A 124,659-nucleotide genomic window follows, 5' to 3' on the forward strand; every position below is an offset into this window, starting at 1 on the left:
CGCTCATCTGACTTCAGACTAGCAGCTGTTGGTTGTGTCTTAGCCGGGCCTTCGTAAAGTCAACAGAGAATTCAATAACCGAGGCTTAGAGCGGCGAGGTCTAGGCCCTCGGAGACAGCAGACAGGCTCTCTAATGGTTGGAGAGGGTGAGAGCAGCTTCAGATCGTCCATGCTGGAACATGCTGGGAAGTGGAAAAAGTTACAGAGAAAGGCAGCTTACAATCGTTATAGTTTTTCTTTAGGGGGTGATATGAAGATAAAATAATTGGAAAACCAAATTGTTTCCATTTAAATTAAGGATTAGGACGGTTTGACACATGACTGTTTCTGTAGCTGTTCCTGCTCCCATACAAGAGGTGTGACCAAGTCACTGCTTTGCAAGTCACAAGTCTTTCCAGTCAAGTCTTGAGTCAAGTCAAAGACAATCAAGTTCAAGTTGAGTCCATGTCAAGTCCAAGTCCTTAACTTTGAATGTTCAAGTCATAATCAAGCCATCTGTCCAAATTCAATTTAATGACAATGATAATAAATAAATTCCAGAAATAAAACTTCTCAAAGCTTCATTTATTTACTCAAACAAGCAGGAAATGCAGCTGAAACTGATCATAAACAAAGAGCTGCTGCATTTAGCCGCACAACAAACCCAGGACAAAGAATGATTTCTGATTTTTGTCCATGTCGTGCCACTTTTGTGCTAAAATATCAAATATGCTCAAGTCATCATTAAGTCAACAGATGCAAGTCGATTCAAGTTGAAAGTCATTGGCGTTCAAGTCCGAGTCAAGTTGTAAGTCTTTATAGGTTTTATCAAGTCAGAAGTCATTAAAACAATGACTTGAGTCCAAGTCATGAGACTCGAGTTCACACCTCTGTTAAATACATCCTAATTTGTCGATTCTGAACTGGTTTTATTTTAGACTAGTGTCCCCTCAGCTGTCCATGAGTGAAACCAGAGGGGAAGTGGATCCCAGTGTCAGGCCGGCACGCTGAAGCTAGAGGAAAGTTGTCTGATTGGGATTTTGACAACGTGAGTCACCACAGTGATCCTCCCCTTCATTAGAGCAAATCCTTGGCACAAAGACCAATGAAGAGGAGATTAACTCTTGTCTGGGAGGTCTCCCTGGAAAAAGGCTAAAGTGTGCATGCATGTTTGTGTACTCTGTGATGTAACTTAAAATCTGTCTAAGCTTTTCTTTTTTCCAAGTTTCTGTATCGTCTCCTCTCGCTGTCACTCACATTCCACACGAGTCCGCCTGGCTTATAATTAACTACAGTTGTTAATGGGCTCAAGAGGAATTGAGTTTGTAAGCTGATCCTACAATTAGAGCTTGTTGACTCTGCATAAATGTTGGAGGCGATTCTCCCCAGAGGAGCGGGGCAGAAGAAGGGCGTCTTTGAGGGGCTGCCAGCCCTGACCGGACCTCCTGAGAAGTTGGAGGGGGATGTGGGGTCCAAAAGCACACACAGTGGAGCTCCTTCCGAACGTCTCCTCCTGAACCCTTCAGGCCGCTTGGGACATCGGGTCAACTTCAGGAAACAGATGAGGCCTCGCTGACCAGTGGCTCTCACATAAAGATCCTCAGGAGGCAAACCGCTCAGGCGTGTTTAGGGAGCGCGTGTTGGGAACAACGGGTTTTTATATCCAGTTTCTTCTCATTTAACGTTAGTCTGAACCTGTTTTACTGTTTATTCCATAAAGTTGCTTTGTTCCAGATGTAGGAACACAACAGTTACGAGTTTGCTTCATCATCAAAAGATTTCTAATTTACAGCCGTCATGGTGGAACATCGTGTCTGCCTGTGTGGTGGATTGGAGGAACCTCATTAAATGTTTGTGGGTTTTCTTCATAAAACAAACTGTAATTTTCTCTGTTTTTCTACAAGTTATAACAAGTGACAAAAATTGTCCTTTTATTCTCCTTTTTTCACTTAGAATTAACCAGTTCAGCAACACAAAGATACTCTTGTCTTGTTGGTAATTATTCAAACTTTAAACTTTGTTTTTTACAAATTCATAGAAATGAAAAAAAGAGTATTTCCCTTGCAAAGATAACAATATGAAAATATTTACAAAATACTACCATATCCCTGCTCATCTAACTTTAGTAGCAAGTTCTGAAATAAAATGATGATTAGCTTTATGGTCTGTAGTGGGTATCAGCATTGATGTTGCTACATCTGACGACTGCAGTGACACATGACCTTTGTGTCACAGCAACAGGGACGTTGGCTGGGATCCGCTTATGCAGTTGATGAGAGAGATGTGCTGTCAGCCACCAACACCAGAGTAGAGTTCAACTCAGCAGCTTCCATCTGACAGAGAAGGTGTGTTTATGGTTTAGCCAACCTTCTGGATGTGAGTCTCAGACACAAGCTGAGGATTACTTCTGACACTAGACAACAACTGTTGAAGCACATTTGACTAACTGGATTTGATTTTGCTAAGTGATGACATAACTTGAGTATTTTTAAGGTTTATTTAGAGTTATGAATCCATCCATGTATGCAGGAGGGAAACTCAGGCATGCCAATCCTTAGTGACACTCCATAGCCCCTCCAGGGGAATACTAAGGTCATTTCAGGCTATATCCATCCAGTTCTGGATGTGCCCAGTGGTCCCCTGCCTGGAAATCTTTTGTAGGAAGGTGGACGGGAGGCTGAGGCAGTCCCAAAACCACCTCAACCTTTTTAAATGGAGAAGCAGCGATTCTACATTAAGCTCGAGTCGTGTGGCAGAGTCGTGTTGCTGTTATCTACCGGAATAGCAATGAAACTGCTCATGTACGTGTGTTTAATTACGTCTTTTTAGATTGGGATTCAGGGTTCCATGTGGTTCTGGTACTTTTTGATCTATCAGCAGCCTTTGATACAATCGATCATAACATCCTGATCTCTAGACTACACACATGAGCTGGCACCACAGCCCATGGTTTTGGTCTTACTTGTCTAACAGGACCTTCAGGGTAATGCTGGACGACTGAGCATCCAGTCGGTCTCTATTCCCTGGGGAGTCCCTCAAGGTTCCATCCTCGGCCCGTTACTGTTCTCGCTCTATATTCTCTGTTAGGATCCATTCTCAGACAGCATGCAGTTTCATACCATTTATATGCAGATGAGTGTCAAATCTATTTTTTGGTTAAGCCCACCATCTCCACTAAATCTCTGTTTGATTTTATTCATGATGTCAAGGAATGGCTGGCTGAAAACTTCCTCCATCTGAATGACTCTAAAATAAAGGTGTCGTTTTAGTCCTGAGAATGTTAGAGCGACCCAGCTACCTGACCTCCACTCTTTTTCTCCTAATGAAACATCTACTGTTTCCTACCTTGGAGTAAAAATGGACCTGGTTCTAAAGATGGACGCTCAGGTAAATAGCACAGTGAAGTCCTGCTTCTACCACCTTAGGCAAATTTCTAATTTTAAGCCCATCCTGAGTTTCAAGTCTTCTAGAATCAGTGATTCACACCTTCATTACATCCTGGCTAGAGTAATCCAACTCCTGCTTGCACGGCATCAATAAAGCTGCTCTGTCCAGACTTCAGCAGAAATGTTCCTGACACAAGACAGCACATTACACCCATTCTAAAATCACTTCACTGGTTGCCTGTTCAGTTCAGAATCAATTTAAATTTCCTGCTTTTTTATTCAAATCACTAAACACTTGGGCCCCTCCCTATCTATGCAAACTCCTCCATTTGTACCACCCTCCTTGGGCTCTTAGGTCTGCAGATCAGCTCCTCCTCGCCATCCCTAAGTCACCTTTGAAGTCCTGCGGGTTAAGGGATTTTTCTGTCTGTGCCCCAAAACTCTGGAACTCACTGCCTCTCTGGGTCAGGCAAGCACCCTCTATTGCCATTTTTAAATCACATCTGAAAACACACTACTTCTACTTGGCCTTCAACTCCTAAACCATAAAGCATTCATTCATACTTTTTCATCCTCCTTTCCACTTTGGACATTCAATTTTAAATCTGTGGATTAGTGTATTGTGGTTCCACCTTGTTTCTTTGACTTTACTTTCTTGTTCTTTTTAATATTTTTATTGAACTATCTGACTTGTCTGCCTCTGTTGTTTTATTATGTGCAGCGCTCTGGTTGGTTGTATTGCTGTGTTAAAACCGCTCTATAAATAAAATGGTATGGTATGGTATGGTATGGTATGGTATGGTATGGTATGGTATGGTATGGTATGGTATGGTATTGTTAGCCAATCAGAGGCAAGAAGTCCAATTATCTGGAAATAAGACTCCAGATTCTGTCGTTGGAAGCTACTTTCTCCTCTGGCTGAATTCTCTGTGCTGAAACAGGTGCTCCAGAGCTTTGTCTTTTCCATAGAACAACTTACAACGCATTCATTCCTACTGGAGCCCACTGCAAATGTATTAGAAATATGAGTAAAGGACCTCATTGCACCTAATGAGCTAACCCTTCTCACCTGTGCGTGTTCTGTTATTTCCATCTGTGCTCTCGTGATTTAGGCTACCTGTTGCCACTGCTCAAATAACAGATCTCCCAAGACCGTCATGCAATAAGTCAGTCATGTTAAGTCTGCTTCATTAAACCCAGTCAAGTCGTTCCTGTTTTTCTGCAACGAATAAACTTTTTGCATTGCTCCATTCTGTGCGTTGGCTGAATCTTTGTATACCTGACTCCTGGGGGACACCGGTTCTTCTCCTAATCTGAATCTTGCAGACATTTTAACTGGGGACACTGGGGGCACCAATATTTATAATTGACTATTTCCTTTTATTATTTCACATTTAAAACTTGTTTCAGCAACCATGCACCAGTCCCTGGCCACTTTCGCCATGTAGTCTGGGAAAATTGCAACCGCTGACCCATTATAACTAAGCTGGCCACAGGTAAGTGTGTGGGTAAGAATCTCCACGCAATCTTTATAGGGCTACCTAGATTCCTTTATCTGTTCAAATGTCTTTTGATTAATTGGTAAAAAGGTGCTGCAATTGCCCTGGGATCTGGGAGGCATGGCATTTCCTAATTTCATGTATTACTATCGGGCTTCTAACATTCACGCATTGTTGTTTTGGCTGATGCACCAAGTACGGTGGCTGTAGAGAGAGTTTCCTTTATTTCTGGCTCTCATAGGTACACTCTGTTCTTTTAATGGCGCCACTTTTGTATTTAAAACCAACTTTTCAAGTTTGATTTCCTTTTACTCGGCCAATCCCAATGATCAGGAATCAGGGTAGATGTCCTTTTGGTGCCCAAGAGCCACATGTTCATTCCTAGAGGCATACACACTTTTAATGACTTGTATGTTGAAGGAAAATTTGCCTCCTCTTTTGTACGTTCTTTCTGACAACGTCCTTTGCTGCCCGCGGATAAACGGAGTAGGAAGTGATGCCACCATCAGCATCAGCTCTGAAGATGTTTGCAGCCGCAAATGAAACATCAGCAAGTTAAAGAAAAACCTTATTTGTGTTTTAAAAAGAACCAAAAATGGAAATTGCCTCCTCTGATCAACTGGTGGTCAGATTTCATATCTAGGACAAATAATTATTTAGCTGTTTACAATTGAGACACTTTGTTCAATCTAATTCTGAATGATTTAATTTTGGACTCTTCTCATTGAGATTTTTGACTTCCAGACATCTACTGAGAAAATCCTGCTCAGCTCATGTCACCAGACTCGTTTGGATGTTTTGAAACAGAAGTGGGAGCTGGACCTGGGTGCTGGAATACTGGAGGTGTTGCACAGAGTTCTGCAAAACATCCACGAGTCCTTGGTCTGTGTGAAACAGTGTTATACAGTTCAAAGTGGAGCACCGTTTGCATTGGTACAAGGGTCAAGACTTTAACCAGACCAATATGTGAGCACGTCTCCGATGGCTCCCCGTCACTTTTCGTGTACGTTTTAAGATATTGATGTTTGTTTTTTAAAGCTTGACCTAGCACCTCCTTATTTGTCCAACCTGCTCACCCCTATGTGCCTATGCACAAGTTGAGGTCAGCTGATCCCCTGCTTCTCTGCACACACCGGATGTGCTATAAATCATGGGGTGAATGTCCGTTTGCCCATGCCGCCCCACGCTCTGGAACTCACTGCCTGTTACAGTTAGGCAGGCATCGTCTTTGCCTGTTTTTAAGTCTCGTTTAAAGACCCACTTTTATGACTTGGCTTTGAGGCAGTGACTCATTTTATCGTTTTATTGTTTTTATTGTTTTCACTGTTTTTATTGTTGAGATTTATCTACATTTCTTATTGTTTTTACCTGCTATTGATGCCTTGTTTAGATCCTTATTGCTTTTGTCTTTTATGTTTTAATTGATCCTGCCTGTTCATCACTTTGGTCAGCTCTCACGCTGTGATTTAAATTGTGCTATAGAAATAAAGTTGGTATGGTAACATTGTAAAAGATCACCTGCCAGACTTCTGAGATGGTACGGCTCCCATCTACCTGAATCCTCTTGCAAAGGCTTACGTCTCGGCCCGGCCGCTCCGGTCAAAACCGGATCATCAGCTAGCAGTGCCTACACCACACTCAGGGCAATTCAGACTCTTCTCATGCATCGTTCCACAAATGTGGAATGATCTACCAAGCACTACCAGAACAGGGGCTTCCTTTTCGATTTTCAAGAAACTCCTGAAGACCCTGCTCTTCAGGGAGCCCCTTCTTAACTAGCACCCTCCCTGCACCCGTCCCCCCTCTCAAAAGAATACCTCAAACCCAAGATCATCTTGATGTGGGCCAAAATACTAACCACCTGCACAAGCGTAGTCTGATTTTACTGGTATAAACAAACACCATCCCTTGTTACAGGGTTACAGCAGGATTTCTTTATTGTTAAAGCTAGAGCTGATTTGTCTTTGCTCGTATTGTGTATTTTTATGATGTCACGTTTTCTTCACTCGTTTTGTGTGACTGATTTTTCTGCTGACTGCCGGGCCTCTTAGGGGCTTCACTAATTGCTCCATACGTCTCTAACAGCATGTGATCAGGCCTGTTTTTACCACTAACACAATCTTATCACAGTGATTCCAGCGTTTGGCCACCTCCCTGGAATGCTCTGGGACATTCTGCTTCAACACATGTATAGAAGACGGATGAGCAGTGACTCTGGCTGTTATATCACATCTCCCAGAGAGACACGTGTTTATGGGACAGCGAAGTGAGAACTGATGAAGTCATCACAAAGACAAATGCTGGGATAGGCCCACGTTGAGCCTGATGCCAAGCGCCTCCTAGCAGTGATGAACAACTGCAGCCACATTTTGCTAACGATCGTGTTCGGAAAAGCAACTAGATGTGTCCAGCAACAATATTTCTTAATTCCTTTTGTTTCCTGTGGAATTTTCTGATGATGAAAAAAGAAGTGAAACAATCAGTCAGGAATCATAGAGAACGAGTCTCAAGAAGAGGAAAGGGGAACCCAGAAGACATTGACATCCATGACTAGTTGGGCAGCAGAAGACCAGGAGTGGGAGCGGGTAGTCCAGTAATTGGAAGGTTGTAGGTTCAATCCTGGCTCCCGCTAGAGAATGTTGATGTTGTTTCCTTGGGCAAAACACTTACCCCACCTCGCCTGTTGGTGGTGGTCGGAGGGACCGGTGGCTAGGCAGCTTCAGCTTCGTCAGCGTGCCCCAGGGCAGCTGTGGCTACATTGTAGCTAATCATCATCAGGGTGTGTGTGTGTGTGTGTGCGTGCGTGCGTGCATGCGTGCGTGTGTGTGTAATGATGGGAACTCTGACTCTTTTAAGAGAATCGGTTCTTATGTCTCGGCTCACTAAAATGAACGGTTCCTCGCGTTTTTTTTGTTTCTTAAGTGAATTTATCACCACAAATGATGCAGAATTGTGTGTAAACTGAATCAATAATCTACAAATATACATTATACCAAATGTTTATTTATTCAGCATAAAGCCGAGCTACAAAACACATTTTAAATGACAAAAACAAACTAAGTAAAACGTTTATCAACTTTTAACCATTGGAGCCTGCTGGATACGATATTTTCTCTTTGCATATTCGGAGAAACGTTCGAAGAAGTCTTGACAAAGTGTTGAAAAATAATATTTATGCTGTGTAATTCCCTGCCTGTTATACAGATCACCAATCCCAATGCACCTTTCCTTTCTAACCCACCCTCCATGGTCTCGCTTATTTAGACGCTCCAGAGTGAAAGGCCAGGATTAACCTTGGATTTGAGATACACTTAGCCATCCGTCTGTGGGACCCACCCTCATGAGCTCATCTGTGCCTAATGAATAGCCCCTGTCACAGGTGAACACACACACACACACACAACAAACTGAAACATACACATGCGCACAATCCCACCAACAGCATGTTGGCCCTTTCTTTTTGTGTGACTTTCTTCAGCCAGATCTCAGGTATTGTTGCAACGTCAAAGGCAGCTCTTAGAGCGAGGCTGCCGTTTCAAACAACAACCGTGCTGACAGGAAACATGTCTTAACTCACACACTGATTAGAAACATGAGAGAATTTTAGCAAGAGCTTCTTTGTCAGGACTGCTCCTCTGAGAAATATAGCTCTCTGGCTCGCAGTAGACATTCTGATCTGTCAAACGGTCCTCTGGGAGGGAAGAGCTGCTTGTGAGCCTAAATGTCTGGATTGTCCCACAAAAATCTTCTGTGAAAGTTCTAGAATTATAATGCTAGACGTTTCACCTTTCCCACAAGTTGATTTCAGTTGTACAATAGCTCATTCAGCCTGTCAAACACTACTGTTTTATCATGCAGATGTGTTTAAGGTGTCATTTGATACCCGTAACACAAGAGTCATGTCAATATTTGAAGCAATGAGCAAATACTACCTTATGTTTGTTACAACAAGAGGCGTAAAAGTGGCCTTGAAGCTGCAATGCAGCATTTTCCCCCTTTCAGGAGGTGGGTAGGATTTGTCAGAAATTAAAGTCTTACCCTGGATGTTGGCAACATGTCAACTTTTTTGGTTGCTAAGCAACTCATGTCCCATGGAGCTCCATGGAATTTGAATTGAGCACCTCTCAGCATTATCCAATCCTCTTACATACAGATGTCTGTCACAGAGTGTGCACCAGCGTTTGAGGACGTATCTGATGCAGAGTTGACATTCCCTTTGGACAGGTACATTTAAAATATATATACAAATAAAAATGAAACAATGTGTTTTAGCAATGTTAGCCAGCTAGGTGCGCGTTCAAGAACGAGAGGCGTTGCTTCCCAGATGAAAGAAGGGCATAAAGGTGTAGTACATGTTTCTCCTCTAGATGATATCCCCTGAGGAAAAACTACTGATTTCTGCTCAAGGAAGTTTCTTTTTTCATCAATAGTAATTAATTTGATCATTTGGGATTGCACAAGTCAATGACTCACTGCAGTCTTCTAGGTTTTCTTAAGCCTAATTCATACGTTTCCGTTGAGACGGAGACACACAACGCCATTATCCGACCTTGCAGGTCTACTGGAGAGCCCTCGCAAGGACGTACGGAGTCGAGGTTCTGAACATGTCAAATAGATGCTTTTATGATGTCAGCCCTTCATGGTGAAAGCCTTTTTAATGTTTGCTGTCAATTTGCTACTTCAAATTCGACTGTAGCAATCTCCACCAAGCAGTCTATAAAAATACTTTCTCTAAAAAGTATTTCTTCATTTTCTGTTCCTCTGCTGTCATTCAGTCCCACATGCTCTGACAAGCACCTTGTAGTGTGCTCTTCAAGGAGATAGTACTTATTAGTGTCCTATAAATCTGTTCTAACGCTCATGTTGTAATTCACAGCAGCTCGTGCTGTCACTGCCGCCGCCACCGCCACCGCTGCTGCTGCTGCTGCTCAGCCTTAAGGAGCAGCAGGCTGGTCCCTCCTGATAGCCAGAGAAGTATTCCTCATATGAAATTAAACATCTGGATGATGACCAATGTCTACATGAGCAACTTCAGACTAGTTAAAGCAAAATGCCTAAATTCACACATACCATCATCTCCTTGAGTGGAGTGAGCAACAGGGGAAAAAGAGGAATTGGAGGAGAGACAAGTAACAAGAAGAGGAAATAGGAGGAGAAGGAGGTGGGAAGGAGATAAATCTTGTCTCTTGTGCTCACAGTAAAACCTGTCGAGGTTAAATTATGGCATTTATGTCTCCCGCTACTAGTCGTAACTCTAATAATGGCTTTAGAGGAAACAGAGAGGTTAAAATAAAGCTTGGAGAGGACTGCGGTGGAGTGGCAGTGAAGCTGTGTACAAAGCCTGGGAATAAACCCGTAATCTGGGATATCAGGTTTAATGTTGAGCAGGAGGTGAATGGAGTCTTTGTGGAGGCGGCAGGTTACAGGCTCATTTGCATGCAGTGATAAACGTTGTTTACATTGGACGTACAGCTCTGTGAAGTGGTAGGTAAACATAGCAGGAATGATAGATTTACTGCTTCACCTGGGAGCCAGACAGCTACACACACACGCACACACACGCACACACACACACAAGTTTAGACTCTTGCAAACCGAAGGAAATCCAATCCCGAGATGATAAATGCTCTCGTATTTCCAATATGGCCGACACTCATATTTCCAGCTGACCTGTCACCATCACGCTCAAGCAATGTTTATTTTTTTCCATGTAAGTCTGATCAGAGCATAGATATGAGCTCCAGGTGAAGAGGGAGGTGGGTTGGGCTGCTCAGGCCTGCTCCAGTTCAGGATGAGGAATCCGCTCTCTGAGCTAACGGGGCAAGTCGCGGGGGGGGGGGGGGGCAACGCCAGCTCTCAGCTCCCTTTAAAGATCTGAAGGTGATTTGTCATCGTCTGAAGGAGACAGGCAACAGGGTAGTGGTGTGGCTGTGCAGAGAGGTGGAGCTGGGGGTGGGGAACAGGGGCAATGATTTAAGGCAGTAAATGGGTTTCGGGTCACTGGTATCGCACAGTGGACCAGTCACTCAGCCCCGAAACCCAACAAGGTAGGAGTCAGGCAGGGTGTGTGTGCGTGTGTGTATGTGTGTGCGTGTGTGTGTGTGTGTGTGTGTGTGTGTGTGTGTGTGTGTGTGTGTGTGTGCGTGCGTGCGTGCGTGCGTGCGTGTGTGTGTGTGTGTGTGTGTGTGTGTGTGTGTGTGTGTGTGTGTGTGTGTGTGTGTGTGTGTGTGTGGGAGGGAATCTCAAAGTGCCCATGTGAACCTCCAGCTCTTTTAAATAAAGTTTCTTCATTTTAACACCAGACTGGGTGTGTTTGTTTTACACTACCAAGTGAAGTCGCTGCAGGCGGGTGGGCTGGTCACTATCCAGCCTTTGTAGAGGACGATGGAGGCATCTCCGTCATGCTTTCATGTGCTGTAGTGGGAAACACGTGTCAGAAACACTGGACCAGTTTCTCCAGTTTTTCTGATATATAGAAAAAAAACGTCACTTGGAGAAATAAAACTGAGGCTCTCTTTTCCACAGAGACTCATAGCTGTAGGCTGGTGCAGAGGTCAGGCATTTTTCTCACCTGTTGCTCTCCAGCTACAGCAGTGAGGCCTGATAAATGAGCAAGAGATCAACATAAAGTCAGTAATAAAAGGAAATCCAGTGTGAAACCCCTTTAAAGAGCAATAAACCTCAAATCAATGAAGATGCAATTGATTAGTTTTAAAAAGAAGCCCCGTCTAAATGTTTTTGTTAACCCCCAAGGGGCGCTAGGAGCTACACTGTGGTTCCTTCGTTCACTGACAGAAAAGTAAAAATGGAACATTGTGTGTTTGCACTAATCAGCAGAAAGATCCAGAAACCCATTCTGATTATTTAGTTAGCTGTTTTTAGAGTTCTGTCACAAATGCTCATTTTTCCTGTTCCCCTCAGCTGACTGTTTTCCATTTATATTGATTCTGCTGTTTGGAAGAAAAAATGCCACAGATGTGAGGGAATGATAACAGTCCAGCATGTTTATTATTGAAAAGACTTAAAACTTTGACTTGTTTCATCTGATTTTTCTTTCTTTCTTGTCTAAACGTTGTTCTATTAAAGCACATCTGCATTTGAACCTAACATCTGATTTATTCAAACCAAATCTCTTAACTGGGCCTCATTTGCTTCATGTTCATAGCGACATGTGTGTTTCTAGTGATTTGGCAGTTGTGTGAAAAATGATGCAACGAGATCATAATTTACTAGATCAGTCGATCAGAAGGTTCCTCGTTTAGAAAGAGAGTTTAGTAAAATAAAGAAGTAAAATCAGAATACAGCAGACACACAAGTGTCTCGCTTCCCAGAGGAGAACGTTTCACCTTTAAGAACTCTCTCATCTCATGATGTTAATGCAGATTTGGACTGAAAGTGGTTTGGTCTTTAGGCATGTCAGAACGGGTCTTATATTCATTTTTGCTCCCTATATTTTTGGCAGCAGTAGCTCAGGAGGTAGAGCAGGTTGTGATCGGAAGGTTGGAGGTTTAATCCCGGCTTCCGACAGAGAGGTCTGCTGTTGTGTTCTTCTTCTGCTGAAGGTGCTCGTAGGGACTATCAGCACCGGTGTTCGGCAGTTTAGCTTCCGTCAGTGCGACCCAAGGCAGCTGTGGCTACATTGTAGCTCACAATCACCAGAGTGTGAATGTGTATGAGTGGGTGGATGGATGGATGGATGGATGATTGTGTTGTGAAGCACCTTGGGGGGTTAACTCCTTTTTTCTACTGGCCGTGAAAGTGGGCTTGTATTGCAACAGAGAAGTTTTACCAGTGAGCTCATTTCCAACTGGGAGTGATCCTGATGTGAAATGGGACCAAAAGCTTTCCACACAGCTGATCCTGTGAGATCACAAAATCACAGGAGGACTGCAACACCCAGTGTGATTTCATAATTTCATAATTACTCATTGTTCTGGAACTGTGCTGCTCTGGGTGGCAGCATGTTGGAGTAGCTCTGTAGACTATATGTACGTTTTGCCTTTTCTTGGACATTTTTTCTTCTAGTTTCTCAAGAAAAACAGTATTTTTTGGACATTTCACTTTTCTGGGTAGGCCTATCAGGATCTGCTCTGGAGTGGTTCTCCTCTTATCTCTCTGAGCGCTCCTTTTCTGTGGCCGTCTCCAAGTTTAGGTCTTTCACCACCTCTCTTACCCATGGTGTCCCACAAGGTTCTGTGCTGGGGCCTCTGCTCTTCCTCCTCTATCTGCTTCCTCTTCAGCACATCCTAAGCTCCTTTAAAGGAATCTTCTACCATCTTTATGCAGAGGGCATCCAACTGTACATCTCCTTCAAGCCCCATGAGATGTCTAAGCTGCAGCTGTTACACACCTGCTTAGACTCTATCAAAACCTGGATGGCTGGGAGCTTTCTACAGCTGAATGAAGATAAGACTGAGATCCTCATCTGTGCCACAGACAAGCTGGTTCCCAAAGTCAGAGACTCTCTTGGTCAGCTTGCGTCTCACACCAAACCTTCTGTCTGGAATCTTGGCGTGACCTTTGACCCAGCTCTCACCCTGGATTCTCATGTCAGTTCTCTTGTTCGCTCTTCCTTCTTCCATCTCAGGAATATTGCTAAGCTGAGTCCCATTCTGTCCCGCTCTGAACTTGAGACAGTTGTCCACACCCTCATCTCCTCACGCTTAGACTACTGTAACTCTCTTTTCACGTGTCTGAGCAGAACCTCCCTTAACCGTCTACAGGTGGTTCAGAATGCCTGTGCTCGGCTTCTGACCAAGTCCTCCAATCACACCCACATCACCCCGCTTCTCCTCCAGCTTCATTGGCTGCCAGTCAACTTCAGGGTTTATTTCAAGATCCTGGTTCTGGTCTATAGGGCCTTACATGGACAAGCACCATCTTACATTGGTGATCTTCTTAGACCCTACACCCCCAGCAGATCCCTGAGGTCCAGTGATCAAAGCCTACTGGTTGTGCAACGCACCAGGCTAAAGAGCAAAGGTGACAGATCATTTGCTGCTGTGGCCCCCAGACCCTGGAACTCTCTCCCCCTGAGCCAGAGATCAGTGGACTCAGTGGTCTCCTTTAAAAAGCAGCTGAAGACTCACTTGTTCAAGCTAGCTTTTGTATGACCTTCTCCACCACTCTCTCTTTATTCTGCTCTCCCCACCTATTCCACCTTCCTCAGGATCCACTAATTTCCCTATTTCCAATTATCTCTCTCTTTCTCAACATTTTTTAATCACAATTGTCTATTTTTGCACATTTTAAATAGATTTTTAAACATTTTCTAAATGCTTTTTTTATATTTTTACATTATTTGTTTTTGTGAAGTGCCTCGTGATTTTTATCTTGAGAGGCGCTATAGAAATTATATTTTCTTTCTTCTTCTTCTTCTTCTTCTTCTTCTTTTCTGTTTCTGGTGCTGTGAAGTTTGGAGGACTTTTAATGCAATTTCTTCACTTTTTTCACTTTTTGATCATTTTTTATGATGCGTAACCATGGCAACAAGCTGGTTTACAATCGGGAGCAGCTGATTAACATTGGAAAGGCTGAAATAATACCTCAACTGAAGCCATAAATCCCAAATGAGCTAAAACGCAAGAAGCGTGGGTGCAGTGCGGGAGCAAAACAGAGACAGAGAAAGAGGAAATTCAAACCTTCTCCTCCATCGATCATAATGGGCAATGTGAGATCAATGGCCAACAAGATGGAGGAACCCCAAGCCCTTTCAAGGACTCAGCCAGAGTTTTGGCAGTGCAGTGTTGTGTTTCACTGAAACGTGGCTGCAGGACCATATCCCCGATTCCAGCATCTCTTTGCCAGGATTCCTGACTGTACGAGCAGACAGATCTGAAGAGGAGCGGGAAAAGAAAGGGATGTGGAGTGGCAGTGCTTGTCAACAACAGATGGTGCCATCCAAGTCTTTCAGTGAAATGTCGTCTCTGCAGCCCAGATGTTGAACTCTTGGCAGTAAGTTGTCGCCCATATTATTTGCCAAGAGAGTTCACCAGTGTTTTCTTGGCAACCGTTTATATTCCACCTTCAGCCATTGCTGAAAATGCATGTGATACCATCAGTTCTGCTGTCGCTAAGCTACATACCCAGCACCCCAATGCATTTGTGGCTATATCTGGTGATTTTAATCATGCCTCGCTCTCTGCTACACCTCCAACATTTCAACAGTTTGTCAGCTGCTCCACCAGAGAAAACAAGACATTTGATTTGTGTTATGCAAATGTAAAGAATGCATACATGTCCAAAACAAGACCTCCTCTGGGACAATCAGATCACAATCTTGTTTTTCTCTGCTCAAAATACAAACCACTTGTTCAGAGGCAACCTGTGACAAGAAGAACTGTGAGGAAAATGGTCACAGGACACTGAAGAAGCCCTGCAGGGTTGTTTTGAGATCACAGACTGGAAGACTCTCTGCCAAGGATATGAAAAGGACATCAATGCCATGACTGGATGTGTCACTGACTATATAAACTTCTGTGTGGACAACATCATACCCACCAGAACAGTGAGATGTTTCGCTAATAATAAACCCTGGAACACCAGTGAACTGAAGAATCTGCTAAATGAAAAAAAGAGCCTTCAAGGAGGGAGACAGAGAATTATTGAGGAGCAGGGGCGCAGATAAGATTTTCAAACTGGGGGGGACAAAGTTCCAATGTACCCTCCCCCAAACACATGCACACACACACACACACACACACACACACACACACACACACACACACACACACACACACACACACACACACACACACACACACACACATGTACACATTCACATACACAAACTATTGCAAGCGCCTTAACTAGAGCTCAGTCAGTTTGTATAATTTCCTCCAATGGTTTACGGAAAAACTAACTATTATATACATGTTTGAAGTCATTATGCAGTGGAACGCTGGCAACAAAGCTCTGCCTGATCAACACTATAAATGATAAATGATCCGCACTTGTATAGCACCTCTCAGAGTAAGGACTCCAAAGTGTTTTACACTGCAGTGTATCATTCATCCATTCACACACATTCACACACTGATGATGATAAGCTACGATGTAGCCACAGCTGCCCTGGGGCACACTGACAGAGGCGCCCCACTATTTAATTCAGTCATTTGTCATTCTCCCAATCAATTACTAACCAAAACCTCATGCTGTACGCAAAACATCAAATGATTTTCAGCATACCAATATTTACAGAAAACATAAAAGCCTTAAAAAACTGCACATAAAATATAATAAGAAACCATATTCACTTATCACTTAGAGCAGTGGTTCCCAAACTTTTCAGCCTGACCAACAGATGTTCCTTCGTATTTTATGTTATTTATAAATTTTCATTATATTTGGAAAGTTTTAATTTATATATAAATATATAAATCTCTTTTTAAATTCTATATTTTTACTTTTTTTATGATTATGTGGCACACTTGACTTCCACCCATATATAACGCATCTGCATCTGCCTCTTTTTTACTGCTTTTTTTTCTTCTTCTTTTACATTGCCGCTACGTCTGTCAGTTTGCGGTGTTTTACCATAGTTTCTACATCCATCACGTCCCAGAGAAGGTTAAATCAACATCAAACCCAAAGTTTGGAGCTTGTAAACTCCACAGACTCTCGTGCAGCAGCAGCGTCAATCGTCCCGGCGGCTGGATGAGTGAATTTCTTCATCAGTCAATATTCTGCTTTATAATCAGAGTCAGTCATGACCAGACAAAATGATCAGTCAACAAAGACTAGACCTGCTGGCAATTATACGTTTTATCTAATATTTGTGCTCTTCATGCTGCACGCATCTCCTCCTCTCCCCGACTGGGAGCCTCACGGCGGGAGGCGATTTTCAAACTTTAAAAACTCAAAAACTTTGCTCAGCCTGAAGGTTCCACATCTCCACTATCTTCTGGTGTAAAGTAGTAACTTCATGAGGGATCATATTTGTAGATGAGGCTTGTTAAAGTCAGCAATGAGGCTTTGGTGCTTATAAAGAGTAAGTCCCAACACTGACAACAACGTACTAAAACTATAACCAACATGCATAAACAGACAGATCGGTCCCGCCTATGGGCTCGACACACGGGAGGCGACAAACGACCACGATCAGCGAAATTTTTCGCTGTCGCTTTTATTACCTGACACACGGGAGGCGATCTGCGGCAGCGGCCAGCGTCAAAGCTGTCTACGCGTTCTGTTCCATGGCGAAATCGAAACTTCCGTTGTTTTGTTTGGCTGTGTCAGGTTGGAGGGAATTAAGGTTATTTAAGCGGTTCAGAGTTAAAAAAGTGGTAGATATGATGTTTCACAAGGTGCTGCTAGAGTTATGTGAACTCTTACTTCTGATTTTACTATATAAAACATAATAATAATCAACTTCTCCTCCATGTTTGCTCGGAGATGTGCGGAGCATAATGTCTGCTCATTGGTCAGTGAATGAAACCTCCGTTGATTGGTCCTCGTCCGAGCGACAGCGATGAAAGGTTGAAAATGTTTCAACTTTCTGCGATCGCGTCGCTGGGTCGTCCGTGCACGACACGTGCACGAGTGCAAAATTTCACACGCACGTTTCGCTTAGTAGGAGGGAGACCCGCGATTATCGCTTTGTCGCACATGTCTCATTGAAAATGAATGGAGGAGAGGCGATGTCGCCTCCCGTGTGTCGAGCCCATTAGTCTTGACAGTTTTAATACCTTCCAGAATGAGTCGTTTCAGGACTCTGTCACTTTAAGGAAACAAAGCCTGAACTGGCCACACCCACCCATCCCCCACTCAGGCTGCTATAGGCTAAGAAGCACCAATCCCAGGGAGGGGATTTTCCTGTTTGTTTCCTCACAAACATGGACTTTTTTGAAACGACTTGTTTTAGGCACATCATTCCTAACACTGACGTGAATATTAGTCTTTACATGATAACAATTCATACATTTTTTTCATTATGAGCTTTCTTTAAATGATTATTATTATTAAGAGGGATAATGCTAATAAATAACTTACATAATTAAGTATAAAAGCACATAACCCCTTGCAATCTAGCTGAATGTTGCTTTTTCACGGAGTCCAGATTTATAGTGAACAACAGCTGAGTGAGGACTTCTTGGATTATTGATGCAGTAAAATGAAGAGTGAGTAGCGAAGTGCAGGAACACACGTCTGTCAGCCCAGACAGCGCTCACATGAAGGTTCTGACAGACACCCCGTTGGTGTCTGTGCCTCTGGGTGGGCTGACTTAACGTGTCCCTGAGGTCTCGTTCAAGGTAGGGAAACAGACAGGGGCTCGTCCGTCCCCCTACTTCCCTCTCACCCACTCACTGCACACACACACACACTCACACAAACACACACACACACACACACACACACACACACACACACACACACACACACACATCGTCCTCAAAAGCTGGATGGAGATGTTTGAGCCTCTGTCCTCTCGTCCCATCCACACATTCCACCAGGATCTGGACCAATTATCGGAGGACATTTACTGGGCCATCCATTTAACTGGATCTGAACGACATCGGTTCTGGATGAGGGGAACTGGGGTGAACTGCCGGGCCGTGTGGTCCAGAAAAAACAGAGAAGGGGATAAATCAAGGAGCTGTGGGAGAGTGGGGTGGTGGGTGGGAAAATGGGAATGAGATAGAGAAACATGGAGGACAGAATTCAGAGACAGCAACAGAAGAGAAAGTGACACAAAAAGATTTTCAAGGAAGTTGTAAACAAAGAAGCTAGCAGTCGAATCCATTTGAATAAAATGTAAAAATAACTGGAAAAATGCACATTTACAGACACATGATACAGTCCTGATCAAAAGTTTTTATTCACAAGAAAATGGCCAAAATCCATATTTAGCATGGTTGGATCCTATTTGGAAGAAATGGGAGAGATACAAACATTTTCTGAGGAGCTTTTTATCAACAACAGTTAAACTGAAACAGGCTGTTTTACAGCTAAGACCAAATCTGTGTAAAAAATAGATTTGTTGTCACTGTTATGGCATTCTGATGGCAAGGGTAAAAATACCTTTCTTTTATTGAATGTGGTCGGGTTGTTGAACTGCAAAAGCAGGGTCATCACTGCTCAGGTGGGATGCAGTGAAACAGTTTTTTATTGCTCCAGATGGTTATGGAGCAAAAAAAATCAGTTGGGGGGCCAACCACATACCCAACCAACTGCAGCACCGTGACCATCATACGGCATCTGAGACTGAAGGGCTTTGTTAATTAAAAACATCTTCAAAGGCCTCACCTCCATGAATGCCACGAAACTGACCATGTGGATTTTGCAAGACAACAAACATTAAAATGTGGATGAAAGTTTTATTTTCTGATCAGAAGAAATGTAACCTTGATGTCCTGGTGGTTTCCAGCGTTACTGGCATGACAAGAAGATCCCACCTGAGATGTTTTCTACGCACCACAGTGGCAGGGGTGCCATAAAGGTCTGCGGTGCTTTGTCCTTCAGAGGAACAATGGAGCTTCGGGAGGAGCTGGGGTGTCAGACGGCTACTGGTTAAGTCCAGATGTTGCAGAGTATCCCTCATGCCTGCAGGTCCCTGGTCTGCATGGCGATGAATGGGTTCTTCAACAGGACAACACCCACAAGGCAAAGGACTTCTTCCAGGAGAATAACAGCACTCTTTTAGATCATCCTCCCCTGTTCTAAATCCCATTGTTAAAATTTAGGTTGGATGGAAACGAAGGTTGTAACGTGATGAAGGAGCTATTCCACCAAGGTTATTTAACCTCTTCCCACAGTTGCCTATGACACGACGCCAGAGTCCATGAAACAGCCTCAAGGTCATGCATTTGCTTCTAAACTGTTTACTTTCCAGCAACAGAAGACAGAAGATGAAGAGACTCTTTTCTTTTATTAAATCAAAGAACTCTATTTTCAGTAAAGCTAATCAAAACAACTGTTAGTCAATAATACAATGTGACCGATCTGTGAAATCACAATGTTATGATTCATATGTTTGAATAAGTAATATGACTTAATCTAGTTCACTAGACACACCAACACATGTAAGGTAAACAACCGCATGCCACATTGCTGTTGCTGATCTAATCAGAACCTTCCTAGTCCGAAGCGTGTCACAGTCTCTGTGGTGTTTATAAATCTGCCAGCTTCGATTCGACCAGAATCAAAAACATCCAGATTAATAAAACAGTTCCAACGCCATCTTAAGTTCAGTTCTCAAGATCTCATTGAGTTCACCGCATGCAAAGTGAAGTATTGGACCGGCCATCTGTACTTCTCTTTTTAAGCTGAGAACCATCAAGCTGGTAAAATTCTGTTGTTATTACCAACCAAGCAACGGTACCTTTCAGAATAAAAGCTGAACTCGCTGACCCACAGAGGGTTCCCTTTTGAAGCTATGACCCACCTGTCGCTTTTTACCTGGAGACAATCCAAAGACTGGTTTGTCGTACTGTCGACGCTGTTTCATCGGCTCCAGTATCAGAGGAGGGTCTGTGGACCTGGCATCCGGATCTGTACGGAGGTCTCTTTCTGAGGGTATGTGGATGCGACAAATGGCGTCTCATGTGTTTATGACTACCCTGGTCAAACTCTGATCAGTTAGGAGCAAAACATCATCTCCCACTCAGACTTAGCCTCTCCGGATATGAGAGTTCTGAATAACACTCATTCACATACACAAACCATCTCACACCTCATTCAAACAAAACATCCATCATTAGAGAGTTAATGTTGTTTAGATTGTTTAAAATTATTTAGTAATAAATCATCTTAAACGTTTGAAGGTCTCTCTCTCTCTCTTCTCTTGTCTCTCAGTTAATACAGAGTGTTATCTAAATCCCTGCATTAAAAAGTTCCAATCTCCTGTTTAAATAACCCAGTGGTCCGTAAGATGGATTTCATACTAGATATGCAAATTTTATGTCTTACGGTCCTTAATTAAATGTAAATTACTATTGTTACAAGGTTTACAAAAATGGACAATAGTTCCAGACAGTAGATGCCCTTCATGAGTCCATCTTGCATTGAGCATGTTGCTACAAACTTTTAATGTGATCAACATTAACGATGAGGCTACAGACCAAGTTCATGTTTAGAACTTTGATTTCTGTTTTTTTTTTTATTCTCAAACGTTTAATCAGCTGTAAAAAAAACCTGCCTTTTTCAGTTTATTTGTTGTTCTAATGAACTGCTGCTCAAAACTGTTTTTCTCACTCCCATTTTTTCTGGCTGCATGTTGAAGCTCTACTTGGAACCTTGTTAAGATCCAGAAACTTTTGATCAGGAACTGTATTTACCATATTCTAAATGTTTCTAAATGTCAGTGTTTGTTTGAGTCCTCTCTGTTGCCTACAAGGTTTTCAGTTGTTTGTCTGCCTGTAAAAACCAGTTTTTAATTGGCTTTTTGGCAACTCTACCTCAACAGCAGAACAGGATGTGGCAGAAGGGAGCTGCCAATCTTCTCACCTGACACTGCATTTAAACAAATATTAGAGGTGACGTTGGACCATAAAATTTAATTTGTTCGTAATATTTCATAAAAAATGAGGAGACATGACACTTTGTATGCAGTTTGAATTTTTGGCGAAACCTGGTGAAGTCTCCTGTCAGATGAGATATCTGAATAAAACTGTGAAAGCTTCAGAAGGAACCTGAATCCTGTTTATTTTGCCTAATGCACTCAACCCTACACATGCAAGCATGCACACACACGTACACACATGTGTGCACACGTGTGTGTGTGTGAGTGTGTGTGCGTGTGTGTGTGTGTGTGTGTGTGTGTGTGTGTGTGTGTGTGTGTGTGTGTGTGTGTGTGTGTGTGTGTGTGTGTGTGTGTGTGTGTGTGTGTGTGCATGTTTGTGTCCACAACTGTGCATGTGTGCATATATGTGTGTGTGTGTGTGTGTGTGTCCACAAGTGTGCATGTGTGCATATGTATGTGTGTGTGCATATGTGTGTGTGTCCACAACTGTGCATGTGTGCATACGTGTGTGTGTGTGCACACACACACATTGGTGCACTTGCACACACACATATGCACACACGCACACTTGTGGACACACACACACACTCCCCCTACCCCCCTCCGCTACACACCTACATCATCCGTCTGAAGAGACACTCAGAACAGGATTTTTTTTCAGCACTACGCAAACCAGCCTATAGGAGGTGCTCCAATATTTACAGTCAGGAACTGAAAAAAAGGAACCACTCTGGTTCACTAAATGTGAGGGGAAGTGATGGACGTCATTAAATGGTAAATTAGGTTTTGTTTGTTTATTTGTTTTCACTTTTCCACGTGATGGGTTCAGTCAAACACAAAAGTCAGAAATATATAAAACAGGATTTTGTCTTTCCATTTAAAAAACATTGACATTAGTTAAGAAATTGTTTTATTGTTTTAATAAAAATATAAATACATGTTGTGATCATAACTCACATCTGCTTATGTCATCTTCCCATTCGTTAACCCAGCAGGTGACATGTTTGTCAAAGTGAGAATAGGGATGTAACACTGTCTTCGATTCAATTTAAACTTTATTTATAATGTTTATTTACGGTAATGAAGGTGAACCAAAGTGCTGTTACTGTATCCTAAAAATCATAGTGCTGCAAAAACATAGAAAATGAATAATTACACAAATAATGAAATACAGCGTCAAAACACCAATAAGAAGAAATTTAAGAAGGGAAACATGGTTCCTGAATCATGAGGCAGGAATCCCAAAAACTCAGTCATCTCTGGTCTTACTGGTTGGAAATGTGCAGCAGGTCAAATAGGTACTGAGATGCATTTCTGTTGGGAAATTTAAAAATAAACAAGTTTTTACATCAACCCTGTAGCACTCTGGAAGTCAAAGGCGTGAGGCCTTTATGGTTGTTTATCTTGCCAGTACAGGCTGTAGATGACTGAACCTCCTCTGTTCTGGAGAAAGCTCATTCCCATTTCTGTTTTCAGACTAAATCAGGACATCTGCAGTTAGAAAACAGTCTGTTTGTGTGTGTGTGTGTGTGTGTGTGTGTGTGTGTGTGTGTGTGTGTGCGTGCGTGCGTGCGTGCGTGCGTGCGTGCGTGCGTGCGTGCGTGTGTGTGTGTGTGTGTGTGTGTGTGTGTTCAGGGTTTTAACACCAATCGGATTCAAAATTTCAAGAACTTTATTACATTTTCAAACACTTTCAGTATCTAGAAAACACCTCATTAAATATGTCATCTTTTAATTAGTGTTTACCTCATGCGAGTCATCCTGACCGTGTGACGCTTAGAGGCTGAAACTGACAACATAAGTTCCTGATTCTAGTTTTAAGGTCAGAAGCATCGTATTCATCTTCTGTTTACTCTTAAAAGTAAATAACTTATCTTATAAAAATAAAAACTCTTAGAGGAACATGTGACCTTTTTACTTTTGGTGCAAAAATTGTATATTTTACATATAAAGCTTCCATTTCACTTAGACATTTTTAATATCAGATTTAGTTTACACTTCCTTTTGATCTTCTGGATCAAAGTAACATGTATCAAATATAGCTCGAGAATAAAAGGCCATGCAGCCTGGGGCAGAGACGCTTTGAGAGCCCCCAAGGTCCATTTAGGCCTGTCTCCAGCAGCCTGACACTGGATCTTCTACCAGGAGAGTCCAGCTGAAAGCATTCCTGCACAGTGGATGGGTGGTGGGGTGGAGGGTTATTAAAGGTGGAGGGCAGGTGGGACGCAAGATGAGTTGAGTTGCTGTGTCAGAACCAGGACCCACCACCCACAAAGCCCACGCTCTCTGCTCCTCTGAAGGCCGCCTGCTTGCTAATTTGTATCAGTAAACAAGCAGCCGACAACTTCAAAGTGTCGACAGCAATGAGGCCTAACATGGGAATGTGTGTGTGTGTGTGTGTGTGTGTGTGTGTGTGTGTGTGTGTGTGTGTGTGTGTGTGTGTGTGTGTGTGTGTGTGTGTGTGTGTTTGATTTTGACATAAATGAGTGTGAATTTTCAGAAATATGTTCATTTTGTATTTTGTTTTGTATTAAAACGTATTTTTTCTAAATTCCTGAGTCCTTCTCTGGGACCAACTTGAGCCTAAACACCGTTCATATCAGCTTTCAAAACACAAATCAGTAAAACACTTGTGTGTGTTTTCTAAAATATCCATCATTGTGAGCGTGTGTATACATGTTTCTTTGGATGGGCCACCACCCATGAAGACATGTCAGGTAAATATTTGGAGGGTGGGGGCCAGCAGAGTGTCCAGTGTCCAGACGGGGCACATGCCATGTGAAGATATTCATTCTTGCTGCAGGGACACCTGATCAGGCTGTGTGATGCTTCAGAAGCCCAGCTGCAGCAAACTTCTCCACAAACATCAACTACAAATACCTCTGGTCAAGTAAATCATATTAGTGAAAGTTTATTTAAAACTCAAAGACATTTTAAAAACATGACCACAATATGTGGTGTGTTAGGTCAGAGTTCACCTGTGTGGGTCTACACCGGGTATGTGAGTGAATTTTCAGAACCACGTGGAAAGAAAAGCATCGTGACTTTACTGGGTTTACACAATAAAAACATTCAGGTTGATCCAGTTCATCATGGCAGCATCCAGATGGATTCTGACACTCATCTCCCACATGTCCCATCTGCTCCTCATCAGGAAGGAGCGGTTGGACTTTTAAGAAATGATACAAGCCATTTAAAACAGGAACCAGTCTGGTTTGATGCTACGTTAGTGATCAGATGCCCACCTGTCCCCCTGATATGCCAGGTGCTCTTGCAACTGCAAACCACAGAGGGGAGCTACTGCAACACACACACACACACACACACACACACACACACACACACACGCACACACATGCACATGCACCACATCATCATCCAAACATTCCTCACAGCAAAACTTCTGCAGGAGATGAGCGCAGTCTGCAGTCAGCCTGGAAGATGATTTAGCAGCTAGAACAAAACGACTGATTTCATCAACAGGAAGCAAATTTTCCTAAATTAAAAGTGACTTTTTTTCTTTTACTTTATTTAATATTCTAAAACTGAAGGGAAATGAAAGTTTGGCCCTTTCAGCAGGTAAATCTAAACAATGTCCTTTAAATTTAGTATATTTGCATTAAATTATAATGAAGCGACCTTTATGAAATAATTTACTGTAGATTGAACTTGGCTTTTGGGTTTAAAACATTCTAAACGTTTCTGATTAGTCGTTTGGATGAGCAAATCTTATTCACACACACACACACACACACACACACACACACACACACACACACCTGAAGAAATTTAAATAAACTGAAGAATTTTTTGAAGGTATTTGAATCTAAATGATATTTATTATAATTGTTTTTTTTATTGTTGTTGGCATTGTTACTGTTGGTGCTTAAGATCAAAGGTTGCACCAAACGAATGAAACAACACGGATATAAACAAAGTTTATTGTTGTTTTTCCATGTGGAAACTTTAAAATGCTTCCTCCATTACAACTCATTTAGAAAACTCCCCATAAATGAGACGATGCTGTGATAGGTCAGCAAAATAAATGAATAAGAATAAATAAAGTGCAGCAGGGGAAAGGAATTCCCAGAGAGAGCGCTGCTGACGCTTAGCACTCGGTCCGTGGGTAAACACAGCTTGATAAGTAGGACACTGATGTCAGATGCAGACGTGAGCAGGTGAGGACATGTTGGAATAAATACCATTACATCTAAATAGATGCCAGCCTAAAGGACCACAGTCAAGATTAATGGGCTGAAAAATTAGACCCAAACACAGGATTTTGTTTTATTGGGTTCAGTCGAGTGGCTGAGGCCTCGCAGAGATCCACACGGGAGGCTGCTTCAACACCTATGATGAGGAAGGTTTCTGCGTGTCCGTGCTGCCTCGTTTGTCTGTCAGTAGTCAAACCCACACTTCACCAAGCAGGAGATGCTGATAGGAAACCGTGGAACGCTGGCATGAAAGTACTGGTGAGGCTCGTCAGCTCAGTTAAAACGAGCCCATCAAAACCAGTAAATAGACTCAGCATCTTCACATATCTGATATTTAGTTTTATTTTATTGATCAAAAATGTCTTCTGATTCTTTAAAAAACAAATTGCAGTTCTTTTAAAAAGTGAATGGATCGTTTTACATTTTTGCCCGGGCGCCAGGAGAAAGGGAACGTTTTCATTATCCCAGGGTTCTGTCATCCAGGCCTTTTGTTTTTCTTTGCCTCTCAAATATTCCTCGCCACCACCAGAGCCGGCTAATGGACGCAGATGGAGGAAGTGTTTGACATTGCGGACACAGCAGTGCTTGTTTTAGAGGACCTGGTCATGCGGGCTGCCCTGACAGGCCACACAGTACCCCTGTATGTGACCCGGACCCCCCAGCCAACTCCGGGGGCTCCAGGAACTGTCCGCACCGAGGGAACTGAGTGTCACTTTAGCCCCCCAGTGATCACAAGTCAACATGCCTATATCCCCCCATCACCTAAAGTTACACTTTTGGGTCTGCAATTAGCACAGAGGCCAGATCTCCCCCACACACCCTGAGCATGCTCTTTCCAAACCTGACATGGAGCTCGATGCCGGGGCTGCGACCGGCATGTAGAACCCCGAGCTGGGACCCGGAGCAGCTGTCGGTGCTGCTGGTGTCCGTGGCACGGTGCCGGCCCCGGCCACATGGCCCTTCATCTTTCACTGTCACTGTACTGGAGAGGAAGAGATCAAAACAAACATGTGGTGGCAGGGAGCTCCTGACATGATGAATCGCTGTAATTAGCATCAGACCACCGAACGCTTGCTGTAATTGGCGGAGGCTCCTTTTGACACATTCTGAGCGTAACCGGATGACAGGACAGGCGGCTCTATGACCTGAAGACCTGAGCTAAAACTGATCTGAGCAAAGCCGTCCATCCTCTGAGAAGGGCTGAATGTAAACATTTTTTAGGAGAGGGGAGTTTTTCAGACATGGATGAAGGTTGATGAGCAAAAAGTCCATTACCAGCTGGAGCAGAGCCATGCCACCTCAGAGGACGGGGGCCTAATTCCAGCCCCTGGCATGGGCTCCGTCCTGTGTGACTTCCTACCTCTTCATCATGGTCAAGGAGCACAGGAAAGGCCCAGTTTTCCCCTTTAAGACACAATTTCTCGTACGTTGATACAAAACGCGGCACAGCCGGCCTTCCTGTCTACTCTGCTGTGCATTTCCAGCCAGGGGTGTGGCATTGGCATTCCTCAAGGTCAAATCTCCACACGCTTCTGATCCCATGATTTCACTATCTGGGGTCAGCGGTGTCGGGGGGGGGGGGGTGTCTTTAAAGAACACATTATCCACTTCCTGCTGCTGCTGAGATGCAATCTTGATCCCGCTGTCACAGAACAAATTACCAAGTTAAACCCCCAATAAACGCCTCCAGTGTTACAAATTTGTGAAGAACACAGCGACTCAACACCTCACTGCTGCAGACCTGAGGTGAGCCAGCTAGAAGAATTAATGCGGGGGAGGCAGGAAGAGCAAGCATCTGAACCTGAAGGGGGGAACACTCAGTCAGCTGGGATTGCAACAGAGAAGGAGCAGATTCTGACCACCTTACCGGCCATTAACATTTATAGAGAGGGTTAATGAGATATGCACTCATGCACCCACATGCTTGTGCACGTGCACAGTGGGCCTGTTTCTAATGTCTGCTGGCAGGAGGCCTGTGGTTCAAGTTCAGAAAATCAGCTGAGGAATGACAGATGGAAAGACCAATCCACAGGATTGAAGATGATTATAGGGACCAGGGGGCATGAGATGGTGGTGGAGGGGGTCACAGCCTAAAGCCCCCTCTGCCAGAAACAACAAGTAGGCCTCCTCAGTTTTAAATAAATACCAGGGCAGCAGGGAGCAGGGAAGGCTGCTCTCCTCTAGAGAAGGCCAAGAAGAGCAAAGCAGGCAGTGACAGATTTATAATGAGCACGGCTCTGCCCTCCTGTTTAATACCCGGCTTAAGACGTATTAAAGAGACAAAGGCAGCAGATCCTGCTCGCACACAAGAAAGGCCCTAATTAATTTGGGCAGATCTTGGAGGCCCTGGGCCCGTCGGTTCTTTGAAGCAGGAATGCCAGTTATTTAGGTCCAATAGGGCTGGGGGGGCAAGGTGATGACGACTGGGGCCGCCGTGCAGCAGATAGGAAAAGGATACTTTTCAAAAGCTAAAAGCTTCCCAGTTGTAAAACAAAGATGGGAGGGAAAGAGAAGAAGGGATTCTGAAAAGAGATCTGAGCAGACCTCACCCCTCACCCTCAGCCCCGCACACACTTTTACATTTTTCAGTTTTTATGAGACGTTTCATGTTTTGTTTTGTTTTGTTGGTTATGAAAAACAGAAATGTTTGTTTTGCTCTTTTTGACAGTCAAATGTTCTGTTTTCTGTTGTTGTTTGGGTGTTGTTCCTAAAGGGGTGCAGTGTGTGTGTGTGTGTGTGTGTGTGTGTGTGTGTGTGTGTGTGTGTGTGTGTGTGTGTGTGTGTGTGTCCTTGTCACAAACATTTATTATTCGTTTCAACAGCAGGAGTTTGCCTATTTTAACACAAATGTTTGGGCTGTCTCAGGGTCAGATTTAAGATGACTGTGATTTCTGACTCTTGGATTAACTCTCTGGGATGGGTGCTAACTTTGGCCTTGTTTGTGGACAAGTCTTAAACACAAAGTGATTGAAGCAGACAGCATGGCGGTGGGTAATAAATTGGAATGTCTAACAACAGAAATAATATGGAAAGTAAAACATTTTTTACAATAATCTGTTTAAACAGGACATAATCTTCAGCCAGATGACAGAAAACATATTATTTATATGTGGAGATATTAACATAGATTTAAGGAACAAAAACAAACATTTCTTATTGTATGAATGTTATTTGCGTCCACTACAGGGAAACACACTCATTCAACTGTGGATACAGGAGTAATTATTATTATACATTATACATGTATAATGCAGCTTGTCTGGAGTGGTATAGGATGTATTGTTTTAATATATTTCTTTCATTCCTTTTCTCTCTTTTTGATTTGTTCAAACTAAACTAAACTAACTACGTTTTTATCAGGCTTTACACATTGAAAACATGAGCATCCTGTTAAGTTTTTACCTATTTTTAAACATTTCTCGTCAGCATTATTATTATTTTTTCTTGTTTTATGTGTGTGGGAATATCTGAGCGACTCAGCCTCAGACTGACACCAGGGAATCCAGCCTTGGTCGAGCCATTGTGTTCATTTCCATTGTGTTTCATGCTCCTGTTCTTTTATGATGACCCTAAAAAAATACAAGAGAAATGGACAGGAAACCCACATTTATTAGCCAACAAGGAAATATATCATTTGTTCCCATTTTTCCAGCAACACAAATAATTATTGTGACACATAAAAAATAACATAAAAACTAAAACAGTCTGTAATGTTTACATTTAATCTGAGAGTTTGTTTTTGTTTATTTTATCTTGTGTTTTTGGTTTATTTGTTTTTGTCTGAGATGCCATGACTGGACAACAGAAACACTTTAATGTGGAGGGCATTAATAATGAAATTGAGTGCAAAACAAGTGCGTACGTTACAGGAATAGAATCATTTTATTTTGAAAGGAAACCGAAAGTCAGTTTTATTCTAATAAATGCTCAATTTTTTACAGAGTAGGGTATACCTGTGACAAAAGTCTAAAAGAAAAGAAAATTATTATTACTGTTATTATTACTGTTATTATTACTACTACTCTTACTACTACTACTACTAATAATAATAATAATAATAATAATAATAATAATAATAATAATAAATGTGGACTTTTTTCCAAGTTGCGTTCTGATTCACACCGGGAAAACCTCTGGATTCGTCTCAAATGAGGAAGGACAGAGAACTGGGGGGCAACAGGCACCTGCTGGAAGCTGTTGTGAACAGTTCATTATTTTATTACTATTTACAGATTAAAAACATTAGTTACGTCATATTGAAATAAAGTGTAAACAACATGAAAATAACTGTTTTCACTTTAAAACGAGCTTTCTGTTCCAGATGTGTGATCGTGTGATTTATTGCAGGCTTTTAATAAAAAATCAATTGATAATTGGTGCTGTTGTTGAACTTAAATGAGTTTTGGTGATTATTTTATTGCAGCCCGCATTTGTTTGTCTTTTCCATGATGATTTCCTGCAGAAGGCCCGAGGCTGTCGGGATACCCCCTCCCTCCCCTTTAAACTCAGTCCCCGCAGAGGGAAGGGACACCCCGGGTCCTCTGCTCTCAGCGGCCGGCTTCCTCTCCCACGTACTCCGGGATTTAGACTAATATTTAGACAGGATAAAGTTTTATGCGTGTCGCGCGCTGCCTGGGTCCCCAAAGCCACTGTCACGGAACGTGAACGTCAAATCGCTGATTTTATGATTTCCAGAGGAAGCTGAGATATATCACCTGCAGGAAAGACGGGCGCTTAATTGATAATTGTGTCACTGTGGCTTCGGTCCGGGCGGCTCAGTAAAGTTAAGACTGGAGAGGATGTGCGTTTTGTGATTGTGTTTTTGCATTAAGTGGTTTGTTGTTGCGTGTTTTAATTTGTTGTTGCGTTAAGTGATTTGTTTTTGTGGTTTGCACTTCAGGGCCACCGTAGTGAGATGAGCGAGCGACCCCTTACCCCAGTCACATCTATGTTTACAGTTTACTAATAACAGAAAAATGGCGGCCACAGAGCCTTGACGTTAGATCATATCTGCCATTTAACGAGGCAGGAGTTTCGGTATCCTGTAGCCACATCAGGGCGCTTGCGCAGGACCACACAGGCCTCGCGTTCATGAGGAACAGATGCGGAGATTAAAAAGAGACAAGAGGAAACCTACCAACAAATCTGGGAATTGTCTAAATTAGGCTGCCCAGACTTGTTAGACTACATACCTATGCCACAGTCAGCAGAAAGCCGATGTGGATGCAGAGAAAACCCGAAATGTGGTGCGTAAAAGCGCGTGCCAAATGGATTTGCAACCTCACGAGCCACGCAAACTCAGCAAAACTCTGCTTTATGGGAGATAACACTTTCATAATTTCTACATTTATTTAGGATTCCTGCTCTGTTTACTTTTAAAAAGAAAATAAACAGAATATATTTTCGCAGTCAAAGAAATAACTGGTTACATTTACGGGTTGATTTAAATACGCTGAGTTTATTGGGCGATCAGTTTAAAAATTTACTAATTTAAAATAAATTAAGTATTTCTGTGCGGATTTGAAAATTGGGTCAATATAGTAGCTTTTCGAATCCAAACGCTAAGTGACGTTATTTAGTCTGACAGAGAAACGTTTGTTCCGCTTCCATCCGTCAGCCAACAGGCGCGGCGCGTTTTGGTCCGCAGCCTCTAATCAGTGAGAGCTCACTTTGTTTGCTTCTGTCAGGTTTCTATCTTTCATGACTTTGACGCTTTGGGGTAAAAATCTAAGCAAAAACTACTTAAATTATTGCTTTGGAATTATACAACTCAATTATAAACTGGCTCTCCAGATGCGCACATGTCACAGATAAGAGACGGATATTTGAAACATTTTCATGTTTAAATTATTTATTAAATCTCGGTGTTTCATCTACTACATGGAATCTCAATTTGGATTTGAGTTTCTCTTCATTGGAGAAATTCTCTTTTATTGATTTATTTATAATCTGGTCACCAGCGCGCGCTGACTGAGGCGGAGGCCCCCGAGCGCATTCCGGCGAGGACTATTCCAATCTTGGTCTGCTCCTGTATTTTGTCTGTTAGCACCTGAGTGTTTAGAAAGGAGGCTTCCGCCTTGGCAGTGATGGAGTGAGATGGCATCATATCCGACTGAACACACTGGTATGTGCAGAGCGCACCTTCTAACGGATTACACCAGTTGGAGGATCTATCTATCTATCTATCTATCTATCTATCTATCTATCTATCTATCTATCTATCTATCTATCTATCTATCTATCTATCATCTATCTATCATCTATCTATCATCTATCTATCTATCTATCTATCTATCTATCTATCTATCTATCATCTATCTATCATCTATCTATCTATCTATCATCTATCATCTATCTATCTATCTATCATCTATCTATCTATCTATCATCTATCTATCTATCATCTATCTATCTATCTATCTATCTATCTATCTATCTATCATCTATCTATCTATCTATCTATCTATCTATCTATCTATCTATCTATCTATCTATCTATCATCTATCTATCTATCTATCTATCTATCTATATCTATCTATCTATCTATCTATCTATCTATCTATCTATCTATCTATCTATCTATCTATCTATCTATCATCTATCTATCTATCTATCTATCTATCTATCTATCTATCTATCTATCTATCTATCTATCATCTATCTATCTATCTATCTATCTATCATCTATCTATCTATCTATCTCTATCTATCTATCTATCTATCTATCATCTATCTATCTATCTATCTATCTATCTATCTATCTATCTATCTATCTATCTATCTATATATATATATATATATCATCTATCTATCTATCTATCTATCTATCTATCTATCTATCTATCTATCTATCTATCTATCTATCTATCTATCTATCTATCTATCATCTATCATCTATCTATCTATCTATCATCTATCTATCTATCTATCATCTATCTATCTATCATCTATCTATCTATCTATCTATCTATCTATCTATCTATCTATCTATCTATCTATCTATCTATCATCTATCTATCTATCTATCTATCTATCTATCTATCTATCTATCTATCATCTATCTATCTATCTATCTATCTATCTATATCTATCTATCTATCTATCTATCTATCTATCTATCTATCTATCTATCTATCTATCTATCTATCTATCTATCTATCATCTATCTATCTATCTATCTATCTATCTATCTATCTATCTATCTATCTATCTATCTATCTATCTATCTATCTATCTATCATCTATCTATCTATCTATCTATCTATCTATCTATCTATCTATCTATCTATCTATATATATATATATATCATCTATCTATCTATCTATCTATCTATCTATCTATCTATCTATCTATCTATCTATCATCTATCTATCTATCTATCTATCTATCTATCTATCTATCTATCTATCTATCTATCTATCTATCTATCTATCTATCTATCTATCTATCTATCTATCTATCTATCTATCTATCTATCTGCTTCTACGTCAATCTGGTGTAAATTAAAATCGGACCTCTCCCAGTGCCTCTGGGGTTTTCTGCGCACCGGAGCTGAACCCTCAATAAGCTGATGGTCGTCAGGAAGCGCAGAGGTCAAGTCCAGCTGGTCTGATCGAGTCTGTATACGTACGCGTGCTTCTGATTATGGCCTGTTATAATTCTGGGTGTGCATTTCTTCAGACTACTACCATATCATGAATTTTAATAATAGGCCTTTATGTTTATATATGTAAAAATGTGTTAAACGTTTCATTTTAAGCGATCTGACTATGTTTGTTTGTTTGTTTGTTTTCGCATGAAAGACGACAAAAGGTGCTTTACTTATATTTTATAGGTGTAACATCTGATGAACGTTTGCCACACTTGATCACCAAAGATCTGAGGTTCAGGAGGAAATCTCTAAAACGCGTGCACGCACCTCTAAATTTCATCCTTTGGTGCGACACTGGCGCGCGCCGCAGCCATACATCGCTGTGACGTTGAAGTTCGATTTAAATGAGCGACACATTGCAATCAAACATTGAGCGCAGCGCGCGGACACGTTGTCCTCGCGGCGCGGGGGAGGCGTGGATCTGTCTTGCTCACTTCTGACATTCTCGTGGCAGCAGTAGTAGATTCTCCTCGAGGCACGACTCAGATAACACCATCCTGCCTGGCTGCGACCGGAGGAGAACCAGTGGAAGCTCTTTCCCTGTGCGTGTGCGCGCGTGTGCGTGTCTCGTCTCTGCGGATGAACGGAGCTTTGGCACCAGGACTTGTTTTAGTCCGAAAAACTCGGAGCTCTGGGGGAGAATTTTGCGGGAGCACGCACCTACGGAGAGCCGGTGGCGGAATGTGAGAAACTTCCCTCTTTAACGCATGTTCCTCCGCAGCGCGCGCACACTTCTGCTGCTTTCCGCGCGGCTGGAAAACAGACGAAGAGGTGGTGGTGGTGGTGAAGGAGCAGGAGGTGGAGGAGGAGGGGGGTCTTCTTTAACGACTCGATCCTTTGCCTATGGACGACTGCGGTCCCCTCTCTCCAAAGGCAAATGCTTTCAGTATTGCCTCTCTGATTGCGGCTGCAGAGCGAGCAGGAAACGCAGCGTTTGACAAACAGGGCACCGGCCTGGACAAGCCAGACCTGCACAGCTACAGTTCCTTTAAAATGCACTACAGCACTGTCACCCGGGAAATGGAAGGTAAATTTATTTTATCCTGCCCACAGAACTGTTGTAGCATGTGTACAACTCACCAGAGATTACATCACACCCCTGTGTGCGTTTGGTTAAAGAACAAACCCGAATCGGTTCGTTGTTTTGGAGAAAATTAGAAAGTTCGAGCTCTCTAAAAACTAACTCACTGATGCTTATCAGGGAGGAGACGCCTGCAGACAAAGAAAAGGGTCCAAATTACTCTGATTCCAAACTCTCAAAGCGTTCACAGTCAGCTTTAATTCGAAGGAAGGCAGCAGGAGGAGGGTTCAGCCCGTGCGTAATGGTAAAACATTAATATGAAGCACACTGAAAAAAAAAATCTGTGCTCTTGACATAAAAAAATTATAGACAGTGGTTCCACAAAACAAAGTTAAGTCCCATTAACATGGCACTTTAATGTTTGTTGAAATACTTTTATTCAAGTGTAATTAGTATGACTTTTTAACATCCATAAAATAAAGTATTTTTAGGTTTATTTAGCATGAAATATTCATGTTTCGAAGCATATTTTTTATATGGGAGGAACCTGATTTTTTTAAGTTTATAAAATGAATCATTTTTAGGTTTGATCAACATGAGATTTTTCATGTTTGATAGATATTTTTAAGTGTGAGAAATATGATTTTTTCAACTTCATAATACAAAGATTTTTTATGTTAAAAAACACAATTTTCAGCTATCTTACACAAACCACATTTTGTATTGATAGGATAATCAATAACAAAGTACATGATTAATCATCTGCACAATTGTTTTATTTGAATTTACAAATACGATTCCATACTTGTGGTACAATTAAAGAAACATAACTCCACTGCATTCAACAGTATTGTGAGTTTAAAAATTTGCTTTACAATCACAAACTGAGTTTACAGAATGATGTAAAAAAACAACCAAATTTAAACATTTGTCTCTGTAGCCAAAAGCAGAGTACTCCCACAACCTGGTAGTTATTGATATTAAAAGTGGATACTGGAAACTTTACTCCGGAACTCGAATAAACATACCCACTCATGAACAGTTTAAATTACACACAGCAAACTGAAATCTTAATCTATTACTTCTGATTATCAAGAACACTTTATATTCAAGAATACCTTAGGAAAAAAAATCTCATTTTTTTAATTAACGCTATCCAAACAAAATTGGCCTTTATTTGGCTAAATTGGACAACTATCCAAATCACAGAGGACTATTTGGTCTTACCCTTTGTGCAAATACTTCCTTCATAAAAAACATGAACTAACTGATTAGTCACAAAAGGGGCTCATTTTCACAAGTCACACCAAAGTTTCATTACTGGCAAACCTTCTGAATTGAGAAATTACTTACAAAAAAAAAAACCTGTCAACAGGAAGCAAGTTAAAAGATCACAAAAGGTAACATCATCTCACAAGCTAAATTTTTTTTCCAGGAAACCCAAGAAATTTACAAAAAAGTACTGTGTTACTAATGTATTAATATATTTGTAATGTATTACTGTTGAAAGAGTTGCCTGCATTAACAAACAAAAAACTTACATGTTAGCCTAGCCTTCTTTGTGTCTGGCATTTCCACGCTGCAGCTTTATCTCTGTGTCGAAGGAAAACCGTGTAATGTTAAACACAGAGGGCCAGAATGTCCTGGAAACTGATGAACTGGATGCATCCAATTCGTTTGAGGCAAGAATATCCATGTCAACACAACCACTTAAAAGAAGGGATGTTTCAGCAACACAAGTATTTAAGTCATTTGCTGAAGTGCCGGGGAATTCAGCCTGTAAAGGAATTCCCTGTCGTGGATATAATTCGAATTGTCCCTCTGTCCTGACTTCATCCATGGAAGTAATGTTCATAAACTCATTGCTGAATAATGGATCCATAAATTAAAGTCTGATCGCATGGTTTAGGCCACGTTGTTTCTGAATCTCATTGACTCCGACTAAATTGTAGAAGAAAAATTATTGTGAATGAGAGAATATGTCTGTAGAAAACAGAGCAGGAAATTGACCCCTAAAGGCTGGAAAATTCTTTAGGTTACATCAGTAAAAACATCTCACTCGCAGAGTCTATTTTTGAGAAGTTGGACTTTCTTTGAAAGAGTGTTTCCTTTGAGCTCCATCACTAGTTTCTGCAGTACTTCAAATGTGTACTTCAAACTGGGAGGGTAGTTCAGGTTCAGCGCATAGATGAGTCCAAATAGCACAGCTGTAGCTAATGCTATGTTATCCAGGTCTTGGAATACTATTTGGCCTTCAAGCACAATCCCAATGTCTTCCGCTGTATTGGTCAGTACACTTCTCACCACATAGATTCCCAGGGTAGTCTCCTCAATGGACGTCTGGAGGTAGTCCTCATCTGCGGCCTGAGGAATGCAAATAAGTATTCAATGAAGGCCTTAAAAAATTTGACAAATAATTATTTTATGAACTAACAAAGCATGGAGAACAGTTTCATTAAAGACTCACTCCAATGAAAATCTTTTTTTGCCTTTTCTTAGCTTGTTCTTGTAGCATTTTTTTTATGCCAGAGGAATTAAATTAAGCTGAAAATAAATAAATAAATAAATAAATGCTTAGTATGAGGATTGCTGTAAAGCCAGTGACTTTATACAGTTTGCTGGGTTCCTTATACAGGAAACATTTTTTCTGATTGGCTTAATGAACTGACCTGTACTGAAATATTTACTGTGTGAAGTGCCTTGAGATGACTCTTGTCATGATTTGGCGCTTTTTAAATAAAATTGAATTGAATTGAATAAATAAATAAACAAAAACAATTAAAAAAATCATAAAATAGCATTTTTTGGTATTTATGCATCTGAATTGCTGTGCATCTGTAGCAGATCACAAAAGGCAGACTAAAACTGCTGGTGTTTGTGAAGTCACATTCACCCTGGGCGGAGCCTAAACCATTCCTGCCCACTCAGGCTCTGAGGAAAGGTTATCAAAGTTCCAAAGGCTTCGCCCACAACCCTGAAGCAATTGAAGGTCAAGATCAAATAGCCAACGAGGCATACATCAATGACAAAAAAATCTCCAAATTGGTATAATATATAAAAAAGAAACTTACCACTGCAACAGAGCCTTCACGTGGTGTGGTTCAAAGTTCTATACACAAGACTCTGCAGATCAAGAAATCCTTTTTTCTGTTTCTGGAAGGGAAACAAAATAATAATAGTCAGATTAAGTAAACAAAGTAGGCAAATCAATCCTACCAGCAGAGGACAAATTTACCCCAACAACTTTTAAAGGAAGGGGTGATTTTTATTGTTGATGTTCCAATATAATATGCAGGGTTTTTCCTGGCTCAAATAGAGACAGAGGTGGTACCATCCTGACCATGCGCCAGCATATGCATACTCTGTGCATTCAACTGCCTCAAATTTTTAAAGGCAAAATATTATAAAAGACTCAATAATATGCATTAGATTGGTGTTTAGTTCCCTTTTTCCCATCTGATATTTGTAGTTAAAATATTTTTAAATATTTGACCTACATTTCAGTAACAGTTTAGGTTTGTATTAATAACACTCATCTTAGCCAAAATAACACATACATTTATCCAGTAAAATATGCTTTTCATTAACATGCACTTGTATTAGAAATGGTAATAACATTTAATTTCTGCTGCTAATAATGTAATGGTGACATGTCTATTATGTACGGGTTAGTGTTAGGGGGGTGTTCTGTTTTGCCTTGGCCCCCAAAATTCCTTGAAACAGCCCGGGGTGTGTGACTGAGTTTTGAAGGTGATCTGAATTGTATCCGATGTATAAATATTACGTGTATAACTTATTGTTTTATACTGGTAAAAATGTGTAGTGGAGATAAATCTACCTACATTTTACTTTCAAGCTTTGTTTTTATTTAATTATTTTCACATCCCGTCTGTCTCTCATCTTCCTGCATCTCTTCTAAACTCTCTAGAAAAACTGCTGCCTGGATTCTTACTTTTTCACCTCTGTTACTTTTAAACTACGCAAATTGTTATGTAAATAAGAAAATTAGAAACAGACAATTAAAAAAGCAGCTCCTTTAAATATTTTATTTTTTGCTATTTTTCTTTTTGGTTAGATTTTTCTGTTTATTTTTTATTTATTTTTGTTCATTAGTTAATTATTTCCGGTTCGGTTACTTTCTTTGTGAACCTTAATAGTTAAGTGTTACCCACTTTTCAAATACATTTTAGAGTATAATGTCTGATCTATTGGACCCTTTTTAAAGAGATTTGGCATACAAAATAATTTATTTTTTAAAATTAGGGGCACACTTTGACTATGACCGTTTTTTTTTGTACAGCCTATGCACTAAAAATGCAACCAGCATACTATTAAGAGCAGATAAGGTAGGACTACATCTACAAGTAAGATTGAATATTATATTCTGTTATTTAATCATTCATAAAAATTATGTAACTTTTTATTTACCTATCAAAACATTGATAACGCCATTAACTATTACTCTGTCACCAACTTATATTAATTTACTTACTTATAATTATCCCTAAAATGCTGAAAACTGTCACGTGAGCTGCCCTGTGACCAAGCTAGCACCTGCTTCAGAGCCTGACTCGTCAAAACACAACAGAACCACGTCTCGGTGTGTCCTTCCTCAGCCGCTTCATTCAAACTGAGAACGGTTCAGAAGATGTTTTACCAGAGAAAGAGACATTGCAGAAACGCAATTCGGGATTGTCAACCATATGCTCGTCATTTGTTGAAAGAAAGTAAAGCACAACACCAACGACCCTTAAGTTACAAAGCGCAAGCAAAACAAATTCTTTATTAGTGGACACTAAAGGTGTATAAAACAGGATGGTAAAATCAACCGTTTTACCTTTAATCAAGAATTACTCCACTTGTGCCTGCACCACGGACTTAACTCGTCAAGCTAGTCTGCATAGTTACATCGCGCTCGCGCCGTCCCTCCCACGAAGGGGGGGGGGGTGGGGGGGGGGAGGGAGAGGGAGAGGGAGAGAGAGAGAGATAAAGAAGTTAAAAAATGGCGGGCTTGGCCTCCTTCTTCCCCTAAAGGGGGACTTAAACGAAGCCTTTTAATCCTCCACACTTTAAAATTGTAATGGCACCAGGTATTAAATTGGCTAAAATTACTCAGGAGTCGAACACAAAGGCACACACACACACACACACACACACACACACACACATACACACAAAATCGGCATAATGAGTAAAATCATGACAGAGCAGGACAGTTTCATATTTAGCTAGCTTAAAAAGTTATCTTTAAACAAACTTGAAAATGCTTGTTTTACTATTATATTCTACTAGGTTATAAAAAAATTATATAAAACATTTATTGGTTAACATCCGAGAACAACAATATACTTAATTTGAATACATTTAACAATAGACTTACCATGTTCAGCAAAGAGCCCTTTTCCCAACGACACAGAAAATGGCGGATGAAATGAGTGAGCAGCAAGTGTTTTAAACGTCACTCCTCGAAGGGGGCGGAGTGTACTCCTAAACATGATCCGAACATGTTGTTTCAACATGAAAATTACATTTACATCTAACAACATCAAGGAATATGTTATGTGTTTAAGACTTTGTTATGTTAAAGCAAGAAACAAAAAATAATCATGTTAGCTTTGTAAAATATATACATGTCAAGATCACAATCCCATTTCCCCCTTTTTATCAGTGCACGGAGGGGGAACAGTAATCATCTCACATGTGTTTGCCCACAAACTAGAGCGACAGTCACCTGCAGCTGTTTGTTTGTTCATGCAAATCAGCGCGTGTTTACCTTGTGAAGCCTTCACACTCCTCTCTCTGCGGGGCTGGTCCTGGTGTTGTTCGGTACCGGGCTGTTGTGGGCGATACCCTTTATCCACATGCTAAAGCCTATTAAAGAGGGGCGCACTTCTCTGTCAATCAGTCTCGTCCCAAGGCGAGGAAATGGAACATTACCTGCAGTTCCTTATCTAAATAGAAATAAGAACCGGTTTTATCGCAAAGGGGAGGCCCTTTGCGTCAGATAAGAGCGCAATCTGGGTCGCGGCGCTAACACACTGCAGCTGAGAGCGCAGATCGACCCAAAGGGAGACGCAGATCACACACTCACGCGCAGCTCCGAGAGCACTTCAGCGCTTCGACGTGACTTTTTTTCTGGACACATTTCGTCACTGTTGGGAATATTTTAGGCTGAGCGGATGCGGCAGCGAGGACTAATGCGCAGCAGAGACGCAAGCTGACATCTTCCACCTGGAGTTCTTTCATTCCTGCTTCTCTTTTGAGTTTATTCTTCCTGCTTCGACCGATTTTTACAAAGCAAGCCGTGATTAGCAGCTAGATCCAGATTTCTGGGATGATTTCAGCCATTTCCAGTCCGTGGCTGACGCAGCTGTCCCATTTTTGCGATGTTGCAGCCTTCACGACGAGCAGCCTGAGCAGCCTCAACACGCCGGGGGGATACCACCTCTCCCCGTCACCCGGGGACCCCTACAGCCAGCATGAGTCCCACTTCGAGCCGTGCCCGGCCGCCCAGCACAGCTACAGCTACCCGGGGTCCAACCCGGGCCAGGCCCAGCCGAGCGACACCGGGACGCCCAACTGCTCCTCGTCGTCCTCCAGCTCCACACCGAACAGCAAAACGATCGTGAAGAAAAACCCAAAAGTGGCTAACATCAACGTGCAGCTGGAGATGAAAGCGCTGTGGGACGAATTTAATCAGCTCGGCACGGAGATGATCGTCACCAAGGCGGGCAGGTGAGCGCGCGCGCGCACACAACCAAACACACACACACACACACACACACACACACACACACACACACACACACACACACACGCGCACACACACACACAGGCCGAACTACAGAATCCAACTTTTTTTTATCACAACAGACAGTAAAGGACATGAAGAAGCAGGATAATCTGGTGTGGATTATTAGTGTTTATGTAGTTTTGTTGATTTTTAAAATAATAATCCACGATAGAATAAATTTACTCAAATTCAATTAAAATATGGAAATTTACTTTTAAAATCGTTTTTGTTTCATTTCAGATATTCACTGATAATTATTATAATTATAGGTATAAGTGAAGTTCTAGCTTTTCTAAAATAACAAGTAATATAAAAATCCTTATTCCTTTAAACATGTTATTATTTAAGCCTTCATTTACATTTTCCTTTATTTACTGTTTTATTTTAATTTTCTGAATAAATGATTATCTGAAATAATAAATTCCTGTGCGGATCTCTGCTCCTCCTCAGCTTTATACACTCAGATATGTTGCTTTGTTGTTGTTTATGTTTACCTGCAGTAACCTGCACGATGTGTTTATTAATCAGACTAGATTTTTATTATTTCCGCTTCACGCACGCGCCTCTGACCGTTTCCCTCTCAGGCCCGATAAAACCCAGCCAATGCATGCGCTCAAATTCTCCACGTAAGGATTCATTCTATTAAACGACATTGACTCTTTATGATAATTAAAACGTGACGCTTTTTGGTCCGAGAATTGACCTTTGACCCCCGTGGAGCCCATAAAACGTGCCTCCCTGTATCCTGCTGCTGAACCGTCCGGAGCCTGAGAGGCTGAGCTGTCTGACAGGAGAAAGGGGATCCGCAGCAGAGCACTTTAAAAGCTCCTTCAGCCTCACCTAGCCACAACACTGACGTTAATTGAGCGTTGATTCTGGGATCCCTTTCACTGACTGGGAGGGTTGCTGGGGGGTGCGGAGCTGCAGTCAGGAGGTGAAAATACCAAGAAGCTTTGTAAATATACAAATTATTTTTAGAAATGTGTCCGTTCATATTTTTACTATCACGAGTTTACAATGCACACACTCACCCTCCCAAAACACACACACACCCATGCGGGAGTGTGTTCGTGTCTGATGTTTCTGGAATTCATCAAAAGACTAAATAAGTAAAACCGAGAAGTTCAAATAAAAACAACAAATATGAATCCATTTGGTTTGGGGGAAAACTATACTCACCGTCTGCTTCACGTCACGAGCTCTTTTTGATGTTTATTTTTCATAATTTCATAAAGACACCCATTTTACCTCCATTGTTAGAAAGACGAGGCTAAAGCAGCAGCCAAATAAACGCTGCGCTCTAGAAGACTTCCAGCGCAGGTCTAACAGCCTTCTTGTGTTTTTAGGAGAATGTTCCCAACTTTCCAAGTGAAAATCTTCGGGATGGACCCCATGGCAGACTACATGCTCCTGATGGACTTCCTGCCTGTAGATGACAAACGATACAGGTAACTTTGGATCCCTGCAGAAAAACGGCCTTTAGTCATGGAGGCTTTGGTTAACTCGTGATGGAGGAAAAAAAACTAACAGTGCCAAAAAACGTATGGGGGTGTTAAAAAGTTTAACGTTTGATTTTTTTAAATAAAATGATTAAATTGCGTGTTATTATTTTATGAATGAAGAAACCACAAAACGAAAGGTTTGCTGCTTTCTCCTCCATGCCAAGCATCATTATCATAATTCTGCTAATAAAATAAAATAAAGCATAATAAAAACAGGGGTGTTTATTTCATTTATAGTTCAGAATGGCGCAGGCATCATTTGTGTCTTACGTGTAAAAATGAGGCAAGTAATAATAAAATATTAGAAAAAAATTACATTTACTGAGATTGAATCCAAAATAATGGCGTAATTTCCTTTTTTTATTTTCATTAACAACCAGTTGTGATATTTAAATATATTTCATTATTTCGTTTTATTGTTACAGGTATGCTTTCCACAGCTCGTCGTGGCTGGTGGCGGGTAAAGCGGACCCCGCCACGCCGGGCAGGGTTCATTACCACCCGGACTCTCCAGCCAAAGGAGCGCAGTGGATGAAGCAGATCGTCTCCTTCGATAAACTCAAGTTAACCAACAACCTGCTGGATGACAACGGGCATGTGAGTGGCTGCAAACAGGGGAGCCCACCGGAAGCTGCGCTTTTATTTAATTCAGTATTAATAAGAACAAAACAGATGATGGTATAAACTCTTAAAGTTATAATTTAACGGACTTTTACCTTTAAAAAGCTGCTCAATAATTCACAAACGGCAGCGCGCAAAAACTTAAAAAGTAATGAGAGGAATGTTTTAGGTGAACTTTAGAGGAAAGTTTAGATTTATTAAGGAAATATGAAGGTGAGCTCATAAATAAGTCCTGATTTGACTTTTAGGCAGCGATGATTAAATTATTTATGCATTGTGGGATTAAAATGTTTTTCTCAATCAGAAACATATTTAGACTTTTTCTGGTGCACCGACTTTCAAACTCGGTGACTTATTTTTGCATTAATTAATTCTTATCGTCTCCGGTTATGGTCCATAAATGAGGTGCTGACCGAGCCTTTCTGTCCTACAGATCATTCTGAACTCCATGCACCGCTACCAGCCCCGCTTCCATGTGGTTTATGTGGATCCCCGCAAAGACAGCGAGAAATACGCAGAAGAAAACTATAAAACCTTTGTTTTTGAGGAAACCCGCTTCACGGCGGTCACAGCCTACCAGAACCACCGGGTGAGCAGCTGCGCGCTCCGCACGAACCTCCAAATGTTATAATAAGCAGCAAGCACGCAGACAGAGTGAGAAATTATTTAATAATGTTACAATAGAATGTGTGGAAAACGTATTTATAAATAGTGAAAAGCGTCTGCAACTGTGCGCATTTTGCGCACAATCTTTTGTGCAATGTGGTAAACTTTTGCGCCTAATCCTCTCATTTTTGCGGGTTAATCCCAGAATCAGAGCATCCATTTATGATATGACATTTACACATAATAAAAATAAATAAATAAATAAATAACGCTGACTGATTTATGACCTATGCTTTTCGGTTATTACATGATTTGGAGAGCACATTGATGCTATGATATATTTTTATCCAGCTAAAGAGAATTATTTTTATTTTTAGTTATTTAAAAACTAGTTTTTTTTCAGGAAATGCTGAAAAAAACTTAAAATTCATAAAAAATATATGTGTTGTTTAAACAAAACCAAATTTGAAAAACAAATGCATATTATAATACTACTACTACTACTACTTCTACTACTACTATAATAATACTCATAATTGGTTCGGTTTTAGAAATTCAGATTCAAAGTTAAAAATACTCAAAGATAATCATTTATTATTATTATTATTATTATTATTATTATTATTATTATTATTATTATTATGTGATTGTTGTTAATATTTCCCCCCCCATTTCAGATTACACAACTGAAGATAGCCAGTAATCCTTTTGCAAAGGGCTTCAGGGACTGTGACCCAGAGGACTGGTGAGTTTTATCTATTTATTTATTTCATACCACAACTTTTTACGAGTAAACTTTCACACGATGTAAAAAAAAGTTGTTTAAAGTGAGCCAGCCAGGTCATAAAACACTCATGACACTGTAGTAATGTTTCCGTTACCCTACCCAAGCCGCCACACGGGTGGAGTTTGTTCCATAAAAAAACAGAGTGCCTTAAATTTTAGAAATCACTGCATATTGTTTGAAAGTCAATCATCTGTGTGTGTGTCTGTCATTGACGAATTGCTGAGACTCCCAGTTGTAAAGAGGAGCTAACCCCACCCATGTAGTGTACTCAGATGGATAAAATGAACACGCCATGTTCTTCCAGCTGCTGAGCTCTGCAAATTAGTTTTTCTAGAAAGCATTAACTACTGAAAGAGCTGAGAGTGTTTGGTTATTTTGTGGAGCATGTGTTACAGGCTGCTTTGAATTCCACATAATGAACCGTTTTCATCCCTCGGATGTGTGCTCATTTGACACGCCGCTGTACAACGTTTAGATGTGGATTGTTCATAAAGAAATTGTGCCTTTGACGTTAATTGTGTGAATATGAAACTGACGCCGATCTTCCTGCTCCAGGCCCAGGAATCACAGGCCCGGCTCGCTGCCAATAATGAGTGCCTTTGCCAGAACACGAAACCCAATGTCGTCTCCTCCTCAGCAGAACGGCTCAGAGAAAGGTCTGCAGCTCCGTCTACACTCAGTCCTCCTGCCACCGGCTGGAGCTCATCACTGACTTGCTTCATTATAAGTTAACAGCAGCAAAACTCAAACGAGGATTAGATTTCTTTAAATGTGCAGATCTTTATTTGTGAATTTAAACAGGAACAAAACAGACACATTTACTGTTTTTCTACCAGAAGGTTTGGTTTTGAAAATAAAAAAATGCATAATTTTAAATAATTATTCTTACTCCTAGATTTGATGTTTCAGGTGAAACGAACAATTTTATCTACATCCTCTTTTGTCTCAGTTTCAGATTTCAAACACATCTAAACGTTGCTTTGTAACAAGAAATGGTGTGTGTGTGTGTGTGTGTGTGTGTGTGTGTGTGTGTGTGTGTGTGTGTGTGTGTGTGTGTGTGTGTAGCCCTACGGAGAGCCGTTAAACGTATGAAGGTTCTGGGCTCAGACAGCATTAACAACCCACAGACACACGCTGATCTTACTCCGTGTCTGACGGCTTTTGTGTTTACACTATTTCAGAAGACAGCAGGAGGGAATATGAGGGAGACCCCAGCGGGACGCCCATACACGCAGACCCAGCTAACCAGCTGATGTCCCGAGTCCTCAGTCCTGCCCTGCCAGTCCCCGGTGGCCTTCACGCCATCCCGCTCACGAGTGGACGACCCAGTCCTCCCCACGACCTCCGGTCAGACCCCCACCCTCTGCCCCCGGACACTCTGCACCACCACCCCTACAAGTACCCCACGGCTTATGAACACTACCTAGGAGCCAAGACCAGGCCGACACCGTACCCTTTACCCGGCATCAGAGGACACACATACCACCACCACATGAATCACGCCACCACTAACATGTACTCAGCAACCAGCGGCCCCTCTAACTATGACTACGGGCCCAGATAATGACGGCTGTGTGTTGGTTGAGATTGATGGCGCACGGCATTGTGGGAATCGTAACAAGCAGGAGCAGAAATAGTTTCTCCATGCAACCTGAGAGGGTGGCTCACAGGCTGGAACTGCTCACTGCTGGATGAATCCTGCCATATTTATTTAAGGGGGAATGCGGCACCTGTCATAAGCCCTCCAGCAGGTCTGCTTTGACCTTTGAACTCTACAGCTCAACACGAAGCTGCTTCCTACTGACATTAAACCTGTAAGGAAACAGGAGGAACTTCTCCTGAACACTGACGTTTCATCACAGACTGGAACTAATTTACTTTTTTTTTTCTTTTGTGATGCACTTTTTGATTTGCTTTGTTTTTATTGCTTTCAAAAAAGCCATATGTTATCTAGTCCTATCGACGATGTAGGTAGACCAGATGCTTGCATGTTGAGCTCACCAAAGAGGATGTCAAAATGCACCAAATCTTGTTGCTCGAGGACACAAAAATATAAAGTTTGAACGTTTTTGAACATCTCGAGCCGCTCTGAGAAGCTTGTACCATGGCACTGACTCGCAGCAATTCTAAGTAAATAAATGAAGCAAAATGACTCTTCTGTACCTGTAAAATAAACATTAAATTCTTCTAAAAGAAACGTTAAATTCTATTTTTTAAGGCGGTTTTGTGCAGATGATCTAATGAAAGCTGGGTCTGCTGCAGGGGGAGGTTACCTCTCTCCGACCGGGTTTGCCGTGCTGGAATAGGCAGAGGTGCCCGCCGCTGCTGTAGTCATCGGCAGGCAGGGCTTAAGCTGCCTGAACATCAGACTGTAGCATGATTCAGCTCGAATGGTGAAATCTGCACCTGGATTCAGGACACACGCTCCTCACCATACAAACTGTTCTACGTGTTAAACGCCGTGGATTACTTACATTTGAATTGCTTCAGCTGTCCTGAAGCGTTAAAATAAAAAACATATGCTGGGATATTTAGATTGAGCTTTTTAAAGGCGGTGTTTGGGGACTGGTGATTTAGTGGAAGGAGAGGGAGAGTGTTGTAGTGCTTTTATTTTAGTGCACGTTGAGAAAAAATAGACTCTTCCTCTGAAGGGATTGAATTGGTCATCATTACCGGGACAGTTAGTGACACCCCCCTCCGATGCAGCCAGCTCCAGCCGTCTCCTCTGAGGAATGCTTTGTTGTCAAGGTCAATCTAGTCGGGAGAAATATTCTGCTTTGGGATTTGGGGCTGTCAGGCCACAAAGAAAAAACCCAACCTAATGATTCATCTCAATAACTTTTGTGGTTGTTTTCCTTAAACTGCTCCCATGAAGCTGAGACTGGGGTGGAGGATGCCTGGGGGCACGTGACCTCTGACTGTTAAACGGCTTGTAAAGGTGTCAGAGGTTAAATAACGGTTTTAACACCAGCTAACTGGTTGAATACACTTTGGTTTTCCTACATGGTGACCAACAAACCTCAGAAAATATTAATAACACAGGTCAGTTACACCTAGGCTCAAGGTTAGTCATGTTCAGTCTTAATTATTCACTCAATGATTCATAAATTCAGAAACATTTGGGCATTTGAACAAGCTTTGACTCGCAGATATATCTTTGATTGTTTAATTATGTTTAACCCTGCTTTATTATTAATTATCATTAAAGAGCAAGTCACCCCCTACCAGAGTCTTCCTCCACTCCCACCGTATGTTTGAAAAATGCAACAATGCTGTTGCCTGGCAGACCAAGAGGGCGAAGCCGCTAACAAATACAAACATCCACAGGCTCACAACGACATTGTGACATCATTATGTACCTCTTAGCCAATAGCGATGGCAGATTTAATTTCAAATGCAGAGGTTTTACCTGAAGACGGCGCAACACTGAACAGTTTTAGACAGATTTTTTTTTTATTTTAACTATGATGCACTAAAGTGCCATATTATTGACTGAATGTGTCTGCAGCATGCTTAGACACTCATTTATAGTTTTCAGCAAAATAAGTTGCTTTGGGGGTGACTTGCTCTTTAAAGTGACTGTGTGTGTTTTCCCTGGTGATAGGGGGCAGTACAAATCTAAATTTCAATAAAGCGGTATTTTTGTGTTTGAGTAAAACCTTACCAACGGATAGCCATTAGGGTCAAAAATCCATGGGAGGGCAACCTCCAGCAAAATGACATCACATCAGACTCCCTTTCATCACTGACGAGTGAAGAGGTAAATGTGTAAAACAGCAATCTGTATGAATGACAACAGTTTTGTAACCGTTTGTTATGAATCAGTAGAATGTGTTTTGCCCTCACAGGCTCCTGTGGAGAGAAAGCATGTGTCGCCCAGAGACGTAGATCTGCTACATGTGTTTTAGACCTGATTTTTATGGTTATACGATACGAAGCCGCCAATATTTTTCAACAGCTGGGCATCATTTGATTCATTTTCAACAACATTTTGATGGATGTTTCCAGAGATGAACGATAAAAACTACACATGGTCTCTTCTAGCAGTAGTTCAGGACATAGAGTGGGTTGTCCAGTAATCGGAAGGTTGCAGGTTCCATCCCGGTTCTGATCAGAGTGCTGCTGCTGTGTCCTTGAGCAAGATGCCCAACCTTGTCGGCTGGTGGCGCCAGTGTTCGGCAGGCCTCACCTCTGTCAGTGTGCCTCAGGGCAGCTGTGGCTACATCGTAGCTCACCCCCACCAGTGTGTGAAAGGGTGAATGATCGTGTTGTGTTGTGAAGCGCCTTTGGGGGTTGTAGAACCCTAAGAATACGCTATACAAATACGGGCCATTTTACATTGTTGTCATTATTATAAATATTATTATTATTGTTATTATTGCAGGTGTTGTTGAGTGTAAGCTAATACTCCATACAGACCGTTCCTTCTTCCTGGTCGGGGAGCTCTGGAGATGCCTGCAGCTCCTGGGAGACAGCACCCTTAGGTCTCACGGAGGTTGGAGGTGGTGTTGGGGAGGAGGGAAGACTACGTTTTGATTAAATATAGGAAACCATGTTAAATGCGGGTAACCGTGATCCCGATGGACATAAAGTAAAGTTGTAAAAATGGAAGATGTTTTATTATCAGTTATTGCTTAAATACTTATAGGATAAGACCTCATGGTCTTCATTGTTTCATAAATCATGTTTATTGAGCCTTTTGAGCAATTTAAACATAATTAAACTATGAAATTAGTAAACAGAGAATAGAAAATATAGTTCTTGGGTTTATAATAAGCTAATTTTATTGTTGCACTGAAAGTTTCATCTTAAATAAATGTATTGCTTTCCTAAATAGTAAACAAATAAATAATTAGATGGGTAAATTATTTAATTAAGAAAGTTATCCAGTAAATGTTAAAGCATGATATTTTCTGAGTTTAACAGTGAATTGTAAAAAATACTGAAATGTAAATGTTCCATTTGAACGGTTTGAGCACATTTACTTAATGTGCCTCATCTTTACATGGTTCTACATGAGAACCAAGATGAAAAGTATCAACATTTTTACTGGATTCTTCACTTTTATTACTGGAAAGTCCTTTAAGATGTAGCGTCTCATTTTCAAGGTGGTCTGTATCCTGATGAATACACAAAAATAAGTTCTAATAATTTAATACAAACTAAAGATAACCTACAGCCCTCCGTGGTGGTTAATCTGGAGAAACAGCGCCTGCTGGAGAAATTATAATGAATTGCACGTGTCTAAACTAAATGCTTATGTTCATACGTTTGTATGTCCACACACATTTAGATATATATGAAACACACAAGGTGCAAGTTTCAACAGGAAACAAAAAAATAGATATTTCAATGATTCAGGTTGTAAAAAGCCAAACTGCGACGCCCACTTCTGCTGCATAAAACTTAATGTACCCAGACGACTGGTGCTCTGGGTTTAAAAGATGCCAGGACTTGCCACATTAGTAAGAAACGGTAGAGGACGGACGGTAATGAGACCGGGAAGATCACTTAGCACTCATGTGGATCATCTGTTGTGACAGGCCCATCAGGGATTTGATGCATTCGTTCCAGCTCCTCGTGCCGGGCGTCCTGCAGAGGACCGTTAACAACAACAAACCCGGTAAACCAAGCTGGGTTTAAATAAAACACCTTTCACACACACACTCTCCCTCCTTAAATTCACCAAAAACAACAACACATTTGTTGGATAGATGAATGTTTTCTTTCATTTGGATTTTTACATAACTAAGTAAGTAAAACACCCGTGAATACAACATGAGCTTTAAGGAGAGAGAGAGAGCGAGAGCTGCTCAGCCTGCTGGATTATGTCCCATCCTAAAACTAAACTGACCTCTGACCCCAAAGGCCAGGGAAGACACACGTTAGGCGATAAGTGAAGCACAGGCCCCATTGTGCGGAGAGTCTCCCCGTCAGTTTATTGACTTCCTAAATGATCCATTATGAAGTGATTTACGAGGTCCAGCGCCACCCCAGCAGGCTGCTCCGAGGCTGGCCAGTCACTGTCTGCTCCATTCAGAAGACATCTGCACCAGTGGACTCGGTATTTGATTTATCAGAGAACGGACGGAAGCTGGCCTGCATCACCTCTAGTGTTTGTTCAAAGTCAACAGGAGGGTTAGGAAGCTTCCATGAATGTAAGATGTCACCACGGAGACCCCGGACAAAAGGGATGGATGGACCTCTGCAGGGACCGTGGTAAACACAGAAAATACGCTGTTGATTGTTTGTACAAGATTTTCAACACGTTTGGAGAATTTTACTACAAAACACAAGCTTTAAAAGAAGAAAAACAACAAGTGGAACCATTTGTTCCTCGAGACAGTAGCAGCAAAACAGCCTGTCTAGATAATGGGCTCGTCTTTCCTCTGTGTCCTAACGGTTCCTCGGCATTCTGCTCGTCTGGCTGTTTGATTCCTCAGGCCTTTCCTGTTCATCACGATGAGCTTCTCCACCGGGGATGATCCCAGGAGAGAAGTGAGGCTGAACATGGGGCATTAAAGCTCTGGCCCTTGGCCTTTCATCAGGCTGCAGGAACATATGAGCTCCCATGCTGCTCATTTGCTCTGATATTTTAGAGACAATTATACTCACTATCTAGAGCCTTTTAGCTAGCCTAGTGAACTAGACCAAATTCTTGCTTTGCAAAGTTTGGTCTAGGCATGCTCCATTGGAACCTCAGCAGCTCCTACCAGGACTCTGGCTAGCCAATCACAGCTCTCTAGAGGGGTTTCAAACACATAAAGAGCTGTGATTGGTCCATAATGGTGGGCCAATCATAGTGCTCTATCTGCTTGGTGAACAAATCACAGAGCTTTATCCGCTTTGTGGGCCAATCAGGGCACTCTATATGCCTGGTGGGTGGGATGATGCAACAGAGTGAAACAAGAGTATGTCACATTCATTGTCCAGTGGAATGCGGAGATCATTTGAAAGACAACGGTAGAACCCGCCCCACAACCGAGAGCCGTCAATGGAGCATGGCCAGACTAAATAATACATTTATTTAGTCTGGCTTGCCAGGCTACCTTTTAGCACCTTTTTGAAAACAAATGCATTCATATTTGGTATTGCACATGTTCTAAATGACATCTGATTGTTGAACTCTTCTCAGCACGATGCATCAGAGCTATTTAAAAGAAAATAATTCATCTAGGACGGGAAATCAGTTTAAAGGTAAATATTACTGACCAGGGAGAGCAACTAATGATCCACTAAATCAGCGTGTGTCCACACAATGATTAACCCTGTTTGACAGATGCAGCTCAGGTCAGCCTACAGGGCCTGAAAGCTGCTAGAATAACAACACGGGATTACATCGCTGCTCAGGTGCGTCGTACAACCCAAATTCAAGTCCGCTGAAGCAAATCTTCCATCAGATAAGTCAACATGATCACATTGCTGCAGAGCATCAGGTCAGGCTTTAGCTAACCATAGCTCAAAGGAGTCAACTGCTGCTTAATTACCTGAAATATTTCATTTGGACTTACAGTTGAGGAAACTGTTGTTGTCCTGTTTTTTTTATTTATTTTGTTTTTTTTATTTGTAATTTTTACACAAAACAACAAATTTTAGAGCAAGAACCTGCTTTTTATCCTAGAATCAAGTTTGCAATTATGCAGCAAAGTTGTTTTTAGTCTCTTTGGTTTCCTAAATGATGCAGAATTCTTTTAAATCATGTTTGGTAAGAAAATATAAAAATACACATTTAATTACAACAAATATTGCAAAGACTTGACTTATTTGCATTAAACCAAACTGGAAAAGTTCTGAGTCTCTGTGGTATGAACGCATCAGCAGAGCATGCAAGACATAAAGTGGACCACATTAGTCTCTTCATCCTCCCAGAGCTCTCAGACTCAGCCTTTGCCTGCTCCATCGTTATATATCGACCACAAGCTGATGCGCTGGTCCTTGGACCCAGCAGCTAGCAGTCGTTGTCTGGGGTCCTGGTGGTCAGAGAAGGCTACGCTGAGGACCATGTCAGTGTGGTACTGAAGAACCGCCAGTGGTCGTAACGTTTTCCAGCTGAATATCCTCACCCTGTCGTCCCAGCCTGCTGATGCCAGGATCCTACCATCCTCCCTGATACACAGCTGGGAGACTCCGGGATTGACCAGCGTCACATCATCCTGGAGCTGTAAAGCCACACACACACACACACACCTACCTTCATTAAGAATCAAGGAAGCGAAATGGCTTACGTAGTCTAAGAAACACTTTTCTTATTTTTTTAACAACAAACCTAATTTACGTACTTTAATCTATTACTAGATCTTATTCATCTGCTTACCGATCTTTCATTTAGATCGTGTTACACTTAGTTACTGACAAGGACCCCTTATGAAAAATAAAATTCTCAATTGCCTTGAAATGTCATTTTCTTGCAAAAATTACAAAAAAGCAACTTGACATTCAGATGCAAGTAATCCTATTATTCAATCAGAAAGCAAAAATGAAACAGAAAGCAAAACAAGGCAAAAAAATAGGTCAATAAGTTGCTACGTCATTTCTTACCAGGAAACATGGCCAACACTAACATGCCCAGAGAGATGCTATCAGCTGATCTGATGACTGAGGCCCAAGTGTGAGGCTGGAGGTCTGTTAAACCTGACGGTAAACTCCTGGGACTCAATCATCGGCCATAAAACATTACGGCACGAGGGCTGCGAGTAAATCTCTCCGAGACCCATTATTTGCTTTGGAGTTAGCATGACAAGAAACTGAGTTACCTGTGTCACCGTTTGCAAGAAAAAGAAAGAGCACCATGCTGAAATACTTGTTTGCAGAGACCATGTTGCTTCAAGCGTCTCTGATGAATTACGCTCACAATGAAAGCTCTGGTCAGCGGGCAAAGACCTCTGAAAAATACACTGTTGTAACATCTGCCTGCTAAAGATTAACCACAGCCCCCCTCCCTGTGATCTAGTGTCCCAAGGACAGTATCAGTCTCTCGAAAGGGGTAACATTCTGTAAGATCACCATCTAAAGGGCCTGCCGCGGGCATTCCAAGGCAGCGAACGTGCTCTTCCTGGAGGATAGGGTAATGCGCTAGCTGGATGGGCTGCAAACATCTGGATGTGAGAGGCAAAATCAAACTGGACAGCGTAAAATTGACTTCATAAGTTGTGTCTGGGGAGACTAATGGCCTTGGAGATGCTATTTATCTGCTCGCTCCTGTTGAGGGCAGGAACCGTCCACAAGCTGCATGTGGAAGATATAAGCCAGGTACTCACAGCCCAAGTGAATAAAGTGGAATGCGAATGAGAGGGAAAGCGAGAGGAACGCCATTGATCACAACACAAAGAAACAAAGTTAGAATTTCAGGGGCAATATTTCCTCTTCCTATTTCTGCAGTTATTGAAACTATTGTTGGCATCAAGTGTTGGTTTCTGCTTAGATCAAACAAGTCAGATAACCTGATACAGGACGACTCGGGGGTTAGGGGGCTTTGTTATTACCTCAAGTACTTGGTATGCCCCTACCTCTCTCCATCTGGTCTGCATTAGAGGCCTGATAATGATGGGTTTAAGTGTCTGTTTTTGTTTGTTTTGCTTCCCATAGTTTGTGTCAGGAAAAGGCATTTGTTTCATTTAAGGGCCAATTCCAAGCAGTAAACGGCGAATGATTGCAATAACGGTCCGTCAGCAAGCCCGCCTGCTCAACTGTTTTTACTTTCTTCCTGAGAAAGTGGAGAGAAAAGTCGTCCTGTGCAGTAATTTACGCTGGTTCCTGGGCGCAGTTACCATCGGTGTTTGTTCATTTGATGTGGTGGTAACATTAGTTTGGATCATTAATGCCATTTAGATTTTAATTAACTTCACTTCATTAAAATTATCTAACCATCAGTTAATCAGGGATGTGGAAAATACTAGAAGTCCACGATATCATTTAAAACTCAGACAACAAACGCTGTCTTTGGATGTTTAATAAACAGCAAGACTTCATATCTGCTCAAACCACAGCTGAAGCTCCACGTTTCAGTTGTCGTTCTGGTTGTGATGCTGGTGTTCTAGAGCAGGGGTCCCCAATCCTGGTCCTGGAGGGCCGGTGTCCTGCATGGTTTAGTTTGAACTCTGTTTCAACACACCTGATTCCAATCAGCAGCTAATTAACAGGCTTCTGCAGAGCCTGATGAGCTGCTGCACAGCTGTTTCAACCACTGAATCAAGTCTGTTGGAGCAGAAAAAACACAAAACCTGCTGGATACCGGCCCTCCAGGACCAGGATTGGGGACCCCTGTTTTAGAGCATCCATTTTATGTTTTAGCCATTTCTCAGAAATCAAAACTGCTTCAAATTTACTTTCTTGATGAAAGTTAAAGCCCAAAGGCATTCCCGGGCCAGACTGGTGCTTGCTTGCCTGCTGGTGGTGGTCGGAGGGACCGGTGGCACCTGTGTACGGCAGCCTCACCTCTGTCAGTGCGCCCAAGGGCAGCTGCGGCTACAGTGTAGCTCATCACCACCAGGGTGTGAATGTGTGAATGATTGATTGTGTTGTGAAGCACCTTGGGGGGTTCCAGGACCCTAGAAGGCGCTATATCAAATACAGGCCATTTACCATTTTGCTCCAACATGTCCTTGTTTGACCCGAGGGCCAGCTGCTGGCAGGACATGCCCGCAGCATCCTGTCCAGATGTCCAAACCACCTCAGCTGGCTCCTCTCGACGTGGAGGAACATCGGCTCTACTCCGAGTCCCCCCCCCCCCCGAATGTCCAAGCTCCTCACCCTATCTCTACAGCTGATGCCGGTCACCCTCCGGAGGAAACTAATCCCAGCCGCTTATATCTGCAATCTTGTTCTTTCGGTCATTACATAAAGCTTGTGACCATAAGTGACGGTTGGGATGTAGACCAACCAGGAAATCAAGAGCTTTGCCTTCTGGTTCAGGTCCTTCTTTACCACGACAGACCGGTCCAACGCCCGCATCGCTGCAGACACTGCCCCAATCTGCTTGTCAATCTCTCGCTCCTTCTTCCCTCCCTCATGAACAAGACCCCAAGATCCTTAATCTCTTTATTAACGTCAGTTAGTGCATTATTAAGCATTAATAAACAAAGGGTCCTTTTATTAATGTTCTCAAGATTGTTAACTATTAAGTGTCCTTAAGTTTAGGAAAAAGGGCTGGGGGGTCTGCTTAGTAATGCATTACTTAATATTAACATTAATATTAACACAATTGTTAACACTTTATTTAATAGTTTATTAATGCTTAATAATGCACTAACGATAATAAAGAGAGCCTTATTGTAAAGTGTTACCCAGATTTGTTTAAAAGAAACTCTCTAAAGTGGACCAGACAGCTCCCCTGATCCAGCCAATCCATGACAGATGCAGAGAAGTTTTTATAGTTATTCAAAAGCTCTTAAAATTTTATTTTTAACTTTAAAATGACAAAATTATTTTAAAGTCTTTAAAAAATCTTATGGATTGATTCAAAGATTAGAGGATATAAAGGCCGACTGAGGCTCACCGAACCCCGTCTTTAGAAAAGCTCATCAGCGTTAACTCCATTCCACAGTTGAAAGTATCACCTTGTAACATTCCTAAAATCCATATTTGTGTGTTTTTGTTTCAGCAGCATCTGGATCAACGCACGGCGGGTTTCAGTGGTTAAATATCAGCTTTCCCAGCTGTCAGGAGGGTACTAATTCCACTCAGCAGCTGAATCCACCAGACTTTCTGCTTCCTCTTTAGTCACATTTTACTGGCACAGCATCCATTAAAAAAGAGCCTCCACTTGGCAGGTTTCAATCAAGCTGTGCTCCACTTGTCTCCCTACCTTAGTCTTGGCACAAGTCTTGTTGGTGCTGATCCACTGAAACGTCCCGTCATCGCTCGCTCACTCGAGCCTAGCGGCTGCGAGGCTTTTCACAGGTATTTCTGACACACCCTGTCCCTGAATCACACTCAGCAGCGTGGAGATTACAGCCTTTTGTCACCTTGTCTGTTAGAGCTCCACTCTGGTTGACATGATGTGGATGCGTCAAACAGGTGAGCAGTCCCATTCAGAGGAGAGAGGGGAAAAGGTGTGGGGGGGAGGACACTAAAACAACTATCAGCTGGTTTTTACAAAAACAGCACAAACTAACTCACACAGAGGGAAAATCTAAGTTGGCGCTGATGTGACTCAATAGGCCCACACCAGCTGACCAGCGCCACAGCTGGTGAGAGGAAACGGTTTAAGATCACAGGACTTCCACCTGTACAGGACTGTCGTCAGAAACGGCTCGCTGTCAGCCATGCTTGATTCACGCTGCTAATCTTCCTCTGTCTGCACCTGCTTTGTCTCTCTGCAGGCCACAACCTTTGGCTCTTTTCTGCTAAAGAAACCAATCACTCGACTCGTCCGTCCGTCCGAGTGGCCGCCAATGTGGCTTAACAGCTCTTAGCACCCGCGCCCTCCTGGTTTCACCATGACACACGCCCCAAAACTGCACGCTGGAAGGAAAGCGGCGCTTGAGATGATGCTTCACTACGAAGCAGTCTCAGGCCGGCAGGGTCAGGCGGCAGATACAGAACTCTTGGAGCCATGTGTAAATCATTAAGCTCCATTCCTGTGGCTATCTGTCTTTATCTGACCCAGATAAGCTAACCTCGCAGCCCCTCGGCTTCATTAAATCATAACTGCACTGCACTGTGTCACATTCAGTTTCCCCTCAATTTAACAGAAACTATCCATCTGCCTTGCCAGCCGGTTCCACGGCACTGAACTGTATCGCAGGGGTAATTTGTGGGAAGTGGGATGCTGTGACACTTACAGTCTCCTCTGTCTTTATTGCAGCCTCCCACTGTGAACTACTGTTCCCCGTACTGCAGATGTGTTTTTTGTTTGTCTTGGGGGCCTCCAAGGTTTTGATATTTTTATTACCTCTCGCAGGTCGTCCGTCAGAACCCGGGGCCCAGGTCTGCCACCCGGCGGGGCCCCCACCCCCGTACTCCGGCCACACAAAAATACTTCTGTGGGAAGAACTGAGCATAGCTGTCTGGACGTCACACTGAGCTGCACTTCAGGATAATTTAAAAGCCCCTACTGGCTCCTTTCCCTCTCCTTGTGCATTCTCCCTGTCATCCTCATCCTGCATTACACGCTGAATCAATATTTTGTTGCTTGAGCAAAATAACCCAAATAACCATTCTCCCGCTGTTTATGGTATACTGAATGGTGTTCGTCTAGACACAATTTCAGGGTGAGAAAATGGAGCTGTGCAAATATTTCTAATTCAAGCACTCATTTATAAAAAGCCCTGGAAAGAATAATAGCCCTTCACTGAGCCGGAGTGTACTATATCAGCCGAAGGTTCCCCTTGGCTCTGATTCATGAGAGCTCACTGAAAAATGGGAGCTTTCCCTTTTGCTCATGAAATCAAGAGAAAATATAGCTTTAAATGAGGCATTGAGTCTCTGAAGCATTGGCTGTTATGGAAAATGAATTATGGTGCAAAGCTGATCTTTAAGTGTAGCGGGGGCTTTAGGATGACTCGGAAAGTATAAACTTTATGTACTGCTATTCCAAGTAATTGTACCTACAGCTGTATGCTAGTTAGAATGGATGTTGTACCCATTTCTTTTTAATGCAAAGTGTGGATTTACATTTTATCACTGTAGAAGTATCATTACAGTGTGTGTGTGTGTGTGTGTGTGTGTGTGTGTGATTCCAGAGTGACAGCCCCTGGCTGGTTCTTGGCCCCTAGCCCTGCCAACGCTGTGTAACCAGCAGCTGATTTATGGCCCCTGGAGCCCCGCTGAGCCTCTTCCTCTTTGGCCTCTAATGTTTTCCAAGCCAGTCTGGTGAAAACAAACTCCTCCCTTCTCCTCCAATAAAGTTTATTCTGTTTGGAGGGATTTAGTTTATTGTGCGACGATCAGTTAGCAGGTTGGACACTCTTAAGAGAACAACATGGTTCCTTAAATAGCTTGCATCAAAGCAATTGTCATGAAATTCCCTATTTAAATAAATGTGTGCTCCCTGATATAAATTTAAAACAAAGACGTAACGGCAGCTGAAAGGCATGGACAGTACTGTTAGAATTATAAAAGCAGAAAAACGTGGATACAAATCTGGAAAGAAAGTAAAATCTTTAAAGGTATATTTGAATAAATCAAGTTATTAACAAACATAAATAATTTCATTATTATAATTAAAAATGAGTATGCTACAGTAAAATGAAAATTGGGCTAAAAAGCCCCACAGGTCCAGCCCTGAGTCTGCTAACCTGTATGTTGTTCTGACTGTCCAGCGTCCAGGAGGACAGTTTCTTCTCCGAGGAGCCTGATATGCCCCTCAGACGCCTGGGGTCGAAGGTCAGGCACATGACTGGCTCAGGGTGGGCTCTGACTTGGCTCAGCTTGGCTCTCTGGGTTACGTCCCACAGCAACAGGGACCCGTCCTCGTAACCAGCCAACAGGAGCGGTCCAAGACCCGAGTTCGTCTGCAAGAGGGGGAGAAAGGAGGAGGGACAGAAGTCAAGGAAGCGAGGACACACAAAGCAGTCCGAGTTAAGATGTGACGCGCGAGCCGAGCCGTAAAAGCCACAGAAACCGCTGACTGGTGCTGGAAGCTGAGAGGAGCAGAGGTTATCATGCTGGGAGCTCCTGCTGACACTCAGAGACGCTGTGGGCTCCATTCGTCAGCCTCCATCAGAACACATTACACCACTCCTCACTTTACAACTCATCCATATTCCTGAGCTGTGGACCTTACAGCCAGCTCACATCACTGTAGACACCCGCCAAAGCATCTGGTTGGTTAAAATCCAAATGTTGCATTTTTATTGTTTATTTTAGCTACTCTTGAGTTTGTGTTTGCCTTTGCTGTCGCAGAGCTTTTCTTTCACTCTGTCTAAAACCGATTGGATTTTTTTAATTGTTATTTCATTTATATTTTAATCAATTTCCTGCTGTCAATATACTTTAAAATAAAGAAAGCAAAATGAAAAACATTTAAGATAGTAAAACGGTTTTTAAATGATTAAATATGCACAAACACATTTCTTAAAAATTATCCCAGATTCCATCAAATGTAAAACACACACACACACACACACACATTTATCTTGGGGGCACAATAAAAATGTCTGATCTTCTCCGAGTTTCAGCCTAGTTGCTGGAACCACCAAGAGCAGCTGGTCAGCTGATCTAAGAGTTTGTGAAGGTAGGTCAGAGAGGTCAGGGGGAAAGACAGTTTAGGAATTCCTAGGCCAAGAGCGGGATCTTAAAACTGGTTTAGTGGAAGTCAATGGAGAGAGGACATAATGGGCGAGATGGGCTCCTGTGTTCCAGTAAAGAGACATTTTAAACAGATTTTTAATAATTTTTTAAATCTTTTTTTACATTTTAATTTTTTGTTTTTGTGAAGCACCTCGTGATTTTTATCTTAAGAGGTGCTATATAAAAGGCAGTTTTCGCTCTTTCTTCTTTACAGGCAGCAGTGTTTTAAACAAACTGGAGGTTGATACCAACATCAAGTCCATTACAGTGGTGTTAAAGGCTAGGGATGTCCCGTTCTGATATCGATATTGGAAGTAATTCGATATCGGCCCAAAAACAGTGTATCGAATTATATCGGGCGGCATCAAAAACCTCCAATATAAGCAAGGTTCACGTTTTTGCAACCGATGGTTAAGAACATTTTTTCATTTTTCTCATACTTACTGTTATTGGCACTTGTTTTCTTGTTATAGGTAAAAGTAAGCATGATTTGTGCTGATATCCTAACACATTGATATCGGTCAATTCTGAAGGGTGCAATACCGTTGTATCGGGACATCCCTATTAAAGGCATCTATGATTCTCTCTGGGTCTCATCTCAACAGGACTGGCATACTTTTTTACTTCAGCCTTAAATGCAAGAAGCTCTTCTGCATAACAGTTCCATTCATCAAGTCGAGAATCCTGACCAATCCTGGCTTTGATGTCTTCAAGACACTTTGGGACAAGAGCAGGTCTTAACTAAATCTGGCAGCCATCTATAAAGCCGTGGAAAGAGATGCCACATTTTCTCAAAATGGTTCACAAAGTTTGCAGGTACAGAGAATAGAAAAGGTCCAAGGATCAAACCCTGAGGGATCCCACGGAAAAGATGTGCTGGAGCTGATCATGTAGCGTCATGAAATGTCCTGCTTTTGACCTAAAGGTCATGCTCTGCTGCGTCTGCTCGAGTGGAGACATATCGTCTCTGACACAGGCCTAATCTACATGAGATACTGGCCAAGGCCTTTCATGCCTCTGCTCATCTGAACTGCTTCACCTCTTTACAGCTTAAGACAAGAAGGAGAACTCTCTTGATAATTACATAATCAAACAACGTTTGTTTATGCCAGTTATAACGTGAATCCAATGTTAAATCAATCTGTGAAATGACAATGTTATTACTTATATTATAATTCTGTGATCAGTAGTATTTTACAAGTAATTATAATCTTGGACAGCTGCACTAGACACTGATGACACAGAGAAATGCTAAAGTCACATGACACATTTCCTTTTGTCTGATCTAATCAGAACCTTCGTTTCTGATGCGAGGCATGATTTTCTGTGGTGTTTGTAGAAACCCTCTTTTTCATGTCAAATTCTGATTCGCCAGTGAACCAAAATATGACAATTATAAAAACTATTCCACGCCACCTTTTCTTTAGTTCAAAGCGTTCTAGAGAAGTTCGGACAGGCCATCCGGACTTCCTCTTCAGCCAAAAGAACCTCGACAAGCTGGATAAAATCTGTTGCACGTTACACCTGACTGCAACGGTTCCTTCAGAATAAAAGCTGAACCTCACAACCCCTTCAGGGTCTCGCTGACGCCAATAATAACCTGCCGTGACCTGGGAGCATTCTGAGACTAGACTGGTCGGCACCACTGCTGTTTCTACCAGCTTCGGTACCAAGGAGGGTCCAAGAGGACCTCGACATTCTGGATCTAAACGGAGGCTTCCCCTGGGGTACATAGACCAACAGATGGCGTTTCATGTGTGTTATAAATCTTCAACTAAAGTTTAGAGTGAAACATTCACTCCCACTCAGAACTAAATGATTCTCCGGATACGAGGTTCTGATAACCACATTCCACACATATACATCATTCATCTCACGTCTTATTCCACCTAATTCATCAGTAAACAGAGTGTTTAAAGTTGGTCTTGTTTAAATTGTGTAGAAATAAATTTCTTAACTATTATAAACCTGACTCTCTCACTTTCCTCGGGGTTAATACAAAGTGTCACATAATCCCTGCAATAAAAAGTTCTGATCATCTGGTTAAAATATTCAAAGATCCATCAGATTGATATTTCATATTTCTATGGAATCTCACATTTTATGGTTCATAAAGGGACATTATGGAAGTTTGACAGCCAAAACATGTGTAGAAATAATAAATGTCTTCTTCATACATTCTCCTGAAATGCCCTGGTCCTGTAGAATGAACCCTGGCATTTTTAATGTGATTGCCTGTTTTTCTGTAAAATCACAGAAAAAGAGAGCTTCTCGGGTCAAGCAGGCTGCTTCATGCGCGTTCACGCTCAGGCATAGCCCGTAGCATTTGCCATTAGTAGCTTTAGCAGCAGAGAGTGAGGTAGTGCCACTTTGTCGCTGTTCCTAACGCCTGGTGACAAAGCTAGCTACATTTTTGAGGACCCTTAGCTACTTTCTTCCTGCAAATTCGCAACAAGATAGCCATTTTCACTCCAAACTTTGGTTTGACGTTGTTTCAGCTGTCATCAAGGACATAAAAGTTACAGATATTTTAAATGTTACTGGTGTGTAGCTCACCTTGTAAGATGTCTGACTCTCATGCAGAAAACCTGGGTTCGAGTCTGGGTGAGAAATACTTTTATTTAGAGTATCTTTTTTACATTAATGGTATATTTTTTTACAGTAAGATGCCCAAATTGTTATTTGAGACTCGCCGAACGGCATTGAATTCACAGATAAAAAAGATGTGGGTTCAACTTTCATTTTGGAACAATTTTTCAAGCAAGGGAAGGGAATGATCTGAGCATGCAGGAGGACTGACCTGTTCTCCTGTCCTCTGTCCTCCAGGCCCCCCCCCCCCCCCCCCCCCCCCCCCCACCACCACACACACACACACACACACAGGACTGTCTCAGCTGTTATTTTCATTAAGGAGTGTGCACGTACAGCATGCGCGCCTCGTGCACGAGCCTACTATTGAAGCTGCCGTTACGCTTTTGGCCTGAGGGGGCAATCGCGAGCATAAAAATTCAAAAGTCCGAAAAGTCCCTTAAGTCTCCAGACAACACCATGGTAAACCGAATCAAAGATAAAAAAAGAAGAAGAACCATAAAGCTTCATTTGTAGAAACGACGCCCATAAAAACCCATAGAAGTGCTGCTTATTTAATAAAAGGTAAAAGTTTCAAAATTACATTAAAAACTGACAACAGAAAGTCCTGCAATCATCCAGGACATGTGATTTTCTGTTAGTCACACACTGAAACAAATAATTGTTCTGATAAACACTAAAGATTAAAGCTTGAGTGACGAACCCTGAAAAGGTAATCCTGCTTAATCCCAGTTTCACCAGCGGATAATGAATAGTCACAATATTTACATAAAGCTTAATAAGTCTTTCAATTAAAATAAAACCAGAAGCACAAACAGGCATCATCTTTAACAATATAGTCAAGTCAGTTTGAAGAAAAACACACACTCCCATTAAATGAGCACATGGTGCAATCTGTGAAAAAAATAATCTCTGTTATCACAGATAACCACCCTGTGCTGGAAAACGGCTCCAACAGTGATGTTTAGGTAGTGCTGAGTTTATAAATTAATTATGTGAATTGAAAAAATGATGAGGAGACAAAAAGAAGAAGCTCTGTATATATTTGCAATGCTGGAGGTGAGAAGCGAGAGGAGACAGAGGAGAGTTAGATCAAAAAGGCAGGATTAACTGATCAACTTAAAGAACTTTCCTTTACAAACGCACACGCGCGCGCACACACACACACACACACACACACACACACACACACACACACACACACACACACACACACACACACACACACACACACACAAACACACACACACACACACACACACACACACACACACACACACACACACACAGCTGAAATGTCATCAAAATTAAATCAGGACTTTGTCGAACACGAACTCAGTACCACAGACTAACGGACGCGCGTTTCAGACGGTAAACAGACCGTCGTTTGTGTACCAGCTGTAGCTTTGTTTTAAAGTCACATGATCGGAACGCCAGGAACAGCACAGTGCCAGGCATGAACCAGGAGGGAGAGAAATTTTTTCCATATGTGTGCGAAGGCCACGTCCACCATTTTTCATCTACGTTCAAGTCTTCTCTGTTAACGCTCTATATTTCTCTTCTTACAGCTTTAAACAAATTATAGACAGAGTCATGTATTCCTTCCAAACACATCAGCGAGGACGAACACCGAGGGATTATGAAAACAAATAAAAACAAGTGAAAATCAGCGGCCCCCTGCTCGCCGGCAGGGATCGAGCTAAGCGTTCCAGATTGGGGCCCACCGTTTCACTTAAGTGAAGGACCTTCTTGATTGATGATGTCATGGGTCAGAGGTCAGGGAACCCTAGGTAGACACCTAATTCATTATATCCTCCATAGGCCTTTCTACAAGAGGGCTCTCTACTGGAGTGGGGTTGGGGTGCTGGGAGGAGATTCATCACAGGGGAACAACTGGAAGGACAGACGGCTGGAAGCTGCTTGGAGAAGACGGACCAGTGGAGGAAAATCTAACTTCACCAGGAAGCTTCATGTTTGTGATTGGATTTCAATCAATTTTACAAAATAGAAACAGTAGTTTTGACACCCTTAAACCATTCATTTCTAATAAAGCGTGTAAATTCTCATAGCTGGTTGGAAATCTGCTACATCAACGTTCGTCTTAAATCTGATAAACTGCCGTCAGCACTCAGAATAATAAAGTGGCAGCTGTCAGCTTGATGCTTTAATTTTCAATTAGCGTCTCGTCAGAAGGATTACAGGTAATCTGTGATTAGGCCGTTCTAACACACACACTCGTTTGGTTATGGTGACAGCTCTCTCAACAGAGAGACTTGTAGAATTAGAACATGTACATTTCCTACTACTGCTCCTCTCAGTTTAAAACTAATGTCATGAATATTTTATCTAAATAAACATTATTTCAGAGTAAATAAAAACTCTAGACATGTGTGCAGACTAAAGCAGATCTTTTCCAGTCTGATGGAAGTCACACTGCTGCCTCTTGGAGAGCTTTAGTCCTAAAAGTCGGGTCTACGAACAACTCTTCATGTCATATCAAGGACTGAGTTCTTTAATGGGGATTTCTGGGTTGAATGTGATTACTGATTTTAATTACTATAAAAATAAAGTAGCATTAATGTACTCCACTCATCTGTTGGTTTTAACTCACAAGATGGCTGAAAGGAAAAAAAAACAACTTCTGGATAGAATGAAATAAGCTGTAAGGAACATTTAAACAAAATCAGGAACAAATTAAATGAAATCATGTAAAAAAATATAAACCAGCTATATGAGAAACCCTGAGAGCAGGAGCGGCTACGACATGAAGAACCAGTCGCTTCCCTCTGCGGCTGTCCCAGTCCCACTGTGATGTCACGACCACGAGACGGCGAGGCGATGAGCTTGGAGTGATGGATATCTGCGTAGGAACATTTCCTTTTCCCAGCCAGCCTCTGCTCACATTAAAGGCCTCGCACATCATACATCACCACCGTCCCTGCGGCCAAGCTTCACCCACATGTGGAGGCTTTCTACAACCTTACACTCCTCTGTTCACTGCTTCATACCCAATCAGGCGAGGAACTGAACGATCAACTCCACCTAGGAGCTGGGTGGGATCTGTTCACAGCAAAAATCTAATAAGTACAATTTCAGAGATAATTGTTGGGGGGTTTAACTAAAGGAAGGGAGTCACTTCCTCTACAGAATGGTGCAAACGAGTGATGGCGAGTAGGACGGACAGAAAAAGTTGATGTTTTTTGTTTCAGCTGCTGCCTCCAGCTGCTGCCTCCAGCTGTGTGGGTTGAAGGGTGCAGCGGGCAGCTCATTTGATGTGACGAGAATTTTTTTTTTTCTTGTGACTGAAAAAATGCATGAGTTAGAGAGTATAGGAGGGATTTGCACATGTTCATAAATTCATGTTTGGGGTCTTTTTCCAGAGTGTAGCTCTCAAGACTCCAAGTCAGCATAACAGACGAGCATGCCACTGCCTTGAAAGGAATCAGCATGAAATGATTTACAATCACCAGAGCCCTAGAGCTTTGAAGTCAGACAGCTGTATTACAATGATATTATATAATTTATTCTGCTATAATTGATCATTTTGCTTCCTGGCACTCAACGCTGAGCCAGATCTGGCTCATAAATCAGACCATGAAAGGTGGGTGCAGCGTGAAAATCAAAGCAAAACAATAAAAACACAAACGCAACATCGACATGACTAACTTGATAACTGAACCCCAAACTCAGTCAGTCATGACCCTAAATTTCAACACGGTAATCTGTGTTTTTACCTTTTTTTTAGCATTTAAACTAAGCGGGACATAAAATGTATGCAAAGAAAGCCGTTAGCCCGCAGCCCCCAAACCCAAAAAGTTAATTATTAACCGTGAAAATAATTACATGCTCCTATTATTGGGTGGCAAATAAAACTTTCAACAGCATATACAAAACAGAAAGCTAACTTTTAGCCCAGATCAGATTGGATATACAGCTGCAGGCTGATATATGGCTGTGAACCCACGGCCTTTCCAAACGCTCTAATTACAGTGTTGGGACTTGCTGCCAGCTGAGAAGACAGGCATGGAAAAATGGCCTGGGACGAGTTGTTAGGCTGTAAATCACACAACGCCACTCACATGTGCGTTTGTTGATTTGTCTGTTACAGCATCTTGTCAAGTGGGGCTGGCCAATCAGCAAAAAGCGTGAATCTCTTGGCTGTCGAAGGAAACCAGCTAAACCTGACATGTACACGGTTACAGTTAAGGTAAACTGCTGACGTCGTAACCACCTGCCTAACTTACCTTCCATAGTTTTATGCACATGACCATTCCCACCTTGGCCTTGGGTGTCAGGGTGCAGACTGGGTTCTTACTGGGCAGCTCAATAATCTTGATCTGTGGAAAAACACAGTTGGTCTCAAACTTCAGTGGATTTATAACTATACCTGTTATAAACTCACCTAAATGATTATTAGGAACAAAATACTAATACGGTGTTTGACCCCCTTTCACCTTCAGAACTGCCTTAATTCCACATGGCGTTGATCCAACAAGGTGCTGAAAGCGTTCTTTAGAAATGTTGGCCCATATTGATAGGATAGCATCTTGCAGTTGATGGAGATGTGTGGGATGCACATCCAGGGCACGAAGCTCCCGTTCCACCACATCCCAAAGATGCTCTCCCGGTTTGAGATCTGGTGACTGTGGGGGCCGTTGTAGTACAGTGAACTCATCGTCATGTTCAAGTAACCAATTAGAAATGATTGGAGCTTTATGACATGGTGCATTATCCTGCTGGAAGTAGCCACCAGAGGATGGGTAAATGGACATGGTAGGGGTTGTATCAGCTAGTCGAATAGTCGACTTCACTGCTCTGTAGTGACTTTTTATGCCTTTCATAGACCACTAGTCGCTGTCACGTGATAATGACTGTCAAGATGCAGTCCTCGGAAAAGACAGCAGGTGACGAGCCCCTGCGCGTTGGGAGGCGACGCGCTGTGCCAGAGCGTCGGTATCTGACGCCCACAGTAAAACGGGCATTTAACCGAATTGTGACCTTTACCCTCTTGCAATTTAACAATCCCCTCACCCCCATCCTAACCTTAACCAGCTTGCGCATGCAAAGCTCTGATTGTTGATGCGCTCCAGACATCTGCGTCCTGAGCACGGCCACAGTAACATCAAATCAGGTGTCGCCACCTCAAAAACAAATTTAACACGCGATCGTTCATGTCGGCTCATTTCCTTTTATGTTTTCTGTCTTTTATTTGTGCCTGATGCTTTTCGCTGCTGTGGAGCGCATCACATCACCTGTTTTGTCCTCCGGTGATGCAATGGCGCGCACTCCGCTGTTTTTGTGGTCGGTAGATCTTTTAGAACTGCAGTTCAAAGGTAACTCATAAGGTGAATATATATGAACCCAGGTAGCAGTTTTTCTTTAGGATTGAGAGGAGATGCAGGAAGATAATAAACAGACAGGACAGAAAAATAGTCAAATAAAAACAAGTTAGTTTTTGAACCTGCTGGTTGCAACAAACAGACACCATTGAAGGTAATCAGAAGTGAGGAACAGAAAATGAAATAATTATTTTAATGTTTAGAGCAGCAGGAACTCCGAGAGGCTGCAGGCGCATCAGTGAGTTTGTGGCCACTGCGCAGGGGGGGGGGGGGGGGGGGGGGGGTGCTGAAGCAGAAACTACTGTTGTTGAAAGAGATGTGTTTAACTTAGAAAATGTGGGCGTAATTGCCCAAAACTCCAGCGAACCAACCAAGGCATTTTTGCCCACAGGACTGCTGCATACTGGATGTTTTCCCTTTTCACAACATTCTTTGTAAACCCTAGAAATGGTTGTGCATGAAAAACCCGGGAACTGAGCAGATTGTGAAATACTCAGACCAGCCCGTCTGGCACCAACAACCATGCCACGCTCAAAATTGCTTAAATGACCTTTCTTTCCCATTCTGACCTTCAGTTTGGAGTCCAGTAGATTGTCTTGACCAGGACCACACCCCTAAATTCATTGAAGCAACTGCCATATGATTGGTTGATTAGATAATTGCATTAAGGAGAAGTTGAGCAGATGTTCCTAATAATCCTTTAGGTGAGCGTATACCTGCTTAATACTAACATAGGGCTTGTTCGAGATGAGCCAGTTCTGCGCAGATTCCATCACCGGTGATCGGCGCGCAGTGCATGCCGGTTAGATTTGTGTCCGACTTGCTCTGACATCATGCATAAGTAGGCAACGATCACCTCGTGAGATCAAGGCGGCCGCAGATTTTGGAGCAAGGCACTGCAGTTGCTCTCCACCGGCTGCAAAACCGGCATGACGGGAAACGCCTGGCTCTCACCTGATCTAAGACCTGATTGGTTCACATTTTGATCCAAACATCCAGTGGTAGAATGCATAATGTAGGCCATAAAGAGAAATGTGTTTTGTGTTATTTGTCACGTTTAATATGAGCACACTAAACCTACAGCTGATAACCTTTACTTATTATTACAGTCATGTCTTCATATGCATTATATGATATCCACAAGCACGTGAGGATGTGTTTCAGCTGCTATCAGGAACCAGAATTTAAAAAAAAATTAAACAAGCATGAACTCTAACGCGACATCTTCATCCGTCGTCACCCACGAGCTACACATGTAGGGAAATCTGTTCGGCTTAAACGCCAGCTTTCAGCCACTCCCCCTGCTGCGTCCGTCTGCTCTCGTCTGTTTTCTCAACTCGAACAAGCCCATAAACATCTACCAGATTACATTCAAGATGGCCGCCACATCCAGTCAAAGTTAGCAAACTTCTACTCTGCCATTTTAAAGATTATACGCTAAAATGTCTTGTGACTGTTGTTGAGAACTGCTCTCAACGCTCGACACAAAGCTTCTGTTATTCTGTCTGAATGGTTTGGATGCTTCAGTCTAAACCAGCTTCTGACAATCAGCCAACTGACCATCAACCTGTAATATCATGTATAAGAAGAAAAAAACTGTTCACAAAAATAAACAAAGGATGTAGAAGAATCTCCTTCTAGACCGGCAGGAAGAGAGAAAGAAACAGGGACACAACAATACGACAGAACCAAAATATCCCTGCACCAACTGCATGAGGATATAGAGCAATAACAGTTTTTTTCTGAAAAGCACACGGTAATAGTTTGTAGTGCATTTGGTGCCAACCGCAGCCTTAGGTTATGTGGTAAAAATGCCCAAGTCCATACTTGTGAGAGTACCATGTGAGCACTTATGCAATAATATAATAAAGTTAAGATTAAAGTCCCATTAGTCATCACACACAGGTGAAATTACATTTCTGCGTTTGACCCCTCCCCGTGGGGAGCGGTGAGCTGCAGCTGTGGTCACGCTCAGGAACTATTCGATGGTTTAACTCCCCCAATCCAACCCCTTTAAAGCGGAGTGTCAAATGGGGAGCATTTTTAAAGTCTTTGGTATGACCCGACCAGGATTTAAACCCCCATCTCCCAGTCCCAGGGCGGACACTCTACCACTAGGCCACTGAGGAGGTAAGTGTGTTATTTTATCCTGAAGTTCACTATAGAATCCTAAAGTAAGTTTGCTTAACCTATTCAGTTTTAAAACTGTAAGACATATGTGGAGGAAACTGCAGCTAAGCCTCGCCCTGAAGCTGTGGTCGCTTTTCAGACGTGTGCCTTCATCCAGCAGGACAGTTGTATCCATCAGTGGAGGGCAGCCGCCACACTGTCTATAATCAATCGCGTTAAAGTTGACCCTGTGACACGAGCTGTGTTTTCCTGCACACATTGGCACCAATTCTCATAAAACTACAGCAGCTAATGAAGCTAATAATCAAGTGTGTGCCTCTGTATGCCTGTGTGTGTGTGTGTGTGTGTGTGTGTGTGTGTGTGTGTGTGTGTGTGTGTGTGTGTGTGTGTGTGTGTGTGTGTGTGTGTGCACCCACATCACTACTAAAGCTCTCACTTCCTCTGTGCTGATGATTCGCATATTCATCGTCATTAGGCCTGCTATTAAATAGCCCTTTAAGCGAGTGATCTGTATTTTATCACCAGGCCACATCTGTCCTACGTGTTTACCTCTGTGTGCCTGACAAAGAGAGCTTTTAAAGACTTGTCTGTGCCTCAGGTGATCTCTGTTCTTGTGTGGCATCAAACTGCCCATAAATAAAACACCTATGCAATTAATTAATGTTTGTACCACAGCAGCGCTCTGCTGGCAGGAATCTCACTGTGAGTACAGTAAACACAGAAACCACCCAAAGCAGCTCACATTAAAACTGCTTTCTCATATTTGAGCACTGACCTGTTTTCTTTTGCCCACATTGCAAACGCGTGCATTGGTGCATGCTCTGTGGCATGTGCCTCTGCATTGTTTCTTGGGGAATTTGTTAATTTGGGTGTTTTACTTAGCAGATGCATGATAAGCATCTTTTTTTGGCCCGTTGTGTCTGCGTAGAATGAGGTGGAGAGTCTGGATGACAAAATCGGCTTGGGTCTGTTTTGGCCAGCCTTTTATGGCTGTATAGGTGTGCCTCTGTCTGTGTCTGTTGGGACAATGGCATTATTGAGGTGCTGGGAGTCACAGGCGCCCTGATGCCTGGCCTGCTTGGCCGGGGTTAGCAGAGGCACGTTTGGCTGGATCAGGTGACCGCTCCGTCCCTTTCAAGTGCGTCTCCTCCACGGCAAAGCAAGTAATATGAATCTGGAGGCAATAAAAGATGGCTAAATAGCTGGCTGCCTTCTCCCTGTCCAGCTTCACCTCTCAGACACTGACTCCTCGCTAAACCATACAAGCTTGTCTGCACTACACAACAAGCAAAACTGTGACCTCATTCCAGTGTAGACACAAGAAAAGGTGCTTTTTGTGCTGCCAGCTAAAGGTTAAAATAGCCAAACAACCACTTCATCAGGTCAGATTTAAGCACCAGAATAATAATAACATTTATACTTGTTTTTGTAGATTCTCTCAGAGCAATGGAGAGTGTCAGGCAAAAGCACTAAATGGAAAGTTGCCAACCTTGGTGAAAATTGCCTGACATTTATCTGGGTGTCGGTTTTATGTTCCTGTTCTTCCACACTGACTCAAGATGTGAACTTTGATTTATTAATGATGACATTCTGGTTGCTGTTTGACGGTTCCTGGCTCCAAAATGCCTGATCGTGTATCATACGGACTCCCTAACAACCATGACACGTTTTATTGGATTGGTGGCATTTAAAAGTAAAGATCACAGAAGTTTCATAACCTGGAAACTAATTAAAACCCACAAAATAAATATTCTAAAGTCAATAAAACAACTCTGCAGAAAAGTCTAATGATGAGTTTACGAACGTTGGAAGTTATTAGGAGTGGGGGGTGGAAAACAACAGGGTCATTAATATTCATGATATGCTGCTGCCTTTGTTCACTTTTCCTTCATGGGTATAAAATGTTTCATCTGCACAAACAACACAAGCACCAGCATTTTCTGCCATGTTGTGGAGCTGCTAATGCTAATGCTAATGCTTCTACCAGCCAATGTATTTGCAACTCAAAGTGATTGGTGGCATTTTACAAAGAACAAGTATTAACGAGTTCTCAGAGAACCAGACCTTTAACAAACACAAAAGCTTTCACATTGCAGCCATTTGTGCATATTCTTGTTCCATCAGTGATACTGAAAAGGTAACAAAAAGACATAAGCAGCATAGTTTGGCAATTATCTAAGTTGCGGTCATCTTTCTTCTGTTTGATGCTTACAAACATTTCAAATTCATCATTTGTGGTTGTGGGGTACTTGGAGCACATCCCGGTGTGGGATGGACAGTGGGAGAACTGGGAGACCTTCCTTTTCCTGTCCTACCTCTTCTGTCTGTTGGGCTGCAAAAGCCAGCAGGTAGTTAGTGGGGCTCGTCTCCAGCAAGGAGCACTGACAGAATCCAACACTGCCGGTCCACACAGACTCCAGCAGCTCACTGCGGCCTTCGTTCAGATCCCAAAGACAGACCTGCATGTCCCGTCCCTGGCTGCAGCAGTCACACAGAAAACAGAAAACACACATATTGTTGTTACGTAATGCTTCGTTAGAAGGTTAATTTTTCACGAAAAGCATAAGTTTACATGGAAAAATATAAACAAGGAGCTCATTATAAACAGACTATATACTGGTGGTTAGTTTGAACCTCCAACTGTACCTGTGTGGACGTCATCGTGAAAAGCAGAAGTTCTACTCTCAAACACAGAACGCAACAAAAATAAAATTAAATAAATAAAGTCTGCCAAATTATTTTAGAGGAGAGGCTTTCTCTTGCAGCTCTTACAAACAAGCCATACTTTAATTATGTTGACATGACCTTTACTCTTGAACCTGCTAACCTATGCTGACATGGAGCTCTTTGGTTACGGACAGCTTGAACACTGCTGCTAACCACTTAAACATTCTCTCTCTCCTGATAATAACATTTTACTGTCTTTGGCATTGGATGTGCTACTACTAGTTTACTCATTTAATTATAGATTCACTAGGATAAATACAGTAAAGTTTATCTCTCACCAAATAGAATATTTACTAAGAAATCACAATGTAACCATAGAAACATTACTTGGTGTGTGTGTGTGTGTGTGTGTGTGTGTGTGTGTGTGTGTGTGTGTGTGTGTGTGTGCTCCGTCTTCTCGATCCCCAGTGAGTCGTGGAGGATGGCTGCTTATACTGAGCCAGGATCCTCTGGAGGTTTCTTCCTGTTAAAAGGGAGTTTTCCACTCCACTGTCGCTAAATGCTTGCTTAGTATGAGGAAAGCTGATGCAATTTGCTGGGTTCCTTATATAGGAAACTTTTTTCTGATTGGCTTAATGAACTGACCTGAATTGGAATGTTTATTATGTGAAGTGCCTTGAGACGACACTTGTGATTTGGCGCTATATAAATAAACTTGAATTGAATTGAAATTGAATTGACGGTTTACCACTAGAGTGAATTTGAAGGGTCAACCAGTCCAGACCTTACATGTTTTTAGTGCAGGATTAATTTATCTTAATATGAAATACTGGCTGGGCTGCACAGTGACACAGTGGTTAGCGCTGTTGCCTTGCAGCAAGGAGGTCCTGGGTTCACATCCCAACCTGGGATTTTCTGCAAGGAGTTTGCATGTTCTCCCTGTGCATGTGTGGGTTCTCTCTGGGTGCTCCGGCTTCCTCCCACAGTCCAAAAACATAACTTTCAGGTTAACTGGTCTGTCTAAATTGTTCTTAGGTGTGTGTGTGTGCTTGACTGTTTGTCCTGTGTTGCCCTGGAAATCTGTCCAGGGTGTACCCCGCCTGCTTGCCCAGACAGCTGGAGATAGGCACCCCCCGCGACCCTGCGTGGATAAGCGGGTAGAGAAAGCGGATGAATATATTGGCTTTATATTTGAGTTGACACACACTTGTATGCTCCAGACGACCAAACCCCTGCTTTTATAGAGGTGGTCACACTGGCTCTTCATCAGCCACACCACGTAAACTTATTTTTATGCATTTTCAATTTTGTCTGTTGTGTTAATAAATGTGGCATGGTTGTCTTTGTGTGTGTTTGTGCACTTGAGAACCTGGAGGACACCAGGATGTTTTTCTCATGTCTTTATGCACAAATCGCTAGAAGTGATAGAGGGCAGATTGTTTTTTTTTATCGTGAGAATCTACTGATGAGCAGAGTCTGACAGAAAATAATCCACTCATGTAGGAAGGAGAAAGGTGGTCCTGACTGTGGTGCGTTGACCACAAACACCTAAAGTAATCTTCATCCATCCATCCATCCATTTTCTGAACTCGCTTGTCCACGTAGGGTCGTGGGGAGGGGCTGGCTTCTATCTCCAGCGGTCAACGGGCAATCAGGCGGGGTAAATGGTAAATGACCTGTATTTGATATAGCGCCTTCTAGAGTCCTGGAACCCCCCAAGGTGCTTTACAACACAATCAGTCATTCACCCATTCACACACACATTCACACACTGGTGGGGATGAGCTACAATGTAGCCACAGCTGCCCTGGGGCGCACTGACAGAGACGAGGCTGCCCAGCACTGGCGCCACCGGTCCCTCCAACCACCACCAGCAGGCAACGTGGGTTAAGTGTCTTGCCCAAGGACACAACGACAGCGACAGACTGAGCGGGACTCAAACCTGCAACCTTCCGATTACTGGGCGAGCACTTAACTCCTGTGCCACCGTCGCCCTGGGGTACACCCTGGACAGAGAGCCAGTCCATCGCAGGGCAACAAAGAGACACACAGGACAAACAATTATGCACACGCACGCACGCACGCACGCACGCACACACACACACACACACACACACACACACACACACACACACACACACACACACCAAGTAATGTGTCTATGGTTACATTGTGATTTCTTAGTAAATATTCTATTTGGTGAGAGATAAACTTTATTGTATTTATCCTAGTGAATCTATAATTACACGGGTAAACTAGCAGTAGCACATCCAACGTCAAAGAAAGTAAAAAGTTATTATCAGGAGAGGGAGAATGTTTTAAGTGGTTAGCAGCAGTGTGCTAGACGATGGCCCCCTCCATGAGGCCACCAGAGCTCAGCAGAACACCGTTGTAGCTTCTTCTGGGCAGAAAAACACTTAGAGAAAAAATAAAGTTAGCAGCTGAAATAGCAGGAAATGATACAGTTAAAGAGCAGATTGTAGAAGAGCAAATGGGAGAATTGGAGCATTCAGGGGGACTCACCTGATGAGGGTGTCTGTAGACTGCAGTGTGCTGACCCAGGTGACTGAACTACCAGAATGAGCCTCCACGACCTTCTCTGCCCTCCTGCTGTTCAGGTTCCAGATGTGGATGGAACCTTTTCCAGATCTAAAAACCATTCAAGTTATTTACTGTTTATGAACAACATACAGCTTCACCTAGCACTCAGGTACGACCCAAGAAAGGTGCTCAAGGGTCGGCCAGGTGGAGGCCAGAGGTAATCTTTGGGTGGTAGACCAAATCTAAAACACATAAAGAATGTTTTATGATGTTGTCATTTAACAAACACAGCACTATGGCAGCTGGGAGGACACTTGGTGATGCGGTAGACTTCAGTTTAATACCATGCAGGTTCTTTGCACAATAAAGAAAAGAAAATGACATCAAATAATAAATGTAACAGATCGAAGCGTGTCCACCCTAACCTGAAATTCATATTCAGACACCCAGGGTTTCCCCCAGCACTTTATAGGCCTGGCGGCCCGCCAGGCTAAGCGTCACGCCCCCCTCCCCGACCCTACCGTGTCCGCTGACACGAACGGCGCAGCGAAACTAGAGCCCTCCATCAGCTGATACTGGTGAGAAACAGCAGCGGAACGTGTGCAAACCCCCCCCCCCCCCCCGACAGCCGAAGCCGCCAGGCTTAACTCATTTTCTGGGGAGAACCCTGGACACCATATTAGATAGCTAAAATAATTGATGTGATGTTTTATTGGCTAACCCCTCAGACTCTAAATAAAATATGTTGATTCCTAATATATGACACAATAAAACCATTTCATTAAATGTTGTTTTCAGAATATTAACCCCAAGTTTTAATGAGGAAAAGGCAGAGTTGGACTGACCCAGAGAACAGCAGGTGGGGGTCCTCTCCATGGCATCTAAAGTGGAGGGTGTTGAGGGCACCACCAGCTCCCCTCAGAGTGTAAATGGGATGTGGAGCAGGAAGGGACATCAGTCAATCATGAATTGATGTGAGATGCAAAGATGCTGCAAACCATCACCGTCACACACGCTGCAAAAGAAAAATCCACCTGATTAAAATGTTAAAATGTTACATGTAAGGTCCAACTAGGATTAAATAAGGGGGGGGGGGGGGGGGGGGCATTTTCTAATGAAAACCAAGAGACCAAACATCTTCTGCAGAGATGAAACATTTCATTTCAGTGGACTAACTTAACTCAGTCGGAGATAAAGAAGTCGAATTGGTGCCAGCTGAGTCCAATTATTAATACAATCTTGTTTCTGCACAAACATTTAGCAGAGGGGGTCCGAGAGGCTCCCCCCGTTTGTCTTCTGGCTTTTCTGATCCACGTGGGACACCGTTGTGTTCAACTATTTCCTCTTCCGTCAGTAGCAATAAACCCCGTGGCTTTCTCTCACTCCGTCTTCCTCCATGTGATAGCACCACTCTTACTCAGTGCATCATAAATCACGACCCCTGACAGCTTAATTACAGTAAACACACCAAGATTCAGGCTTGTCACTCCTCTTGTGATCAACAGCCATTGTCCCAGAGGCAAAGGTAACAGCTCATGCTTTTATGTCGTTTGTAGGCTGGCAAGCTGAGGAAACCAAACCAACCGCAGGTATGCTGCAAGGAAATAAGGCTCCTACATAATAAAGCTGCTCACGTGTCTTCATACGCAAGCAATCGTTGGTTATTGGCTGCTCATAACTAGAACCCTAAAAGCAAGTTTTAGTGTATTTTATTGAGAGAATTATTAAGAGAAAGTCACCAGGAAGACCAACAACACTAACTAGCTGTTTGCAACCAGAAGAACTGAAAGTCTTTGAGGCAAATGCTGCAGAATTTGATGTTTTCAGAGCTAATGCAACACACTTCAACACTATTATTATTAAACGTATAATTACAGCCTTACAGTTGAAAACTTAGTGTACCTTGTAAGAATGCTAAAACGTACACCAAATAAACAAAGTTGACTCCAAAATTTAACGACAAAGTCTTGAGAACAAATCTTGTGATATGAGTCATGCTCAGGGCATCTGATTGGTATGACTCTTGGCCAATAAAACTCCAAGTTTTAGATAAATATCTGTACACCTAACGCCACTTTTATTATGTGTGCTCATGTCATTAGCTGTGCTGTTCCTCTCGAAGCAGGGAGCTTCATTAAAATGCATCCTGAGTTGGTTTGTAAATGAACTTGCACGCACGCACACACGCACATTGTTGTCGGAGGACAATAAATATTTTGCAGAGAACCGTGCTTTGTGGTGTGCATCTCGCTGCCATTGGCCTGCGTTTACTTATCACAACCCCTGCCCCCTGCTATCAGCAGATACTGAAACTGGAGCCTGAGGCATTCAGAAGCTGCTCATTTCAGGAGGTTAGTGGTTAAATTGTCCATGTGAATCCATGAAGCAAAGAGACAGAGACCTCTGACCAGCCCGCCTGATTAAGCACACAGCCCTCCGCTGCAGTCACACAAGGACAAGGCACAGGAGCTTCTGTAGAGATCCACCAGAGAACAGAAACGTGGTGTTTTAGCTTCGTTTCACACGCACCTAAACACAAATGGTATTTTATACCTACACAAAGCATTTAACAGCTTTAGATACTTTGTTGTTTTATACATTTCTCTGTCTGTTTTACAGCAACAATTGTATAAATGTTTTTCTGGTTTCGAATGATAAAAAGCCATCAGCTTTTTCAGTTTAGCTGCTGGTCCAGTGAAAGGGTGGGTAAGACTGCATTCCTGTGGTTGTGTGTGTGACAGGAGGCTCATCCTGATAACAGGTGGATTAAGTATCTCTTATTGTCCTTTTGCAGTATGCCAGCATGAAGTTATTAGTCACGGATACAGCAGCCTGAAACTTGCTGTTCTCATTGTCTGAAAATCAGGAGCAGCAAAACACTCCACCGGTCGACGCAGCTTGCTGTCAATCAACAGCGACGGCCCAGGCCAGACGTGGAGACCGTAGTTTGCTCGAGGACTTCTAAAACCAAACTAAAATTTAAATATAATGGCCATTTTCCCCCTCCGCTGCTTCCTAGGTGGAGTGCTGCCACTCTTTTTCCCGGCGTCAGCATTTCCCAGTCCCTGGAACTACCACCTAAAACAATGGGTCTGCTGTTGTGGCTGCGAGAGAGTGGTCCACAAACCCAAACACAAACATGCAGGCGGCTCAGGAAAAGACACACAGATACAGTAAACAAACAATACGGTGGCAGGATGTCACTCAAATCTGCTCCCAGTGCTCAACGTTTGCTAGTCAGCAGCAGGAGGCAGCCGGAATGTGCCGGTCCTTTTTTCGTTTAATCTGGTAGATGCAAATATAAGTTCCTGATGCAGCTAAACAAGTGTTAAAGTTCTCCACATCAGTTTTAATTCATGTGCCTTTATGAAGTGTCTGGGCTGTAGATCACAAAAGGCCAGAACATCACTGTCAGTCACTCTTCCTACTGGGTAGTTTGTCTCTTCTTGTACAGAATGTTGTAATCAACCAGTTTAATTAAGCCCGTGTGTCACGGAGCAGGCGTAATAAATCAGGCTGACTGGTTAATATTCCAGAGCTGCATGGATACAGGAGCCAGAGGGAAGAGGTAAGCGAGGAGGACGGAGGCTCCTGCCGGCCCTGAAACAGATAAGACAGCTCTGAGTAATCTGACTCTAAATCCATGGATAAAGGCAGTTTGTCTCTTCTTGGGCCGTCTGTCCACACCTACTGGGTAATTAGGCCTAATTATGAGATAAAGGTCCGCTTCCCCTTCATGTTATTAAATAAGAGCCAGCCCCGTCCGCCAAGGATCTCTCAACACCAGCAAGGGGCTGGCGACCTTCAGATCAAACACAGCCACTATCTGTGGCCCCCAACAACCCATTCCCCTCATCTTTAGCGCCACATGCATGAGGACTGAAACGGGGAGGGGACGGGGAGTATTTGTTATGATATGGTGCATCAAAGTTGTTGGGAGTTTTGGGGGAAAAACTGAGGGAGGGATCCCTGTCCACATTCCTCGCTTAGCACTGATATCATGTGATCTGCAGCTCCCCACCTGAGTTGCCTGCTTGTCAGATTCTGCCATTCATAAATAAGAGCAGGGAGAGAGGGACCTGCTGAACACAGGGACGTATTATGGACGTTTTATAATAACCCTGCCTCACAGGAGCCTTTATGAAGGCTTGGGATCCAAAGATCCCCAGCTCCGCTATCATTCTCGTCAAAAATAAGATCTGAGCTAAAAGATGAAAACAAAACAGATTACACGTACCCCAAAAGCTCCGTTTTTAGATACGCCTTCCAATATAACGTCAAGAATTACACCTGCAACGTTATCTGGTATTTTGTCCTACAACTCTGTCCAAATCACAACTCAATCTCTAGAATCATTCTGATGTTTATGAAAGGCTTATCTGCTGTTTCAACGTCTGACCATGCAGATATTTCCACCTCGCTGGCTGGTTGGTGGTGGCCATTAGTCAGCCCTGCTGGTTTAACGTTCCCCCATTTCAAACAAGTCTCTTTGGGGAGGAAAACAAAGTGCCAAATAAAGAGTAGGGTCTTTTTAAAGGTCCAGTTAGAAACCCAGCACAGGAAGTGGCGAGAAGGACACACACCCTTTATTGTGTCTTGGTGGAGTATCTAGACTGGACAAACAGCTCAGTGGCAGATAGAGGCTGAAGTCAGACACAAGTGCACCAACACCCACTGTCAGTCACAGATCCAATGAACGGGAAGAGGTAGCATTGTTTGAATGAATGGCGTGAATGCTAAGCAGGGGCCATCGTAGATAAGAGCTCAATGCCTTGTGGGTGTCATTGAAGCAGGCACTGATGGAACACCGTGTCACTGGGTCCTGATTTAGGAGGTTCTGGCTGTGGTCAACAGGTACCAGGGGCCTTATCTGTTTGCTTTATCACCCATTTCCTCCATGAGGTCATTTACCTGGGCACTACAGCACAAAGAGACACAAGAGGGTTGACAGCTCAAGTGTCATCAAACATCAGCACACATCTTGGGTGTGATGGCCTTTGGATGTGAGGGGATTTAGCTGTCAATACGGCAAAGATGTGAACACAGATGAATGTTTATTGTGCTGTGGTCCCAAAAGAGACAAAATGCAACGAGGGATAAAAAACACGGGAAACAACAAGACTTACAGTTTGTCAAACAGATCACCCGCACTGCTCCAGCTGTCAGAGCTGTTTACAGAGTTATGAGTGACTCAATGCAGATTAAGCAAAGAAGAATGAAAAGTTTGACAGAGTTAAACTACTTAAACATACTAGAAAGGTTTCAGAGGTCAACTTGTTTGTTTCTGTCAAGTTTAACAGCATTTTGTAAGCGAGTCACATGACTGATCTGGATCTGATTCCGTCTGGTCCATAAAACAGTTTTGATACACCTGTTTACATACCGGTATATGAAATAATTTTGAACAATTATATTATTATTATTTACATTAATTTAAATATGAGCATCTTGTCTGCATGAAATTTACAGGGTTTGAAGTTTAATAATAAAATTTTAGAATCTTTATAACAGAATTTTAACCTGAGTTCCTTTAAAAATATTAATTACATAAAGTGTTTAAAAACAAAAACGTGTTTATGTTTTTATTATATTGCTACATTGCACATATGTGCGGGAAATGTAATGAGATCACAAAATACATCCACACCACAATTTAGAAAGTAGGAATTTGTTTCAATTTCCCTCTGGGATTAATAAAGTATTTTTGAATTTGAAATGAATTAAACTGTTTCTTTTACACGTCCTAAATAAATCAGCTGTCAAAACAAAACAGGAGTTATATATTTCAAATACCCTGGGGGTTTATAATAAATGTTTTTTACAGTACTAAAACGGGAACGTATCAGGAGAACGGCTGAGATGTGCCTGAGGAACATAGCCGAATCTAAAATGACCACAAATTTCAATGGAGTCTGGTGCTGTTCGTGTCACGGAGACGGTGCTTATCTCAAGGCGCTCACGGACATGTTGCGGTCAAAACTACAACCTATCTCAAGACACTGCAAACGCATTCCTAAAACACGTGCTCAGTGAACTATTAGACGAAAAGTCCAGCGAGGTCGTTTTAAATCTAGGTAACAGCAGTAGCAAGCTAACTGTGAAATACGGCTACTCCAGCAGAACAATTATTTCTACATAAAAACCGTTTTTACTCCGGTAGAAAGAACACTTTTGTGGAAAAGGAGTAAAACGCTTTAGAAAAGGGTCAAAAAATACCATTTCCGTGAGACAGCAGCGCTTCCGAAGTTACCAGGGAGTCTTTCTGAAGGACCTTTGTTTACAATAAATTAGCTGTCCATGAAATTGCCTGAACAAAAAAACTAAGAAATTTCTCTCACGCCTACTCCAGTTACAACTTTTAAAACAAATATGTTCGATTTATATAAAGGCTGTACACCGAATTATAGCCTGCATATTTTTTTCTAGTTTTATTTAAAGCAGACTGTTTACAGCAAAATTATGAACCCTGCTTTGCTTTGTGGCATCAAAGTTGCTGAAGAAAGAAGAGGAGAAAAACTAGAGCTACTTCCAAAGTCTTACAATACTAAATAGACCGGGCAGTTTTTTTCTCCTCCCTTCATTTCATTCTAATTGAGAAACAGGCAGAGAAAACAGAGGGCTTTAATCCACAGAGCACACAGGCTTCTTTCTTGGGGGTGCTGAGAGAGACCTTTATTTGTCCATTCCTATGATGGAGAAAGCGACTTTCAAGCTCTGCTAGATCTGAGCTGGAAGATTCGATGAAACCAGAGTGTTTTAAACCTCCTCTGTGGACGTGGATTAAAGTCAGCCTATCCCTTGAACTCAAGAGAAATACACCACAGAGTACAGGTAGCTAAGAGGGAGAATCAGTAAAGTATGCCATCCATCCATCCATTCATGTTCATACGCTTATCCGGAGTCGGGTCGCGGGGGCAGTAGCCTAAGGCGAGAGGCTCAGACTTCCCTCTCCCGAGCCACTTGGGCCAGCTCCTCAGGGGAACCCCAAGGCATTCCCTGGCCAGGTGAGAGACATAGTCCCTCCACCATGTCCTGCGTCTACCTTTAGGTCTCCTCCCGGTTGGACATGCCCAGAAAACCTCACCAGGGAGGTGTCCAGGAGGCATCCTGACCAGATGCCCGAGCCACCTCAACTGGCTCCTCTCAATGTGGAGGAGCAGCGGGTCTACTCCAAGCCCCTCCCGAATGACCAAGCTTCTCACCCTATCTGTAAGGGGGAGCCCAGCCACTCTTCGGAGAAAACTCATTTCGGCCACTTGTATCCGCAATCTCGTTCTTTCGGTCACTACACAAAGCTCATGACCATGGGTGAGGGTAGGAACGTAGATCGACCGGTAAATCGAGAGCTTCGCCTTCTGACTCAGCTCTCTCTTCACCACGACAGACTGGTACAATGCCCGCATCACTGCAGATGCAGCACCAATCTGCCTATCGATCTCACGCTCCAGTTTTCCCTCACTCGTGAACAAGACCCCGAGATAATTAGTCCTCCTCTTGGGGCAGGACCTCATCCCTGACCCGGAGAAGGCATTCTACCCTTTTCTGAATCAAGACCATGGTCTCAGATTTAGAGGAGCTGATTCTCATCCCAGCTGCTTTACACTCGGCTGCAAACCGCTCCAGCAAACCACTTACTGCCGGCAATGTGGACCAAGCTCTGACACCGGTCATACAGGGACCTAACAGTCCGTATCAAAGGGCCTGGTACCCCATACTCCCGGAGTACCCCCCACAGGGCCCCCGAGGGACGCGGTCAAATGCCTTCTCGAAATCCACAAAACACATGTAGACTGGTTGGGCAAATTCCCACGCACCATCCAGGATCCCCCTAAGGGTGTAGAGTTGGTCCAGTGTTCCACAGCCAGGACGAAAACCACATTGCTCCTCCTGAATCTGAGGTTCAATAATCCAATGGACCCTCCTCTCCAGAACCCCTGAATAGACCTTACCAGGAAGGCTCAGGAGTGTAATCCCCCTATAGTTGGAACACACCCTGTGGTCCCCCTTATTAAATAAGGGGACCACCACCCCGGTCTGCCAGTCCAGTGGGACTGCCCTCGACGTCCATGCGATATTGCAAGACGTGTCGGTGGGATTTAGGACGTCTTCGAAGTATTCTGCCCACTGATCAACAACTTCTTGAGTAGAGGTCAGCAGCACACCGTCCCCACTATAGATAGTGTTGATAGTGCACTGCTTTTCCCCCCTGAGGCGCCGGATGGTGGACCAGAATCTCCTCGAAGCCGTACGGAAGTCTTGCTCCATGGTCTCACTGAACTCCTCCCATGCCCGGGTTTTTGCCTTGGCGACCACCCAAGCCGCGTTCCCCTTGGACTGGAAGGAGCACTCTCCAGCACCCCCTCCAAGGTCTCCAAAACGGGTGGGTAGTCTGAACTGTAGTTTGGTACATAAGCACAGACCACAGTCAGAACCCGTCCCCCCCACACGTAGGCTGAGGGAGGCTACCCTCTCATTCACTGGGGTAAACCCCAACGTACAGGCACCAAGATGGGGGGCAACTAGTATGCCCACCCCTGCTCGGCGCCTCTCAGTGGGAGCAACTCCAGAGTGGTAGAAAGTCCAACCCCTCTCAAGAAAACTGGTTCCAGAGCCAGAATCATGTGTTGAGGTGAGTCCGACTATATCTAGTCGGAACCTCTCAACCTCACACACCATCTCAGGCTCCTTCCCCACCAGAGAGGCGACATTCCATGTGCCAAGAGCCAGCTTCTGTAGCCAAGGATCAGACCGCCAAGATCCCCGCCCTCGACTACCACCCGTCACACACTGCACCTGACCCCATGAGTGGTGAGCCCATGGGAAGGGGGACCCATGTTTCCTCTTCAGGCTGTGCCCGGCCAGGCTCTATGGGTGAAAGCCCGGCCACCAGGCGCTCGCCAACGTGTCCCACCTCCAGGCCTGGCTCCAGAGGGGGGCCCCCAGTGACCCACGTCCAGGCGAGGGAACACGGTTTCCATTTATATAATTTATCACAAGAGGTCTTCGGGCTGCTCTTTGTCTGATCCCTCACCTAGGACCTGTTTGCCATGGGTCACCCTACCAGAGGCCGAAAGCCTCAGACAACTTAGCTCCTAGGATCATTGAGACACTCAAACACCTCCACCACAGTAAGGTGGCAGCCCAGGGAGAGGTAAAGTAAGCGAAAAGTCTAAAACCTAAATAAAAATGTCACGCCTATGACCAGCATAAAAGCAGAGAATGATTTTAGTCCATTTATTGAATTTATCATCTCAGAATTATCTTCAAATTTGAGACATAATATTCTGTGATAGTTCTGATATGGGGGCACAATGAACTAACTGATGAGAAGGCTCAATAACAAACATGATCAGGGTCAGTCTTAGTCGTATCACTGCAGTAAATTAAATCTATTACTGTTAATGGAAGTGACAGGGCAGTCACCCCTCAGCAGGAGGTTTGAAAAAGTGTCTCCTGCCCTGCCCGAGCTGATAACACCTCCTACATCGTCATCAATTATTCCTGGCATCTCACCTTACTTGAGTGTAGAACAGGTGCTGGGGGCAATGCCAGGGTGCCCTCTGGAGCAGGTGCATCAGAGATGGTGACAGGATTGGGGTGCATGCTGGATACAGTGTCGCCCATCCCTGGAATCCCACTCCTGTTCCAGCCAGGGCAGGCAGGTCACTTTACAGCTCATCACCAAATTAGACAGGCTGCAGGTCATAATGGGCAGCAGACAGACCACAGAGGGACTGAAATAGATGGGAGTGCTATGAATCAGCCTGCTGGATTTACTTCACCAGACTACTCTCTCTCGTCGGGTCGGTAGAGGACTGTGAAGGGCAGAGAGCAACACAGGAGGATTAAGTAATGGTTACACAGTCTGGACACATGGAGATGTTTTATCAAGAAATGCCAAGAAGATTTTTCTTTATGGAGCATATGCGTGCACAAAGATTCAGTGTGAAAACTGCCTTTTATTGACGTAAATTTGGAAATGTTGTAGTCTGTGTATGAAGTGTTGATGTAAAACCTGTCTGCATTGCTCAACATTAATAGTGACTTCACACATTACTCATTTCGTGTGCACTAAACCACTAGCCTTTTAAACCTCACGCCAGATTAGATTATTTCATTTTTATCTAAACAAATCTGGTGTCTTAACTCTCAAAATTGTATATTGTATATTTAAAAGCGGGAGATCAAGATTGTACTCGTTTTTGAACAAATGTAAATCATGGTTACATACGATAATATTGTCCAACTCTGAGAGGTCAAAGGTCTCTCTTTGAAACTTTCCCATCAAGTCAACCATTTAGGACTGTCTTCCTGTTTGCAAGTGTTCGGTCATGACGCATGTACATCTGTAAATTAATACATTTCATAATTCAAGATGCCTCTAATGAATAATTAATTTTACATTTTAAAATAAAATACACAAAAATTCCATTATTACAATGCAAGAGGATTATAGTATGAACATGGCAGCTTAACACTCATGGGAGCGGAAAGAATCAAAGCATGCTGATTGCAGCACATTTACTCATGCATGTGTAATGCTAGGTAAAAGTGCACGAGTATCACAAAGTTATCGCTACAGAAGGTTGTGTCGGACATGCTGGTATCACCAAACCCGATGGCAACGCCTCCCTGGCTCGTGTTTTTCTTGGGCATGTCAGCAGGTGTGAATGGAGAGTTCTCAGGGAAAGCGAGGAGAGACCGGGTTGTATCGCTATGAGGAGTAGAACAAAATGCAACTTTAATGCCTCTATCAGCAGCACTGAACCGTCCTCCCCTGCAACAGCAAAGCAGGGAGGCACTCTGTGTCTGGGTTAATATGCTTATCAGTTCTTTCAGAAACTCCTTTTAATAATGAAGCTGTTTCTCATGCCCACATCCTCAAAAGCAGCAGGAAAAAGCCAAACTTCCTTTAAAATAGCTTGATCTGTGCTGATGCACCTAAATAAATAACATTTTTTACTTAACGTGTTACTGTTTTGTAGGTAATTTAGATCAGAATTATCTTAATCTGTATATTGGGGAATAACTTATTTTACACCTAGTCATGAAATTAAGTTCTGTTGCTGATGATTTTGGTAATTTAGAAAAATATTTTAAATCCTTTATTTCACATTCTCAGTCACATCAGGTGGACAAAATTGACATTTGCAGGTTGCCATAATTAACTTTTACAGCATTAAATTTTTTTACCAGGTGTTTTTAAAATTTACTAATTGATAAAGGTGATTATCAAACAGAACCTTACCAGCAGCAGCCCCCTAAACTGGCCCCGGATGTGAAAAAGGCTGGAAGAATAAAATAGTATTTCACTATTTATTTATTTATTTATTTATTTATTTATTTATTTATTTATTTATTTATTTATTTATTTATTTATCTTCAGAAAAGGACACAGTTTTCCAAAGAATAAAAGTTTTTTAACATTAACTTGCTTGTTTTTGAAGTCTGCAAGAACATATTATCATTTGATGGACTAGTGTTTAAAAGAATGGTAAACCAGCATTTTCCATGCATTAGAAATAGGAACTGATGAAAAATAAAAAAAATTACATAAAAAAACCTTTGGAGAATACAGGCAATGACACTTTTCTCATGCATTTTACTGTTTAGAAAATATCTTGACATTTCAAAAGAGCATTGTGTAAATTTAGTTGAACTCTCTTGAAATGCAGCTTTCGTGGTAAATTCTGACAAGTCGAGGCTAAAAAAAATCTGGAATTTTTTTTATATTGTTTTAAAACCCTGTTTGATTTTCAAAGCTAAATGACCAAAGTGTTTTTAAGTAAACAGAAATCAGATCAGTGTTCTGACATGGAGGTAACCGGTGTGTGTGTGCATGATCTGTCTGTTTCACAGCTATTTTAAGCTGCAGAATTTGTTTGGAAAAGCGAGCAGGCTAACCTTTTTCCCACAGCTTCAGTTTAATCTTGGGCACTTGAATAGAAACTGCACGTATGAGAGCTTGTATTTCTGACACTGCAGAGGAATCTACATTCCCTACAGCCCAAGCATGCACGCACGCACACGCGCGCACACACACACACAAACACACACACAGATAAATAAGCACCTCTGTCTTTCATCAGATGAGTGACAAACAAATGAACCCAGTCAGGCATGCAACTGTTCCTGAAGCAAGGCTACGGAGCTTCCAGACAGTGTGGAGTGTTTATGTGAGTGTCTGATTCAATGACGAGCCACCGAGCACTTTTATTGGCTAAACAGGAAAGACAGAATCAATCAGAGAGCCATCGACAGCAGCCACAGGGCGAGTTCAGTGCACTCCATCTGCATCACATAGCAAGTCCATCTCTGCAGCTCGGCCTGGTTGGGTGTACTATTACTACGTGCACGTTGTGCAGGACACGGCCATCAGCGGGAATCGCAATCTGCTGATGGCCTAGGCAGTTTCTTCCATCTCCAGCCAGATGCGTTGGCTGCAGATTTGGGAAGTCGTCATGGCAGTGGAAGGTACTTTGATTTATTTGACGTGACTCAGACTGATAACACCAGAGCCCCAGAGCAGACAGGAGAAACTGTCAGCTCGGTGTTGATGAGTTCTCTGCTCCACTCGGAAGTGAAAAGTAGTTTGTTATGTGGTAAGCATGAAAATCCATCAAGTTAAAACCTGACTTTAAAATTACTCATTAAATCTGACGTATTGTTAGAATAAACATGTTAAAGATGAACCCGAGAGAGATGAACGCAAAGACGGATACATAAATCTAAAAACATAATTAGGGTTTTTTAATCTATAAAACAAAAATGGGTAGTTTGTAGATTTCTGCTGAAATGTTTTCATCTGAATTTACTCGATATGTCAGCTGTTGTTAGCATGGCTTGGCACTCAATCAAACGGCAGTTTCATCTTTAATTTGACACGATTTAATCAGACCCCAGCTTCTTTTACTTGTAATTAGCTTGATAGTTGAGAGTTTCTCTGCCTATTCAAGTCTTTCACCCGGAGCTCAACACAAATGCCGTATCAAACAACAAGAAATTAATTTAGCAATTAATCCACATGACAGCTCATGTATGAAAAAGGTTGATTACAAAATGCTGATTGGGGTTCGGCAGTTCCAGTCTCTGTGAGTGTAAATAAAGACAAGCCAGACTTGTCTTGTTTGGATGGAGACATAAAAGCATGATTTGTTTTTGCATGCAAACAGCTGAAGTCCAAACCGACACCACTTGGCACCCATGCACACACAAACATTGTCTCTTTGTTGTATGCTGTCATCAAACATGAGCTCACTAAATCTCTGCGCCGCTTCCAGAAGTAATAAGACAGCTTCCTGTGTGGCGGGAGACCTGACTAAATGATTTAGGAGCAGAGGTTGTTGATCGGAACCGTTCCCCCAATGGCTTCTGGGGGTCTCAACCACAAGCTTCACGCACCTGGTGATAGTTGGTGGTATTGGAACTGCAGACCAAGCTAAGCCGCGACATTACGGTACATCCCATTTTCCACTCAGCAGAACCCTGCTGCAGCAGCCATGTGTACTGAGTTTAGACCATTCCTGAGGGTGTCCTGTTCTTATCAGGAGTCAGATAAGCTCATTTCACAGGCCCTCACCTCTGCCGTACTACCAAAACGACCTCCTCCCTGACAGGAGAGCTGCATCTGAAGAAGGGAGGAAAAGTGAAATATGATGACACAAACAGGTCAGCCTCGACATTCCTGATGGAGTAGCAACGCAAAACGGTCGAGTTTGGATAAAAACATCAGCGGTTGGTTGATCACTGCAGAGATGAGTTTGTTATGTTGCAACTGGAAATAATCATTTTGTTTTTTAGTCTCATATTTAGCAAAAATTCACAGGTTTACTCATCTGGGGCAGGTGGGGGGTGTCCCCATCACTTTTTTTTAAACATTAAACTCTGTTGAGATCTTCCCTGACAGCTCCTGAGCCAGAAACAAGCAGACCAAACAGTGCAGTCAGGTTTGTCCTCCATTCATCCTTCAGACATAATCCTCACCAAGGTTGAGCTCTTTCCATAGCTCCCCTGTTCACCCTCCAGTGTTTACACAAGGTATGTATCGGTTTCTCCCTCTCCTCCGTCTCCAGCTCCAACTGCACCGCTGTATACTCAGCAAGTGTGTTTTAACATGTTTGTGAGGTTCTGCTTTTCCAGCCGAGCCGCCGGAGCTCAGGACACGAGGTGACAAAGGCCCTGTGAATGTCTGACTCACAGACAACTGTCAGTGTTCAATGGGCTGGATTAAGGCGGAGCAGAGAACCGAGCGGACCCTGACATGTTGACATGATCTACTAAGTGCATTTCAAGGTGGATTTAACCTGTTTGCTCCGTTGTGCAGCGACAGAAGAGACACAATTGCTAAATGGGGCCGCGTGTTCTCGAGACAGAGGGTGAACTGTCTGTAGAGATGCCGACACCGGCTTCATTCTCCGAGTGAGCGAGGCTGTGGATCTTGAGGAGGTTCAGGGGTTTCAGAGAGCTCTCCTTAACCAAACAAACATGCTGGAATTCGTGCTATTGTTGTTGTAGAGGGCTGAGTGACAGAGCTGCAGAGCAGGGATGGCTGTCAGAGGAGACGAGCCAGGGTCAAAGTGTGACCATCAGCTCTGATGCCGCCTAATATTAACACCGAGCCATGTGACAAACCCTGGCAGATAAACATTCCTGTTTCTATGGAGATGTTAAAGGAGGAATTTGGGGAAAAATTTACTCAAACAACCAAAAATAACATCTAAGGCAAGTGATAACACACCATCTGATAATGTAGCTGACTGAGAACACAAACCCTGAGTGCTAATAGCATCTGTCCTTGTGATGTTCAGTAAGAATGTTGCACGATGATGATTTCATCCAAATGCACAAATGTTTATTTTCTCCAACTCTAAAATTTGGCATGATAGTCGGTGGCCCTCATTCAAGGAATTCTAGGTAAAAATTCATTTAGAGGCATTAAAAAATTTTGAGTGCCTCTGAATGGATGCTTTAACTGACCTTAACGGACCTATTTGGGCTGCAAGCAACAAGTTATTTACATGAGAATAAAACCACTGAGGCCAGGCATGTCCAAAGTACAGCCTGGGGACCATTTGCGGCCCTCGGAGTGATTCTGTGTGGGCCAATGCTTGCATTTCTAGAATGTTGAATTTAGTCTTCGCAGCAGGAGGTGATGTAAATAGAAAATTTCTAAGATTTTTACTAAAATGCATATTAATATATTTATTTTGAGGAATAGAACTACACACACACACACACACACACACACACACACATATATATATATATATATATATATATATATATATATATATATATACACATATATATATATATATATATATATGTATATACATATATACATACGTATGTATATATATTTATATTCTAGAAATGCAAATATATATATACACACACATCCACATATATATATTATGAAAGAGGGAAAGATCAAACGTGAGATAGATAGGTGGATTGGTGCTGCGTCTGCAGTGATGTGGGCGTTGTACCGATCTGTTGTGGTGAAGATAGAGCTGAGCCAGAAGGCGACCTACGGTCACGGGTTTTGGGTAGTGACTGAAAGAACCAGAACGCGGCCACAAGTGGCAGAAATGAGTTTTCTCTGCAGGGAGTCTGAGCTCTCCTTTAGAGATAGGGTGAGAAGTTCGGTCAACCAGGAGGAGCTCAGAGTAGACCTGCTGCTCCTCCATGTCAACACGCTGGAGGGACTATGTCTCTCGGCTGGCCAGGGAACGCCTTGGGATTCCCCCGGAAGAGCTGCCCCTAATGGCTGGGGAGAGGGAAGTCTGGGCCTCTCGGCTTAGGCTACTGCCCCCATGACCTGACCCCAGATAAGCACACGAACATGGATAGAATAGAAATATTTAAAAATCCCCTTAAAATAATTTTTGCATTTATAAATGAAGAAAACATATCTGTGGCCTGCGAGGACTTCTAATATGAAGATCACTGCCCTGGTCCTGAAAAGGCTGGACACCCCTGATTTAGACAGATTTTGGTACGTAACTCTTGGACAGAGCCTGGTCGGTTGAATAAATGATCTGATAAACAGTCAAGATGAATTTATGTATATATATATATATATATATATATATATATATATACATATATACATATTCCTTATACTTTTTAATTTATTAAACGATTGTAATTTTTCTGACCATAATTACCCGTTTGTTTTTTCTGTGGGGCGACACACTTTGTTTTTATTCAGTCAGATAACAAGAACACGACTCAGTCCGTGGTGACATTTTCTCACTTTAATCTCACGTTTTCAGTTTAAACATAAATTATAAATCTCAAAGTTCTGCTGAAAGTTTAACCGCCTCTCCTCTTCCAGAAGATAAAGTTTGTGGCCAGGTGACATCAGGCCCACGCTCCCCAGGTTTGGGTTTTAACGCAGGTCATCATTAGCTGGCCGGCATGAAAGCTGAGCCCTGACCCCCCTCCTCCACCTCCACCCCCCACCGTGGAGCACAGCTGAGGCTAACGGGGCAAATCTTTGGCTGGGAGGAAACGATAAACAAGTCGAATTTAAATTCCATGAAGCATAAAACACGATGCTAAAGAATGAGGGTTACATGAGGTGTCAGATAAAACATAAAGGAAGAGCAAAGCTAACAGATATTATACACCCCCCCCAACCCCCCCCCCCCCCACCCCACCCCCCGCGCCGTGCTGTGCCCCAGCATATGAGCCCTCTGTGCTCCAAGTGATAGAGTCAAGCTGTTCCTGCTGAGCGGAGGTCAGGGTCCTTCAGTCAGCACCTCGGCCCTGAACGGAGCACACAGGAACACCCCCCCCCCCCCCCCCCCTCAACTCCAAACCCCGGGCTGGTCCTCAGCCCTCTCTCTTCAGGCCCAAATAAACCTGGTAGCTCTCCCTCTTTTTCATCTCTCCATCTCATGGCGCTCTGTCACTGCCCTCATCAGATTCATTAATCAGACCGGGCAGATTAGACTTCAAATAAAAATAAACTACAGCTGGCAGCCCGCTCGCAGGTTCTTCAGTTTCTGCTCATTATTGACAGTCCTCTTCCTCGCTCCTCATCGACTTAATAAATCCAAGATGTCCGACGCAGGCAGCAGGTTGAACACTTGAGCACTTTTGGCAAACGGCAGGGGCCCATTAATGCTTTATTGATACAAACAACTGGACTTATCTTCAAGGGTGATGACTCCTGAGGGCTAACCTGCCATTCATGTAAGTATACAACAGATAACCCTTATCAGTTTGGCACCAATAAAGCCAGACGGCCTTCCAGCTCCATCTAGAATCATGGGGATTAGAGAGCTCAAATGTGCAACCTGAATATGTTCGAGGCTTATGTTTTATACAGACTCCTTCATCCCACCCTTCTCTCCTTCCCCGGTCAAAACTGTGAGAACCGGAGGGCAACAGTGCCGCCTTTGGGCGAGTCTGAGAAGTACAGCAGAAATAAATTGCAGCACTGTTTTTATTTGAATTGTGAGCCTGGGCTGTGGCATCCACACAGCTTCTGACAGCTCGTATTTGTAGTTTTAGTGTTGTGTTTTATGCATGTGAGTGTAGAAGGGCAAGGGAGGGAGGGAGGGGTCTGCTGGATTCTGCCAGGCCTTCGCCGGCTGACTGACGCGAACCGACTATTTGTGTGTGTCCATGGGAAATAGAGCGGTGTCGCTGCAGCGACGGCCCTGGGGCCATCCATCAGTGTCACGGTGGTGGTGGAGAGGGAGTGTGTGGTATGTGTCACCTCCAAGACTAATGGACAGGAAGTACAGCCAGAGAAACAACAATATTTGTAGAATGTAAATACAGACGAACATTTGATTTGAATTTCTCCTGCGGTTTGCTCAAAATCCTGAATGCATAACTTAATTCTGACTGATGAGCCTGTTTATATGACGGATGCCTGCTCAGTGACCAGGCTCTCATTAACCTGCTCTGAGATCACACGCGGGGCAATAACAGTCTGGCTATCAAATGACAGAGATACCAGCCGCAGCAGCCAGGGAGGGACAGAATAGATCGATCCGGCACCACGTGAAAATGAAGAGATAAAAAAGACGCTACTGGGGAGCGTGTGTGCTCCGTGCTGGCTCAGAGACCGAGGTGTTTAGCCTCAGCAGCCAGTGACCGTGGGGTCTAAGCCGGAGCGTTTGGTGATGTGGATCTTCACCACCTCCTCAGCACAGGTGGGGTGGATTCCTACAGTCTGCAGCAGCTGGGTATACGTAGCCCCACACCTACAACACACAAATAACACCGATACTTCATAATGTTTATCACATTAGCTTTAAATAAAGACAGTCAGAGAAGAACAAACCTGATGATACTTTTATGATTTTGAGATCTGAGACTCAAAAACGGATTTATCAAAATATATCAGGACGTGTCTACTAAAGTGGTTCTGAGAAGAGTCGGGTTACCACAGCAGCAAGGTTTTAGGAGTATGGAATGCAAAAGCAACCAAACAGAAACTGTAGATGTGGATACAATAAACTTACTGCAAACCCATAGAAAATCCCTGAATGACCTCTCCAGCATTCGGACCGATCAAGTGCAAACCCAGGATCTTCTGATCGCCGCCACGCTCGCATATCACCTAACAGAATTAAATTACATAAACAGAAAATTCAGTACATGGTTTTAGTGTTTTATCTGGAGAAGAAACACAACAGACAACAATAAAATTATCATTAGAGCATCTGGAGGGACTCATTTAGGGTTTCAGCCTAAAATAACAATTTAAAATCTAATTCTTTACGCACACACACACACACACACGCACACGCACGCACACGCACACGCACACGCACACGCACACGCACACACACACACACACACACACACACACACACACACACACACACACACACACACACACTAACCTTTATGTAACACTGGCTGGCGTCCCGCCCTGCAACAGTGAACTCTAGAGGCTTGTAGAAAGCATGATAAACCTACACACACAAAAATATAGAGAACACATATAAACAGTGAGGTATTACTGAAATACTTTGTACAAAGTGTGTGTACTGCAAACATGAAATTATCTTTCACCGCAAAAATTCAGAAGATTAAAGATATGATCTAATTGTTTTGTACTCTTGTGTATTTATACTTTCTACTCTTGTGCATTTATACTTTCTACTCTTGTGTATTATACTTTTTATTCTTGTGTATTTATACTTTAACTCTTATGTATGTATACTTTTACTCTTATGTATGTATACTTTCTGCTCTTATGTATATATACATTCTTACCTTATGTATTTATACTTTCTAATCTTGTGTATTTATGTTTTCTAACCTTATGTATTTATACTTTCTACTCTTGTGTATTTATACTTATTACTCTTGTGTATTTATACTTATTACTCTTGTGTATTTATACTTATTACTCTTGTGTAATTATACTTTCTACCCTTGTGTATGTATACTTTCTACCCTTGTGTATGTATACTTTCTACTCTTATGTATTTATACTTTCTAACCTTATGCATTTATACTTTCTAACCTTATGTATTTATACTTTCTAACCTTATGTATTTATACTTTCTAACCTTATGTATTTATTATTTCTACTCTTGTGTATTTATTCGTTCTACTCTTGTGTATTTATACTTTCTAATCTTGTGTATTTATGCTTTTACTCTTGTGTATCTATGCGTTCTACTCATGTATTTTTACTTTCTACTCTTGTGTATTTATACTTTTTACTCTTGTGTATATATACTTTCTACTCTTGTGTATTTATACTTTCTACTCTTGTTTATTTATACTTTTTACTCTTGTGTATTTATGCTTTTACTCTTATGAATGTACACTTTCTACTCTTATTTATGTTTACCTGCTACTCTTATGTACTTAAACTTTTTACTCTTGTGTATTTATGCTTTTACTCTTGTATATTTATGCTTTTACTCTTGTGAATTTATACTTTTTTCTCTTCTGTATTTATGCTTTTACTCTTATGTATGTATACTTTCTACTCTTATGTATTTATACTCTCAAACCTTATGTATTTATACTTTCTAATCTTGTGTATTTATGCTTTTACTCTTGTGTATTTATACTTTCTACTCATGTATTTATGCTTTCTAATCTTATGTATTTATACTTTCTACTCTTGTGTATTTATACTTTCTAACCTTATGTATTTATACTTTCTACTCTTGTGTATTTATACTTATTACTCTTGTATATTTATACTTATTACTCTTGTGTATTTATACTTATTACTCTTGTGTATTTATACTTTCTACCCTTGTGTATGTATACTTTCTACTCTTGTGTATGTATACTTTCTACTCTTGTGTATTTATACTTTCTAACCTTATGCATTTATACTTTCTAACCTTATGTATTTATACTTTCTAACCTTATGTATTTATACTTTCTAACCTTATGTATTTATTCTTTCTACTCTTGTGTATTTATATTTTCTAATCTTGTGTATTTATACTTTCTAATATTGTGTATTTATACTTTTTACTCTTGTGTATTTACGCTTTTACTCTTATGAATGTACACTTTCTACTCTTATTTATGTTTACTTGCTACTCTTATGTACTTATACTTTCTACTCTTTTGTATTTATACTTTCTACTGTTGTGTATTTATGCTTTCTACTCTTGTGTATTTATACTTTTTACTCTTGTGTATTTATGCTTTCTACTCTTATGTATTTATACTTTCTAACCTTATGTATTTATACTTTCTAACCTTATGTATTTATACTTTCTAACCTTATGTATTTATACTTTCTACTCCTGTGAATTTATACTTTTTACTCTTGTGTATTTATACTTTCTAACCTTGTGTATTTATACTTTCTAACATTATGTATTTATACTTTCTACTCTTGTGTATTTATGCTTTTACTCTTATGTATGTACACTTTCTACTCTTATGTATTTACACTTTCTACTCTTATGTATGTATACTTTCTACTCTTATGTATGTATACTTTCTACTCTTATGTATGTATACTTTCTACTCTTAGGTATTTATACATTTTCCTCTTGTGTACTTATGCTTTTATTCTTATGTGTGTATACTTTTTACTCTTATGTATGTATACTTTCTACTCTTATGTAGGCATACCTTTTACTCTTGTGTATTTATGTTTTCTACTCTTGTGTATTTATACTTTTTACTCTTGTGTACTTATGCTTTTACTATTATGAATGTATACTTTTTACTATTATGTATGTATACTTTCTACTCTTATGTATGTATACTTTCTACTCTTATATATTATACTTTCTACTCTTGTGTATTTATGCTTTCTACTCTTGTGTATTTATACTTTCTACCCTTGTGTATTTATACTTTCTACTCTTATGTATTTATACTTTATACGCTTATGTATTTATACTTTCTACTCTTATGTATGTATACTTTCTACTCTTATGTATTTATACTTTCTACTTTTATGTATTTATACTTTCTACTCTTATGTTTGTAAACTTTTTACTCTTCTGTATTTATGCTTTTACTCTTGTGTATTTATACTTTCTACTCTTGTGTATTTATACTTTTTACTCTTGTGTATTTATGCTTTCTACTATTGTGTATTTATACTTTTTACTCGTGTACTTATACTTTTACTCTTATGTATGTATACTTTTTACTCTTATGTATGTATACTTTCTACTCTTATGTATGCATACCTTTTACTCTTGTGTATTTATGCTTTCTACTCTTGTGTACTTATGCTTTTACTATTATGTATGTATACTTTTTACTGTTATGTATGTAAACTTTCTACTCTTATGTATTTACACATTCTACTCTTATGTATTTATACTTTCTACTCTTGTGTATTTATGCTATCTACTCTTGTGTATTTATACTTTTTACTCTTATGTACTTGTGCTGTTACTCTTATGTATGTATACTTTTTACTCTCATGTATGTATACTTTCTACTCTTATGTATGCATACCTTTTACTCTTGTGTATTTATGCTTTCTACTCTTGTGTATTTATACTTTTTACTCTTGTGTACTTATGCTTTTACTATTATGTATGTATACTTTTTACTCTTATGTATGTATACATTCTACTCTTATGTATTTATACTTTGTACTCTTATGTATTTATACTTTCTACTCTTATGTATTTATACTTTCTACTCTTGTGTATTTATACTTTCTACTCTTGTGTATTTATACTTTCTACCCTTATGTATTTATACTTTCTACCCTTATGTATTTATACTTTCTACTCTTATGTATTTATACCTTCTACTCTTATGTATTTATACCTTCTACTCTCATGTATTTTCACTTTCTACTTTTATGTATTTATACTTTCTACTCTTATGTATTTATACTTTCTACTCTTCCCGATTTATACTTTCTACTCTTATGTATGTATACTTTCTACACTTATGTATTTATACTTTATACTCTTATGTATTTATACTTTCTACTCTTATGTATGTATACTTTCTACTCTTATGTATTTATACTTTCTACTTTTATGTATTTATACTTTCTACTCTTATGTTTGTATACTTTTTACTCTCATGTATGTATACTTTCTACTCTTATGTATGCATACCTTTTACTCTTGTGTATTTATGCTTTCTACTCTTGTGTATTTATACTTTCTACTCTTATGTATGTATACTTTCTACTCTTATGTATTTATACTTTCTACTCTTATGTTTGTAAACTTTTTACTCTTCTGTATTTATGCTTTTACTCTTGTGTATTTATACTTTCTACTCTTGTGTATTTATACTTTTTACTCTTCTGTATTTATGCTTTTACTCTTGTGTATTAATGCTTTCTACTCTTGTGTATTTATACTTTCTACTCTTGTGTGTTTATACTTTCTACTCTTGTGAATTTATACTTTCTACTCTTGTGTATTTATACTTTCTACTCTTGTGTATTAATGCTTTCTAATCTTGTGAATTTATACTTTTTACTCTTGTGTATTATTGCTTTCTACTCTTGTGTATTAATGCTTTCTACTCTTGTGTATTTATACTTTCTACTCTTGTGTATTAATGCTTTCTACTCTTGTGTATTTATACTTTCTACTCTTGTGTATTAATGCTTTCTACTCTTGTGTATTTATACTTTCTACTCTTGTGTATTAATGCTTTCTACTCTTGTGTATTTATACTTTCTACTCTTGTGTATTAATGCTTTCTACTCTTGTGTATTTATACTTTTTACTCTTGTGTATTTATACTTTCTACTCTTGTGCATTAATGCTTTGCTTCGTTTTTTATAAAAGAAATCCCACATCTCTCACACAGTTAGGCCCTAAGCTCTCGCTGAGCGTCGTGTGTTTCATGTAGGAGCCAACGTGCCTACACAAGTTGCGAGGGCCGTGCAGCTGTTAGGGGCCGATCCGGCTGCTCCTCCTCAGATCTCAGCGCTCCTGTCATCACCTCATACACACCTCAATCAGACCTCCTGCTCGCCTGTCACTCAGGCAGGAGCCCCGGCTCGCTGGCTCATCCATTTATCCTCCGTCTCCTGCAGGTGTTGCCAGCATCTGGCATATTGTGCACGTACACAAGCGGGTAAAATAAAGGGCCACTTACGACTTCACTGTGCACGTGTGTGTGTCAATGTTTGTGTAGCTGTTGTGGGGCATTGTACATCTGTTTGTCTGTGGGATGGGAACAGGCAAATAACACCGGCTGTGTACAGAAACATACACAATTACCAACCAACACTGGTTTGTTCAGGTAAAATATTGATATCTCTGAATTTAAAGCACAGCTGCTTCTGTTTATAATCAGATTAGTTGTTTTGTTTCAACAGCTGGCTGAATAACTGCATCCAAATATCTACAAAACAAAAACATGTCTTTATTTTGAAAGAAAGTTGAATGTTTATGTATTTATGTAGTTCTTATTATCAATAAGAACTTGAACGTGGTAAAGTTGTGGACAGCGGAGACAGATGGTACCTCTACTCCATCCTCTCCCTGCCTCCTAACGACCTCCTCCTCAGACAGACCGACGCAGCCGTACTCCAGAGGGGTGAACACGGTCGTGGCCACCTGTCACACAGAAAAACAAACACCCAAAAAACGCTGGATCTTACGTGGATGTGGCTGGAGGGCCCTCAGCTGTTTAATTCACTGGAGCTCCTCCATAAAAACTATGGCTTCTCTTAAACAGATTTCAGTTACAAAAAACATCAAATACAGACTCAAAACAAATCCTTAACCTTCCACGTCAAAACAACTATAATGAAACCTTCATTAGAACCCGTTAAAGGATGCATACAGACAACGAGTGATGAAGATTGATGAGATTTTGGGAAATGGTGGCTTACTATGCCATGAATCACTCCTAAAGTGTGGTTAGCAGCATGATAGAGGGAGGTGAGGAGGAGCGTTCACCCAAATAAAAGCAGAAATGCTCGTAATTTAGTCTCGGATTTGGCTTAAAAACAATAAACAGAAGACAAGAAAGAGGAAAGAAGTGGAGAAAAGAAGGGAAAGTATCGTTCGTGTGTGTGTGTGTGTGTGTGTGTGTGTGTGTGTGTGTGTGTGTGTGTGTGTGTGCATGCGTGCGTATCTTACGTTGTCATAGTTCATGAGCTCGCCGCTCTGACCAGCCAGCCTTCGGGCGAGCAGCTTTCCCGCCCTAATGGCCGTTGGGGTCAACTCAGGACGACCCTAAAACAGAAGAAATCTAAAGTTACTCCATGTTGCTTTTTGTTCAACTCAAGTGTTGAATTTTCATCACACGATGAAACTCCTGACGGTGATGATCAAAGACAAATTTAAACCAAGATGGTGTATTAGGCAACAGGTAGGTATAATGTTTTTGCCTTTGTGTGCTTTAATGCATTCTTTTAAATATCTCATGGAAAACAAAGCAGCTTTAACTGAGTGAGTTTAACAGATGTTTAGCCAGACGTGTGTTGTAGTAGCTCATGTGACATCATCTTTAAGGTTTGACTGAAACTAGGGATGCACCGATACGATACTGGTATCGGTGCCGACACAGATACTGATACCAGCATCGGTATCGGTAAAAGTTAACAGGTACCAGTAAATGATACCAATGCAGTTGCTTGAAAGTGACTTCACTGTAACTTGTCATTTCTGTTCACATAATATTTTAGTTTTGTGATCACTTATATTACTTTTTATCTATCTCACAGTCTTTTCCTATAGAAAACAGAAGAAAATAAAACCTGTATTCCAATTCATTGCATTTTTTTTGTGTGGTAGAAGTATCCGTATCGGTAATTGGTATCGGTGAGTACTCAGATGCAAGTATCGGTATCGTATCGGTTTGGAAAAAAAGTGGCATTGTTGCATCCCTAACTGAAACAGCTATAAATGCATCACATCAATAAATCTGTCTAACTCTGGAATGAAGAGCGACAGCTTATTCAAGCTTTTAATGAATTTAATGATTTATTTTAAAGTTTGCACTCTTAATTTACCATAAATGCATATAAAATATCTCCAAATAACCTCATCACCTTTAGGATCTCATCTTTGAGGAAATAAATAGTAATTTAACATTTCTCGTAAGATCTTAAATCCGTTTAGATGATTCTGATGATCTTTGATTATATTTTCAGTAGAAGGATTCTGCTCCCATCTGTTACTAATGATTCACTTATTCCCTTTAGTCAACGGGCGTCTGCCCAAAATGCCTAACCAACTGTAAGACTGTCATGTCAGCACTCGGTGTTCCTGTGAAGGTCTGCAGCTCTGTTTTAGCTCCCAGCTTTCTCTCCTTTAACACAAGCTCAGAACTTTTTGATATTGTTACCAACTCTTGAACATGAAAACACAAAGTGCTCTAGAACGTTATCTCTGAAAACCGGTCCAACACCCTTATCTAAGCTTTGTTTGCTCCTTCACTTCAGCGGCTGCAGAAGCAGCATGCTCACAGCTGATCTGGAAACAGCAAAATGACAAAAGACTATTTAAACCTAGAAGAATAAGAAATAGATTATGTTTTTAACTTGAGGCAGAATTGTGTGAACACATAATTTCGTAAGCATTAAGAAACGTGCACCAGTGCCGTTGCTGTCCGTCTTTATTGATTTGAACATTTTCCAGTAGACAGATGAAAAGCTGTGGAGACACACACACACACACACACACACACACACACACACACACACACACACACACACACACACACACACACAGCTCTGCAGGAAACAGCAGGGCTGCAGGGCAATTTTTAAAGACATGACTCCAACCTGTTAAATTACCACCACACATCCTGTTGTCTATAAACATCTCCTACGCCTCTGCATGAAGGTGGATGTGCTCTCCGGCATTCCATCTACTGTTTACATGCCAGACGCCGTGCGTCATCAGCCATATGCATAGCATGGCACAAAAAAACAAACAAACAAACAAACAAAACACAAAAAACACAAACCTTTATGTAAAAGATGAATAAAATTATAAACTAAGAGACACGAGAGAACAACTTGTTACAGTGAGCTGTCAATCACAGTGTGTGTGTGTGTGTGTGTGTGTGTGTGTGTGTGTGTGTGGGTGTGTGTGTGTGTGTGTGTGTGTGTGTGTGTGTGTGTGTGTGTGTGTGTGTGTGTGTGTGTGTGTGTGTGTGTGTGTGTGTGTGTGTGAGACAGGAAGGAGGTCCACAGTTGGTTGTAGTAAAACAAAAGAAAACAATGCAGCAGGTTTAACTTGTGGTTCCAGGCTGAGTGATCGTGCAACGTAATGTTCAGGTTCCTGCAGGTAGAAAAACTTTATGTCTGAATACTTCCTAGGTCTGCATGGGATATGTGGAACTTTAAACTAATACTTGTGTTTAAAAAACAGAAAATGGCTGGAGAAAGGCTTTTTAAGTGAGAATACAGAAGTTTTTGTTTAAAAAGGGATTTCTACCTCATCCGTCTGTCTGCAAAACATCTAACGAACCACTCAATGATTTGTATTAAAACAACCTGAAACGAACCGCTGGTGGGGTAGGGCTAGGGTTGGAGTTAACCTGCTGCATGTTAATCGACCTCAACAGACACAAACAGTGGCATCAGCTCAGTTTATTTTATAAACATTGTGTTAAAATGTGACGGGACTGTCGCTGAGACTCGTTCAGAACACGTATCAGAAAGCCAACAGGTGGTGCACGATTCTGCATTATTACATGAGATCTTGTTTAATGATATTTTTCAGATTTGACCTGAATGGAAATAAAAATCTACAAAGAGATGAAAGTTTTAACGCTGGTATTAAAGGCAACAGGTGGTTGGAATTAATGCTGGCTGATATAGCATGCTATAAAAAGGAAACGCTGCTAATGCCTTCTGCTGTGTGTACTCATCAGACATGTTGGGACAGAAAAGAACATTATTAAGCTCAAATGGAAATAAAGGAGAACAGCGTGTAATACAAAATACTTCTGGACATTTGATAAAAGGTCTAGAGGACATTTAAAATAAGGATTAATATCTGACATGTGTCAGCGTTTTACATCTTTAGTCACTGGGATGGGTGTGGACTACATAGGCGAGGTGTCTGTTGGCACTTCCTACCTCGCTGATGTCACCGAACGCGTAGACGTTTGGTACCGAGGTGGCTTCATCAGCACCTACGACTATTTTCCCCGTGTCCTTGTTGAGCTGCACGCCGAGCTGGTCGAGGCCGAGGGCTTTGGTTTCAGGAGCTCGACCTGAAGGTTAACAGGAGGAAACAACAGAGGGGCAATATGAGATTACTATTCTGATGACAGGAGACGACACACACACACACACACACACACACACACACACACACACAATTTTATGCTACAGAATATAAAAATCTGTACTAAAAGTGATGTTTTCACAAAAAGCCAGAAGACCAAAGAACCAGAAGGATGCCCTGTGCAGATCCTTAAAGCTGCCACAGGAACTGGTGAACCTAAAACTTTAGCTTGGATAACTACGAGTCATGTGACTGGATTTGTTAAAGTACAGCTAAACGGTCTCCAACAACATCTGCTCTACTGAGGAGAGACGTCCAAGGAGGAGCAGCAGCTGGGAAAGGGCATCTCACAAACCCCTGGGAGACCCAAAGGGTGCAAATTCTGACACTTCCTGGGGGATGGCTGACTGATGCTGTCGACGCCGAGTCTCCATGGCGATGGAGTTTGGACCACATGCTCCACCCTCCTCAACATGGCTCCTCACAGCCTGCCTGGGTAGCATAATAAACACCTGGGCCTGAGGAACCCGTGTAGATGCTATCGAACGGCAAAAATAACAAACCCCTGAGACCCCTTTTCCTGGCTGGAGCCAAAGTATAACAACACCCCCCCACCCACCCACCCCCGGGGGGGAGGCTTCAGGGAACATGTGTGGCTGAATGGGATCGAGCACAGAGAACGAGGAGGGAGAGGAAGTCAGAACGTCACAGCCGATTCCCCAAAGCACAGCTGAATATTTACCTGTCTCAAGCTTGTCCCAGCTCTAGTAAAGTCCAGTCAAACGTGTGATAAAGATCCGCTTCCACACTACGATTTTTATTCCTGATGACAAGTGAAAAAACCTTCAGGTTCTTTTTTAATACAATCCTGAACTTTGAGCAGATCGAAAACGCTTAAACCAACATTTGGTTAAGATATCTGATCAAGTTGATTTTCAAAAAGTTATTTTAACTTTGAATTCCACATTTGAATAACGCTGCAGGAATCTGGAAAAGAAGGCAGTGCCAGTTTGTTTGCTTTTGTGTTTATTAACAATGTAAGTGAAAGAGTTTTGCAGACTCCAGTCGTTCCCTGCCGGAGAACTCCATCCGCTCCCGTCTGGGCTGGACGAACAGATCCGACCGGAGCGCGGACACGCTTACACATCTGAACAAAGCCTGTTGTGAAACTAAACCAAGCAGCCACAACAAAGATCGCACATTAGAATGAGTGCCGGCAGCTTATCTGATCAAAGTAAACAAATGAACAGCGATAAAAGGGGAGAGCGGAGTGACGGCAGCTTGTTATCGTTGGAGGAACGGCTCCTGCACAACGCCAGAAACATGATAACGGGATTCAATTTAAGCCAAAAAAGATCTTTAGATGCAGCGTGATGCAACGCTTGTGGCGTTTATGTTTTAGAGCAGATATAAAAGTAAAAAGAAATAATGGAATAGTAATGGGTTTTTTTAAACGATGGGCTTTTCTACAATCATTAATTTAAACCAATAATTGTTCATTTCTGCTACCATTTTATGTAAACATGACTCATTTATGAGTGAAAAGAAAAGCAACAACTTTCTGCCAAAGCAGAATTAAGTCTCCTGTGTAACCCTAACCTGTGTACAGATCCAACTGTAGAAGCCCTGTTCTGACCAAACCATGCCCCACGGGCCTGATGAGGAGGCGGTGTGGGTTTTACAGGATTTTATTTAGTGTAAAAATTAAAAAAATACATCTTTAGGTTGTGTTTTATTTGCCTCTCTTGTTTTTGGGGTGATGACGAGGCCGTTTGAATTTCTACGTGGAACATAGAAATCTAAATAAAGGTGACTTTCTTGCTAACTTTATCCCCAAAAAGACAGGTTTCAGTCAGAAACCCAACATAAACCCTGAGTCTACGACTCAGTGAGGTGGTACGGAGCCTGTCTGCCTTTCTGGAAGTGCCTGGCCCTTAGAGCCCCTCCCAAGTGGCCATTTGAGGAACTCTAGACACTTCCACAAAGGCTTGATTTTTGTAGGAAGTTGCCGCTTGTGTAAAACAGACGAGCAAATACTCTTTAAAAGGAGGAAATGTTTTTTAATGACATCCTCGAGCACTGTATAGGGCAGAGAGGGAGGGGACTAATGTGCTCACTGTTGGTGTGCAGAGAGGAAGCTTGGAAATGTTCTGTTTCCTGTTGCGTTTGTACGGCCACACCTGGGCAGGGGAGCGACCGTGAGGTCAGGAAGGAGCAGGGGAAAGGTGGAGGGAGGTGCAGCCAGGGAGAAGGAAGTGGTAGACAGTGGTGAGACTGTCCCCGGTCCCCTCTGGCCTTTAATATCTCCACAGAGACCCAGGACCCTGGCTGACAAAGGGAAGTGGCCTCGTGCTCCTAACTTCTGCACACACACATCAAAGAGCGCAGGTTACTACTTCTCACTGAACCGTATGCAAACGAAAACCGATTTGCAAATCCACGGTGCCCTCGTGAAGTTTTAGCTGGACATGGACGCTGTCTGAAAGCTAATTTAAACTGATATGAAGGATTGGCTCGAAGCAGTGAATGTAAAGATTTACTCAAACAGGCCCAACCGCACTAGAAGGGGAAATGGACTAAAATGTTTTTCCTTGTTTCATTTTTGCTGATTCTCAAAATCTCAACATTTTCTCACAGCGTGCAGAAAACTAACAGGATGCAGCGTCTCACGCATCCCTCGGATAAAAGTGGCGCTCTCATCGGCAGTCTCACACCGGGATGATCTGGGAATTCATCTGCGAGAGGGAAAAATGAATCATCCCACTGGTGAGGTCACGCACATCCTCGTATCTGTTGCTCGCTCTGAACAACCCTAACCCTACCTCCCTGATGCTTTACGCTCCCAAATAAAACAAAAAATGCTTGTAGTCAGATTTTCGGAAAGCGTTCAATAAAAATAAACCAGCGGCTGCGGTCCTGACAGATGCTCCTTCCATTGTTGGTTGTGATGTGTTGTAACGATAGAGATGAGAATGCAGAAAGGAGGAAGATGGCTGCTAGCGATGGGAGGCAGAGGGCCGCGCGCATGGTTGGCAATGACAGATGATTGGTTGGTTTCCGCAGGGCTGGCACGGTCAGGAAGGTACAGAAAGAGAACAAAGAGGGGAACGAGATGACCCAAGCCTGGGTGCATCCTGCCCCGCTCCGAGCAGAGAGGCAGCAGTAAGTGATTAACAGTTCCCCTGCCAATTCCCATCACTCAGGCTTTATTACTTTGTTTTCTGCCTGGACTCTTCTATTTGCTGACCCTGCAAAGCTACCAGCATGTAAGGACATGAGAGGAGCTTCACACAGCCTCATTCCTTATTTTAATTCTTAGCTGAATTTAATCAGAAATCATGTGATACCTTTGCTGTCAGAAATGCTGTTCTGCGATTAGAATGACCCACATGAACTCACCAACTGCCCATAACACAGAGTCGTACGCGTCTTTGTGCTCACTGCCCGTCTGAACGTCTGTCCACGTCACCTGCAGGCCTCCAGAGGACAGCTTCTCCACTTTTGTTGGGACAGACCTCCACAAAAACCTGGTTCCATAAGCTTCCATGTAGTCTGTCACAAGACCTGCCATTTGCTGTGTGAAATTAAACAGAGTATCTACATTAAACAGAACAGATTCAGACTTCAGATCATGCAGGGGGTCATTAGAGAGCAATACCTGATCAAAACCACGAAGGGCGACACTGCGAACCATCACTGTGGTGTCCAAGCCGATGCCTGTGAGGAAGCCTGCACACTCAAGAGCCACATCTTTTTAAAGCAAGCTGAGGACTGCAGCGCAGATCACTGTTAAAAATACTATTAGCTATAATTATGATTGCTACAATACTGTTAGCTACAGTTATGTTATTGACAGTAATGTTAGATACAGTAATGTCAGGTAGAGTAATGTTACCGTAGTTACACTAATGTTAGATACAGGAAAGTTAGCTATTAGTTACAATAATATTAGTTACAGTAATGTTACTTACAGTTATAATAGTTACAGTAATGTTAGCTATTAGTTACAATAATATTAGTTACAGTAACATTAGCTACAGTAATATTAGTTACAGTACTGTTAGCTATTAGTTACAGTAATGTTAGCTACAGTTATATTAGTTACGGTAATATTAGTTACAGTTATATTAGTTATAGTAATGTTAGTTACATTAATGTCAGGTAGAGTAATGTTAGTTACAGTAATGATCGTTACAGTCATGTTAGCTAAAGTAATGTTAGCTACAGTAATGTTAGTTACAGTAATGTTAGATACAGGAATGTTAGCTATTAGTTACAATATTATTAGTTACAGTAACGTTAGCTACAGTAATATTAGTTACAGTACTGTTAGCTATTAGTTACAGTAATGTTAGCTACAGTTATATTAGTTACGGTAATATTAGTTACAGTTATATTAGTTACAGTAATGTTAGTTACATTAATGTCAGGTAGAGTAATGTTAGTTACAGTAATGTTAGTTACAGTAATGTTAGATATAGGAATGTTAGCTATTAGTTACAATAATATTAGTTACAGTAATGTTAGCCACACTAATATTAGCTACAGTAATGTTAGTTACAGTTATATTAGTTATAGTAATGCTAGTTACTAGTTAGGGGCAGTAGCCTAAGGCGAGAGGCCCAGACTTCCCTCTCCCCAGCCACTTGGGCCAGCTCCTCCGGGGGAATCCCAAGGCGTTCCCTGGCCAGGTGAGAGACATAGTCCCTCCACCGTGCCCTTGGTCTACCTTTAGGTCTCCTCCCGGTTGGACGTGCCCGGAAAACCTCACAGATATAGGAATGTTAGCTATTAGTTACAGTACACACACATGTATATAGACTGAGGAGAGATGGTGCCATGAACTTTTAGCCAGCAGACGATAACATAAAACACCCAGACAGACGCACCACAGAGGTAACACAAGTGTGTGTAATCCTTAAAAAAAACACTAGGTGAACTTATACCAGTGTTACTGCAGGGGTGTACAGTTTGTGTACTGCCCCTCACTCCCCCAGGCCAGGCCAGGCCAGGCAAACAAAAGGATACAGCTGGCTCCAACCACAAGTCTGCAAAACACAAAAAGAGAAAAGCTCTTAAAACAACAAGCAACACAATAAGATACATTTTTGTTTCTCCGCACTTCTGGCAAATAAAACAAAGCTACCCTGAACCTGGAGATATTTATGTTACATCCTAGAATTAGACAGGTGATGAATTACGAAACCTCACAGCCTCAGAAGTGAAGAGGTGTGAACAAAATGTAGAAAATGAAGACAGTGAAAACGAGGCGTTTCTGCGTGTGGTCCAGGTGAATCCATCCTTTTATCCGTACTTGTGAGGAGGGCTAATTGCCAGCATTTAGGCTAATCCCTGAAGATGGGATGTGACATGTTCAGGGCTCAAGTCCCCATGTCAGCCCGCTGAGTGAAGTCCATCACCTGCATTGATGAGGCCCGCCTGTTTCACCCTCATGTTTTCACACTCCAACCCTGGTTCCCTTAGCATCTGCTCCAGCTGACAGCTCTGGCTGCCTGCGGCACGTCCCAGTCCTGTCCGTACTCACTCCAATAACTAAAAGCGATGGTTTTCCCCATGTCTGTGTAATGCACTGCTACACTTAGCACGTATTGTGAGTGGCTTAAAAAAGATTAGCTAAAGAGCTTTAGAGTGATTCCAAACTTTCATCACTGACAAGCCGTCCCCTTCCCCCTGACCTGCTGTAATACCTTGTGTCGGACTATAACTCACCCACTTCTGTAGAACTGGGACATGCTTCTTAATGAACATAAAACTGTGATTGAAGCCTTTAATATCATTGCTTCACCTCAGTCTTTACAGAACATATTCAATATGAAGAGATCAAAACTAAAATGTAGCTAAAAAGAGCAACCATCAAGGTCAGACAAGGTCAGACTGTCTCACTGGTAGATAATTACAAGGTCAGGGAGCCAAACAGAAACACTCGTTAGATCTGTGTTTTCTGACTGTAACGTCTCACTGAAGGGGGTTTAGTGTGTGTGTGTGTGTGTGTGTGTGTGCGTGCGTGCGTGTGTGTGTGTGTGTGTGTGTGTGTGTGTGTGTTAGTCTTGGACAGTTCTTCAAAAGCTCCGACTCTGATAAGCACTTCATTATGACGTTCTAGTACCTCTTTCTACTTGGTTGATAAAGTCAGAAGAAGAAACTGGTCAAAGCCTGTTATAATGAAACAGAGCCTCTCTGTAATAACTCTGAATAATCTAAACTACAGAAGCTTTAAGAGCCAGAAAAGATAGAATAGACTTTACTGATGCCACAGTGGTGAAATTCACTGTTCACTCGATAAGGCAGCGCATACCCTTAGAGAACAGGAAAATAACTAATACAGGTAAATATGAGAAAGAGAAAAACTTCAGAGGTTACACTTTGGGCAGATTAACCCCATGCATCATTTTCCTGCACCTGCTGGAAGGTACAATGTGTAAGGATGAAGTAAGAGTGACACCCCATGGTCATATCTGGTTACTGCAGCCCATTTTCAAAACAAAAAGTCACGATCTCACTTCTGTTCCATGACTGTCATGGCTGTTGTTAGTCTAGTAGACCAAATTCTTGCTTTGCAATGTTTGGTCTAAGAAATTTCCATTGGAACCTTCACGGGCTCTAGCAGCGTTCTGACTGGCCAATCACAGCTCTCTATGGGGGATTCAAACTGATAGATTACTGTTATTAGTCCACAATGGTGGACCAGTCACAGTGCTCTACCCATTTTGTGGGCCAATCAGGGCTTTCTATTTGTCTGGTGGGCGGGGTGATGCAACAGAGTGGAACAAGATGATGACAGCTTGTTTGAAATGGCTTTGACATCAAGTTTGGACTATTGGGACTTGGGCTTCTTTAGAATCAGAACCTGAAACATGTATTCAAGTCCTTTATTTAGAAAAGGGATGTATTTTTGCCTTCTTTAACAGCAGACTGTCTCATTTATCGACATCCGTTGCGGTGAGTATGTCACATTATTCGTTGTCCAGTATCATGTGGAGATTGTTTGAAAGACAACAGTAGAACCCGCCCCACAACGAGAACCATCAATGGAGCAGACGAGTCTCACCAGGATAGGCTGTTGTCAGATCAGTGTCAGAAGATTCTAGATGACAAGTAAGATGTGCCAAACACAGTAGGTGGATAATAAATACATTTCACTGTAATATCGAGTTGTTGCTAATTGACATAGTAGCTTGAGATTGTTTTAAAATCCAACTGTTTGTTTTTTATTCACCGTTAGCATCATTAGCTCACCATTAGCCACTAGCCTGCTTTACCTGATATTAGAGCAAAAACAAAAAGATGTTGTGGATTCTTAGGGGTACAAGAAATTGCTTCTGGGTGGCTTCTGTTTACAAAACACTGCTGCGTTTTGCCGACTGGTGTGGGATTACAAATGCCATCGCTGCAGCAATAGCTCGCAACCTTGTAGGCTCACACATTGTAAACAAAGACTGTCCCTCTTTTATCTTTTCTGAAAGAAGAAAAACAGACAAACTCCCAGCCGGCTGAGAAAAAATTGGTTTCAATGTAACCGTCCTTCCAGCATTAGACTGTTTTGTGATTATTTCACAGTAAAATTCTTACTTAGTGTCCCCTTGATGTTCTCCAAGGTCATGGGAGAGGCTGGTGGCCAACTCCAGCTACCAACAGATGGTACACTCCCTGTTCTGCATTCTGCACTTCTGTCCATTTGAAGATTACGGTGTCAAATATTGTGAAACCCTCTCATAATTCCATACAGACTTAGTCAGGAAAACATATTTTGTAATGTTTGGGACTTTTCAAGCATTCTAAATGTATTTGGTAGATTTTTACAAAAGATTTCAAGTCATAGTCTGATAAAACTTCCTGCTCAGTGTTTTCTGCCAGAATCCTGATGATGGCAGCCAGTTCTGGACATCAGCCTCAAGGCAGAGTCTGTTATTTGGGTGTGTGTGTTGTGGGTGTCATTAAGCAGCCATCCCTCGGTGATAAGCGCCCCTTCTCTCTCTCTCTCTCTCTCTCTCTCTCTCCCTCTCCCTCTCTCTCTCTCTCTCTCTCTCTCCCTCTCTCTCTCTCTCTCCTCCCCCCCCACCCCCCACCCCCCCACACACACACACACAACCTGCCTGCAGGAACAGCATTTTGGACCTCACCTGCTACGTCTGACTGCACAAAAACATCTCAGCTCAGGCCGCTGTCTGTTTCTGTGTGTTCTTTATTGAGGAAGGCCCAACTAAAACAAAACTCTGCCTGCAGGGAGGCCTCTAAAGTGTCACCCTGTTACATCAAAGGACTTCCTGAAGTCTGAGTGGATAATTCAGCTTCATACAAAAACACTTGCTCCGGAATGGGTGAATGCTCCAGGTAGAGTGCTGGATCAAAGTTCATGGCCAACAAATTATATTCTATTTTTCTTCTTAAAATACAAAATGTTAAAAAGTAACAGGAAATGGTTATTTGAATGAGTTCACCACCTGAGGATCTCTATATAATAAAAATAATAAGAATGTTTGGTAGACTTTACTGTAAATCATTCATAAATTATGCTGCATTGTCACAAATTTTATAAAATATAAAGAACACAAATGAAACTCTGTAGATAAATCCATCATCTGCAGAAGCATAGTGCAACAGGTTGTAGCAAAACAACTAAAAATATTAAATGTTGGTCAAAAATGTCCAAATCTATATCACCAAAAAGAAATTCAGAATGTCCTCATCATGGTGCAGCCAGACTGACACAAAACGCCTACTTCCTTTTATCTCTCAGCACACACCAAACAACCTCCGCAGCCCAGGTACATCCCAACCACTAGTCACCATCTGCACGACGTGCCAGGAGGAAACGTCAGGAACGGCCCAATTAACCAGGTGATGACAGGAGCTAAATGGCTGGATTAAAGGACTTGTTCTGTAAAGGTCAGGATGCACGCTGCTAATCTGAATCACGAGGCGAAGACAGGCTGACAGGAAGGGAGAAAAACAAACTGCACGTCTCTGATGAATGATCACAGCGCGTGATGGTGGGATGTGTCATGTCAGTGAGCCGGGTGGCACCGAGCGTTAAAGCTAAAGGTCAGAGGGCCTGTTTCCTCGTAGCGCACCTACAGGACATAAAGTCCCGCAGAATTAAAGGTCCGGTTCCTCGCGGAGAGCAGAAACAACCAGGCTGACTTTATTTACACTAAAAATCAGAGGTTATGGACTCATTTACATCTTGTGAGCACATAAACTGCAAAAAATGAGTATAAGAAGGTAGTGAGGTGTTCAGTAAAAGAAAACACCCTCACGTTTTTCCAGGAGACTTCTTCAGCCAGAATAAATCATCACTGGTGATCCCGTGCTCCACCGCGCCAGGGATCTGCAACAAACATCAACGCTGTGGCCAAAATCTACAATAATAATGAGGAAAAACACTAAGACGACACCGTTTCTAGTTATTATATTAGCGAGTTTGCATCAGCGTGTCAACCAAACTGCACAAACTGAGAGGAGCGTCTTAGTGGAAGTGATTTACGTGTGTAGGATGCTTTGGGCGTCCGCCTGTGGCGATCACAACATTCTTGGTGGTCAGAACTGTCTGCAGGAGAGAAGGACACGTGAAATGTTTATCTATGTAAAAAAAAAAACAAGGAAATGCCACTTATCGGCCTCTACAGCATCAAAACTATTAAACTGAGTCAAAAGGGTTAACAATGGAAGCAACAGTCACACCAAGCTGTGATGTGGTCTATGAGTGATGCTTCAGTTGTTCTACAGACAGGGTTTCAGCGGTATCCTGATGTGTCACGGAGGTCATAATGTTAACAGAATAGCATTAGTGTGATTGGAACATGGGCAACAGAGATCCTGATTCTGAATGGGAAACTAAGTGTGTGAGGAAAAGTAGCAAAATAAAGTGAAAATCATCACATTTAATGAATTCATCACAACAAAAAGATGAAATAGTGAGTGTTGGCGTCACTTACGTCCATCTGCAAAAGGACAGCCCCGACACGGCCTATAGCCAGGTGTCTGTGTTGTTCTACACATAAATCAACCAGGGACATTCCCAGGAAGTCCCCCCCCCCCCCCCCCTTGCATAAGTATATTTTATGCTTTTAAATGTTCGTGTTAATTAAGTAAAACTATTTCGACAGGTTTTATTGGGGGGTGGCGGGGGTAGGTAACTGCCACCCGTACATCTTGGCATCTTTGACAGCAGTCCCGAGGAGCGCAGCCTGATGCATGAGCTTCTTAGGAATGCAGCCAACATTAACACACGTCCCACCAAGACCCCACTTGGTCCCTGATGGAAAACAAGCATTGTCCAACGTGCTCAGACATTTTCATTTTCTAAAATACTTCTACTTGCAGGGTTGAGGCACCACACAGCGGACGTGTTTTACCTTTGGCAGACGGCTCCACATAATCTAGAACAGCTACTTTCTGTCCCAGCTGTGCTGCTGCGCAGGGAGGATTCACCGTTAGAGAGGAGTCACAGTGCAGATGGGAAAACAATGTAGGCAAATTCACCTTCTTTGGAGCAGGCCAGGCCTCCAGATCCACCACCAATGACCACCAAGTCATAGTCGTACTTACCTGGACGTAAACATTACACAATGAGTCAAATCTAATGGAATAAGGGGGTCTGTGACCAGAGATGATGTAAAACACAAATATTTGATGATAGGTTTGATTTAAAAAGCTAATAATGGAAGGTGTGATGACAATACAAACACGGTTTGACTCAAAATGAATAACAGTGCTAATGTTAACTTTGTTTCAGCAAGAAAAAAAATCTGTAATTTAGGTTTTTCTTTTTCTTTTAGGCGTCAACATCAGAAAACACGCTTTAACCTTGGAAAAGATCTTTGTTTTCTGCTTATTGGTTTGCTTGAAGAAAATCAAGATTCTGGAAATAATCTAGCAAAACACTGTTCAACCCTTACAAAAGCAGAAGTGTATTTATATGGCACTTTTTGCAAATAAACCACAAAGTGTTTCATTGACAAAACAAACAATAAAATCGATGCAATGTTTAACAAAATTTAGAATACTAAAACTAGAAAGGCTTCAGTGTAGGACTGTTGGACTGTACGGCAAAGCAGATAAGTCATGTGGGATGACGAGCCTATGATGCAGGTTTAGAGTCAGCAATAAATGAACAAATGCATTTTTTTATTTGTAAGCGTTGCGCCTGTTCTGGTTCTAAAGGTCCAGTACCAGTTTCACATTCTTCAAGATTAAAGATAATGTATTGTCATTGCACAGGTATACAACGACATTGGCTTTGTGCTCACTAAAGACAGCTCAGATAAGAGGTAGTAAGATCCATCCATCCATTTTCTGAACCTGTTTGTCCATGCAAGGTCGCAGGGGGGGCTGGTGCCTATCTCCAGCGGTCAACAGACAGGGTGCACCCTGGACAGACTGCCAGTCCATTGCAGGGCAACACAGAGACATACAGTCACAATCATGCTCACACACACTCAAACCTAAGGACAATTTAGACAAACTAATCAACCTGACAGTCCTGTTTTTGGACTGTGGGAAGCCGAAGTACGTGGAGAGAACCCACGCATGCACAGGGAGAACATGCAAACTCCATGCAGAAAGACCCCAGGCCGGGAAGCGAAGCCAGGACCTTCTAGCTGCAAGGCAACAGATCAAACAACTGTGCGACTGCGCAGCCCAGGCAGTCAAATAAGAGGGAGAAATAAAATAACAAGGCTAAAACAGATGTCACGCACACACTCTCTCTTTCTCTCTCACACACACACCTCTCACTCACAGCTAGTTTAAGGTGTAAAAATGTAAAAGTATAATGTAAACATGGCAATAAGTCAAGTCGAAACTACAAACAGAAATATAAAGTGAACATATTATAGATATAAACAGTCGCATGCTGATGTATCAGGGTTAACTAGCTTAGGTAAAAGTGCTGTAGTGTCCAGCAGAATCACCTTTAGTGTGACCTCCTAGCAGCTGCATTCAGGTCAGTGATGGCTCTTGCATAAAGGCAGTTTAACAGCCTGGTGGTGCGTGTTTTTATTGCCATCGTTGACCAGATGGAAGATGTTTGAAGAGATTAAGTTATTCAGCTCCTATTTGTTGATGCAAATTTATCTCAAAGATTTATAATTACCAGAATGCTTTTTAGGAAATTGTGATTTAGCAAATAAAAACTTCCATGTGGAAGCTCAACAGTACATACCCGTGGACGCCAGTGCTCTGATCTGACGGTTACACATTTTATTTTGGTCTGTATTCAGTAATGCGAACAAATATTTAAATTTAATGATGGCCAGTTTCTCACCTGAGGCCAGAGCCTAAGGAATGACTGTTTCGGGATGCATCGGGCACAAAAAATTGGTTTATTAGGAGGTATCAGACATTATTTTCCACTCCAGCTCCAAGACACAAACACTTGGAAGAAGAACTTACAAACCTAAACAGTCCCACTATTAGCGTTGAGTTAACACGTTTTTGAGATTGCAATCACGTTTAGAGAAGCTAGTGCAGCAGACGTCACAATTTAGCAGAAGTGCGTTAGAAAATGTTTCTTGTGCGTTTAAAAGGAAAATTCATGAAGTCCGATGAATAACAGAAATAATTATTGATCTAATTGGTTCTTCGCGTAACCATTTGTGACAGAGCCATGGCCTACTACTGCTACACATGCACATCAAAAACATTAACACAAATTACCTGTTAGGTTTCTTGTGAAATTGTACAAATATCGAATCCGTTTCCACCGGTGTCTGTATAAACAGAGGGCGGCCATGTTGTTATTATAAAAGGACCCCCTGGCAGAATGTAGCTGGCTAAAGATTTGCCGTAAGAAAAACACGAAAAAAGAATTAAGTAAAAAAAATGCATTGAGGATATCAAGACATTAGACACAATGAGACATTAAGACATAGAAATTTGATTTTAAATTACACTTTTTTGCAGTAAGAATTAGAAATATTAATATATTTGGATTTCACTGTGACATACTCAAGAAAACAAGTACAACAAAAGTAAACAAAATAGAAATGGATTTTTTTTGCTTTTTATTCTTTATCTAAATAAACGTTTAATTAAGTACTTGTAATCTGTCATTTGATTTGATTGATGGCCACATGTTTGTGGATTTGCATGTACTATTTAGGTCAACCGGAAACACGGTAACTCTGCTTTGAAAATAAAGATGTGTTAGGCTCTCTGCTGGACCAAAACTGTTAATCAAGTCAAGTATTCTTTATTCCAGACTCTTAGTCCATCTCACAGAAGAAAAACACTGTACAGGTAAGAAAAAATTCTATGAGCACATTATGATAAACGATAAATGACCCGCACTTGTATAGCACCTCTCAGAGTAAGGACTCCAAAGCACTTCACGTGTATCATTCATCCAGTCACACACACACACACACACACACACACACACACACGCACACGCACACGCACACGCACACACACACACACAAACATGTATGACACGCTAAAGCACAAGAGACTCATAATCATGAAGATTAGAAACAAGAGACAATAATAATGTGAAAATAAAATATAAATTATATTAACTCCCTAATCTAAAAAAGAAATACAGTTATGTGTTTCCACATATTTGCACTGACACCGTCACTGGTTGAAAAAAAAATCACATTTTTAGAAATTTTCAGCCTACAAATAAATTTCTTAAGGCAGCTTGTCGGGTGCTCATCCTCACATTTACAAAAGTGTCACTTGCACCTGTCCATCATCTAGGGCAGGGATTCCCAAAGTGTGGTACGCGCACCCCCAGGGGTGCGCGAGCTGCCGCTTGGGGGTGCGCGAGGTGAAAAGTGTAATGGCTGCAGAGCTCAGAGAAGTCTGTCAAAAGTCACCATTAGCATTGCCAGAAACTCATTTGTGGGTGGGCCTAAGAAAATGTAAGTGGGTCCAATAAACGTAATTGAAAACAAGTATATTTTGCTTGTGTGTGTGTGTGTGTGTGTGTGTGTGTGTGTGTGTGTGTGTGTGTGTGTGTGTGTGTGTGTGTGTCTTCCGCCAGAGCCGTGTCCAGGACTTTTAGAATGGGGTGGCCCATGTGGGGCACTTGTTTATGCATGGGTGGCACCAATGGTTATGCTTATTTATTTATTTACACAATTCATTTATTTATTTACTTTCTAGTGAATTTTGGAGTTTCACATTGCACAATCACCATTTTTTTCTATTCATCTTCTAGTTTTGTGGTGGTTAGCAAGTCACTTCTTGTTGCATTATTGCCACCAACTGGAGTTGAGTGGGACTCAATACTATCTGTGTGAATATGAAAAAATAATAAATAATATTAATACTACAGAAATGTTCTGTATGCCTGGGCTAGAAGACAATGTTAAAGGTGCATGCTACCACACACTATTTTTGGAGTTTACAACTCAAGCCTTTTGTCGACAATGTAAAGTCAATTTAAACTGGAACTTAGTAGGGTGGCACCTGGGGTGGCCAATCAGATTCTAAGGGTGGCATGTGCTACCCCAGGCCACTCCTTGGACACGCCTCTGCTCTGAGTAACTTTAGTTACAGTTACTTTAAACCATCAACTGCTTTTATAAATATAGACAGGCCCACTATGACATAATAAGGTTTAAGCAGCTTTTCTAAGTTTTCACTGAATATTTGTGCCGACTTTCCACAACAGAATGACAGTAAAAGTACCGGAAACATCTTTAGATATTTATTGAGAACAGATCCATACGCTTTTGCAAGTGTTTTTCTTCTTAATTTCAAATCTCTTATGTAACATGTAGGGGAAACGTGCCTAAAGCGCTTGTATGAATCTGAAACAACAACCAATCTTCTTTGGGTTACGACGGACCTGTCTAATTCCTGGGAAACCTGTTTTTGACCAACACTTGAACTACACCCCAAAAGAACACAAGCCTCGGGAAACATCAGTGAAGGCTGAAAATGAAAAGAGACAAAGCTGCTGTAGTTCTGGACAGAAAACGGTGGTATCTGGAGGGAATTTTGATGATTTTACAAACTTTACGCTCCAACCGCTACAAAACGTTGAAGCAACTGTAGTAGCGGCGCAGCGATACCGGCTATCGCAGCGTTTTTGACTAGCTGTCTCCGTGACCGTGATTGGTCAAATGACGACTCGTGACCCACCAACAAAGATGGTTTGTGAAAAGGATGAACCCTCTTCGTTTTTGTGAAACTGATTCTGAAACCTGACCAAGTACTCACCTTCCTAAAACAAAATCTCTTTGATTCCTGTGAACGTTATATGTAGCTTCATAAACGGCAATTTTCACCAAAAAGCGTCAACTTTGCAAGTTTGAGACGTCATACTGGTAGGGTTGGGCATCGTTTGATTTTGTACGATTCTAATTCTGATTCCTCGTTTCGATTCCAGTTCCTATCGATTCCGATTCTTTGAAGACATGACATGCTTTACATGAGCCAGCTAACCACAGGTCCTACTTGATGAAATAATCTTAACTTCAACATGAATTTTAACTCTATGAACAACATCACATTCATTTAGACACAAACATGTTTTGGAGAAAAAAAAAGAAAAAGACTTGCAGCACAACCAGTGTGTTTGTTTCTGACCACAACCAAAGTCTGGAAGAAGCCTCTGGGATGAGAGGCTAAATGTCTCTAACATATCCAGAAACATCCAGCTGTTTTCAGCTAAAACTCTCAGGATGATCATGTCCAGGATGACTGAGACCTGCACCTCCATGCTGCAGCAGCATTCAGTCAGAACAGGAACTTAAACGTAGCTGCTGTCAGTAACAATCTAACAGATTTAAACATTAAAACTCTCAACAGAAATAGTTCAGAAAGGAAATTAAAATGTTATTATTATTATTATAATTATTTATTGTGGCAGAAGCTGGTGTGGTCCACCACAGAGAAGCTGCTCTAGCATGATGACTTTAATTATTCTACAGGTTATTGTTCAGCCTTCTCACACACACACACACACACACACACACACACACACACACACACACACACACACACACACACGAGTGTTGGTGAGCGGCTGCGTCTGACTGCTGACGCTCTGTGTGTGTTTTTATTTCTGCAGTGAGACAAACTCACCTCACACCGTCCAGAGTTTGTTCTTTAAAGCTTCTATTAAATCCACCGTGTCGACGTATTTAACAAGTTTCCTCTACGCTGCAGGAGTTAAAGTTTACGTTACGGAGTAAAAGTTCGGCAGATGCGTTTGTTTATATCTGGGTGGGGGGAGGGGGGACTCGGTGCTGCACACAGACAGCTGGTGTGATCAGCTCTGAAAAACGTTGATCACAATTTGCAGATCCCGTTTATTTTTCACGGAGATCGGCCGCAGATTCCTCTTCCGGTCGGCATTTTAGGAATCAAAACTAGGAATCGAAATGAAAAACTTTGAACGATTCCAGAGAAAAACTAACAGTTGGTGCTGGTTCCAGTCGATGCTCGATGCCCAACCCTACATACTGGACATTCAACATGCTGAAGACTTTCACTTTCGGCTGTTCCCTTCAGGCATCAACAAAGTAAATAACTGGTCTCCATTATTTGCAAGTTGGCCAGTAGCCGTCCCAGTTTACAGTATAGTTAGACAAAAGCGCGGATCGCCAGCCAACATAGAAAGATATGCTAATAGAGGTTATGCAGGGTGAAGTTAGCCTGCCGGCCGAGGCATCGCCTGCCTGCTCCGTCCCGGGAAAAACGTTGCTAGCAGCTGCATATTGAGGGAGTAAACAACATAAAATAAGAGCAACACTGCTACTTTTAAATATATTCATGATATAAACATGTTTATTCATCAGTGTGCTTCCGAAACTAGGGAAAGTGAAACTTAAAAGGACAACTTGAATGTGTTTTCTTATTTTAATGCTATTTTTATTTTATTTTAATGAAGTATTGGATCGGGACTCGGTATCGGCAGATGCTCTAAATCACGATCAGGAGCAGGAAAACGCGATCGGAACATCCCTAATTATCCTCACTCCATCTTGACTTTTTGATGTCCGTAACTTCACAGATTATCAGACACAAATCCTCTCAAGCCTGTTTATTCTCAGCACCGCTTCCTAAACATTTTACAGGATTCTTCTACAAAATGCCAGTCCACAGCTCTGAGTGGGGGAAGGGCGGATTTTAGCAGAGAAGGCTGCTGATTGGTTAGCAAGCACAAGGCGTGGTGGCGCCCACAGTTAGCCCTTTGCTTGAGAGGAATGCTTCTTGTTTGGGTTCCTGCCCGAGGAACTTCTTCAACATCTCGAAGGCGTCCTCGGAGCCGCCGGGCTGCAGGATGAACTTCCTGTAGTCCAGACCCACCTGAGGGACCAATCAGGAGACAGAAAGTCTGCAGCAGTCACATTTACAGTTATTGTCTTAACTAAAAAGAAGAAATACGAAACATTGCAAAACACTGTGGAAACAAACGATCAACCGATTATCAGGACCTGGACACGATAACTGTTGAAACCATCATAGAATCTGTCATTGAACCATTCACTTACATTTGTAATCTATTACTTTCTACTGGAAATTTTCCTGATGCAATGAAAACAGCAAAAGTCATTCCTTTGTACAAGAGTGGTGATAAACATAATTTCAATAATTACAGGCCGGTGTCACTGCTTCCACAGTTTTCTAAAATATTGGGAAAAGTATTTGTATCAAGGTTGGATAAATTCATCGAAAAAAAATAATATTTTAAACAATGAGCAATATGGGTTTAGAACTAAACATTCCACAGCAATGGCAATGATGGAATTAACGGATAAAATATCAACAGCAATTGACAATAAAAATGACTTTGTTAGTGTTTTCATTGATTTGAAAAAAGCTTTTGACGTCATTGATCACTCAAGGTTACTTCGAAAATTAAGTCAGTATGGAATAAGAGGTGTGGCTCATCAATGGGTTAGAACGTATTTAGAAAAAAGGAAACAGTTTGTTCAGATAAAGGACCATACATCAAAATTATGTGGTATTAATTGCGGAGTGCCACAAGGGTCGGTCCTCGGACCAAAACTGTTCATTTTGTTTATTAATGACTTGGAAAATGTATCTAAGACACTCGGTACCATTCTATTTGCAGATGATACAACACTGTTTTACTCAGGATCAAATATTGAGGAGGTGGCTAAAGTGATAAATGATGAACTGATTAAAATTATTAACTGGTTTGATATAAATAGATTGACACTGAATTTTAATAAAACAAATTTTATACTGTTCAATGATAAAAAGAACAGTGATGTGTCATTGGAAATAGATGGGATTGAAATTTAAAGAGTAAAAGAAACTAAATTTCTTGGAGTTCTTATTGATGAAGACTACTCATGGAAATCCCATTTTAGTTACATAAAAGGTAAAATTGCCAAATCCTTAGGAGTATTACATAGAGTCAAGTTTTTACTGACTAATTCTGGTTTGTTGGCACTGTACAATTCACTGATTGTTCCATACTTGACTTATTGTGTAGAAATCTGGGGAGCAACAATCTGGGGTGGGGGTGGGGGCGCTCTTCTACTGTACAGTCACAGGTGGGAGGGAGATCTTGGGAGAAGCGAAGAGTACATTGACTCCTCCAGCTGATGACCTTGCCAAGCTGAAGTCCACCAATCCGAAGGCAGGGGGGTAGGTCGGGTTTTCACAGCATCTGTCTGCATTCCTTCGTGGGGGATTTAGTTGCTTGCAGCTCAAGGCTACCAGGGCGTCAGATTCAGATAACAAGACTTTGTTTGGGTCAGGCTGAGATAATTTTCCTCTCTACCTTCAGTCTTTAAACTGATCCTTCCAGTCCTTCAGTGAAGACAATTTTGGGTTTTAAGCTTTTCCATACTGTCCGGTGACCCTCTCCGAGATGACATCCATTTTGCGCACTAATACCGGTATCACAGCTAGAACATTGTCCAGCTTACGATTCACCTCGAGTAACGTCCCAGTCTGATAAGTCTCCACATGAGAATCAGCTTGGGGTCGAGTCAGCTTGACCTGGTGGACACTGGTTGCTGTTTTGTTTACATAATTTTTGTTCTGTATCTCTATGGTCACCTTACAACTTTAGTTTCTAGTTTTAATATTCAATATTCCCCCTACTTAGTATTTCCTGGTTAGCTTTCTAACCTACTCCACATTACAGAAAATTCCTGTTACCTTAAAATGTGTGTGGTACTTTGTATAAACCTGGTTTTTGCGTCTGCAGAGACCCACAACGCCATCATCCATCGTTCCAAGGGCTCTCCAGCAGGCTCGCAAGGACGGACGGAGTCGAGCCCACGTTTCTAAACATTCATTGAACGAGATGGAGAGCTCAAGCTTGTGATTGGTCAGGACTTCCTTTAAATGCATCAACAGCATCGCCGTTGCTCCCTCAAGTAATGAAGTGAGCCAACAATATCTAGTGGCAGACACGGAGCAGCTTGAAGAATACCTCCCATGGATAGGTTTTAGTCACCTGTGACTGGAGGAGTGAAAAGATACGTAGCAAGCATTTTCTTCGTGGATGGAAACAATGGGAGATGTGGGTTTAGAGGTGGTGAGAGCATGAAGAGGTGTAGGAGAATGAAGGACTAGTCTTTCTGAGTTAATAGTCTCTTAAACGTAAAAAAACACAATATAAACTAAATGGCGAAGGCACCATCTTGGATGGGATAAACAGAGGTGGAAAGAGTACTATTACTTTCATGAAATTTTATTCAATTACAAGTAAAATTACCTGCCTCAAAATGTACTCAAGTAAAAGTAAAAAGTAGCTTATTTCAAATGTAGTCAGAGTAAAAGTTACTTAGTTACTTTTTTGACTGTGCAAGGACGGGCTCTTCTGAATAGTTAAACAAAAGACAATGGGGTATAAATGTCAAAGTGGCCATTTTTTTAATTAAATTAACAAATATGCATATTGAAGTACAAAGGCAGTTACACTGCAAACTAGTAACATAAATTAGGTTATAGTCACAAGCCCATGACTTTTCCCTGAATGACCCATCACCCCACCCCCCACCCCCCCACAGATCCTGATAGGCCTACCCAGTCTCTCCAGTAGCAGGTGATGGTCAACAGTGTCAAAGGCTGCAGTCAGGTCCTGCAGGACCAGAACAGAACAGTCCCCTGCATCACTGTGAGTCAGAAGGTCATTAAGAGCTGTTTCAGTAGAATGAGCTCCATGAAAACCTGACTGGAAGCTGTCATAGATGTTATGTTCATCAAGAGCAGCTGTGAGTTGTTTAGCGACAACCTTTTCCAAAATATTGGAGATGAACGGAAGTTTGGAGATGGGTCTGAAGCTGCTATGGAGAGAGGGGTCGAGACTCGTTTTTTTAAGAAGCAGGTGGATTACAGTGTTCTTAAAGTAAGCAGGGACCTGACCAGAGACCAGAGAAGCATTAATTATAGAGAGCATGCTGGGACCGATGGACTGAAAAGCACTTTTAAACAAAGATGAGGGTGAGATGTGATGACTGTTGCTTGACTTGCTCTGCCCCAGCCTCTGCCATCTGGTCAAGATGTCTTCTCATATTGATCAAACCTGTTGAATGACAAATACATAACACATATTTAATATATCTGGCAATTAAGTTTTGATAGAAGATGCAACAAGAATTGTTTTTAGTAATACATACCTTACAAATACTATAATTTGTGTCGACAGACTCGTATAATTGAACTTTAAGTATGTTGACAGGATTGAAATGAATAAGAAACAGATTAAGGTATGATATTAAATTATAAAAAATTACCTGCTTCAATGATATCGTGCCTCTCAGTCCAGGTGGTCTTGAACTTTAGAAGAAGGATTGCAGCAGCAGTCAGCTCAGGGTCTTCCATCATCTCACCAAAGGACTTTTGGACATCATCCTGAATGGCTCTGAAGAGTGGCAGACACATCTTGGAGACAGTCTCCAGTCTGCTGAGTTTTTCTTTTAGCTGGAAGATCACTTGAGGGGCGGGACTAGGAAGCTCAAAAATGACCAATCAGAAAAAAGAAGGAAATCCTGACTGTACCACACAACGCGGTAGATTTCTAGTTGTAGTAAAAAAAATAGCATCTGGCAATGGCGCAAACATCTTTTATTTTTTAGAAGAAATGCTTTTAGCGCTTCTACTTGTGGTTTTAAAGATATCTGTGTTCAACTCGCTTGTTGACCGCTCAGACATCCCTACATTCCTTCTCACAAGCTTTGATCTTCTTAGGTGATCCTCCAGTCATCCAAATAGCCAGTTAGTGTTTCTTATCCTTTCCTTCGTACCCCGTAACACTCTCGTAACTTAAGCACTCAGTTCTTCTGGTGCGCGCCTTCAGCGTCCACAGCACTTCCGTGTTTGGGTTACCAGTGTAGACATAGACACTTCATTAAGTGCTGGATCACTCTCGAGTGCGTTAAGACGCTTCTACATATGTATGTGTTTATAATCTCGTCTCTCTTCTCTGTGGTTATGTCTGAATCCAGTGCGAACCGTGCCGACACAGTATTTTGCAATGTTGTTTTTTTTTTTACTCAGTAACGGATAAGATAAAAAATGTAGCGAAGTACAATACTTACAAAAAACAATACTTAAGTAAAAGTAAAATTAGAGATTTTAAAAACTACTTAAAAAGTATGAATGCGCAAAAAATCTACTCAATTACAGTAATGCAAGTAAATGTAATTCGTTACTTTCCACCTCTGGGGATACATGACAGGATACCACAGAAAAGTGCTACGCCCTCTGGTGCCTGTCTCCATTGTCCTATCACTAACCCATGGTGCTCTGGAGACAACCTGTCCATAAACACCTCAGAAACTGAAGACATGATTCTGGACTTGAGTGAAAAACACAACAGTTACACATGTATTATATCTTCATACTGAGTATTTATTATATTATACTACATATGAGGAATATTTATTCGAAATAGAAACTTGTTTTACTTTTGCCCATCAGAGCTCAGTGAGTGGAGAAAACAAGAAGGTCGCCCTCTGGTGGCCTCATTAAGCATTACATGAAGCTATAAGGACTAAATCAGCACCTTCCCAACACTTTTTATTTGCTTC

The 124,659-nt window shown here is 41.9% G+C and overlaps 3 protein-coding genes and 1 long non-coding RNA gene across 7 annotated transcripts; 1 reads left to right on the plus strand and 3 right to left on the minus strand.

The window, feature by feature from the left end:
- The first annotated feature begins 33,623 nt into the window (after positions 1–33,623).
- Positions 33,624–46,717, plus strand: tbx1 (T-box transcription factor 1). The gene is made up of 8 exons (XM_015971961.3): positions 33,624–34,217; positions 40,607–40,946; positions 42,351–42,452; positions 42,932–43,103; positions 43,561–43,716; positions 44,411–44,478; positions 45,076–45,176; positions 45,702–46,717. The coding sequence occupies exons 1-8, from the start codon at positions 34,034–34,036 to the stop codon at positions 46,082–46,084; spliced, it is 1,506 nt and encodes a 501-aa protein (XP_015827447.1). The 5' UTR covers positions 33,624–34,033; the 3' UTR covers positions 46,085–46,717.
- On the minus strand, positions 34,966–40,556 carry LOC107388399 (uncharacterized). Of its 3 annotated transcripts, XR_011517100.1 has the most exons (5): positions 39,985–40,556; positions 39,592–39,698; positions 39,049–39,107; positions 37,283–37,364; positions 34,966–36,575 (listed from the first exon to the last, which is right to left on the minus strand). It is a non-coding gene; the product is annotated as an uncharacterized lncRNA (long non-coding RNA). The 3 variants fall into 3 exon arrangements; XR_008564060.2 differs by lacking the exon at positions 39,985–40,556 and having other exon boundaries at positions 39,592–39,888; XR_008564059.2 differs by lacking the exons at positions 39,592–39,698; positions 39,985–40,556 and having other exon boundaries at positions 39,049–39,176.
- A 715-nt stretch (positions 46,718–47,432) lies between the features above and the next one.
- Positions 47,433–81,330, minus strand: gnb1l (guanine nucleotide binding protein (G protein), beta polypeptide 1-like). Of its 2 annotated transcripts, XM_054731255.2 has the most exons (8): positions 81,234–81,302; positions 77,419–78,617; positions 75,863–76,032; positions 75,000–75,125; positions 72,125–72,287; positions 66,585–66,677; positions 58,758–58,973; positions 47,433–52,679 (listed from the first exon to the last, which is right to left on the minus strand). In XM_054731255.2, exons 3-8 carry the CDS (start codon positions 75,970–75,972, stop codon positions 52,401–52,403), a joined length of 987 nt encoding a protein of 328 aa, XP_054587230.2. In that variant the 5' UTR covers positions 75,973–76,032; positions 77,419–78,617; positions 81,234–81,302; the 3' UTR covers positions 47,433–52,400. The 2 variants fall into 2 exon arrangements, with proteins under 2 accessions (XP_054587230.2, XP_054587229.2); XM_054731254.2 differs by lacking the exon at positions 77,419–78,617 and having other exon boundaries at positions 81,234–81,330.
- Positions 81,331–92,944: 11,614 nt separating this feature from the next.
- txnrd2.2 (thioredoxin reductase 2, tandem duplicate 2) lies at positions 92,945–115,438 on the minus strand. Its single transcript, XM_070546411.1, is given in 15 exon segments — positions 92,945–93,241; positions 93,503–93,600; positions 93,887–93,958; positions 98,939–99,031; positions 99,560–99,655; positions 102,514–102,650; positions 106,064–106,238; positions 106,323–106,414; positions 107,693–107,712; positions 111,943–112,013; positions 112,170–112,232; positions 112,639–112,940; positions 113,041–113,097; positions 113,168–113,233; positions 115,343–115,438. Coding segments are annotated over 15 exon segments (1,542 nt in total). The 5' UTR covers positions 115,419–115,438; the 3' UTR covers positions 92,945–93,117.
- Between the last annotated feature and the right edge of the window lie 9,221 nt (positions 115,439–124,659).

Source organism: Nothobranchius furzeri, chromosome 17, assembly GCF_043380555.1.
Source record: "Nothobranchius furzeri strain GRZ-AD chromosome 17, NfurGRZ-RIMD1, whole genome shotgun sequence".
Classification (NCBI taxonomy): Eukaryota; Metazoa; Chordata; class Actinopteri; order Cyprinodontiformes; family Nothobranchiidae; genus Nothobranchius; species Nothobranchius furzeri.

Bases quoted from the DNA above. Each gene is read 5' to 3' on its own strand.
- tbx1 (XM_015971961.3), top strand. From the start codon at position 34,034: ATGGACGACTGCGGTCCCCTCTCTCCAAAGGCAAATGCTTTCAGTATT. The intron at 40,947-42,350 runs GTGAGCGCGCGC...TTGTGTTTTTAG, and splicing joins ATCGTCACCAAGGCGGGCAG to GAGAATGTTCCCAACTTTCC. The intron at 43,104-43,560 runs GTGAGTGGCTGC...TCTGTCCTACAG, and splicing joins TGCTGGATGACAACGGGCAT to ATCATTCTGAACTCCATGCA.
- gnb1l (XM_054731254.2), bottom strand. From the start codon at position 75,972: ATGTCCCTTCCTGCTCCACATCCCATTTACACTCTGAGGGGAGCTGGT. The intron at 72,288-74,999 runs GTGAGTCCCCCT...TGACTGCTGCAG, and splicing joins TCTACAGACACCCTCATCAG to CCAGGGACGGGACATGCAGG. The intron at 58,974-66,584 runs GTAAGTTAGGCA...CCCCTCTTGCAG, and splicing joins TGTGCATAAAACTATGGAAG to ACGAACTCGGGTCTTGGACC.